Genomic DNA, 144,179 nt, shown 5'->3' with positions numbered 1-144,179 from the left:
GGGGATTCGGATGCCTGCTAGAATTTGATAACTCTTGTCACCTTTCTTCTCAGTAAACCACCTCACTGCAATAGCAGCCTAACTGTATCTCTATCATCTGGGTTCCAATTGAGACCTACTGAATCAGAGTGCTTGGAAGTAGAAAAGTTTTCATCTGGTTAGAGGATGTTAAGAATGCCTGTTGAAGAGCTGTTTGTCACAGCAAGGATTCGTAAGCGAAAACAAACAAATATCAACTATGATGCATTGGACAAGCAAAATATGTGGGGGCATATGGCAGTTAGAAGTACAAAGCTCGATGTATCATAGAGCTATGTGACAAGATCTTAAATCAAAGAACTGGACAAAAATGGCAAGAAACGTGATTTAGAGTTATCTACCATTTATCCAAATTGAAAATTCATATTTTTAAACACTATTTTAATAAAGATACATAAATAGAGAGGGTACAAGAAGGGAAGTGGAATGGGAGTGGAACCAAGGATAAGGTCCCCTTCACACTTTACAACCCAGTATTCCAGTAAATATTATGTTTCACACCCCCAGATCTTTATTCATGCTGTGTCAGTCTTTTGATCTTTCTTCACCTGGGCAACTCCTCTTTATTCTTTTCAATTGAGCTCGGGTACTATTGCATCAGGAAAGTGTCTCTGACCCCTCTGGCTGGGTTAAGTTTACCCATTGGCTTTCATAGCACTGGGCTATTTAGTCACATGACATTTTATTAATACTAGAATCATTGATCTGTGTGTTTTTAAGCCTCTTCAGCCCAAGAATCTGCTCTTATCACGTTTTATAGCTTAGCACCTGTCAATATTGTACCAGCAACTCAATAGGTTCTTGAATGTGGTAGGGCTTAACCTTAAAGCAGATGTAGTAATGCTTAACCGGCACTAGAAATATTATTTCTATCACTTACACAAGACCTTGTACTGAAAGGACTCAAGGCAGCACTTGAGAACTAAACTTCAGAGAAGGGGAAGGTGGAATTGCACTGTCACAAGCCAGCAGCAAAAGCAGTCCCCTGCAGCCACAGGGAGCCATCTCTGGACAGATCATGACCTGAAGCTGGAAACTGCAGTTCTAGCTGTGGCTGGCTTAGCAAATGATCTTCATCCCTGCCTTCTACTGCCATCTCCAGGGAACTGGTTGATTTTCACCCAGCTGCTGGCTTCCAGCTGCTAGGAGAAAGTCACAACTCTGAATTAAAACCACCTTCATCAATGATAACTCATTCCAACCCCTTCTCTTCCAGGTCTCTCAGAGAGATATTGCAGACCCCACAAGTTCCTGTCAGGTAGAGACCAGAAGACCATTTTCTACTGTCTCCTCGTGTACAACAAATAATTTCTGAATGTATAACCTCATAAGAAAACTCCTAAATTATGAACTGCCATTGCAAAACCAGGGAGTTTGTGAGATTAATGTAGAAAATTGGAAAGTTCATGTCTCAAAAATTCACAAACCTTCCCTTAAGAAAATATTTTCAGTTATAGTTGTGCTTCCCTCCCACAGAAAGGAAAATAAATGCTTTATTTAGAGCAATCTTATATGAGAAGAAAAAGACACCTGAAACAATCTAAAATGAATTTCCCTATTTTGTGATTTTTCTTCAGTTTTATATCATTATGTTTCTTAAAGAATCATCATAAAGTTTTGGTTATTTTTTTAGCACAGCAAGTTATTCTTGCTTAATAATAGAAAAACACAGCTTGGTAAAATCTAAATTCAATTGGCTAGAAAAACCTTTCCTATAACCTGTAAAGTACTCAAAATATGCCAAATAATGATCAGGAGAAAAGAATGGGATAGTTACTAGAGCAGGAACTCCTAGCCTCAGCACTATTGACATTTTGGGTAGGATAACTCTATCTTGTAGAGGTAGGGAGATAGGGCTTTTTCATGTATTATGGGATGTTTAGCAGAATCCTTGGCCTCTACCCACTAAATGCCAGCAGCACTCACCCACCTCCAGTCACCAACAATGTAAATGTCCCCAGGATCAGGAAGTTGAAAGCCACTGCACTAGAGTGAGACACAAAGCCATTCACAGATAAAATGGAGTCTGTAAATTAGAATGTGAGACAGAATACGCAAACCTTTCCGCTAATCTAAACCCCAAGGATTTGGCTTTCTCATTTGAAAGTATCAAATTTGTCAAAACTGTATTTGGGAGCAAATCATTTTTATTATATAATAACAGTTCAAAATCTACCCAAGAGACACCTAACAAAGGAAGTCTATATTTTAATAATTAATATATTCTTTCACCAAAAGCAAACTGACTCTTGGATTTTGGCTTCTAACAAATGCTACCCAAGATGACAAAAGTGCTATGTTGACCTCAGTGAACAAGCTTAGCCATTCTTGAAAAGAAATAATTAGAAATTTTAAATGCAATAACTCATTATAAAGTGTCTGTGGTAGGCAGAATACCGCCTCTCCCCACCGGCTAAGGTGTCTGCATCCTAATATCCAGAACCTGAAAGGCAAAAAGGACTTTACAGATGTAATTAAATTAAGGAGATGGTGAGATTAGACTGGATTATCTAGGTGGGAAGATGGAAGAAGGGGCCATGAGCCAAGGAATGCAGGTGGCCCTGAGAAACTGGAAAAGACAAGGGACAGAGTCTCTCCTGGAGCCTCCAGGAAGAGAATTCAGCCCTGATGAAGCCTTAAATTTAGCCCAATGAGACTCTGACCACCAGAACCATAAGATACTAAATTTGTATATTTAAGCCATTAAATACAAGGTACTTTGTTATGGCAGCAATAGAAAACTAGTACAGTGGCTGTCTATGAGCACAGCACCATCATGGGGAAAATCCAACAGAATTATTCTGTTTTTTGAAGCCAGGAAAGGGAAGCCATTTTTTAATTTTTATAACCATAGTTGGTATTTTAAACTATAGAGATCTCATACAATACAATGATGCACCATTTTATCCTAACAATAGCTAAAAAGTATATAGCTCTTAGCTGTCAGACACTAAACTTAGAGTTTTAAATACATTAATTTATTTAATCATAATGACAACAATATGATTAAAATACTTTCATTATCCTCCTTTTGCTGATGGGGAAACAATTTTGAGCTCACACATGGCTAAGAAATGACAGGACTATGCTTCAAATCCAGGCAATCTGGCTCCACAATCCAAATAAATGCCACCCAGAGAGATCTATGAAGTTCAGGTATTGAATGTTAAAAAGCAAAACCCTGGACTTCTACACCCAAAGAAGATATTTGACCATAAGTACTGTGGCATCTGTGGTTCCAGGTACAAGGACATCTGCTGTTTTTGTCACCCAACATGCTTGCCACCTCATTTTGATGGTAGCATCTTAAGTTTCCCTTGGGCAACCCTTTTCCACATTGTGTACCGTCTCCATGGGACTGTCAATCAAGATGTCCCACCCTTCACCTGGCCAATGTAATACTAACCACCTCCACATCTAGAAACTGAATCTTGGATTCTCCTTACTTCCTGCTACCTGATCTCCAGAGGGTCCCTGGTTCCTGTATTTTCTAAGGCCTACTTGTTCAGCTTTTTCTCTGATTTCCTGGGCAATCCCATATCCTTCCAATAAAGCCCTTTTTCATATAAATGTATAAAAGCCTATTACTTTCTTCACAAATAAAAAACCTAAAGTTGGCATTCAAGAGACTTCTTGTTTACTGAGAACCCAAACTGGACATTGCCTTTCCGATCACATGAAAAGAGGCTGGAATATTGATTTTATAGGGCTAGAAGTGGCAGAACACAGGAAACTGACGAGATAATAGACAGAGCTAGTAGTGAAGGAGGGTGAAGAGTGCAGGGCCATGCAAATAATATGAAGCTGCAGTTCAATAATCAGTCAGGAGCAGTTTGGAAAGCAGATGATTTTTCCTTAATAGTTACTGTTGCATAGACTATGTATCCAGAGTAAACTATGAGCAATGATTCAACAATCCCAGCATCCACTAGGATGAACACAAACAACAAGGCATGCGTTGAACCTAGATAATACAAGCAGTGAAGTGAGGACTTCCCTGGAATACTGAATGCTTTTATTGTCTTTATGCACTGCTGTAGGTAGCTATCTCGATCCATTGGATACTGTTATTGACTATTGTAGCCAAGATGCTGTTGACAGAGTTGACAAAGATTACTTCTAACAGAATATGACCTTAATAGGGCTCATTTCTCTTATAGGTATGTATAAAAGTAGGACATGAATAAAACTTATTTTTGATTCCCTAAGCTTCTGCAAGCCTATGCATTGTTCCAATCAAAAAGTGTTAAATTGAGATGCATTTTCCCTCTGCAGTATCTATTACATGTATAGCTAAAAAGCCACAGCCTCCAATCTCTCCATGTTAAGATTAAAAACTTTGAGATGATCAGTGGCTTCACTGACCTGATTTTAACAGGTCTTAAAGTCACTTTCAGTTGTCAAAACTTTTTAATTACAAAAAGCTACATTTTTCCAATAAATGAAATGTCAAACACTTTGAGATTGCCTGAGGCAGACTTTTTAAAGTGCTGTGGGTATTTTTTTTTTTAACTTTCCATTCGTGACTGATTCAGGCACATTAAAGTCCTTATGTCTATTGTCATCACCTCCTCATCTTTTCAACAATTTTGTCCTAGATTCAACATATAGAAGACAGTTTACTGTCACTGTTTAAGAATGTCACTAAGAAGTCACTCTACTTTTCTGAGATAGCTAACTCCAAGCTGGGTAGATCTTATGAAAATTTTTCCAGTTTACTCTTTTGACTAAATATGATACATTTCTAAAGACATTAAGAGAACAAGAGAAAATTAAGAATGTATTCAGATTTCAGTGTATTTTGTTTTATTACAAAACTATGTTACAGTTGACCTGGGCTCATAAGTCACCAGGGCAGACTTCTAATCACAGCATACCCACTAATTAACTATACCTCTGGGATAGATTGCAAACAATGTCCCCAGTCCTTCTCCTTTCTCTGTTATAGCTTCCTTCATCAAAAGATGGAGTTTATTTCCCCACTCTTAGAATAATAGCCATTCTTGTGATTTGCTTTGGCCACTAGAATGCTTCTGTGATGTTGTGTGAGTTCTAAGTCTAGGCCCTGCAGCTTCCACACTCACTGCTCTTGGGACCCAGCACCACTATGTGAATAGACCTGGGCTTGCCTGCTGGAAGTTACAAAGCCATGTGCCAAGATGATTTAGCTGTCCCAATCATCCCAGCCAAGGCCCCAAATAGAAGCGAGCCGTCAGGATCAGCTGAGCCTAGTTCAGACTATAAGGACTGCCATCAGAATTATTAGCTAAATCAATAGCTATTTGAAGACACTAAGTTTTGGGGTGTTTGTTACACAGCAAAAGGTAACCGATATAGTAGCACTTAAGTGGAACAGCTAAGTTCTCTGGGCTCTGTAAAATGAGGGGATTGAGGTAGCACTATAATTCTCTCATTGTAAAAACATTCTCAATAATATATGTATGATATGGTGTGGCTCTGTGTCTCCACCCGAATCTCATCTTGAATTGTAATCCCTACATGTTGAGGAAGGGGCCTATAATCCCCACGTGTCAGGGAGGGAGGTGATTGAATAATGGGGACAGTTTTCCCCATTCTGTTGTCATGATACTGAGTTCTCGTGAGATCTGATGGTTTTACAAGTATTCAGATGTTCCTCCTTTGCTCTTCTCTCTCTTGCCACCTTGTGAAGAAGGTGCTTGCTTCCCCTTTGCCTTGTTTGTAAGTTTCCTGAAGCTTCCCCTGTCATGCAAAAGTGTGAGTCAATTAAACCTCTTTTTTTTAATAAATTACCCAGTCTTGGGCAGTTCTTTATAGCAGTGTGAAAATGAACTAATACAATGCACCACCCTGTTTACTCCTCATCACTCAAGTTGCGGAAAGCTAAAATGGAATCCACATGATTATCTGCAAGGATTCAAGGGGTATAGTGTAATATATAAAAATGCTTGTAAACATTAAAGCATTATACAAAGTTAAGCAGTAATTGCAATTACACACAAATTGGGAGTACAAAGTTAGTCTAAGGAAAATAAATGAAGACCGGAGCAAGACTACGGAGGGGTGCTCTATCTCCTAGGCAGGCTGAGAAATGGTGAGGAAAGAATGAACTCATAGTTACTGAGAACAGGCAACATTCCCAGTTATTTATGTACTCCACATTAGCTCATTTCACCTTTAAAATGATCCAGAAAAGTAGTTGTTAATATCAATCCCTCTTACAGGTAAGGCAACTAAGGTTTGGAGATGGTAAATAATTTCCCTAAGTTCAAACAAAATGAGATATAATAACCAGAGTATGCACACAGGCCTTTGGACTTTAAAGCCTAAGATGTTTCTTTCCTATCACTACCTTAGTTGTTGACAAGCCACGCAGCAGAGTCAAACTGAAATTAGTTATCATTAAGCATTTTTTAACTTTTTATTTCTCATATTTTTGTCTTATGACAGAAAGATATGCCTCTGTGAAACATGGGCATTAAGGTATTATCCACGCATGCAAGATACTATCGTCTCAAAACTGCCACTGTTAAATATTGGGTCATATTTTCCAATATACTTTATACTGGGTTTTCTTAATTGAGTGAAAAAGCATTTTAATTATTGTTTTTTAAATCATGCCCATAATATATGAACAGGTGTTTATTATAAAAAGTCAAATAATCTAGCTCAAGACCAGCCCAGTCAACATAGAGAGATCTTGTCTCTACAAAAAGTAAAAACAAATGAGTAGGGTATGGTGGCAGGCACCTGCAGTCCCAGCTACTGGGAAGGCTGAGGCAAGAGGAGAGCTTGAGCCAAAGAGTTCGAGGCTGCACTCCAGCCTAGGTGACAGAGCAAGACCCTATTTCAGACAAAAAAAAAAAATAGTTAAGCAAGCAAAAATTTGTAATACTTTTTTTAAAAGTATCAATTTGGTGTGTACCCTTCCAAACATATTACAAAAAATGTCATATTGTATTATAATATATTATATCTTACTTACATGCAGGCTTTTGTGTTTTACATAAATGGGATAAGCCTAGCTATATTTGTTGCAAATTTCTTTCCCTTAGCAATATGTCTTGGAGGTCTTTCTACATTAGGACATATAGATCTGCCACATTTTTTCAAATATGCAAAAGTTGCATGTACCATATTTAACCCTTCTCTTAACCATGAGCATTTAGATAGTTTCCAATACGTTGCTGCAATAACATAATTATGAACATCCTTTCTTTTACATTCCTGCAACAAATGTAATTACAACTATAGCATTGTAAACATGAAAGGGTTTCTATTTATGGATGAAAACACAGTTTTAATTTGCAAAAATGCTGCCACATTTACCGTCTAGGAGAGCAATTCGAAACAGGATATAAATGTCCATTTCCTCCACACTAGTGAATACCAGATATTATATATTTTAAAAATTTGTCCTAATTTGATTAGAGAAAAATAGACTTTTATTGCATAATTTGCATATTTCTGATTTGCATTAGTTTATATGTTTATTGGACATTTGATTTGCTTCTTCAATAAATTCTTAATGTATTTCCTGTGTTAAATTTTAATTGTTTTTCTTTTGCTTTGGAAACCAGATATTTTATGTATATATAAAATAGACATATAAATATATATAATATGGATACTGATACTTCAATATATATATATAAATATTCTCTCACTTTGTCACTTATCTTTATGGTATGTAGAAAAATGTTAAATTTGCATATATTCAGATGTCAATTTTTTGTGGCTTCCATGCTTTTAAAAATGTTTTGCACCACTCTGAGATTGTGTGTGAGTGTGTGTGTGTGTGTGTGTGTGTACTTCTAGTATTTCCTAAGGTTTTTTAACATTCAGGTATTTAATTCAACTGGAATTTATTTTTGTATTTGATGTACAGAATCGGGCTGACTTTTAACCCAATGGATCTCCAGTTTTTACAACATCATCTTCTATCACCTACCATGTTTTATGCCAATGTGTTCTTTTTAATTGATACATAATATTTTACATACTTGTGGGGGAGGGTACATGTAAGTACTTGTTACATGCATAGAATGTGTAATGACCAAGTCAGGATAGCTGAGGTATTCATCACCTTGAGTATTTATCATATCTATATGTTGGAAACATTTCAAGTCCTCTTTTCTAGCCACCTTGAAATATACAACACATCATTGCTAACTATAAGCACCCTACTCAACTACAGAGTGCTAGAATTTTTATCTTTTATCTAACTGTACAATTTTTTTTTTTGAGATGGAGTTTCGCTCTTGTTACCCAGGCTGGAGTGCAATGGCACGATCTCAGCTCACTGCAACCTCTGCCTCCAGGGTTCAGGCAATTCTCCTGCCTCAGCCTCCTGAGTAGCTGGGATTACAGGCACGCGCCACCATGCCCAGCTAATTTGTTTGTATTTTTAGTAGAGACGGGGTTTCACCATGTTGACCAGGATGGTCTCAATCTCTTGACCTCATGATCCACCCGCCTCGGCCTGCCAAAGTGCTGGGATTACAGGCATGAGCCACCACGCCCAGCCCTAACTGTACATTTGTACCTATTGACCAGACTCTCTTCATCCTCCCCATCAACCACATACCCTACTTGAATGCCAAAGTGTTTTTATTATTTTAGCTTTTGTATTAGTCCATTCTCACATTGCTATATGGAAATACCTAAGGCTGGGTAATTTAAAGAGAAAAGAGATTTATTGACTCACAGTTCCACATGGCTGGGGAGGCTTCAGGAAACTTACAATCATGGTGGAAAGCTGTTCACAGAGCAGCAGAAGAAAGAATGAGTGCCAGCAAGGGAAATGCCAGATGCTATTAAAACCACAAGATCTCATGAGAACTCATTCACTATCACAAGAACAGCATGGTGGAAACTACCCCCATGATTCAATTACCTCCCCCTGGGTCCCTCTCACCATATGTGAAGATTATGGGGATTACAATTCCAAGATGAGATTTGGGTGGGGACACAGTCAAACCGTAACAGCTTTATACCATGATTGTTGTCTGGTAAAGCAAGTCTCCATCATTATCTCTATTTTTCAAAAATGTATTTGTTGTTCTTATATGTTATCTTTTTAAATATATACTTTAGGTTCTGGGTACATGTGCAGATCTTGCAGGATTGTTACATAGGTATACACATGCCATGGTGGTTTGCTGCCTCCATCTCCCTGTCACCTACATTAGGTATTTCTCCTAATGTTATCCCTCCCCAAATTCCTGGCCCCTTGTTATTGCTCCCTTAGCCCCCCATGCCTCAACAGACCCCAGTGTGCGATGTTCCCCTCCCTGTGTCCATGCATTCTCATTGTTCAACATCCACTTATGAGTGAGAACATGTGGTGTTTGGTTTTCTGTTCTTGTGTCAGTTTGCTGAGAATGACGGTTTCCAGATTCATCCATGTCCCTGCAAAGGACATGAATTCATCCTTTTTATGACTGCATAGTATTCCATGGCATATACGTGCCACATTTTCTTTATCCAGTCTATAATTGATGGGCATTTGTGTTGGTTCCAAGTGTTTGCTATTTTGAACAGTGCTGCAACAAACATACATGTGCATGTGTCTTTATGATAGAATGATTTATAATCCTTTGGCTATATACCCAGTAATGGGATTTCTGGGTCACATTGTATTTCTATTTCTAGATCCTTGAGGAATTGCCACACTGTCTTCCATGATGGTTGAACTAATTTACACTCCCATCAACAGTGTAAACGCATTCCTATTTCTCCACATCCTCTCCAGCATCTGTTGTCTCCAGATTTTTTAATGATCACCATTCTAGTTGGTGTGAGATGGTATCTCAATGTGGTTTTGATTTACATTTCTCCTTTGAAGACCAGCACTAGACAGGGTGCCCTTTCTCACCATTTGTATTCAACATAGTATTGGAAATTCCAGCCAGAGCAATCAGGCAAGAAAAAGAAATAAAGGGTATTTAATTAAGAAAAGAGGAAATCAAGTTGTCTCTATTTGCAGAAGAAGTGATTGTGTATTTAGAAGACCCCATCTCTTAGCCCAAAATCTCCTTAATATAATAAGCAATTTCAGCAAAGTCTCAGGATACAAAATCAATGTGCAAAAATCACAAGCATTCCTATACATAAATAACAGACTTAAAGAGAGCCAAATCATGATTGAACCTTCATTCCCAATTGCTGAAAAGAGAATAAAATACCTAGGAATACAACTAAGGGATGCAAAGGATCTCTTTAAGGAGAACTACAAACCACTGCTCAAGGAAATAAGAAAGTACACAAACACATGGAAAAACATTCCACGTTCATGGTTAGGAAGAATCAGTATCATGAAAATGGCCATACTACCTAAAGTAATTTATAGATTCAATGCTATCCCCATCAAGATACCATTTACCTTCACAGAATTGGAAAAAACCATCTTAAACTTAACATGGAACCAAAAAAGAGCCTGCATAGCCAAGAAAATCCCAAGCAAAAAGAACAAAGCTGGAGGCATCACACTACCTGACTTCAAACTATACTATAAGGCTACAGTAATCAAAACAACATGGTACTGGTACCAAAACAGAGATATAGACCAATGGAATGGAACAGAGGCCTCGGAAGTAATGCCACACACCTACAACCATCTGATCTTTGACAAACCTCACAAAAACAAGCAATGGGGAAAGGATTCCCTGTTTAATAAATGGTGTTGTGAAAGAAAGCTGGCTAACCATGTGCAGAAAGCTGAAACTTCACCCATTCCTTACACCTTATACAAAAATTAACTCCAGATGGATTACAGATTTAAACATAAAACTTAACACCATGAAAACCCTAGAAGAAAACATAAGCAATACCATTCAGGACATAGGCATAGGCAAGGACTTAATGACTAAAACACCAAAAGCAATGGCAACAAAAGCCAAAATAGACAAATGGGATCTAATTAAACTCCAGAGCTTCTGTAAGCAAAAGAAACAATCATTAGAGTGAACCAGCAACCCACAGAATGGGAAAAAAATTTTTGCAAGCTACCCATCTGACAAAGGGCTAATATCCAGAATCTACAAAGAGCTAAAACAAATATACAAGAAACAAACAAATAACCCCATCAAAAAGTGGGCAAATGCTATCAACTGGCACTTTTCATTAGAGGACATTTATGCAGTTAACAAACATGAAAAAATGCTCATTATCATTGGTCATTAGAGAAATGTACATAATCTTTATGTAAACTTTACATTATTAAACTTGGAATCACTTTATCAAGATTATAATTGGCATTGCATTAAATTTATAAATTAACTCTGGGGGAAAATGATAGCTTTATGTGACAGGCAGACTAATGCTCCCCTCCCTAAATAATCCATGTCCTAATGCCTGAAACCTGTGAATATTTCATGTTGCAGGGCAAAGGGGAATTAAAGTTGCTTATGAAATTAAGGTTGCTAATCAGTTGACTTTAATATACAGAGATTATTCTGAATTATCTGGGTATGCCCAATGTAATCATAAGGGTCCTTAAAAATGGAAGCAGGAAGTGGAAGAATAAAGTCAGAGGGAGATGATGACTATGGGAAAAGGGTCAAGAGATGCAATGTTGCTGACCTCGAAGATGGAGGAAGAAGACCGTAAACCAAGGAATGCAGTGGCTTATAAAAGCTGTAGAAAGCAAAGAAATCAATTCTGTCTTAGAGCCTCCAGGAAGGAATGCAGCCCTGCTGACACTTTGATTTCAGCCCGGTGAACTTCTAGCTGGCAGAGATGTAAGACAATAAATTCTTAATTTTCTTTTCTTTTATTTATTTTTCTCATTTTATTTTATTTAAGTGCTGGGGTACATGTGACCCAGTATACATGGTTTGTTACATAGGTAAACGTGTGCCATGGCAGTTTGCTGCACCTATTAACCCATCACTTAGGTATTAAGCCCAGCATACATCAACTATTTGTCCTGATGCTCTCCCTCCCCGACATCCTGACTAGGCCTACTGTGTGTTGTTCCCCTCCCTGTGTCCATGTGTTCTCATTGGTCAGCTCCCACCCTTAAGTGAGAACATGTGGTGTTTATTTTTCTGTTTCTGCATTAGTTTGCTGAAGATAATGGCTTCCAGCTCCATTCATGTTCCTGCAAAGGACATGATCTCATTCCTTTTTATGGCTGTATAGTATTCCCTGGTTTGTATGTACCACATTTTCTTTACCCAGCCTATCTTTGGTCAGCATTTGGGTTAATTCCATGTCTTTGCTACTGTGAATAGTGCTGCAGTGAACATGCACATGCATGTCTCTTTACAGTAGAATGATTTCTATTCCTTTGAGCATACATCCAGTAATGGGATTGCTGGGTGAAATGGTATTTCTGTTTCTAGGTCTTTGAGGAATCCCCACACTGTCTTCCACAGTGTTGAACTAATTTAAATTTTTTACAGCAGCAGTAGAAAATTAATACACTCTACAATATCAAAATTTCTGTAACAATTGGAATATTTAGTTACAAGCAGCAGAAATAGACTATGGCTAACTTCAATACAAGAAGAATTTTTATCCCAATAATATTAGAGACTGTATAAATAACAAAATCATTGGAGATTAGAACCTGGAAGTGAAGCAAGAACCAAGGAAGGTCAGACAGGAAGAGGCATAACCAGAGTTTTTACATCAGTCAATGTTCAATTGAAAAGTCAAAAACCACTTTAGATATTCAAGTAAAAGCAATTTAATATAGGGAATGGATTAAGCAGATGCTGGAAGTCCTGAAAGAGTAAAATGAAAAGTGCGGCCAAAGAAAAAGTGAGCAGAAGAAATAACTGGATAGAAGTTATTCAGGGGTGAGTATGATACTACTGCTCCTGAGCTGGAGCCCATGAGCCTGCACTCACCATTGAGCTTCTGAAGACAACGCTATTGCCACTGCTACTGTTGAAACGGAACCATTTCTACTGAGCAGGAAATCAGGATCCCATATTTCACAAATCATGCTAGAGGCCAGAGCTTTCTAGTTACCTTCAATTAATTTATCTAATGGTGCTATTGTCAGAGACTTCCTCCAAAAGTGTGGGCAACGATTTCTCCCTTGCCTTAAAGTCTTTCATCATTACTTTCCATTAGCAAAATCTATCAGAAAGCCAGGAGTTCAGGGGATGTAGTTTGCAAGGTTTTAGCACCAGTAATTCACAAGTGAGACCAAGATTTGAATACAGAGATGAGAGATACCAGACATCATTTGGCACAGAAAGAGCATGTTTAGCATGTTAGTTTTCTACTGCTATATAAGAAATTATCACAAATGTAGCAGCTTACAGCAACCTACATTTATTATCTACTAGTTTCCCTGACTCAGGAGACTGAGCATGGCATAACTGGGTCTTCTGCTCAAGGTAGAGACAGAACACGACTGGGTCTTCTGCTGAAAGTCTTGATCAAGATGCCAGTCAGGGCTGCTGTCTCATTGGGTCTCCAGATCCTTGACCAAACTCACATGGTTGTTGGCAGAATTAAGTGCCTCATGATTGAGGTCCATACTTTCCTTCTGACTGTTGGCCACAGTTTCTTACCATATGGCCCTCTCAAGATATAGCAGCTCACTTCTTCAAGGCAGCAGGAGGATCTCTTTATCCAGTCTGCTGAGACAGAGTTTTATATAACGTCACATAATCAAGGGAATGACTATTTTATCACATTCACCATATTGGCTAGGAGCAAGTCACAGCTTCCACACACACTCAAAAGGAAGGGATTCTTTAAGGGTGTGTTCACCATAGTTAGCATATATATGCTGATATCAGCACCACACAACACTGATACTGGACCCCTACGACTGCCATGGGTATGAATAATTTCTAAATTTCTCTGTATCTTGACCTCACTCCTTCAATATTCAAGGAATGTAGCATTCATTGGCTGAACTCCTGTCACGTGCTCGCTCATTCTCTTCCCAGATGGCAAAGAAAGGGGAGAATTTCCCTCCTGTATTTTTTTTATAAATTTTTTTAAATTTATGATTGACATACAATTATTGTACATATTTATAGAGCACAACATGAGGCTTTGATACATGTATGCATTGTGTAATGATCAAATCAGGGCAATTAGCATATTTATCACCTTAAACATTTATGATTTTTGTGATGAGAACATCAAAAACCTCTCTTCTAGCTATTTTTGATATATACAATACATTATTGTTTACTCTTGTCATCGCACTTATTGAAGAGATCATCGGAATTTATTCTAACTATTGAACTGTAGCTTTGTACCCACTGACAAACCTCTTATCATTTTCCTCTTCTCCCTACACTCCTCATCCTCTGATAATAACTGTTCAACTCTCTACCTCTATGAGAGCAACTTTCTAGAATCCACATAAGAGTGAGATCACGTGGTATTTGTCTTTCTGTGCCAGGCTTATTTCACTTAACATGATGTCCTCCAGGTTCATCAATGTTGCCACAAATAACAGGGTTTCATTCCTTTTTAAGACTAAATAGTTGTGTATATGTACCACATTTTTTTATCCATTCATCTGTTAATGGACACTTAGGTTGATTCCATATCTTGGCTAGTGTGACTGGTGCTGCAATGGACATGGGTGTGCAGACGTCTCTTGGACATACTGATTTCATTTCCTTTGGTGATACACCCAGGAGTGGGATTGGTAGCTCTTTTTCGGTTGTTTTATTTTATTTTTATTTTTAATACTAATTATAGTTTTTCATGGGGTATAGGGTGATGTTTTGATACATGTATACATTGCATAATGATCAGATCAGAGTATTTAGCATATTCGTCAGCTCAAACACTTACCACTTTTTCTGTGGTGAGGACATTCAAAGTCCTCTTTTCTAGCTATTTTGAAATATACAATGAAATATTGTTAACTATAGTCACCCTCCTTCTTTTTTCATAGTGGTTGCACCGATGTTACACAGAAAAGATCCCTCCCAGATAGAATGTTTCTTAGACGCTCACTTGTTATACCTCTCATTTACACAGGTCTTCCTCCAGAACGTAAAGTAAGGTGTTGTGGTTTTTTTCCACACAAGACTTGCATGCTTTTGTTAGATTTCTATTATTAGTCAAGAATCTCAATTGCAAGTGACATGAACCCTAACAAATGAGCTAAAAGAAAAACATAAAATATATTGACTCAGATACTGAGAATACTAGAGATGCAGCTAATTTAGAAACCCCAGAAAAATCCTTTCTTCTCTCTCTCTTTCTCTCTCTGCCTCTTCCCTACCCCACACTTATGATCTCATAGTTTATTTTTATTTACTTCTATTTTACTTTTTGAGACATAGTCTCACTCTGTCCTTCAGGCTGGAGTGCAGTGACACTATCTCAGCTCACTACAACCTCTGCCTCCCAGGTTCAAGCGATTCTCCTGCCTCAGCCACACAAGTAGCTGTGATTACAGGTGCATGCCACCACGCCTGGCTAATTTTTATATTTTTAGTACAGACGAGGTTTTTGCCATGTTGGGCAGGCTGGTCTCAAACTCCTGGCCTCAAAGTGATACACCTACCTTGGCCTCCCAAAGCACTGAGATTACAGGTGTGAGCCACTGCACCCAGCCTCATAGTTTATCCTTTACCTGCAATCCTGCCAATAGCAAAAGACCTTTGTTTATAAGATAGGGAAACGTGTGACTTATCTGCACAAAGATAGTGTGTATTAAATTCGCAACCCAAAAATCTAAATGCATAAACATTTAACTTCCAAATCTGACGTTTAAGTATTTCGTTGGAAATCAGAAAACTCATACATTAATCATGAGACAATTTTTACCATTTAATCACTATAGAACTCCTTAAAATAATGTGCTTTATATATGTTACTTAAAATAATTAAACTTTCAAAGAACCTTAAAAGGCGTACCTTTCTTCCTTTCTCTTTAACTATACTTAATTTAACTATTAATTAAGCCCGCAAGGTAGTCAGCAGTATAAAACTTAATTTTGCTAATTCAAGGTAACTCAGCCATTTCTAGCTTGAAACTTAAACTCTTTTGAGTGACTTAATATTCCTCACCCCTTCTTCTCCCCAGGAATGAGCTAGTTTCCTTCTGGGTGGATTACTACAGATCAGACTTCAGTATGGAAAGGCTTAGAGACAAGCCTTGTCTTTTACCAGAATTTATTGAAATTTAACTTGCTTCTCTGGTCTTTGTCATTGAGTTCTGGCATTCATTTCCTTTGGTAATATACCCAGCAGTGGAATTGCTGGATCATATGGTAGTTCTTTTGTTGTTTTACTTTATTTTTAATATTAATTGTAGATTTTCATGGGGTATAGCGTGATGTTTTGATAGAAACAAAGTCTACTTTGTTTCTGAAGTTCTTAATCCCATCATGGCCTGTGGCCACCAGGACACAATTCTTATTCTTCTCCATCCTGACCCCAGGCACCCTTTGGTCCACTGGGGCTATCTTAGACTCTAAGAGGTTTAGGAACAGTCGGCTACTTTCCCCACACCAGGCTGATGTGCATGAGGCCCTGTGAGGCTGATATCAGGTAGATCTGCTTGGGGACCTCTCTTGGTCTCAGTGTCCTCTGTTCTGGTTCCTTGCTAAATGAGAGGTTTCTCTTAGAGTCTTTTAGTCTCTTGGCTACAGTTGAAATGTGTGGTGTAAGTCCTTCCACTCTCAGATTCCCCAGAACATATCTGAGGCTTGCATCACCCCTTCTCACTCTAGACCCATTCCAGAGAATGGGAGCTGAGTCCCCATACTCTGAGGGACACACACTGATCTCAAATGTTCTCATTTTCCTCTCCAAATCTGAACTTTTCCTTTCCCTAATGGAGTCCTCACCTGGTATGGGGCAGGAATTATTTTACATCACTGTGCATTCTTACTCACTTTGTTGTTTATGGCTAAACTCTATGTTCTATCACTTAAGAATTTGTAAAGGGTGTGAACTGTGATAAACGCTCTTTGAAAATTCTAAACTTCTTTAAAAATATAAGGTGGCATTTTATTTTATTTTTTTTTCAAATATCATTCTCTTTTAAAGAAATTGCTTAATTTATAGGACTGATTTTTTAAATTTTACTTTAGGTTCTGGGGTACATGTACAGACCATGCAGGATTGTTGCATAGGTATATATATGGCAAGGTGTTTTCTGCCTTCATTCCCCCATCACCTATATCTGGCATTTCTCCCCATGTTATCCCTCCCCAACCTCCCCACCCACTGCTGTTCCTCCCCTAGCCCCCCACTACTGACCACAGTGTGTGATGCTCCCCTCCCTGTGTCCATGTGTTCTCATTGTTCATCACCTGCCTATGAGTGAAAACATGTGGTATTTGATTTTCTGTTCTTGTGTCAGTTTGCTGAGAATGATGGTTTCCAGGTTCATCCATGTCCGTACAAAGGACTCGAACTCATCTTTTTTATGGCTGCATAGTATTCCATGGTGTATATGTGCCACATTTTCCTTGTCCAGTCTATTAACTAATGTCCTCATAATGGATAATGCCTGCTTAGTTCAAATTTAATATTTCTTTAAACTTGGCAGAGTGGGTGGGAGGAGGAAAAATAGGCAGTCCACAACTAATGATCCTAAAATTTGAATTTACAAAGTTTTTTGGACATGGTGTTCTTTAACAAAATACCTTTTATCTCTGGGCCACAACTCCCTTTTGCAGAAATTTGCATTAGTTATAATAGCAACTTTTTCCTCTAGGCATCAAAACTAGTTTTTGGCTTTATTTTTCTTATTCATTGTGTCATATGCAATTAATTTTAAGACGACTACCTCAAAACACGTTGACCACACTATTAACATATTCAGGTTAGCCCAGCAATTGTAAAGATTTTAAATGACAAAGAAAATGTGTGACATTTAACTTGAAATCAGAAATAAGTTGCCCAAGAAGTATCAGAAAATTCTACAAATCAAAGGACATTTTCATAATCTTTCCTCATTCTTGATCATGCATCAGACCATTCTTATGGCAGTTGAACCACAGTGCTTTATATCGTGTGCTTTCTTCTTCTACTTTAAATAATTTTAGCCTGATACAATCTGATTTTTAAAAATTAGATGCAGTCTCAAGAGGATAAAAAAATGTTACCAGGAAGAGAGTATATGTCAGGAAAAAGGGCTTGTTGCCTCTACCCATTTTACTTTGATGATGGCATCCTGTAATAATAATAACAATAGTAATATCATTGATCACTTATTGTAGGCAAGGCACTGTTCTAGACCTTGTACTTACACTATCTGATTTAATCATCATGACAACTCCATAGGTAGACAGTCTCATTAGTTCCATTTTATAAATGAGAAAACTAAGGCCCAGAGGATTTAAGTGACTTGCTCATGATTATCACACAGATGGAAAACTGGGATAATGAAAGGACATAACTCATAAGGTTGGTGGACCATGAAATAAAATATTAGAATGTTATACAAGCTAAATAAATATTAGCCATCAGGATGAAAAAGAAAAAGAAGAGAGCTAATCTACAATTAGAGGAAGTCTAGTCAATGCACAGAGAAAAGAGAAGATAAAATTCAAGGAGAGAAAAAGAAATATTGGCGATCACACCTCTGGTTCTAAATATTCCTAAGACTCAATTACATGCTGGAACTATGTGAGCCAATAAATGCTTCTTTCTGATTGAGCTATTCTTCGAGTAGTTTTCTGAAATTTGCAACCAAATCCAAACCCTGTCTTCCCTTTCCTGCTTTCCTACCTGAGTGTAGGCTCAATTCCATCTACCATAGAAATAGCTCACTCAGGCTTGGTGTCATGGCTCACATCTGTAATCCCAGCACTTTGGGAGGCGAGGCAGGCAGATCACTTAAGGTCAGGAGTTCGAGACCAGCCTGGCCAACATGGAGAAACCTCACCTCTACTAAAAATACAAAAACTAGCCAGGCATGGTGACATGAGCCTGTAATCCCAGCTACTGGGGAGGCTGAGGGAGGGAAATCGTTTGGACCTGGAAGGCGGAGGTTGCAGTGAGCTGAGATTATGCCACTACACTCCAGCCTGGGCAACAGAGTGAGAACCCATATCAAAAAGACAAAGAAAAAAAAAGAAATGGGTTATTCATTTAGGATTCAAATAAAAGAATCTTATTAAATGAATAAGAAACAAATATGTCTTCAAATCCCTAAGTTAATTTTTGGTATTAAATTGGAATTACGGGCAAGAAACATCGTCTTTGTAGAGAATCCATTATTGTAAGAAGCTATTAGCATAAGCCAAAACTGGGCAAAACAGATGTCTGAGCTTGGGTTTTCCTAAAAGCAAACCCTATGACAAGGATTTTGATATAAGTCATTTATGTGGAAGGTGGTCCCAGGAAGTACATGTGAGGAATTGGGAAAAGTGAGAAAAGAAAGAGAAAAAAATCTACAAAATATGTGTTCATAATAAGGTTGTCATTGTAGGCAAATAGGGCTCAATCCTGCTGAAAATTATCTGAGATATGTATGGAATGCCCCTCAATGTTGCCCCAGTGGAGGGTGAGGAAGCTGACGAATTTATCCAGCAACTTCACTCTTCCCTTGCTTGAGAGTTATCTCCAGGGCCATAAACTACTCTGTAGAAGTTGTGCCTATGTGAAGCTGAGCAAGCTTTTGCAGTACCAAGAAAGCCCTTGGCACAAGAGTAGAGATACCCAGATACTTTGCATTGGGAAGTTGCTAGTTTGCTGGGAGTGTCCATAGCTTCAAGTGACCCAGGCAAGGCAAGACAATGTGGAACAGAATATAAATGGCATCTGTGATTTTAGATGCCCTCTCTTCCCTAATGGCTCTTGGAACTGTTTCAGTGTCTTCAAGGAAGGCTCTTTTATCACTTCCAAATTTAATTTCTCCACATTCACTTATTTTTCTCAATAACTCAGGAGGGCCATAGTTAACCCTCACCCTCATGATTTTCTCCAGGTAGACATCACACATGAATTAGTAGAAAAGAGTTTTTCTTTACATTTATGGTTCATCTGGAGGAAATTTGAGTTTACGGCTTGAAAACTTAGATTTCTATTTCCAGCCATGGTGGAGTAACTGGGGCTTAACATATTCTCCCACCATAAATAACTACAAAACTGCTCAAAGTATATGAGACAATTTTTGGATTTTGGGCAACAGGCAGTACAGGACCAGAAGGACATAAGAAAAACAAACAAATGAGAGGAGTTAAATGATCACTCCAGTTTTCTGCTTAGAGACAATTTCCAAACCTTGAATTCCAAGCAGAGCAAGGAGGTATTGATGAATTGAAGAGATGGATATGAGTGTTCAAGAAGACTTAGATGGCTGGAATTTAGAGGATAAAGTACCAGGGAGGAGGGAGATATGCAGAGAAATAGATCCGAAAATAAACATAGAGATTCCCTTGAGTCTGTTGCTGAATACTAAGCTACACATGCATAGAGTGAACATGTTTGATGTTGGGCAAAAGAGAAATTGGAGCTGTAATCTCAACAATTCCCAGAGATCACACAGGACTATGCATTGGTTGAGTTCTGACTGATCAGAGAAGAAATTTCATGCTGAACATCCAGGTCTTTAGTGAAGAGCTCAGAGTATCATTCTTTACAAGAGAAGCTAGACTAGCCCTAGAGTAAAGGCTAATATAAACACATCCTTAAAAAGCTAGGAGAGAAACAAAAGAGAGACTGCATAGCCAAGTCAATTCTAAGCAAAAAGAACAAAGCTGGAGGCATCACGCTACCTGACTTCAAACTATACTACAAGACTACAGTAATCAAAACAACATGGTACTAGTACCAAAACAAAGATAAAGACCAATGGAACAGAACAGAGGCCTCGGAGGCAACACCACACATCTACAACCATCTGATCTTTGGCAAACCTCACAAAAACAAGCAATTGGGAAAGGATTCCCTGTTTAATAAATGGTGTTGGGAAAACTGGCTAGCCATGTACAGAAAGCAGAAACTGGACCCCTTCCTGACACCTTACACTAAAATTAACTCCAGATGGATTAAAGACTTAAATATAAGACCTAACACCATAAAAACCCTAGTTGAATAAATAAATGATTTAGGGTACATCAAAGAAGTAGAAGATGATTTAAATGTTTAAATGATCCAAAGCTATACATATATATGTATATATATAAGTCTTAAAAACACACTATTAATAGAAAAAAGAAAGTTTCAGGACACGTGCTTTATAATCATATTTTGATAAAGCTTTTAATATGCAAAAACTATCAAATATTATCTGCATATAATATGCATATTACATTTATTATTTATGTACATACATGTTTGGAGTGGTATTCTTATATTATATTAAATGTATTATTTTGGCAAATCTAACATTTTGGCAAGTTCAGGAAAGTGGTAAACTTTAGGAGGGAGAGAGGGTAATAGGTTGGAGAGGTGCCAATACAGAGGGCTTTGTCTGTCTTTGAAATGTTTTATTACTTAAAATATAACTGTAGCAAATGTGGCAAAATGTTAACATTTCATAAAGACAAGTATTAGGTACACAAGAATTTCTCATTTTATTTTTCATATATTTGTGTGTTTGCAATATTTTATAAAATGTTTCTAGCTCCAAGCAATCAGTTGATATTTCCTACTATAAATTTCCAGACATGGTCTATGCATATATATGTGAATATAAGTTCATGCTTTAAACAATATTGGGCTCATAGGATTCATAGTACTTTGTTATGTGATATTTTCACTCAATAGTATCATGAATACCTTCTTTATTAATAACTATATATTTAAAATATTTTAATGACATATTTCATTATACATCACTTATATATTGTCATACATTTCATTCTTTCAGTAGTATATTGTCATAATCAAAACTACAATAACAAACAAAATAAAAACAAAAAAAAATGTATTCCCCTTTACAGTTTTAAGTGTGTCCAAGATTGTGGGGTTTTTTCTATTTTAGTCTTTACCAGTTTTAGTCATTTTTATTTGTGGATCTTTGAAAGCTTTAAACATGACAATGACAGAGGGCAGCCAGGACTGCTTCTCCATAAGCAGTTGTACTGAGAGAGCTGTATTTAAGTTGAGGCAGCAATTAAGAGCCTACCACCCAAAAAAAGCCCAGGTCCAGATGGCTTCACAGCCAAATTATACCAGACATACAAAGAGGAGCTGGTACCATTCCTTCTGAAACTATTCCAAACAACCCAAAAAGAGGGAATCCTTCCCAAATCACTTTATGAGACCAACATCATCCTGATACCAAAACCCAGCAGAGACTCAGCAAGAAAAGAAAACTTCAGGCCAATATCCATGATGAACATAGATGCAAAAATCTTCAATAAAATACTGGCAAACGGATTACAACAGCATATCAAAAAGCTTACCCACCATGACCAAGTAGGCTTCATCCTGGGGATGCAAGGCTGATTGAACATAAACAAGTCTATAAATGTAATTCACCACATAAGCAGAATCAAAGACCAAAAACCACATGATTATCTCAACTGATGCAGGGAAGGCTTTTGACAAAATTCAACAGCACTTTATGCTAAAATCCTTCAATAAACTAGGTATAGATGGAACGTATCTCAAAATAATAAAAGCTATTTATGACACACCAACAGCCAATATCATACTAAATGGGCAAAAACTGGAAGCATTCCTTTTGAAAGCTGGCACTAGACAAGAATGCCCTCTCTCACCACTCCTATTCAATGCAGTATTGGAAGTTCTAGCCAGAGCAATCAGGCAAGAAAAAGAAATAAAAGTATTCAAATAGGAAAGGAGGAAGTCAAATTGTCTCTATTTGCAGACGACATGACAGTATATTTAAAAGACCCCATTGTCTCAGCCCCAAATCTCCAGAAACTGATAAGCAACTTCAGCAAAGTCTCAGGATACAAAATCAATGTGCAAAAATCACAAGCATTCCTATACACCAATAACAGACTTAAAGAGAGCCAAATCAAGAACAAACTGCCATTCACAATTGCTACAAAGAGAATAAAATACCTAGGAATACAACCAACAAAGGATGTCAAGGATCTCCTCAAGGAGAACTACAAACCACTGCTAAATGAAATAAGAGAGGACACAAACAGATGGAAAAACATTCTATGCTCATCATTAGGAAGAATCAATATCATGAAAATGGCCACACTGCCCAAAGTAATTTACATTTTCAATGCTATCCCCATTAAGCTACCAATGATCTTCATCAAAGAACTGGAAAAAACCACCTTAAACTTCATATGGAACCAAAAGAGAGCCCACATAGTCAAGTCAATTCTAAGCAAAAAGAACAAAGTGGGGGGCATCACGCTACCTGACTTCAAACTATACTACAAGACTACAGTAATCAAAACAGCATGGTACTGGTACCAAAACAGAGATATAGACCAATGGAACAGAACAGAGGCCTTGGATGCAACACCACACATCTACAACCATCTGATCTTTGACAAACCTCACAAAAACAAACAATGGGGAAAGGATTCCCTGTTTAATAAATGGTGTTGGGAAAACTGGCTAGCCATGTGCAGAAAGCAGAAACTGGACCCCTTCCTAACACCTTACACTAAATTTAACTCCAGATGGATTAAAGACTTAAACATAAGACCTAACACCATAAAAACCCTAGAAGAAAATCTAGGAAAAACCATTCAGGACATAGGAATAGGCAAGGACTTCATGACCAAAACACCAAAAGAATTCACAACAAAGCCAAAATAGACAAATGGGACCTAATTCAACTCCACAGCTTCTGCACAGCAAAAGAAATAGTCATTAGAATGAATTGGCAACCAACAGAATGGGAAAAATTTTTGCAATCTACTCATCTGACAAAGGGCTAATATCCAGAATCTACAAAGAACTAAAACAGATTTACAAGAAAAAAACAAATACACCCATTCAAAAGTGGGTGAAGGATATGAACAGACACTTTACAAAAGAAGACATACATGAGGCCAACAAGCATATGAAAAAATGCTCATCATCACTGGTCATTAGAGAAATGCAAATCAAAACTACATTGAGACACCATCTCACACCAGTTAGACTGGCGATCATTAAAAATATGCAGCAATCAGAAATGATGAGTTCGTGTCGTTTGTAGGGACATGGATGAATCTGGAGAACATCATTCTCAGCAAACTGACACAAGAACAGAAAATGAAACACCGCATATTCTCACTCATAGGCGGGTGATGAAAAATGAGAACACACGGACACAGAGAGGGGAGTACTAAACACTGGGGTCTATAGGGGGGAAAGGGGAGGGCCAGTGGGAGGGGGATCTGGGGAGGGATTGTCTGGGGAGAAATACCAAATGTGGGTGAAGGGGAGAAAGCAAACAAAACACACTGCCATGTGTGTGCCTATGCAACTGTATTGCATGCTCTGCACATGTACCCCAAAACCTAAAATGCAATAAAAAAAAATCTAAAGACAACAGATGCAGGAGAGGATGTGGAGAAATAGGAACACTTTTACACTGTTGGTGGGAGTGTAATTTAGTTCGACCATTGTGGAAGACAGTGCGGTGATTCCTCAAGGACCTAGACATAGAAATTCCATTTGACCCAGCAATCCCATTACTGGGTATATACCCAAAGGAGTATAAATCATTCTACTATAAGGACATATGCACACGAATGTTCATGGCAGCACTGTTTACAATAGCAAAGACCTGGAACCAACCTAAGTGCCCATCGATGATAGACTGGACTGGAAAAATGTGGCATATATACACCATGGAATATTATGCAGCCATAAAAAAAACAATGAGTTTGTGTCCTTTGTAGGGACATGGACGAACCTGGAAAACATCATTCTCAGAAAACTGACACAAGAACAGAAAATCAAACACTGCATGTTCTCACTCATATATGGGTGTTCAACAATGAGAACATATGGACACAGGGAGGGGAGCATCACACACTGGGGTCTGTTGGGGGGAGATAGGAGAGGGAAAGTAGGGGGTGGGGAGTTGGGGAGAGATAGCATGGGGAGAAATGCCAGATATAGGTGATAGGGAGGAAGGCAGCAAATCACACTGCCACATGTGTACCTATGCAACAATCTTGCATGTTATTAACATGTACCCCAAAACCTAAAATGAAATAAAAATGATATTTAACATTAATATAATACTATTATGGAAAAAAATGTAAAATTTCTCAACAAACAACATACAATTATAATTTGCATATTGATGAGTGTTAGGGAATGTGACAAATCTTGGGAGAATACTATCTATGTCCTTGAGGTCAGTGCTATATATTATATTATAGGTATTTTGTATAGAAAGTGTACAGTTTTACTTCACTTCAATTGTTGACTTAACTTGTATAATTATTCTAATTGGATGGGGATATTAAAAGGCTGAGAAAAATAATGGAGAGCAAGAGTTTTCTTTTTTAAATGTCATTGGTAATTTCCTACCCTTTCCTGAAATTACCCTGAACACCAGAAGAGAGGTGCTTCCCTTTTCATTTCTTTTTTTTTGAGATGGAGTTTCGCTCTTTTTACCCAGGCTGGAGTGTAATGGCGCAATCTCGGCTCACCGCAACCTCTGCCTCCTGGGTTCAGGCAATTCTCCTGCCTCAGCCTCCCGAGTAACTGGGATTACAGGCATGCACCACCGTGCCCATCTAATTTTTTGTATTTCTAGTAGAGACGGGGTTTCACCATGTCGACCAGGATGGTCTCAATCTGTTGACCTCGTGATCCACCCGCCTCGGCCTCCTAAAGTACTGGGATTACAGGCTTGAGCCACTGAGCCCGGCCCCCTCCCTTTTCATTTCTAACAACCGATCATTAACAGTTAAAATCGTGTTCCAGGTTTTGGTAAATGTGGGCCTTGCCCTTCCAGTTTCTGGTTTGACAAGCACTGTTGGGATGCAACAAAACAAAACAGAACCTTAACTAGGATAATGTGGTGTCCTGTGAAAAGACACACAGAAAAGGTCACCTTGGAGGAGGTTATTCAAGGTAACCATTATTACAAACATTGTGTAAGAAATGCTTAACTAAAGTAACAAGTTTAAAACATTGTAAGTAAAAAAAACAAATATGCATATGTAAAACATGTCTTTGTTATGTTACACAATTGACTTAAGCCTCTGTGAGGACTAATGAACATAGTTTATATGACATTGTGAATTCATATTTTGAATCTGTTGAATGAGATTGAAGCACCATGCTCAGCTTTCAGTTGACACCCAGAAAGTTTCCTTTACTCATCTTTCGTAATCCAAAGCAACTGCTTATAATTTTATTAGTCCCTCTTAAATTGCATTCCTGATCAGGCTTTCACATAGTATCATTATTTTTATGGACATTTCTCTAACTCAGCCCAAACTACAGACCTATTGGTTTGCTGATCACTGAATTTAAATTCAGTGTGTGCTCCTACTTGAAAAACTGTATGTGTGAGATTGTGCAGAAAATATTTTACATGGGCTTGAACAGCCACTAATATACTCATTTATAATTTGTGCCAATAATCTATTAAGGAAATATGAGTCAATTGCAGGTCTAATTTAATTGCCTCCTCCTTACCCCTTCACTGACAGATGAATAACAATTCTGTGACCTCAATATGGACCACTGATTATTCATACTTACAGACCCGTAGCCTCAACACTGTTGTGAGATTTGGGGTCTGTCCTAATGGCCCCCTAACAGATATACCAATAATTTAAAAAAATTTTTGATACAGGCTCCTTCTTTGTTGTCCAGCCTGGCCTTGAACTCCTGAGTTCAACAGCTCCTCCCATCTCAGCCTCCAAATTAGGTGAGACTACAGGCATGAGCCACTGCCCCCAGCTAATCAATGATGGGATTTTTTTGTTTTGTCTTAAAATAGCATAAATGTATTCCCTTAAAGGTCAAACAGTCAACGATTTAAAGTAATGTAATATAAGACTGCATTTTACTTCTTTTACCTTGGCTTGTATCTTGACTATTTGCAAAGCTCATTTAGATAACTCAGAATCATACCCTCTCACTTTAACTCCCATTGAAGAATGGAAAGATCAGTATGTTTTTTTTACTGGCATGAACTAGCAGTAATATCAATAGGCAGTTCAGTTATCTAATTATCATCAGAAATACAGTAAATGCTTCTTTTATAAGATATATATATAGATAGATTATTGCATTTAAGTTCTGGGGTACATGTGAAGAACATGCAGGATTGTTGCATAGGTACATACATGGCAGTGTGGTTTGTGCCTCCATCCCCATCACTATATATGGCATTTCTCCCATGTTATCCCTCCCCAACTCCCTACCCCTCACTGTCCCTCCCCTAGTTCCCCCCCAACAGACCTCAGTGTGTGATGCTCCCCTCTCTGGGTCCATGTGTTCTCATTGTTCAACACCCACCTATGAGTGAGAACATGTGGTGTTTGATTTTCTGTTCTTGTGTCAGTTTTCTGAGAATGATGGTTTCCAGGTTCATCTATGTCCCTACAAAGGACACGAACTCATCGTTTTTTATGGCTGCATAGTATTCCATGGTGTATATGTGCCTCATTTTCCTTGTCCAGGCTATCATTGACGGGTATTTGGGTTGGTTCTAAGTCTTGGCTATAGTAAACAGTGCTGCAATGAACATATGTGTGCATGTGTCCTTAAAACAGAACAATTTATAATCCTTTGGATATATACCCAGTAATGGGATTGCTGGGTCAAATGGAATTTCTATGTCTAGGTCCTTGGGGAATTGCTACACTGTCTTCCACAATGGTTGAACTAATTTGCACTCCCACCTGCAGTGTAAAAGTGTTCTTATTTCTCCACATCCTCTCTTGCATCTGTTGTGTCCAGATTTTTTAATGATTGCCATTCTAACTGGTGTGAGATGGTATCTCAATGTAGTTTTGATTTGCATTTCTCTAATGACCAGTGATGATGAGCATTTTTTCATGTGTTTGTTGGCTTCATATATGTCTTCTTTTGAAAAGTGTCTGTTCATATCCTTCGTCCAGTTTTGAATGGGTTTGTTTGTTCTTATCTCGTAAATCTGTTTTAGTTCTTTGTAAATTCTGGATATTAGCCCTTTGTTAGATAGATAGATTGCAAAAATTTTTTCCCATTCTGTTGGCTGGCAGCTCACTCTAATGATTGTTTCTTTTGCTGTGCAGAAGCTGTGGAGTTGAATTAGGTCCCATTTGTCTGTTTTGGCTTTTGTTGCCAGTGCTTTTGGTATTTTAGTCATGAAGGCCTTGCCTATGCCTATGCCCTGGATGGTTTTGCCTACGTTTTCTTCTAGGGTTTTTATGGTGTAAGATCTTATGTTTAAGTCTTTAATCCATATGGACTTAATTTTAGTGTAAGGTGTCAGGAAGGGGTCCAGTTTCTGCTTTCTGCACATGGCTAGCCAGTTTTCCCAACACCATTTATTAAACAGGGAATCCTTTCCCCATTGCTTGTTTTTGTCAGGTTTATCAAAGATTGTATGGTTGTAGATATGTTGTGTTGCCTCCAAGGCCTCTCTTCTGATCCATTGGTCTATATCTCTGTTTTGGTACCAGTACCATGCTGTTTTGATTACTGTAGCCTTGTGGTATCGTTTGAAGTCAGGTATCGTGATGCCCCCCACCTTGTTCTTTTTGCTTAAAATTGACTTGACTATGTGGGCTCTCTTTTGGTTCCATATGAAGTTTAAGGTGGTTTTTTCCAGTTCTTTGAAAAAGGTTACTGGTTGCTTGATGGGGATAGCATTGAATCTATAAATTACTTTGGGCAGTATGACCATTTTCACGATATTGATTCTTCCTAACCATGAGCATGGAATGTTTCTCCATCTGTTTGTATCCTCTCTTATTTCATTGAGCAGTGGTTTGTAGTTCTCCTTGAGGAGATCCTTGACATCCTTTGTTAGTTGTATTCCTAGGTATTTTAGTCTCTTTGTAGCAATTGTGAATGGCAGTTTGTTCTTGATTTGGCTCTCTTTAAGTCTGTTATTGGTGTATAGGAATGCTTGTGACTTTTGCATGTTGTATTTGAATCCTGAGACTTTGCTGAAGTTGCTTATCAGTTTCTGGAGATTTGGGGCTGAGTCAATGGGGCCTCTTAAACATACAATCATGTGGACTGCAAATAGAGACAATTTGACTTCCTTCTTTCCTATTTGAATACATTTTATTTCTTTTTCTTGCCTGATTGCTCTGGCTAGAACTTCCAAAACTATACTGAATAGGAGTGGTGAGAGAGGGCATTCTTGTCTAGTGCCAGCTTTCAAAGGGAATGCCTCCAGTTTTTGCCCACTCAGTATATTGGCTGTGGGTTTGTCATAAATAGCTTTTATTATTTTGAGATACGTTCCATTGATACCTAGTTTATTGAGAGTTTTTAGCACAAAGTGCTGTTGAATTTTGTCGAAGGCCTTCTCTGCATCAATCGAGATAATCATGTGGTTTTTGTCTTTGCTTCTGTTTATGTGATGGATTTTGTTTATACGCTTGTGTATGTTAAACCAGCCTTGCATCCCCGAGATGAAGCCTGCTTGATCATGATGGACAGCTTTTTGATGTGCTGTTGCAAACGGTTTGCCAGTATTTTATTGAAGATTTTTGCATCTATGTTCATCATGGATATTGGTCTGAAATTTTCTTTTCTTGTTGAGTCTCTGCCGGGTTGGTATCAGGATGATGTTGGTCTCATAAAATGATTTGGCAAGGATTCCCTCTTTTTGGATTGTTTGAAATAGTTTCATAAGGAATGGTACCAGCTCCTCATTGTATGTCTGGTATAATTCGGCTGTGAACCCATCTGGACCTGGGCTTTTTTTGGTTGTAGGCTATTAATTGCTGCCTCAATTTCAGCCCTTGTTAATGGTCTATTCAGGGTTTCAACTTCTTCCTGGTTTAGGATTGGGAGGGTGCAAGTTTCCAGGAATTTATCCATTTCTGCCAGGTTTAGTAGTTTATGTGCATAGAGTTGTTTGTAGTAATCTCTGATGGTAGTTTGTATTTCTGCGGAATTGGTGGTGATATCCCCTTTAACATTTTTTATTACATCTGTTTGATTCTTCTCCCTTTCTTTTTTATTAATCTGGCTAGTGGTCTGTCTATTTTGTTGATCTTTTCAAAAAACCAGCTCCTGGAATTATTGATTTTTTGAAGGGTTTTTTTGTGTCTCTATCTCCTTAATTTCTGCTCTGCTCATAGTTATTTCTTGTCTTCTGCTATCTTTTGAGTTATTTTTATCTTGCTCCTCTAGGTCTTTCAATTTCGATGATAGGGTGTTGATTTTAGATATTTCCTTGCTTCTCATGTGGGCACTTATTGCTATAAATTTCCATCTAGACACTGCTTTAAATGTGTCCCAGAGATTCTGGTACATTGTGTCTTCATTCTAGTTGGTTTGGAAGAACATCTTTATTTTTGCCTTCATTTCATTGTTATCCAGTCAACATTCGAAAGCCAGTTGTTCAGTTTCCATGAAGTTGTGTGGTTCTGAGTGAGTTTCTTAATCCTGAGTTCTAATTTGATTGCCCTGTGGTCCAAGAGACTGTTTGTTATGATTTCTGTTCTTTTGCATTTGCTGAGGAGTGATTTACTCCCAATTATGTGGTCAATTTTAGAGTAGGTGTGGTATGGTCCTGAGAAGAATGTATATTCTGTGGATTTGGGGTGGAAAGTTCTGTAGATTTCTATTAGGTCTGCTTGGTCCATATCTGAGTTCAAGTGCTGGAAATCCTTGTTAACTTTCTGTCTTGTTGATCTCTCTAATATTGACAGTGGAGTGTTAAAGTCTCCCACCATTATTGTGTGGGAGTCTAAGTCTCTTTGTAGGTCGCTAAGAACTTGCTTTATGTATCTGGGTGCTCCTGCATTGGGGGTGTATATATTTAGGATGGTTAGCTCTTCTTGTTGTATTGATCCCTTTACCATTATGTAATGCCTTTCTTTGCCTCTTTTGATCTTTGTTGGTTTAAAATCTGTTTTATCAGAGACTAGGTTTGCGACTCCTGCTTTTTTTCCCTCCATTTGCTTTGAAAATCTTCCTCCATCCCTTTATTTTTAGCCTATGTGCCTCCATCCCTTTATTTTTAGCCTATGTGTGTCCTTGCGTGTGAGATGGGTTTCCTATATACAGCACACTAATGACTTTTTATTCAATTTGCCAGTCTATGTCTTTTGATTGGGGCATTTAGCCCATTTACATTTAAGGTTAGTATAGTTATGTGTGAATTTGATCCTGTGATTTTGATGCTAGCTTGTTGTTTTGCCCATTAGTTGATGCAGTTTCTTCATTGTGTCGATGCTCTTTACCATTTGGTATGTTTTTGGAGTGGCTGGTACTGGTTGTTCCTTTCTATGTTTAGTGCTTCATGCAGGAGCTCTTGTGAGGCAGGCCTGGTGGTGACGAAATCTCTCAGCAATTGCTTTTTTATAAAGGACTTTATTTCTCCTTTGCTTATGAAGCTTAGTTTGGCTGTATATGAAATTCTAGGTTGAAAGTTATTTTCTTTAATGTTGAATATCGGCCCCCACTCTCTTCTGGCTTTTAGGGTTTCTGTTGAGAGATCTATTGTGAGTCTGATGGGTTTCCCTTTGTGAGTAACCCCACCTTTCTCTCTGGCTGCCCTTAGCAGTTTTTCCTTCATTTCAACCCTGGTGAATCCGATGATTATGTGCCTTGGGGTTGCTCTTCTTGAGGACTATCTTTGTGGCATTCTCTGAATTTTCTGGACTTGAATGTTGGCCTGCCTTGCTAGGTTGGGGAAGTTCTCCTGGAGAATATCCTGACGAGTGTTTTCCAGCTTCTATTCATTCTCTCTGTCACATTCAGGTACACCTATCAAATGCAGACTAGGTCTTTTCACATAATCCCACATTTCTTGGAGGCTTTGTTCATTTCTTTTTACTCTTTTTTCTCTAATCTTGCCTTCTTGTTTTATATCATTGAGTTGATCTTCAATCTCTGATATCCTTTCTTCTGCTTGGTTGATTCGGCTATTGAAACTCGCATGTTTCGCAAAGTTCTTGTGTTGTGTTTTTCAGCTCTATCAAGTCATTTACATTCTTCTCTAAGCTGTTTATCCTCATTCACATTTCATCAAACCTTTTTTCAAGGTTCGTAGTTTCTTTGCATTGGGTTAGAACATGTTCTTTTAGCTCAGAGAAGTTTGTTATTACCCACCTTCTGAAGCTTGTTTATGTCAATTGATCAGACTCATTCTCCATCCAGCTTTGTTCCCTTGCTTATGAGGAGTTGCGATCCCTTGGAGGAGGAGAGGTGATCTGGTTTTTGGTGATTTCATCCTTTTTGCACTAGGTTCTTCCCATCTTTGTGGATTTATCTACCTGTGGTCTTTGTAGTTGGTGACTTTCAGATGGGGTCTCTGAGTGGACATCCTTTTTGTTGATGTTGAAGGTATTTCTTTCTGTTTTTTTAGTTTTCCTTTTAACAGTCAGGCTCCTCTGCTGTAGGACTGCTGGAGGTCCACTCCAGACTGCTTGCCTCGGGATCACCTGCGGTGGCCTAGCCATTGTTCTAGCTGGGAACTGCACTCCAGAGCTGTTCCTATTTGGCCATCTTGGATCCCCACCTGTGCTTTACCATTTTATCTATTTGGTTGTTCATTGCCTCTTTCCATGGTATATGTTCTTCAATGGACTTCAAACTCAAATACAAATATCTTCAATCTCTGTACCCATCCCCATAGGTCTATCCACATTTGTACCCCAAATTTCATTGCCTCAAAATATTTTAAAATATTTGAATTTTTTCTTTTTTACATTCCTGGTCAGCTCGCTAGGCCATACTCCACTGCCCCTGACTCCATATATACTCTCATATTATGCCTCTTTTCCCCTACATAAAGAGCAGGACAGGTGTACTATCCTGCTGGCCATGTGAAGAAGATTCTTGCTTCTCCTTCCCCTTCCACCATGATTACAAGTTTCCCAGGGCCTCCCAGGCCATGTTTCTTGTACAACCTATAGAGCCATGAACCAATTAAACCTCTTGTCTTTATAAATTACCCAGTCTCAGGTAGTTTTTTATAGCAATGTGAGAACAGACTAATACAAGGACTCACATATGGCCATAGGCATGATCTGAGGAAGAGGTGATGATACAACCTTGATGGCTGATATTGGGTCTGAGTTACCTGCTCATGCAGCTTACTCATGCCCTTTGATACTGGTTGCTTGATTCTGGATGTGCCATTTCCATCTTATGGTGGATTGCTGCTGGGCCCACCCAATACTATGACTTTGTGGATCTGACAGAACACAGCTCATGAGAGTCAGTTCTTGACACACAGTTACTTGATGTCCCATGGTCAACCATTCCATCTCTACCAATGCCTAGTAGCCTACTCCAAAAGGACAGAGGCCTATTGCAATTTTCCTACTGGGATTTGGCATAAATTCCATACTATATCTTTTTCCACCACCAACACCTCCAATGCCACCGGGTGTACTGGATCAGAAGGGCTGATTGCACTATAGCCTGGATTTGCTATGTAGCCCTTTCAGGCTCTAGATTCACTTAAAGTTGTGTCACCCAGTATGTGCCTAAAATGCTATTCCTAGGGGTGAAAGGTATTGTCTCCAGAACCCAAAGAGATCACCAGATGTTATGATTCCTTCTTTGTGGGAGGGATATAAAATACAACAATTAGTTTACTTTACAGAGGATGTCCCAGTGTGCCCAAACACTGGACCCTTAAAATTGTTTCTAAAGTATAAGATTCTAGCTAGCCACCTCTTCCTCACTTTTCTCAATCAACATAATGTCATCAATATAATGGATCAATGTAATATTCTATGGGACTGCCGAGATCTCTTTGGTCTATGTTATGAGAGAGGACAGGCAAGTTGAGAAAAGCTTGTGGCAAAACTGTGACTGTATAGTTTGTCCATTCCAGATAAATGAGAACTGTTTCTGATCCTTTTTCTTGGATGTGATAGAAAATAATCCATGTGCCAAATCAATGATTGAATATCATTTACCTGAAGCTATGTTAATCTAACATGGATACCATGTTCAGTCTGGCAGCTGTTGATGGGCTTATCGCTTGGAATAATCCATGATCATGCCGAAGATCCAATCAGTTTCTGCAGACGCCAAACTAGCAAATAAAGTAATTCATGGGATATTTTTAGATTCTTAAGGGCAGCACTAATTCTTGCAACCCCTGTGATGCAATATTGTTTTTGAGTTACTACCTTGGCTGCTTGGGGGTTGGAGTAAGTGATAGAGAGAAAGGTATGTTTCATCCACTTGGCCTTCCCTACTATGATAGTTGTTGGTCCTACATAGGTCAAGTACCCCATGTGGAGGTTAAATTACTTGCCAAGTATATCCATCCCAATTATACAAAGACTAGGGAAATAACCACCAGGTGAATCCACAAAATCTGTGAGCTAGACGTTGGCCCCCATATGCCGCTCCTCTAACAGGGGACAGGGGGACATGATGATTCTTTGTGTGTCTAGACCTCAATATCAACTAAGATACTCTGTCCAATAGTTCTCAAATTCTCTGTATATTTCCATTTACCCAATGTAACAGTCACCTAAGTTAATAACAGTCTGTCCCTTTGGGAAACGATTGGGGGAGTTGTCATATTCCACACTTGTCATAGTGTTTCAGTGTCCTTCCTCCCGGGGACCTGGAGACTTGGTTTCCTGATCATCTCTTTAGTCAATGTGTTTTGGTCCTAAAATCTGGCTCAGACCCAGGAAATGGGCAATGGGTCAGGACTTTCTATTTAATCGACACTGTAAGCCTTCTATATATAGAAGGATGCATTTTTGCATCCTTTTGATTAAGCAGCATCCTGGTTGTATGCCCATTGGTTTTGCCCTTAGGGAGCTGTTGTTTTTAACCCTCTTCACAATTCTCTGCCAGTTAAGGCCCTTCAGTAGTCATTTCAATCTTTCTGGTCATAATGATAATTGCACCCCCATGGCTTCTGGTGATCAAAGTCATTGCCACCTGGTCTCTATTGCTTTTGCATCCCATCATCCCTATTGCTATCAACAAACCAAGTTTTGTGACAGACTCCCTGTTTTAACCCAGGATGGCATGCAGAGAAAGCCACCACTAAATGTCTTAATGATGTGGATGGATGACCATCTCACCAGCACATTTCTGATGGCCTTGGTAATTAGTGTGTCCTCTGGGCTTTTCCATGGGCATAATCCACTGGTGGACCTTTTGGCCTTGCATAATAAGTGCATTCCTGTCTGCCCACTTATGTCAGACTCCTCATTCCTTGCTCTACGTATGTTATAGCAATTTAGACACTTCAATTTTGCTGTTTAGGCTGCCACTTTCTCTGGAGCCACTCAGCAGTGACTTTACCCCACACCTGAGGTCCTTGCCAGCATGTCCCAAGAAAGTACCATCAGGTCAATAAACCCTCCCTTATCCAGTTTTCAGCCCCATTAATCAATTACCCTCAAAATCCAGTCAATTGGTTGGTACTTCCCCAGCTCTTGTCAGTCCATGCTTGACAGGTCTTACAGCTCCTCTGGGGTAAATTCCCTTTCCTCCCTTATCAGACCCAGCACTTTCCCAGTGGAGACATAACATAATCCTCATTATTGGCATGGCAGCCAGGAGATACAGTGGAGACAGATCCTGAGAGCAGCCTCTACAGCCTTATGGGGAAAAAGATAGTGCCAATGTATCTTTCTACGCTGGAGGGTAAGAGGGAGCATGCCAGCTCACTAAACCCTGTGAAGGTTCTCAGGGTTTAAAGAGACGGGGGAGCCAAAATCATCAAGAGCATCCTTCCACATGTCCCCATCCCATGTACAAGAGTCCAAGTTTGCCCCAAACAGTGCTCCAAATTTTGTATAATAAACTCCCTCAGCTGAACCCTCAATCATTTTTGAAGGTCAATGAATATAACTATTAATTATTGAGTTTTGTCCTCAGCTTTTTCTGCTATCCCAGTCCTGGAGATAAGGGCCTTTTTGCAAACTACCAAAGAGGACTTCCGGCCTTCAGACCTGTTTCTCAATTATTTATTAACTTCTCTCAGTATTTCATTTCTCTATATAGGGTGTTATTGAATCTTTTTATTTATTTATTTTGAGATGGAGTTTCACTCTTGTTGCCCAGGCTGGAGTGCCATGGCACGATCTCGGCTCACCGCAACCTCTGCCTCCTGGGTTCAGACAATTCTCCTGCCTCAGTCTCCTGAGTAGCTGGGATTACAGGCACGCACCACCATGCCCAGTTAATTTTTTATATTTTTAGTAGAGACGGGGTTTCACCATGTTGACTGGGATGGTCTTGATCTCTTGACCTCGTGATCCACCCGCCTCGGCCTCCCAAAGTGCTGGGATTACAGGCGTGAGCCACCACACCCGGCCTGTTATTGAATCAATAGCAACCAGGCAATTCCATTATTCTTATATGTATTACAACAACACACCTCCACCCCTACCTCCCACCACCATGGAATTTTCAAATCCTTGCATCAGCCAGAGCATTCCCCTCCATCAGAATTTTTTTCTCAAATCACTATCAGTAGAAGTTTTAGCAATTAGACTGCAAGATTAGGCCAGAGACCATCATACTACCCAGCGTGGGTTCCTCATTGCCAATCAGGTGATGAGTGACTCAGTCACCATTCCCCATCTTTTCTCCTGATTTTTCAGATGACTTCCATTACCAACTGCATCAGTTCAGGTCCTCTGGGAAGTAAATGGCAAGATGGAATGAGGAGTACAAAAAGTTTATTGAGGGGTTTAACACTGAAAAAATTAACAAGTAGAAAGCAGGATGAACATAGAAAGCCTTGAGATGGTGATGCAAATCTGACATCTATGAAAAAAAAATGAGAGAGGAAATAGAAATAGGCAGAGAAAGCCTCAGACTGCAATGCCGATCTGACAAAGACTCAGCCAACCCAGTGGGGAACTCTGAACAAAGATTGCCTCTTAATGAAGACCTATGTTCAGCAGAAACGGCCACGTCATTGAGGCCACATTATGCTTGCCTGGGAAGAGCAGGGTCTCACAATTATGTAGTGAGGCAGATCCTGAAGACACTGCAGTTGGGGGCTGTCAGCTAACTGCACTCTGCAGCTGATGAACAAGTTTTTTTTTTTTTTAAAGAAGATGCAAATGGCACACCTTGTTTGCCAGAGCAGGCATAAACAATAGATGTCCACCTGATTTTCATCAGTAATATGAATCCCTTCCACACTAAACAAGTCACAGAGACTTTTATTCTCATAGTTGCTTGTTAAAGAAAACTGCTTCACCTACAACCTCCACTGAGAGAAAAGCAGATAATAAGCATAATCACTGCAATTTATTAAGCACCTGCTATTTTTAGAGCTAAACAAGGAGGCTGGCATAAATTATCTTTAACTTTTACACTATTCATTGTCCAAGGATAACCTTAATCTTCGAGGACAGGCCATCCCACACCATTGGCGACATTGAGTAGTACAAAAGCTGCCACTGTCTATGACCCAAGTTCAGATTTAATTTTTGTCTCCTTTCTCTTACCACTTTGTTTTTTGAACTTCAAACTTGTGTGTGACTTTGGCTGTATCTCTGGGTGTCTTCTTCTTTTGACTCCTTTTTATATTTGCTGCTCCTTTTCACTTGGTTTTCTTTCTAGGTTTCCCATACCCAGATATGGTGACCTAGGCTCTGGTGCCTGACCCACACCCTAGGACCCACGAGTTTCTACTCCTAGTCATGAGTGTAAAAGTTACCCAAGTCCATCTTATGTCTACTCAGGGGTTATCTCTACCTAGTCTCCCATTAGTTGGAGAGTAAGAAAAAATAATCAGGCAAGGCAGATATTATTATCTTAATTATACAGATGAAGAAATTGAGTATCAGGGAAATTAGGGAATTGTTCAAAAGCTAGTATATTGCATAGTTAGATATCCTAGCTATTGTTAAGATACATTATTTAAAACTTGTGGAATAAGGGGGGAAATTGCATTATATGTCGTTTCAATGTCACCCTGGGGTATTGACAGGATTACCCAAGCATTATTTAATTATCAAGGGAGATAAACCTGGGGCAACTTTGCCATTTGCTATTAATTAAGGTTCAGATTCTGCAGTTATATGTTAATTTTTATGTCCAGTAGAAAATATAACCCCAAAGGTACAGTTTCATTGCTGTTTGGATATTAACAAGTTTTCTCACTAACTTAGTAAATTAATTTCAAAGTGGCTTTCCCCATCATCAGTAACCAAAATGCTCCAGAGAGCATTTTGACTAACTTACCGTCTTATTGATTCCCTCATTCATGAATTAAATAAAATCTCTGACATGTTTCCATTTTACATTTGTATGAGAGCCATGATTTTAACTTTTGAAAATCACTCTTTGGCATTGTCATGTTTGACTTCAAAGTCCTTGGTCTTTTCCTATACTAGATTACCTTTCAAGATGGGCATGCCAATATATATGGGAATAGGAAAAGAACCATGCTCCCTGAGATTAATTTTCTCTAGGATTGGTAGAGAAATCTTACGCTGTATCTCTTCTTACGTTACGGCTATGCCTCCGTCTTGAACCATGTTTTGGGGAAGAGTTTTTCTCCTGCAGAGACTTCTGGTGAAAGAAACAGCTCAAGTAGAATTATCATGAAATCTGCCTAAAAAAATTATTCCAGAGGTTTTTGAAATATTGAAACAAAGCCTAAGTGCTTGAAACAGAGGCTAAAATTCTTTGGAGGCCTGAATGTACTCTACATAATGTGAAAAACTGTTTTCATTGTAGGCAGGGTGACATGCTGAGAGTTTATGCTGCTTTAACTCATGGTAATTACTGTTGCCTGGCAAGATGCTAAAGTCCCTTTTTCTTCTACCTCATTGAAAGGCTGGATAAGGCTGAGGTGGGAGGATTGTTTGAGCTCAGGAATTTGAGAACAGCCTGGGCAACATGGCAAAACCCCATCTCTAAGAAAAAATAACCACACATACACATAAACATATAGTTCTACATTATATATATAGTTCTTTGGGTATATGCATATAGGCATGGTGATATATGCCTATGGTCCCAGCTACTCAGGAGACATGGGAGAATCACTTGAGCCTGGGGGGTCAAGGCTGCAATGAACCGTGATTGCACTATGACACTCCAGCCTGGGCAGCAGAGTGAGACTATATCCCAAAGGAAAAAAAAAAGAAAAGAAAAAAGAAAGAAAGCTATGCTAGATAAGTGATATAAAAAATACTCTAAAACATAGTTGAGCTTAAAAGAAAATCTCCAGGGGTCAAAACAGTGAGAAGGAATTGAGGCAGACAGATTTTGGAGTATTGGACCTGGACATGCACCTCAGGGTGCATAGGTTTCTAACATAAGAATAGCACTGGAATCCAGGCTAAAGGAACAAGTCAAACAAGAAAACCAGACCTAGGGTCTCTAAATAAAAGTGGGCACTAGGAAGGGGTTTCCCTGTCCTTTGTCAAACAGTAGAAGTAGAATGCCCACAAGTAGTGTACCCACGCTGGGCCACTGGCAAAAATAGAGCTACCTGCAAGAAATTGGAACCCTGAGTATGATCTCTGCCTGGGGGTGAGTACAAACTTGTAATACCTTGGACTGTGAGTATGGCAAAGAGAATGAATGGGCAGAGACACAATCAAAAGTTGCTTGTAGCAGACACTCTCCGTGCTCCATCCACAGCCCTTTGAACTTCATCATTTCAACATGTTCCCTTTAACTTCTGCTGGCTAGTACCTGCATCTCTGCATCTAAATGCGCTTCTCCCTTCAGCAGGACTACTCTACTTGGTGCAGCAGATTAGGAGTGCCAAAGAATCAACTCTCTGAGGGTAGGCCTCAGCCAAAAACTCTTATTATAATTATTTTTAGCCATTATAAATTATATCTTATTATTAATACCCCAGACCCTTCACCCCTTTGGTAGTAGTATAATTCTGATGTGTGTATATTTTACACTTTTCCTCCACAGCATTTTCCCAAGGGGTCAAGCTCCGGGTGCCCACCATAATAGTTGGCTTAATAATGTCTCTTATCTGCCTTGCCTTCTCTGCACAACTCCCCCTACCTCTACTCCCATACACAGGTGATTTCTTTACCTCCCAAAGAACTATTTGTACTTGAATTCTTATCTCAGAATCCACTCCTGGAGCTGATCACATTAAGGCACAATTCTTCCTAATATTTGTAAAGATGCAAAGGTTTTTTGGTTTTTGTCTTTTTTTTTTTTTTTTTTTTTGCTTGGCTAAAGAAGAATCAGGGAAAAGGAAGAGGATGGCTCCTCCTACACCTATTAGATTTCTTTGTGGTTCCTTGAAATGGATTCTCTATTAACAATGTCTGCTAATACTCAGGGAAGAAAAACTCCTCATGTACTTAGTGATTTTTTTTTTTTGCCTAATAATATATAATTTTTTTATTGCATTTTAGGTTTTGGGGTACATGTGCAGAACATGCAAGACAGTTGCATAGGTACACACATGGCAGTGTGTTTTGCTTCCTTTCTCCCCTTCACCCACATTTGGCATTTCTCCCCAAGCTATCCCTCCCCACCTCCCCCTCCCACTGGACCTCCCCTTTTCGCCCCAATAGACCCCAGTGTTTAGTACTCCCCTCCCTGTGTCCATGTGTTCTCATTTTTCATCACCTGCCTATGCAGTGTTTCATTTTCTGTTCTTGTGTCAGTTTGCTGAGAATGATGTTCTCCAGATTCATCCATGTCCCTACAAACGACACGAACTCATCATTTCTGATTGCTGCATAATATTCCATGGTGTATATGTGCCACATTTTCCCAGTCCAGTCTATCATCAATGGGCATTTGGGTTGATTCCAGGTCTTTGCTATTGTAAACAGTGCTGCAATGAACATTCGTGTGCATGTGTCCTTATAGTAGAACGATTTATAATCCTTTGGATATATACCCAGCAATGGGATTGCTGGGTCAAATGGAATTTCTATTTCTAAGGCCTTGAGGAATCGCCACACTGTCTTCCACAATGGTTGCACTAATTTACACTCCCATTTTTTTTGCTGTGAACTCATCTTCAGTGGAAATTAACTTCCATGAGAGTCTCTGTGTGTCCTGGGTTGAGGAGGTGTTACAATTGGATGGCTTAACATTTGCCTTTGCTCTGGTCTTGCAAATTTCATAATTTCAAGATCAGTTTTAAGTAAGTTTCTCAGTAAAGGTTACTCACAGTCCAAGGTATTACAAACTCGTACCCACTCCCAGACAGACATCATACCCAGGGTTCCAATTAATTGCAGGTAGCTCTATTTTTGCCAATGGCCCAGGGTGGGTACACTACTTGAGTGCATTCTACTTCTACTGTTTGACAAAGGACAGGGAAACCCCTTCCTAGTGCCCACCTTTATTTAGAGAACCTAGGTTGGGGTAGAGAGAGTGCATGCAGAGAATCAAGCCCCTTCTCAAGAACATATTTATAGGGTCCTTTTTCCCCTCTGAGTCTCCTCTCTGCTAGTCCTAGGAAAACTTTATATAGCTTTAGGCAGCTGTGATTGATCTGTTTTTTTCCAGATCTTTCTGTTTCTACCTTGAAGCCTTCAGGACCATGGGTTCTGATACTCAAACTACTCAGGCTCTTGCAGCCCCATAACCTTTACTTTCATAAATACAAGCTCCGCAAAGAGCTTCAAAAGCCTATATTGTAGCACAAAAGTAAATGATTCTTTTATCTTTCTGTTTATTTTAATAAGGGAGGGATGTAGGGGGAAAAGTAATTACCAATAATGAAAAACCCATTGGTTTATATTGCAAAATATTATTCTGCTATATCACACATATAGGAAATATGGTATTGCTTTGTTTTCTGTAAATCACCTTAAATTCTGTTTTGAGTCTCCATTCCTACTGGGCAGACGATCCCAATAATTATTATAATAGCTCCTCTCATTGTAGTATCAGAATCCAAGCGTCTTGTAGAAAAAGGGGAAAGGGCCCTGTGTAGTAAGGAATTTGGCCTTGCTCAAAGAGTGGTCTGGCCTTTGTCCTGGCTCTTGAAGGTAACCTCTAAAGCCTTGGAATTCTGGAGTAATGTGACTGTCTTTGTTCTCCATGGTCAGCCACTTGGATCACACCCAATAGTTCATGCTAAGGAGATGTCTTAGGGTGGGAAAGCCACACTAGATAGTCTTTTGGTGGAGCTGGACATACCAGAAAGGTGAATTATGTGATAGAGGTGAGAGCTGGAGATTGAATTCCACCACAGTTAAATCAAACCTACAAAATGAAGCTTCAATAAAAACCCTGGATACAAAAGCTGGAGTGAGCTTCCTGGGTTGACAGTTTGCACAGAATATCGTTGGCAATCCTCTGTGGATATTGTTACACATTGATCTCATGAGAGTAATGCATCCTGAGAACAATGGGAGCTTCATGTTTGGAATCCTTGAGAATCCTTCCACACTCTGCCCTATGCATCTTTTTCTGATTTTAATGTATCCATAGTAGCACTATTTATAACAGTCCCAAAGTGGAAACAATGTTCATCAAAAACAGAATAGATAAGTAAATTGTGGTTTCTATGGTTTGAATGGCCCCTCCAAAACAATACTGAAATTTAATTGCTATTATATCACAGGTGGGACTTTTAAGAGGTGATTTAGCCATAAGGGTTCTGCCTTTGTAAACCAAAAACTATCTGAGACAAGTCTCGATGGAGAAGTTTATTTTGCCAAGATACAGGGCATGCCCATGATACAGCCTCAGGACGTCCTGAGAACATGTGCCCAAGGTGGTGGAGTTACAGCTGGATTTTTATACGTTTTGGGGGATAGGAGTTACAGGCAGACGTCAATCAATGCATGTATGGTGTACATTGGTTTGGTCTGGAAAGGTAAGATAACTTGAAGGGGAGGTGGGGTGGGTGAGGGTGAGGAGAGTTCCAGGTCATAAGTAGATTCCAAAACTTTCTGGATGGCAATTGCTTGAGTGCACCTAAAGGCCTGGAATCAATAAAAAGCAATGTCTGGGTTATGGTAAGGGGTTGTGAAGACCAAGCCTCCAGGTGGCAGGCTTCAGAGAGAATAGATGGTGTTTCCTATTAGACTTAAAGAGGTGCCAGACTCTTATTTAACATCTCCTAGGTCAGGAAAAAACTTGGAAAGGGAAGGGGACTCTACAGAATGTAGATTTTCCCCACAACAGACAGCTTTGCAGAACCATTTTCAAATACATCAAAGAAATATATTTCAGGGTAAAATGCTTTGATTTCTTTTAGATCCTGCTATCTGTCATGTGATGTATCTTATTGCTACAGTCTGTTTGGTCTGTCTTACGATCTCTGTTTTAATGTTGGTGCTGGTCATTTGTGCCTGAATTCCAAAGGGAGGAGGGTAAAATGAGGTATGCCTGACCCTCACTTCCCATCATGGCCTGAATTAGATTTTCAGGTTTACTTTGGAATGCTCTTGGCCAAAGGTGTGGAGGGTGGTCAACCGTAGAGCTTAAATTTTTATTTTGGGTTTATACTTTTATGAATGGATTAATGTTGTCATCATGGAGTGGGTTAGTTATCATGAGACTGAATTTGCTACAAAAGTAAGTTTGGGCCAGGTACGGTGGCTCACGCCTGTAATCTCAGTACTTTGGGAGGCTGAAGTGGGTGGATCACCAGGTCAGGAGTTCAAGACCAGCCTGACCAACATAGTGAAACCCCATCTCTACTAAAAATACAAAAAAAAAAAAAAATTAGCTGGGTGTGGTGGCATGTGCCTGTAATCCCAACTACTCAAGAGGCTGAGGCAAGAGAATCACTTGAACCCAGGAGGCAGAGGTTGCAGTGAGACCAGATCATGCCATTGCATTCCAGCCTGCGCTACAGAGCGAGACTCTGTCTCAAAGAAAAAAAAGTAAGTTTGGCCTGATTTCCTTTCTCTGTCTCACATGCTCACTTGCCCTTCTGCCATGATATGACACAACAAGAAGGCCCTTACCAGAAGCAGCCCCTTGATCTTGGACTTCCCGCCTCCAGAACTGGGAGTCAAATACACCTCTTTTCTTTATAAATTATCCAGTCTGTGGTATTCTGTTATAGTAGCAGAAAAGGATTAAGAGAGTGATATGGTCATATAATGGGATATATATAACAATAAGAATTGATCAAACTAAATGACATACAACAGCATGGGTGAATCTCACAAACATAATGTTGAATGAAAGAAACTGGAAATAGATTATAAACTGTATATTTCCATTGAAATAAAAGCAGGCAAAACTAATCTAAAATGTTTTAAGTAAGGACAGTGGTTATTCGAGGGGGTGGCGACTGAAAGAATACACAAGGGGACTTCAGGGATCCTGAAAATATTCTCTTTCTTGGTCTAGATATTACTTACATGTGTGTTTACTTGGTGAAAATTTGTAGAACAGGGTGCTTATGATTTGTGCATTTTTAATATGTATGTTATATTTAAATAAGAAATTTACCTATACATGGTATATCTCTGCCCATTTACCTTTAAGGGCACCTCTCTTCAATGAGCTCAGGGTGTAGAAAAAAATCCAGATGGGAAGGATCTCATACATGACTTCTGCTTAGGGTGACCAACTTGTCCTTGCTTGCCTGGGACTTTCCTGGTTTCAGTACTGAAAGTGTCATGTGCTAGGAACTGTTCCCCCTCAAACCCCCCTACAAATCCCGAGTAAACTAGGATAGTTAGTTACCCTGTTTCTGCCTACAAGTAAAATACAAACCCTCCTCTGGGAAGGGGCACAAAAAGAACTACTAACTTTCTGGAATGAAGGATGAAAAAACAAAAAGAAAGAACATACATTATGATCTCAATGCATTATCCTGCCACAATATTTATAGTTTACTCATTATCACAATCAACAAAAGCTCTTTCTGTTTGGGAAATCAAAGACACACTATATCACTTTGAAAAGTCAGAATCTATATTAACCTAAAAGCTCAAGGCACACAGACACACAGGCACGCGCACAAACAATCATCTGAACCTAGATCCAGAGGGAGATAGTCGGTTGGAAAGTTTACTTTCTAAAAGGTCGAATTATTCTCCCTGAAGTTCCTGTAGACAAGTGATTTTAGAGATAGAAGCCCCTTGAGATCTAAAGGAAATGCTATTATAATACAAATAAACCTTTTTGCAACCCAGCTGTGACATTTGATACCAGGGGGAATATGACTGAAAATACAAAGCAACACTCTGGCTTTTCTCAGATGAAAAGGGAATTGTCGGAGACAAGTATAACTTGCAAAGACAAAAACCAAAACATGAGAATTTCCATTTATAGTTCAAAGGATGAAGATGCTAAGGGGAGTGGCAATGGTGGGCTCTAGAATAACTACCAAATACAAATGAAATATTGAGCTCAACCTTGGCCAAACATTTCCAAAACAGAAAGCCAAAGAAGAGAAGAAGCTGACCAGTTTAAATTAACTTCCCAGTCAATAAGTCTCTTAAACAAAGTGTTGTTGCTTTAAAGTCTTCTATTACATAGTGATTAAATGTGCTCCTACTCTGATTAAAAACATTTTGTGTGGCCCATTTCTCCAATTCTAGTTCCATAGTGCTTAATGTTCCCTCCAAAATTGCTTTGGGGAAAGCAATCGCATGTCAGGGAAATGAATTCTAAAGTGCTTCCCTACAGGGCTGAGAGAAATTCACACCTTCAGTCCACAACTTGGAAAATAGCAGGCTTTAGATTGCATCTGGAAGTTCAAAAATAAATTCAAGAAATTTGATGTTGAGTGAGGTAATCTTTAAACAGTTCACATACACATTTAGTCCTTAGAACTATTATTGCCAATATTCTCCAGCAGAAGGTATTTGTTATCCAAGCGAACAATTTTAATAGTATGTTTTGTAAGCATTTGCTTTTATAAAATATCCCCTCTTCAGAGATGGTACTTTAACCTCTTGCTTTTCCAACTTTTGGACACACTCTGTAAACAACAAATATGGATAACTTAGATATAGTCACAGACTAGAAGGGCCCCTATGCAACTTTCTGGATCTTTACTCTCTTGCCCTCTTCCCTCCAGTCCTTTCCCCAATATACATATTTCCTCCACTGGACAATCCGTCTGGACTCATGACCAATGATGATGTTGAGACAGCTTGTTTGGCCTTGGGTCCTCTAAGGGAACAGACCCTTCAAAGCCTCTTTCATATATGGCTCTGTTATTCTTTCCTCCAAATGGATCTTCTAGCAAAAGTCATAGCTTAACACAATTCCAGTGAACATCATTCACATATGTGATAGAGGGATGCCACTCAATTAGAGTTGTGTGATGTACAGACTGTGTCTCATCCTTCAGTCCTTATTTCTCTTTACCTGAAATAAGTACTGGTCACTTGTTCACATTCCCCCTAAAGCTGTGGTCTCCATGCTTTGTTTACTGTTTACCCTGTGAATAAAAAGATTTTTTATCACACTTTCCAACATAGATGTATACCTTTATTTATAAAATATATACATCTGCATATACATACACAGATATATACGTACACACATAAAAAACTTTTAAGAGTTTGAAATACAAACTAAATATGAAAACAACTTCTCATAATTTTTCAGAACATCAGATTGGATGAAAAGGCAAGACCCAAATACGTTGCTTACAAGAAATCCACTTTGAATTTAAAGGTGTAAATAGGTTAAAAATAAAAGCATGGGAAAATACATACCACACTAACACTAGTCAAAATAAAGCTGGAGTGGCTATATTAAAGTGAAAGTAGGTACCAAAGCAAATAATATAAGGGATAAAGATGCTCATTCCATAATGATAAAGGGGTCAATTCATGAGGAGTATATAATAATACTAAGTATTTATAAACTTAATAACAGAGCTTCAAAATAAGTGAAACAAAAACTGATAGAACTGAAAGGTGGAATGGATAATTCCACATTTGCAATTGGAGATTGAAACACCCGTCTCAATAATCAATTGAGAGTAAACAGAAAATCAGCAAGTATGTAGGAAACTTGAATAATACTGTGAACTAAAGTGACCTAATTAACATTTATCAAACATTCTATGTACCAAGAGCAGAATACACACTCTTTTCAAATACACATGGAATATTTAGCAAGGTAGATCATATTCTGGGCTGCAAAGCAAGTCCCAATGAATTTAAAAGGATCCAAATTTTGCAATGTGTTCTATAACCACAATAAAATTAAATTAGAAAACAATAACAGAAAGATCTCTGGAAAATCCTCAAGTAACACAACTCTAAATAACTTATGGATCAAAAAAGAAACCAAAGGAGAAAGTAGAAAAATTTTCAATTATGTAAAAATGAAAATATGACAAATTAAAATTTGTGGGCTGTACCTAAAGCAGTGCCTAGAAGAAAAGTTACAGCAGTGAACACCTATTTGAGAAAAAAAAAAAAAAACAAAGATCTTAAATCAATGATCTCAGCTTGGATGATAATCTAGGAAGTTAAATAGTTCTGTATATAAGCCATTGGGTTTCCTCTTCCTCTGAATTTCCTTTTTGGAGACATTTTGCTCAGAATATTTTATTTTTTTTATTTTTATTTTTTTGTTTATTTTAAGATGGAGTCTCACTCTGTTGCCCAGGCTACAGTGCAGTGGCATGATCTCGGCTCACTGCAACCTCTACCACCCATGTTTGAATGATTCTCATGTTTTATTTGTGTATTTATTTTGCGACAGAGTCTCACTCTGTCGCCCAGGCTAGAGTGCAGTGGCGTGATCTCAGCTCGCTGTAACCTCTGCCTCCCAGGTTCGAATGATTCTCATGCCTCAGCCTCGCCTGGCTAATTTTTGTGTTTTTAGTAGAGAGGGTTTTACCATGTTGGTCAGGCTGGTCTTGAACTCCTAACCTCAAGTAATCCACCTACCTTGGCCTCCCAAAGTGTTGGGATTACAGGTGTGAGCCACCATGCCTGGCCTGCTCAGAATCCTACTCATTACCTCTTTCTGTGACTGGTGATGACAAATGGGCCTTCCTTTTCCTCACTCCTCATTCAGTTAAGAAAAAGACCTCTACTCCTACTTGCACGCCTTAGACACTTGAGCAGAAATTAAGTTTGGGCTCAGGAGAAAGGACACATGGGAAAGGCCACTTAGGCCAGTTTCCAGTCTTGGCAAAAACAGTGCTCAATGCCATTAGCGATTCAGTCTATGTTACCTGGGCCAGGATATCCACTTGGAGTTTTGGAGGGCATCACTATATAATCACATCATGCTATTTCCTCCTTAGACTTGAAAAGACCTATTTCTCTTTTGACACTTTAGTTAAATATTTTCAGTGTGTTTTAGAATTATTAAAAGGAAATTCATTAATTTCAATTTATTAATTCAATAAATATTTATTGAGTGTGAAGCAAGTACTATTATGGGCACCAGGTATGTAGCAGTGAACAAAATAGGCAAAATTTCTTATATTTCTACTGATGTAAATAACTATAGCAATATGCATTTCTCAAAGTCTATTGGCTTTGTCCAAGAACTTCTTAGAATAGCCATTATTCCCATTCTTAAACAAAATTGATATTTAATTTGTATTTTGACAGTGCAAACTAATGCCTTCTGCAAGTTGCTGACTCACTTTATGGAATGGAATTAAGAAGCTTTCCAAATCAATAGGCATTTGTGTGAGTATGCTAGTTCTTCCCCAATATCCACTTTCTCTTTCTTCCATGGAAATAGAAATTTTGGCTAGGCAGAGCATTAACAAAGGTCAGCAAGATCGCGGAAGACAACTCATGAGCATAGCAAGCAATGGCACTGAGAAATATGATAAGAAAGGTTCCAAATGTTGGGGGAGTGTATGCTGCATCTTAATACTTTTAACAACATGCTATAGAGGGATGGACCCTGGTGCGAGTTAGACAGACAGCGATGAAAAATGGAAGGGAACATAGCTCTGTCAAGAGTACATTCTTTGCCCGTGGCCAGCAATCTGAGAGTCCCGTGCAAATTGAAAAAGCCATCTGCTTTCTGCAACTTCACAGTAAAGCAAATTAAAGAGGCTGCAGGAAAGGAAATAATATTGTGGCTCCTCACTCATCTTCCTCTTGACCAATAAGTAAGACACAGAGCAGAGGTAGAGATCATGTTAAGTATGTCAACGTCTCATACAAACCTATTAAGAAGAACCTAAGGAAACAGCTATTAAGTTCAATGAGAGGAAGATGAATTAGCACAGAGAACGGTGACAGCAAAATGATTCACCTGGAAGCGATCTTAGACTATGGTTACTTCTATATGCAATTGGCAAGCAGCAAATAGACCAGAATCCTATTAAGTAGTAGAGGGAATCCAAAAGCCAAAGAAACCAAAAGCCTGGTTTGCAAATGCCTATCATGATTAGAGCCCTCATATAGTGTTAGAACCCCACTAACTGCTCAGTAGGAAACAGGCTGTGAAAGCTGAACAATCCCCAAGAACCACCCACTGCAAATGTGGCCATAATGATCAACGGAAATGAACCTTCCAGAGAGCAGAGACAAGGTCCATAAAGGACAATGGACAAGGAGTTCTCTTAAGAGAGCAGAGCTAAGGGCTGTCAGATGAGCTAAGAAATTCAATTCAATGTTAGGACAAGGAGCTTTTGCATTTCCAAGCCAGTAGGACTTAATAATTACTTTGAAGTAATGACTGCTGAGTGGTTCGACTTTTCCATTTCCAACATCAGCGTTTCTGTTCGTTACCTTGTTCCTAGTCCACTATTATGCTGTGGATGGGGCACATAACTTGTCTTACTTTTTATAAATTACAGGATCACAAGGAGACACATCTGAGTCTGATATAGAGGATGACACATCACAATCAGAGATCCTGGACTTTAAGATATATGCAATAATAGGTTTGTACTTTGGAGTTTTCTTCATTACTGAGTTTGTTCTATGTGTGGCTGGAAAGTCCCGATTAAAGAGCCGGCATTTGGTGATGGTGAGGGCCTTTTTGTTACATCCTCACGTGACAGAAGAGTGGAAGGGCAAAAAGAACAAATGTTCCCCACTCACATGGCAGAAGAGATAGAAAAGCAAAAGTTAGCTAGTTCACTACAGCCCTTTCATAAAGTTGATAATCCCATTCATGAGGGCTCTGTCTTAATGATGTAATCACCTCCACTTCTTAATACTGTCAATCGGGGTTTAAGTCCCAACATGAATTTTGAAGGGGACACAAATATTCAAACTATAGCAATGATACAGGCAGAAGATTGGAGAGAATGGAGATCAAGAGGGAAGAGTTTGTGGTATTTTTCTCCCTCTTTTTCTGATTCTTGCAGCATCTCTTCCATGGATTTAGCTTTTGCCAAACCAAACCTACCCTGATGGTCCCAGAACTAGCCATCCTTCAGGTTCCCTTTAAATTGCCCTGGATTCTGGGATCTGGTAAAACCACCTCTTCCAAATAAATGTTTCCCATCCCTAAGGATGGCAGCATCTTTCTGCTTTTGCCAATCTCAGGGTAGTTTCATCACTGACTTCTCAGCTTCTCCATTATTTGTGGAATCAATTTCCTATTTAATTTTTCCTTTTTTGAAAGTATTAGAGTGGTTTCTGTGTTTATTCCTGTACCCTGTCTTAATATACAGGCAATATAACCCTCTTAGAAACAAGAGAAATAGTGATAATCATTAATGTTGACTTTTTTATCTGAAAATGTGTCTTTGAAAAATAATTTAAAAGAAACAAAATATTTGCATAAAGATGTCCATTTTAGCAAGACATATAATAGCAGAAAATTGGAAATCATCTAAATGTTCAATATTTTTTAAATGGTTTAAAAAATTGGCGTGCATACCACAATGGAACAATGTAGATATTATAATTATTAGTTTAGTAAGCTTTTGCTAGATTATGCTGCAGTAACAGATGATTCCCAAATCTCAGTGATTTATCACAGATTTCTCACTCACATTACCTATGCTTTGCAGGTTAGCTATAGCTCTGCTTCATCCCAGGGCCCAGTTGGAAAGACCAGTCCCCATGTTAGTTTCTGATGGTGGACAAAAAGTAAGGACAGAATTACAACTTTTAAAGCTTAGGTTCAGATGTAGAATATTTAATTTCTGGACAAATCACACTGGCCAAAGAAAGTCCCATGACCAAGCCTGCTATCAATAGGACAGATACTCCTCCTTCAGGGAGGCCCCTGCCCCAGAAGAGGTTCTATAGAGATGGACCCAGAGGAGAAGAGAAACAAATTTGTTGAAGAATAATAAAACCCACCACATTAATGAAGACTATGAAGAAACATGAACAATGTTTGATATAAAGAAAATTAAAGTAAGAATCTATATAAAGATTTTACATATACCATCATGGTGAATTCTGGTAACTGCTTACCAAAATCTATTCTAACCTGCTTCCTAGGCACGTGAAGTTAGATGTAGTCATATGATTAAGCTGTAGTCAATGAGATATGAGAAGTGTGATATGAAGTAGAATTGAGATATGAGCAGAAATGTGATATGAGTAGAAGTGATATGAGTGTGATACTCCCTGACCAGGTGCCTCCTTTATACGTTTTTTGTCATCTACTAGCTGATCTCTGTTTGTGGCAATCCAACCTCAATCTCATAGGTAACGAGGCTATAGAAGTTACAGAGGCACAAAGCAGGAGGACTCTGGGTCCCTCGATAACCATGTGGAGGAAAACACCTGTCAACCTACAATACCTGACCTAGACTGTTACGTTAGGGAGAAATAATTGTGTTCTTTAAGTCACTAAATTTTGAGGATTTCTTTGAGGTTCTATTAGCCTACTCTAACTGATACAAGTATTATTGCATGCGTAAAAGTAAGTGGTCCTGTCACTTCCTTCAATTTAGATGTCATTTTCTCTATGAAGCCTTTCATGAGTCTCTCAGTCCAAATTAGGTATCTCTACTAGGTGCTTCTTATACCTCCCCTTATTACACTTTATTGTAATTGTTTGTGTATCCATCCCTTTAAATGAAAAGCTATAATCACAAATCTTTGTCCAAGGCTATGACCCCAGCTTCTAGCATAAGACGTAGCATCACAGAGCCTCCTTATTTATTTGTTGAATAAATGAATGAGTAAAAAGGAAAATAATTGTTTTATAATAATAGAATTATAGGCAATGTAATGTAATATTTTCAATACTTATCCATTGACTTTTCACTATAAATTAATATGATTTATTTCTAATTTTCTAACCAAATATGCCAAATTAAGTATTGTCAACTATTATTCCTCAGCCCATCTTTTGGACGTTACACATATAAACCATAATATGGGTTTGAAACTAGTAAGTTTTTTTTGCGGGGGGGGATTTCATTTTGAGACAGGTTCTTGCTCTGTCACCCAGGCTAGAGTGCAGTGACCTGACCATGGCTCACTGCGGCCTCAACCTCCCAACCTCAAGCAATCCTTCCTTCTCAGCCACCCAAATAGCTGGGACCACAGATAAGTGCCACCATGCCTGGCTAATTTTCTAAATTTTTTGTAGAGACAAAATCTTGCTGTGTTGCCCAGGCTGGTCTTGAACTCCTGGGCCCAAATGATCCAGTAATTAACAAAAGGAGACGTTAAAAAATTCTTTACATAATTTCTCATGGGCAAGATGGAAATAATAATAAACCATAATTTTGAATCTTTATTATTTATAACAACTGGACATATGCTTACTCATTTTTATTATGAATTTACACATGATCTCCTTCAGGATGACTGCAGACAACTAACTCTCTCTCACCCATAACTTTTCCCAAACCCCATTCTCCCAAACATTTCCTCCAGACCCATAGCTTCTAGAACACCAAAGGCATGAGCCATAGCTTCATTCGCTACCTTCCATTATGCTTATTTGTTTATGTGACATTGTTTCTAATAGGCTGCAAATACCTTCAAGCCATGGACTTTGTCTTATTCATCTCAGTATCCTCAGAATTTGGCGCAATAAATGTATGTTGAACTGTGAATGAATCATTAAGGCTGTTTCTGGTGTTTCTGGCAGAGAGCTCATTGCATTTGGGAAGGGAAGGGCTGAATTCCCACCTTGGCTGGACCAGTTACCTATTACCTTGGGCAATTCTCTTAACCTCAATTTTCATCTGTCACATGTCTCTTTGTACTATTACATGTTTACTATGAAAAGGAAACTTTGTGGTTCAGAAAAACCTCAGGACAATCTGGAAAAAAAGCTGCTAAAACAAGCCATTTTTTTTATGTGTTTTGAGGGGTAGTCTATAGTATTCCCAAAAGCCAAGAACACTCTCAGCTACGATATTTTGTAAGCAGTATTGATTCATAAATCACTTACTTTTGGTGGTGAGGGGTTTAAATCCTGCCCCTGTCCACTCACTGTGTCACCTTAGGTTCTCCAGGTGTGTTTCCTTTTGTAGAATTACAATTAATTTAACACATGCTTATTGAGCACTTATGTCTTTAGTACTTATTACACGTCAAGCCATAAGCACTAGGCAAAAATTGGATTCATTTTATTAAAACAATATAAATATTTTTGGTCACTTTGCCTTATGTATTAGTCCATTTTCATGCTGCTGATAAAGAGAAGCCCAAGACTGGGAAATGTACAAAAGAAAGAGGTTTATTGGACTTACAGTTCCACATGGCTGGGGAGGCCTCACAATCATGGTGGAAGGTGAAAGGCACATCTCACACGGTGGCAGCAAGAGAGAGAATGAGAACCAAGCGAAATGGTTTCCCCTTATCAAACCATCAGATCTTGTGAGACTTATTCACTACCAGGGAAACAGCATGGGAGATACTGCCCCCATGATTCACTTATCTCTCACTGGGTCCCTCCCACAACACACGGGAATTATGGGAGTACAATTCAAGATGAGATTTGGGTGGGGACAGAGCCAAACCATATCACCTTTGCTATACTAAGTCATGATCTTAAGTATTCAAACCATTCATTTTTTACACTCACTCATTCATGATATATTCACTTAGAATCTTTTCTTTGCGAGTGACAGAAAAGTTATTCCAAACAGGCTTATCCAAATAGAAAAGAGATCATGTAACTAAATAGTATGGAAGATAGGGCAGGTTTTAAGTACTGTATCATGCAAGAGTACAAATGATATCCCTCAAACCTAGTTCTTCTCTCTCTTTATCTCTCAGTTCACTACCTTTGGGTTGGTGCTGTTCTTTAGACAGAGTCTCCGTTACAGTCATGATATAGAACTAATTGATAATTTTATATTCCCTCTGTCAGTGTCTTGGTATAAGAGGGCTCAGTTCAGTTGTTCCTTGTGCTTATAATAGGGAAAATTAAAGTAGGTTCCTTTATGTCTTCTAGCAAACTCAGAAGGCATTCTGACACTTGTTATTTAAGGTACTGGCCAGTACAGGCACAAATACTAAATGAAGGTTAGATGAGAAACAGAGTAGAAAGTACAATATATAGAAAATATTAGATTATGAGAAACCCCTTTTCCATTGAGAATCACTAAATCACAAAGTAAAAATCAATCAAGGGGTCTACGCAGAACATTAACATAATTTAAATAGGGTATTTTTGTACAAAAAGCAGATTTGTCTGAATGTGATCCTGAGAACTCATGTTGGGTTACAGGCAAAAAGCTAATTGGAACCAGGGATCTGCCATTTTACCAGAGAGAAGAGCTGTACCCAATTTCAACTTCCCATAGGACTTCTTCCCCCATAGAAGAATTGTAATATCTAATTAACCCCAATGTCCCAGACAATTCCCATGAACAGTTGGCACCCCAACTTCAGATTGCCTGGCATCAAGTAGCCTAAGTAGTCCATCACTGACAAGGCTCCTCTTACACTTGCACTATAAGAAGGGAAAGCAAAGGGGCAAGGGATCCTCTCGACAGAACCTAGTGTTACCCTTCAGGCCCAGCAAGGGCTCCCTCTTACTGAGGTTCAGTTAGCTACTACCGGCCCAACCTACCAGCAGCAGACATCAACACTGAGCCCACAGTAGGGCACCATTTCTCAAGGAGACCAGCCGCTTTGGCAGATTGATTACTTTGGATCCCTTCTACATGGGTGTGGAACATGCAGCTCATTCTTGCCAGAACTGATTTGTACTCTGAATATGAGTTTGCCTTACCTATCCACAGCTTCCCCACAAGCACCACCATTCAGGAGTTTACAAATAGTCATCTAGTAACATGGTATCCCACAAAGTATTGCCTTAAACCAATGGACCCATTTTACTGCAAAGGAGTTGCACATAACAACGAGAACTGCTGGTATCGTATACCTCATCACACAGAAGCAGACAGCCTCATGAAATGGTCCATTAAAGACCCAGATAACTTTTTAGCTTTCACCCCAACCTTGTGGAGTTGGGATGACACTGAATGTCACTGGTCCCATGAATAACCTCTATTCTTTTCACCTTGAGTGACCCCACGTGAGACCAGAAGAAACACTGCCTGACTGAGCCCACCCCGATTTGCTGACCCACAGCATGATGAGTAAATAACATGATTATTATTTTAAACTATTTATGTTTTGAAGTGGTTTGTTACAGGACAATGGATTATTGATACAACAGGTGAGTCCAAAAATATCTGAAATGGTATATAAGATGTGTCTGATACAGGTGAAAAGAATGCATACTAAGTACTATCACATTCCAAAGAGAGTTCCTAGGCACTTCTCTACAGGACTTACCAAGAGGTGGCAAAACCAGGTCTATGACCATCACTCAAACACTTCCTCCAGCCTAAATAAGAGAAGACTACAAGGGAGAGGTTTATTAGTTATCACCTTTGAGGGGGTGTTGTAGATTTTCTCTCCCATTGAAAAAGGGGAAGCCAAAGAGAAAAGTGAGAGTGAGGTGGCCTCTGAGAGCCGATAAAGGATATCTTTAAGACATATCACCCTCCAGATTTTTGGTTACTGAACTGAAGTTATCTGTAGGTCCAACCTGGAGAGAAAGTTTTAGGGAGAGCCTGCTATGTATCCCTGGAGTTTGGAGACCTATGTCAGTATAGACACTGTCACTGCCTCCTGTCAGAAATCCGAAGGCAGGAAACTTACTGGAGCAGCAATGACAAGGCAGCATGTCTGTTCAGCATGGCAAGGACATGTGAACTTCTCATGGATCAGGTGAGTGTCTCAGAAGGCAAAATAGCTTGAGCCATTTGCTTGTGCCTGCCAAAGAGCTTGCCAGTTGGCAAAGTGATACTGGCAGTAAGAAACTGTGGGTATTCCACAAGAGACAGGGGTTGAGGGGAAGTTTAAAAGGATTGAGTCCATATTTAAGAAGTGTGCGGCCGGGCGCGGTGGCTCACGCCTGTAATCCCAGCACTCTGGGAAGCCGAGGCGGGTGGATCATGAGGTCAAGAGATCGAGACCATCCTGGTCAACATGGTGAAACCCCGTCTCTACTAAAAATACAAAAAATATTAGCCGGGCATGGTGGCGCATGCCTGTAATCCCAGCTACTCAGGAGGCTGAGGCAGGAGAATTGCTTGAACCCAGGAGGCGGAGGTTGCGGTGAGCTGAGATCGCGCCATTGCACTCCAGCCTGGGTAACAAGAGTGAAACTCCATCTCAAAAAAAAAAGAAGAAGTGTGCAGTGCACAAATGTTCATTGCCGCACTGTTTACAATAGCAAAAACCTGGAATCAACCCAAATGCCCATTGATGATAGACTAGACAGGGAAAATGTGGCACATATACACCATGGAATATTATGCAGACATCAAAAACAATGAGTTCGTGTCCTCTGCAGGGACATGGATGAACCTGGAGACCATCATTCTCAGAAAACTGACACAAGAACAGAAAATGAAACACCGCATGTTCTCACTCATAGGTGGATGTTGAACAACGAGAACACATGGACACAGGGAGGGGAGCACTACACACTGGGGTCTGTTGCGGGGAATAGGGGAGGGACAGCGAGGGGTGGGGAGTTGGGGAGAGAGCATGGGGAGAAATGCCAGATATAGGTGAAGGGGAGGAAGGCAGCAAATCACACTGCCACGAGTGTACCTATGCAACTATCTTGCATGTTCTTCACATGTACCCCAAAACCTAAAATGCAATAAAAAAAAAGAAGTGTGCAGTGAAGAGGGTCCTGAACAATCACGCTCACCCTATGAGAGCAAGCATTCGGATGCCAGTCACGTGGAAGGCATTAACAACCAAGAGAGGACTCACTTTTTGAAAAGTAAGAGAGACAAAGGGCTGAGGAGAGAGAGACTAGATGGAGGAAAGAGCTTCATTTATGTCCTGAGAGGTACTCCTGTATCTTCCCTGTGGGAGCCTAAGAACTCAAAGAAGAAATCAACAAAGAGCCAATTTTCAGCATTTGGCATGTCCAGAGAGGACAAAGCTATCTTATGAAAGAATCAGTAAAGCAACGCCTTGCCATCTCCATTTCTATCCTCTTCACCCCTGGAGGTGATATAGCTATGGTTAGCAAGATGGGGTCGAAGAAGTAGAAGCCTAGGGGGCAAAAATGGAACAATTACACCTGCTTCCTTGACTCCATGCTCCTCACTGGTGGCAGGATCGAACTGGGAGAGAGGACGAGATATAACTTCAAATAAGGTCTGAGTTTTGATTATTTTATGGGGCTTCTGGTTGTCCCCTCAATGTCTTTTTCAAAGTCATAGAATGTTTAGCTAGATACAGGACTGCTTAGAGCATAGTTCGCAGTCTCCCTTTCAGGTAGATGCAGTAATGTGATTAAGTTCTGGCCAATGGGTTGTGAACATAAGCGATGGTAACAACTTCTGGGTCATGCCCTTAAAGGCTTTCACCCCCTTGATGACGGAAATGTGATGTGGTGCTGTCATTCTGTACCATGTAGTCTAGGACAACGGTCTAGGAATGGTGGAGCAAGAAGACATAGGGAGACGACACCGTGGCTCACTCTGTGGAATAGAGCTTCCATATTAGTCCACTTTTGCCACATAGTAAGCAAAAGTGTCAGTACCATATTACATTAAGCATTTGTTTCTCACTCATGGGTTTGTGAGTTGGTAGGGACTGCTGTGCTTGGTCTGAAACCCTGAACTTGAAGCAGGTTTTCTACAAATGTTTCAGCATGATGGTCCCCACTATGTGGGGTGTGTGATCGGAGTGAATGACCCCCTTTCTGACCACATCCAGCTTCCAAAATAAGTGGCTCTTGACACTGGAGCTACTCTGCTTCAGGATGTGGGTCAAGTTCAGCTCTAGTCCAGGTGTCACATTCTCATCCCCAGGCTCGAGGGAGATTGGAGGCTCCCAGAGGGAAGGTGGAACTTCCTTCCCATGGCAGCAGTTGGATCGTTTGCAGTTTCCCTACGCTTGCAGAGGCAACGTCTTGAGCCCCACTCAGAGACACGCGCACCAGTGAATGCTGCTCCTTTCTCAGAGGTCTGAGTTTTACCTCCACAAGGCAACTCCTCTAAACATCCAAATTGTAATAATCCCAACCTCTTCCCTTCCGCCTTCTAGCCCTAGGCATAGTACATCAAAGTGCTTCCTGCAGTTGCTACCTCCGTGATACATTAAGAGTTCTCTCTGACCTTATCAGTTGCCTAATAATAAATTCTTGATGTTAAATTCTCTTGGTTGAAATAACTGGGGTGGCTGGTTTCCTGATATGCAGTGAGTGATTCACTGGACTAAATCATATGCCTATCAGACATCTCTCAAGAATTTCCTCTTTGGCTGGACATGGTGGCTCACCACCTGTAATCTCAGCACTTTGCGAGGTCGAGGCAGGCAGATAACCTGAGGTCGGGAGTTCGAGACCAGCCTGTCCAACATGATGAAACTCTGTCTCTGCCAAAACTACAATAATTAGCTGGGCGTGGTAGCGTACACCTGTAGTCCCATCTACTCGGGAGGTTGAGGCAGGAGAATCGTTTGAACCTGTTGGGAGGCAGAGGTTGCAGTGAGCCGTGATCACGCCACTGCACTCCAGCTTAGGCAACAAAGTGAGACTCGGTCTCAAAAAAGAAAAAGAAAAAAAGGAATTTCCTCTTTGATGTATTTTATGATATCCTCCCCCCATATCTGTCACTCCTCTCTGTACTCATTTCTGTCATAGAACTTACTGTTGTAAGGTGTCATCATTGTTTTCTCTCATCCATCTCCATCCAAGGCCAATAGCTCCCTGAGGTCACAGCATACCTGTTTTCTCAGTAGTTGGCACATAGGAAACTGAACAGCACACGTTTGAATGAATGAGCAAGAAAAAATAAAATAGGAAAAAAAATCATTAGTATCAGATGGCCCAGGTAGCACCAAAAATGAAAGAGAAAGTTAGATGGTGATATGGAAAACAGGAGGACTGTGGCTGCCAGCTGTGAGCCCATCTGCAAGCACACAGCAAGAAGCTCTTGATCAATAACGTGAACCCACAGCAGGATGGAGAAGGTGCAGCTGAGGCTCTGCAAAGAATACTCGGTGACAGGACCCATACGAACAAGCAAAGGATTGGAAAACTCCCCGGGACGCGAAAGTGTGTTGGCCATTAGGGCTCCTGAGGGATGACCAAGCCTTAAGGGACGCCTCTCACTTGGCGCCTGGTCCTGCCAAGCCGTTTACCGGGTTTCATTCCCGGTTACCCCACCCCGCGCAACTAGTGGAAACAGGTAAAACCTGGAGAACTAGGTTCTACTATGGGGGCCGTTCCGGGCATGCGTGATTGCCCGCGCGCACAGGCGCAGTAACTTCCCCGGTAACTGGTACTGCCCATTTTAGATATGGGGAGTGGTTTCTCAGGCTTCCCTAATTTATCACCTTTCCTTTGGGCCCCCACCCTCTTGTTCCTGTGGGGGAAGCCTCGCGAGATTGCCCTTGGCAGTCCCCGGCGGCGCCATCTTTGTGCCTGGCGAGAGACGACGCCCGACGGAAGCCCTGAAGCCAGAGCTTGCTTGCCAAACTCTATCTCAGACCGGATCCAGGAAATACGAGGCGGGCCTCAGTGGGAGGGACGCACTGAGGGAGGAGGGAGGAAAGAGGGGCCGGCGGCGGCGGCTCACACCAGATCCCGGCCCCGAGCGGCGCTCACCCAGGGGGGTCGGGCGGGGAAGCGGCGCCAGCCCAGACCCCCCGCGGGAGCAGGCGACTGGCGTGAGAGCGAGGCGACGACGCCAGAGAGCGGCGGCCGTCTGGTGAGTGTCCACGGGGAGGCCCGGCACCTGCCCAAGCTGGGACGTCGGGGGCGCCCCCGGGATCGTCCCAGTGACCCTGCACCTGAGACGGTGGGCGTGTGAGCAACTGCGGGTGTCCCAGGGACTCAGCTCGGCCCGGGACTGTGGCTGACACCAGGAACTGCGGGGCTGCCGGAGGTTTGCGCTGGGCCTGGCGAGTCCGCGCCCGCCCCAGACGCCCCGGGAGGCCGAGGGAGAGGGAGTGGCTGGGATGGGCTGGCGACTTGATTGGCCTTGGTCCCCCAAACGGAGGGGACGATGCCCTTCCTCGCTGGACCCTAGGCATTGCGGAGAGTGAGCCTCAGTGGACAGACTTTAAGCCCCAGGAATGTGTTTGAGGATGAGGACTAGCAGCACCAGCGTGGGGGCCGTTGAGGGTGTTGAAAGATGTGAACGTTAGTAGCAGTATAGTAATCATTGTTGAAGAGGTGTACAGATGACTGTTGGTAGGTGTTGAGTAAGGAGAAAACGTTGTCTGCTTTCCTCTAAAGATCCACAAGCAGTCCTCTGAGGTCCAACAACAGATTAGAGTTATTCCCAGTTGGAGTTCTGTAGCTTACTACCGTGTGCCAGCTCATAAAGTGCGTAAAAACAGGATTTGAAGGGTGAGGGACAAGGAGGCATAAAGTAAGCTGCATAAAAAATCCAAAGATTGTTCTGTTAATGTGTTAAAATGTAAAGCATTCTGTTTCTATTGAAATGAAAAACTTAAATTCTTTAAGGAAACTTGCCACCTTTGGTTCAGACCAGACTTGTCAGTTTGATGTGCTCTTCAGTGACGTTTGTCAATCAGGCAGTGATTTTGGCATACAGTATATTTACTTCTCGTTTCTAAAAGAACAAGAATGAATGAGGAAAGGGAACAGTTTGACAAACTGAGCTTCCTTTGCACACTTTTTCATTTTGGAAGGATAAGAGAATTCACTTTTTTCTTTGCTTTAGCAATGATTTACAATAGTATACAAGAACATGTGTGAGAAGAAAGAAAGGGTTTTTGGAGATGAGAGTTTAATTTTGCACAGTGCTAAATTATAAAGGGCCTCATCACCCATGGTAAGTTTTGTAATGGTGTCTTTTTATGAACACCGGAAGAATGTAGGCACATACGTATACATGCTTCTTAGTCAGTGTGTATGATATGAATCTTTGCAACTTTAGGGACAGCCCCCGCCCCCATTTGCTTACAACTGGCTTAATCAAGGGAAAGTTAGACTTCAGTGACGGCAAATATTGAGTATGTGATTTTCATCTTCACATCTGAAAGAACAATCTATATTCAATCACCCTGAATTTTCTTCCATATGTTTATTTGATGGAGTCTTCTCCTCAATTATAGATACCACATTGTGTACAGTTTGTTGGAGCAAACAGAGCTAACATCGATTATATTCAGGCACTGGAGATCCTCATAGCTACCCTGTGCTAATAGCCCTATTGCACAGATAACAACACTAGCCTCCAGTATTCTTTGGTGACTTCCCTGAGGAGATTATATAGCTGGTAAATTGCAGAGCTGGAACTTAAACTCATGTAGGTCTGATTGTAGAGCATGTGTTCTTTCACCATACTCTGCATAAGATTTTGTGCTGACTGATAAAAATTTTATGAAAATGGAAACTTGTGTTTCAAAGAAACCTTTCAGTTCTGTTGGTAATCTTGAAAGCTTTCAGTGTCCTTGGCTCCAGATAATCTCAACGTATTTTTTTTTCTTTTCCGATGTGTCCTTTTTCTAGCCAGAGGTAACTTTTGAGCTAGAAGTCTGCTGACCTATAAAGATTCCTAATAGCTGGTAGTGACCTCTCGGAAACGCAGGTATTTTCAGTAATTTTGCCGCCTGTTTCATTATGCCAAAGATACTTCAGAGAACAAATATTTTGTTTATCCTGGTCCTGAGTAGTATTTCAAAGTATATTGTTAAGATGGCAGCTATCTATAGGGGTTTGGATTTGCTTTATCAGAGTTTGGAGATACACATACACACCCCTGCCTTCTCCAGCAAGTGGAGTACTTAACAGCTGACCCTGTTTTTCTTCTTACTAATTTGATACAAAGGTTTTGGACCCTGTTCATGATTTCCAGAAAAGACAGCAGCTCTTCTGGGATCCGACATAATCTCCTATGGGGCAAGGAATGAAAGACCTTAAAAGGTTCCCAGGCAGTGTCTGAGGTGTTGGTGAAACAGCAGGAACACCTTGCCAGTGGTCACTTTTATGTCCCATTGGTCTCTGTGGTTGCATCTTAATGTGCTGCATAGCCTGCCACCCTGGCCCTTATCTCTGCTCAAGAGAGGGCTCCACAAAAGAATAGCCACAGAAATCAGAAAAAAAAGAGAAAAAGATACTAAATGTCTGGTACTCAGCCTCCATCAAGTCATTAGGTCAGGTTTAGCTGTCTAGTTAATTATCTCTGGCTGAAAATTCTAGAAAAGTTATAAAATTTGCGATTTGCTGCTTCATCTTTTAAAAAGTACGTTGTTAAAAAAAAGAAGTACATTGTTTGGGGGCCTTCAGTTAAGTAGTCCTATCTTCATGGAAACAGAAAAGAAGTCTTGCGTTCCTCAGTACACATCAGCATGTATGTGTATTATGTGGATTTAGAGACTGTTTTAAATAATTGCTTGGCATTTTGACAGGCAATCTTTTGTCTGAATAAGTTTTTTAATATAGTTATACTCCCAAGAAAGAGTTAAATAAAGCATACTTCCTTACTTGTGAAAGTAATTACTCATGGTATTTGGGCTATTTATTAGGGTGAAAAAATCAACAAATGATAATGTAGCTAAATGCTTACCAAATAAATAAAGCCTTTTTGAAATGATTTATATTGCCACCATATAAACACCAGAACATTGCCTCATATGTACTTAGAAGTTTATTTTCATACCTTCTATATAATAAACCTCAAATTATTATCATGGCCACAAATATTCATTTCTCTAAACGTGAAATGGACCTGATGAAATATTTGGAACTATCAAACTGAATTAATTCTAAATAAGAACATTAATTCATGGACAATTCCGTTTGTCCAACTCTACCATCCTGGTTGCCTCCCTGCTTCAAATTTCTCTATTTCCCATTCTCTCTTTCTGATGCTGTTCCTGCCATTTACCTGGCACCCTTAGTTTTCTGCTGACCTGAAGTCTTCCATAGAGTGGATGCTAACAAGGAAGATATCAAAACTCCTCCAGGTCCCTTCTCCACATTCCTGTGCTGTAGGAGGTCCAGAGGGATGTGGATAAGACCTCTTAACCCACCCTATTCTTTCTTGAAAAGGACAATGAGAATAGCCAGAGTGAGGGAGGCACTGTCAAGACCCTCCAGTGGGTCTCTCCTCTTCTTCCCTCTCCTCACCAAGGAGGAAAGTTGGTAAAAGGCCACATGCTGCAGGAACAGGCACTGTACATTCATCCTCTTCAGCGGTCCCTGACCTTCACACTGTTTCCTCACTCCTTTCAGCTGCCATCCCCTCCTCCATCCTTCTTTTTCAGTTGGTCTTGCCTTCCTGTTCCCTGGATCTCCTCCCACCCCAGCCCTGCCTTTTTGCCCTCCTTCATGCTATTCCTCCTTCTGTGCCATCATAGTGAAAGAGGTCTTTGGTCCTAGGGAAGCTCAGACTTCCAGGCATGGGAGGGAAGATCTCCTTTTTCTACCTCCACGGCTAAATGGGTCAGGAGTAGTTGCTGTTATCCTAAGTTGGAATGCTAAATTGATTTTCCTGTAGAAACATTGCCCACACAGGTTCTGTGTTTCGTTATACTTCTGTAACCTTTTGGACATTTAGGCTTTTGTGAACGGGCTTGGAAACTGAGCATATTGATCATTGTCGCATGGAAAGGCAAGTTCTGAGTTTTAAAGAGATGATTTTAAATATCAGCTTGTACTCCAGAAATTGTTGAGGGTTGCCTGCTTTTTGTTAACTATTCACTGAAATGGTAGGTATTAATAGTATACCTTTAGCTGTCCGGAATTAGATTTATGTGGATCAGATGGCTCTTCTGGGAGATAAACTGATAGGCTTTTTAGATTGTCAATGAAGAATTTCTAAATTTAGGCACATGTTTTGAAATAAAATTTAAGTTAGTCCATCTCAGCTTAACATTATCATTAAAGCAGGCAGATCTTGCAGTTTTGTTGAAAGAGCATAGTTTTGGTTTTTCATAAAAGGAATATCTTGTTCCCACCACAAATTATTGCTGATTTGAAACTTTTCAAAGGTATTGGACCTCTTACAGTTATTTTACCCTCGTTTATTTAGTGTAAACATGGACAGCGTGTTTGTTTTACCACAAGATTTTCAAATAAAGGATTAGTGTATTGAGGTTACATACTGTTACCACCATTTGTGATATTCAGACAATTAAGTAAGGGATTTCAAAGTGATAAAAACAAAGCTAAGTACATGTTAAATTTGTTTTCCGTAAATGTGTTCAGTCTTATCTTGGTTGAAAAAAATACTCCTAATAAAAGGCAAGATGGGTCTTTTTTTGTTTGTTTTGTTTTCAGACCACTCTTTCATTTGAAAAATGAATTTCAGTAAGCACACTCTGTTCATTTTAAGAGTTTACCAAGTTATTTAATTACACACAGAGTGCAGAGGTTAAAAATATCTCTGGGGTAAAATGCTCAGATATTCAGATCTGACACTAACTAGCTCTGTGTTCTTGGGTAAATTACTTAATCTCTGACCTGTTCCCTCATTTTTGAAGTGGGGATATTGTGGTATCTACCTCATGTAAGGATTAAATGAGCCACAGGATGTATCATATTCAAAACATGCCTAGAAATGGAGAATGCTCAGAAAGATTCTTATTGTTACATTAATAATAATAATGCTAGTTATTATTATTATGTTATCATCATCATTACTACTATTACTGTTATTACTTCAGCTACTTTCTGAGATGATATGCCTTCTGTTCTGGGGTATGGGCATGAAAGATATATTTGTTTACCTGGTAGTAATTTTTAAATGTAGAGCTTATTTGAGAGGGCCAGGGACAGAGCAGAATGTTAACTGCGGGATACATACACAATTGGCCATAGTGCAGGAAATCCATAGAATATTAAACTTATTTTTTTTTCAGTAACACAATTCCTTTTGTTAGGTATAAAGAACTATGCCTTTTTGATGTTTGAGTAAAACTGGATTATTTGAGTAACTGCAATGTCTTTATTAAAATTCGGTTATATTGTTATCTACAGGCTAGAGTCTGTACGGGGGAAGCCTCAATTTCTAATGATCCATTGGTAAGACTTTTTTTAAGTAGCACCATTTTCTCACAGAAAAAAATGTCACATAATAGTGTTCAGATTCCCAAGCCAGCCCAACATATCTGAATTTGAATACTGATAGTATTATGAAAATAACTTTTATGTGTAACAGTGTCTCAGCAGGAACATGCACTGAGTGTGTCAATCACTGAAAGATTATGAACACAATCTTGTAGATAAGGCAGTAAGGTTATCTTTCTTTGCAGTCCTAGCAAGGACTGTCAAGCGTTGGGAAGAGAACTGTCTTCTCTGGTAGAGGCCAAGGGTAAGTAGTGGAGATTGGTCTCTAGAAGGCAGGAGCTTTTTTCTGGCTTGGGTCCTCAAAAGGCTGTATAGTATAGTGGTTAAGAGCATGGACCGTCCACTCAGAGTGCTTACCTTCAAATCTCTGTTCCATTACTTACAGAACTTCCCATCTGTAAAATGCAGATAAAAGTAATGCCTCCCTTAAGGGGTTCTTGAGAGGATCAAATGTGTTAATATGTGTGTAGCACTTAAAATAGCACCTGGCCCATAAGTGAGTACATAAGAAATGTTATATATTTTTTATTATTAAGCTTTACTGGCCTAGGATCTCTAGAATACCTTTTTCTGCTTCACTGTCCGCTGCCCATATCTTTTGCGCTAAATAGGATTCTTCTTTTCCCATTCCGTTGAGGAATGGTTTCAGACTTTTCATTCCTCCCTGAAGTATTTTTAAAGGGGTTTTGGGGGAGTTTATTTTGTTTTTTAATGTTGGAGGAATAGCATTTAAAGAGTCCTTTCTGTGAACCCACCCCATTTCCCCATTTAGGCCTTGTTTTGATGGAGATCATCATTTGAAGATAGATATTGACTGTGGGCATTTAATTGAGTCAGAATTGAGTTACAAATTTCTCAATTTTTGGTAGTTTTTGCTAAGTCATTTCTTTTTAAATAAGCTTTTTATTTTGGAATGATTTTAAACTTACGATGAATTTGCAAAGATTGTACAGAATTCTCACATACTCTTCACCCAAGTATCTATAACCCTGGTACATTCGTCTGAACTAAGACATTAACATTGGTACATTATTGTTAGCTAAACTGTAGATTTTACTCGATTTTACCAGAATCTCACTAATGTCCTTTTTCTGTTCCAGGATTCTATCCTGCACTTAGTTGTTAAGTCATTTTTCATTATTTGTATGTATATCATGGAGACCTCCAGTTCTTTAGTGAATAGATGTCTGTGGCTATAAAACCATTTTCTGTTTTAAGTTTTCTGTACATACCCAAAGGCTAGGTGTTTCCTCCAGGGATGACAAGTCCACGGATTTATCTTGGCCCTGAACTTTATAGGTTGAAATAAAAGGAGAGAGTCCTATTATAGTGGAAAGAACACTGTGGTGACAGAGTATAGGCTAAAGCATTTTTATAATTTAAAACTGTATTACATGGGACTAAATGGGTTATTTTATGCACTATTCATTTTTGATGGATTTAATTTCAAAATGACAAGTCATTCTTCCTATTAACAGTGTTAAGCATGCTTCTTATTCTTGGATATAGAAGCTAATTGAAATGAATTGGAGAATTTAATTTTTTAGTACTCATCATAGTTGTGATTGATTTCATAAATTAATATTTAGTATAATTTCAGTAATTTAGAACATTTGTTTATATGCAGTTTTAGAAAATCCTTGGTTTCGATTAGTGTTAGCAGTAGAGTTTTTTGTTTTTTTTTTGTTTTTCTTTTTTCAGGGATACCATATGTAATAGGTGCCATTGTTATTCTAACTTTTCACACATGCCTTCAGTTTGATGTCAAAGTCATCATTTAGTGTAAACAGCAACTTATCTGTTAGGCTGCACATCATGAACTTTACTTTTAGAAAGTCTTATCTTTTATGCCACAGAAATAGCGTTTGGCTATTAGTCATGGATGGCAAAGAAATTAATTTCGAGATGTTTGGATAAAATGTTTCAGTTGACTATAGTGTGTATTGAGGGACACTGCCAGTAAACAAATTTACTTGGTAGGTGGAAATCCCCTAGAAGTTACAGAAAATTGGGAGGAGGTGAACTTAATTAAATAACTTCAATTGTTTAGATGTATTCAGAGCTTCTTATGACCTTGAACAAATCACCCAACTTCAAAGGACCTTGGTTTCTTAATTTGTAAAATTAGGGAGTTTGACTAGCTGTGTAAATCTAGTTGTTAGTTAATTTCTAAGATTTAAAAGCCCTCTTGTTTAACAAAAACCTACAAGATCAAGTTGCTATCCGAAATCTTTATGAATCAACACTCGTCACTAAATCTAGAAATAAGTCAGTTTATCAGTTGGGTTCATTCAAATAGTTTCAAACCAATATTACTGTAAGTCAGAGAGTCACTAGTTGGTTTGACATTTCTTGCATGTTTTTGGTAATTAGTATATTGCTTTTTAAAATTCTGTTACTTGATTGTTGTGCTTTATCCTGAAGCAGTGAATTTGAAACTTTCTTGTTCTCATATTCCCTAAACAATTTGGAAAAATTTACTCCTTCACACTTAAACAACCAAAAACCTTTTACTGAAGTTTACTATGCAGAAAGTGCACATTATCAGTAGTGAACAACTCCGTGAATTTTCACCGAGTGCACTTGTGTGCTAGCACCCAGATCAAAAAATTGAATATCACCAGCAACTTAGAAGTTCCCCTTTGTGCTCCCTTCTGATCGCTTACCACCTTACCTCCCTTCCCCTGACCCCCGAACATTTTCCTAATTTTTGACACCACAAATTAGTTTTGCCTACTTTTGTACTTTATCTAAATGGACTCTTTTGTCTCTGACTTCTTTTATGCAGTGTAAATTTGAGATGTATTTATATTGTATGTAGTTATAGACTGTTCATTCTCATACTGTATACTATTCCACTGTATGAATAGATCATTATATATCATTATATTGTTGATGGATATGTAGGTGGATCTCAGTTTGTGAAGAATGTCTTTGTGACCTTGGAGTAGGCAAAGATTTCTTCAACAGGACTTTTCAAGAATAATTACTTCTTAAACAGTTTAGATTAGATAAGGAATTGGAGAACTGGTTTACTGAAATATGAGCAGTTAAAATGTTTTAAATGTTAATATATAGTTAAAACTTTTCATATTCTCTAAATCTCAGGGAGAATGTCAGTATTTTTAACTAAATGTTCCAGGTAACAGGTTACCTGGAACTATGAAATAGTACTTTCATAACTATTTTGGGAAGAATGCCTTCAAAAATGTGTCATGTACTTCATTGTCTTTTTGACTTGATTATTTGTAGGAGTTTTTTTTTTTTTTACTATATGCTGAAAATGAGCCCTTGTTAGTTGTAAATATCTTCTCCCATTGTGTGACATGCTTTTCCTATTTCATGGTATTCTCCTGAGAGAATACCTTCAAACAAAGCTTCTAGAAGATTTATCGTTTTGTCTTTCACATATAGATCTAGCATATACCTGAAATTGATTTTGTGAGATAGGGGATAATACTATTTTTTCCTATATGATAGCTAATTGTCCCAGCACACCATTTCCCTGCTATTTTCAGGAATCAAATGTCCATATATCTGTGGTTCTCTTTCTGTGCTCTCTCTTCTGTTCCTTTGGTCTGTTTGTCTCTACTTGTACTGAGACCACATTGTCTTGTTTATTATAGTTTTATCATAGAACTTAATATCTAGTAGAACAAGTTCTTCCACATTGTCCTTCGAAAGCATCTTTGCTATTCTTGGCCCTTTGCATATTTCTTTGATTTTAATATCATCTTGTCATTTTCCACACACACCCACAAAACCTGTTGCTATTCTGATTGGAATCGCATGGAATCTAGAGAGCAATTTGGGAAGAATTGATATATTTATTGTTTTGTAATTCATGAACATGTTATACTACTCCATTTATTTAGGTCTTTAATTTCTTTCAGTAATGGTTGTGATTTTCTCCAGAAGATTGTTCACAGCTTTTGAGAGTTTTATTTGTAGATATTTTATATTTTTTGATATTATAAATGTTTATAGCCATTATTTTGTTTGTATCTTTATATTGACCTCGTATCTAACAATTTTGCTAAACTTTTAGTCATATATCTTTAGAGTGTGTATTTAATCTTTTACTACGTATTCAATATTCTTATCTGCAAATAGTCTTGTTTCTTTTTTTTTTCAAAATATTATACTTTTGTTTCTTATCTTACTGTACTGGCTAGTATTTCGATTATAATGTTGAATAGAAGTAGTAATAATGGCACTATTGTCTTGTTTCCTTTCTTGAAAGGAAAACTGAACATTTCTCCACTAAATATGATGTTTACTTTAATTTTTTTCTAGATATCATCAGATTAAGGAAGTTTCATTCTGTTTGTTAGGAGCTTACATCATGAATATATAATGAATTTTATCAAATGCTTTTTCTACTGTTAACCATAGGATGTTACTCAAATCAAATTATATTTATTGATTTCCTAATGCTAAATAAACTGCATTTCAGAAATAAACCCAGCCTGATCAATATCACATTTTCCTCTAATTTTGCTTTGGAATTTTGGATATTTGTTCCTGAGTGGGATTGGCCTGAAATTTTGTTTTTCTTGTACTGTCCTTGTCAGGTTTTAGTAACCTTGTAAAATGAGTTAAGGAAGATACCTGATTTTTGATTCTCTGGAAGGGTTTAGGTTAAGTTTGGTTTTATTTTTTAAATGAATGATAGAATTTAGCAGTGAAGCCATTTAGGCCTAGAGTTTTCTTTGTGGGAAAGCTCTTAATTACAGATGCAGTTTTAAAGATACTAAAAGTATTCTTCAAGTGTTTCTATTTTGTGATATCTGCTTTTATATTCATTATATTTTTATACTTCTTTTAGGAATTATTTTGCTCTTCTTTTTCTAACTTCTTAAGATGGGTAGGTAGGTCATTATACCCTCATTTCCTTCCTGACATACACATTTAAAACTATACATGTCATTTTCAAGTATTGCTTTACCTTCATACCATCATTTTTGAGATGTAACATTCTCATTATTTCACAATATTTTAAATTTAAATTTCTTTTTTGATCTGTGGGCTTTTAAATAGTATATTTCATGATTTCTAGTAATATGAGAATTTTCTAACTATGTATTTTTTGTATTTTGTTTCTGGCTTTAATACATTTTCCTTAGAGAACTTTGTTTGAGTGATCTCAGTCTTTTAAAATGCCCTGAGACTTAATTTATGGCTCAGCATGTGGTCAGTTTTTGCAAATATGCAAGGACTCAAAAAGCACATATTCTGTAGTTACTGGATATATCATTCTATATATGCCCATTGATCAAGTTTGCTAATCATGTTGTATCTCTGTCCCTGCTAACATTTTTGCGCTTATTCTTTTAACTACTGAGAGAAATATATATATATATATTTTTTTGAGATGGAATCTCGCCCTGTCACCCAGGCTGGAGTGTACAGTGGCATGATTTCAGCTCACTGCAACGTCTGCCTCGCGGATTCATGCGATTCTCCTGTATCAGCCTCCCGAGTAGCTGGGACTACAGGCACATGCCACCACACCTGGCTAATTTTTATAATTTTTGTATTTTTGGTAGAGACAGGGTTTTACCATGTTGGCCAGACTGGTCTCGAACTCCTGACTTCAAATGATCCACCTGCCTTGGACTCCCAAAGTGCTTGGATTACAGGTGTGAAGCACCACACCCAGCCAAATGATATATTAAAATTTGCCACTGAGATACTAATACATGTCTAATTCTTTGAGAAGTATTGTCAACTTTATATATAATTTGAGTCCATGTTATCAAGTGCATACAAATTTTGTTCGTTATATCGTTCTGGTGAATTAAGCATTTTATCACTATGAAGGGACTCTTTAACTCTAGTGATCGTTTTTCTTTGATTCTGTTTTGTCTGAAACTAATACAGTAATAACATCTTTGATATAGCAGTACCATCTTTATTTTAGCTAATGTTTGCATGATATATATTTGTTTATTCTTTTACATTTAACCTTTCTGTATTCTTATGTTTTAGATGGGTCTCTTGAAAGCAACATATATTTGTAGATTTTTTTGTTAATCCAATCTGATAATCGTTCTTTTTTGGAACATTTGATTCATTTATACTTAATATAATTGGTATTTTGGGATTAAGTACAGCATCACATTTTTATTCTATTAGCTCTGTATTTCTTTTTCCCCTTGTCCTTTTCTTTTATTTGACTGATTATTTTTATGTCCAGTTTTTCCTTTACTACTTTAGCTATCACTTACTCATTTTTATTCTTTTTGTGATTACCCTAGCATTTATAGCATGTTTTCTTCATTTATCAAAGTCTAGTGTTAATTGATACTTCTACCTTCCTCCTAGTTGAAGCAAGAATATTAAAGCAACTTAGTTCCATTTACCTACCTTGTTCCATGCATATTGTTGTCCTGTAATTTCATTTTCTGTGTATATTTTAACCTTACAAGCTATTATTATTTTATACAGTCAGTATTCCTTTAGATTTCACATGCTTATTTGAACTTCATGGTTCTTCATTTCTTTCTCTATTTGTGACCTTCTAGTTTTCTTTTGCTTTATTCTTAGGGTTTGCTTGAAATGAACTCTGTTTTTATTTGTCTGAGCCTGTATCTTAATTTTTTTCTTGAAGGATATTTTCTCCTCAGTGGAATACTAGGTTGGCAGTTGTTTTCTTCTTGCTCCTTGGAGTTACACAGTCTTTTAGCTTCCATTTTTGTTGTTGAAAATTAAGCTATCAATCTAACTGTTGCTTCTTTGAGAGTAATCTCCCCACCCCTGCCCCCACCACCCCTTCCCTTTAGGCCCCGCCATCAGAATGCTTTAAAATTTTCCTTTGTCTGCTAGGAATTCATTAGATTGTTACACATGTGATTTGACATGTTTCATCATTTTTGGAACATTTATTCAAATATTCCCTCTGCCTCATTCTCTCTCTTTTCCTTCCAGGATTCTGATTAACTCTTGGATATTAGACCTTATCACTGTATCTTCCCTGTTTCTTACCCTCTCTTCAATCTGAGCTTTTAACTCCTCCCTGCCCGACCTATCTTTTGTTCACTCTCTCAACTGTGTCTATTGGCTGTTAGACCTGTTTATTGAATTCTTAATTTCAATTTTTGCATTTCTCAGTATTCTTTGCTTCTTTTAAAAATCTGTTGTGTAGCCCGGGTAACATGGCAAAACCCCATCTCTACAAAAAATACACAAATTAGCTGGGCATGCTCATGCATGCCTGTAGTCTTAGTTACCCAGGAAGCTGAGGTGGGAAGATAACGTGAGCCCCAGAGGTCAAGGGTGTAGTGAGCCTTGAACACGCCACTGCACTCCAGCCTGGGTGACAGAGCGAGACCCAGTCTCAAAAACACCAAAATTCTGCTGTGTCACTTCTTATGATTTCTAGGTCATTGCTGAGATTTTTAAGTTTGGCTTTCATCTCCTTGAATATAGCAAGCCTTGAACATAATTTGAAATCCATGTCTGATAATTCCAGTACTTGGAGTCCTTCTGAGTGTATTCTGGTCAACTTATCTTGTCTCCTCATGTGCCTGATTGTCTTTAATTGGATGCTCAGCATTGTATTTGAAAAATCATTTGAGACCAAGGATGATAGTTTTTCAGAAAGGGGAGGGTGGAGAGAGAGAGAGAGAGAGAGAGAGAGAGAGAGAGAGAGAGAGAGAGAGTGTGTGTGTGTGTGTGTGTGTATATATATACATCTGCTTGAGGGAATCCAGAAAATCCAGAGTTGCTTAATCAAATTTCAGCTTTGGAGACCTTCCTGGGCCAACCAGATGACTCAGGGCCACATAGCCTTCATTGTATGGACCGATTCATTGTGGTTCAGCCTTATTTCTAAGGTGCAACCTTTCAGGGTCCCAACCTGAAAGTGGGTGAAGAGGATTTTCCCTTTGGTTATTCTATTTTAGCTCTTTGACACTTTTAAGAAAGCCATTTCTAATATTTTCACCAACCCTATTACTTATTTGCAGATAGGGAGGTGTTTTGTTGGCTCTTTATGGGCAGGATTTACTTAGAAATAGCAAAGACTTTCATTTTCTCTAAGACTTCAGACTCGGCTCTAGTTCTCTTTAAGCTTTGTTTTATATAGCTGTACTCACATGTATAATTATATACATGTTTAATTGAAAGGTTACATTGTATGCATGTAAATATAAGTAAATTGTTTCCTAAATACTCAGCAATATTTCAAGTCTCTTCAACCTTGGTCCGTTGCTAGATCTTGACAACGGGCAGATTTATTGTATTTAAATTTCAGCAATGTCTGGAGTGACTCAAAATATGAAATCCCTCTTAATTGCTATTGAAATTAGGATGCATAATATCAACTAAAGTTTTTTCCTCTCATGGAAAAGAATACTTTCCTATTTACACTTTTGTAATCACAACTTCTGTCTTAGTATATCTATATGTAGGTAGAATGTATAGCTGCCCTTGTGAAATAGAAAAAACAAGGCACTTCTGCTGAGATTCCTAGATTTCTGCCAAATAAGAACCCTCAAACAACCTAATAAATGAACATTGTGCTTTTACAAACTTTTTCCTTCTATGTAAATTAATAACCCACAGCAGCCTTGCAGGGTGAGTATGTGATAGTTAGGTGTGATATTAAGCAAAGGATTAGGAAACAGGGCTAAGAGGTTAAGTAACTTGTCTGTAGTCCCACACCTGGTGAATGGCGTATGTTCTTTGTCTGTTACTATTACAACATTGTGTCTCAGCTATAATGGCCAGGTAACTCTTGCTTACAGATGCTCACTGACTTCCCAGTTTTATCATGTTATGCTTTCTTCTTTCTGTAAGTCATATAATATCCTGACCCCATGACTCATATCCTGAAGATTGAGATAATTGGGAGATTACTCCATATCCCATCCTTACCGCCTTCCACCCTATTTCTAGAACATGGTACCACCAACTCTGGAATTTGCTAACCTCTCTGCCCTGTTAGAAAGCTTGCTGTGCACTGGTCCTTTCTCATCTCTTCACGTACTGTCCCTTTCCCTCTGACATGCCTCAATTTTTTCAGTTCTAAAAGAAATGCGTCTTTGCTTTCCAGTTCATTTGCCATCTTTCTTAGCACTCAGGGCTTCCTTTGTTGCTTCTCTGGTCACTCTTGATGAAATCTTAGCCAGTCTTTCTTATCTGTTTACCTTATCCTTCTGAATCTTAAGAAGGACAGAAAGCTTATCTGCCTTGTACTTCTTTCCTAGCAACAGAGTCAATGCTCCTATACTTTTAGTAGTGATTCTGCTTCTGAATGCCCCTCATATCTCATTTTCAAATCATTGTTTTCAGCATCCAGCAACATCCTTGCTACTCACTTGTAATGATAGCCTTGAACAATTGTCTTGCATTAGGCCTGTGTCAAATGCCCTTGTTTATTTATAGGTACTTGACATTTGAACATTTTATATGAACATGTCTAAATGTACGCAAATGAAAAGTTCAATGAACTTCTGATGCTACAGTTGTGTATGTTTTGCCATACTAGTTTCCTCTCCTTACCCCTCTTTTTTCCAAGAATTTAAAGCATAGCCAAGACATAATTTCACTCCTCAATAATTTAACATCTCTAAAACAACACATTTTCTTACATAGCTACAATGTTATTATCTTATACATCACTCCTAGTAAGAATTCTTGGCTGGGCACGGTGGCTCACGTCTGTAATCCCAGCACTTTTGGGAGGCTGAGGCAGGCAGATCATGAGGTCAGGAGTTCAAGGCTAGCCTAGCTAATATGGTGAAACCCCATCTGTACTAAAAATACAAAAAAAAAAAAAAATTAGCTGGGCGTGATAGCGCCTGCCTGTAGTCCCAGCTACTCTTGAGGCTGAAGCAGAAGAATTGCTTGAACCTGGGAGGCAGAGGTTGCAGTGAGCCAAGATCATGCCACTACACTCCAGCTTGGCAATAGAGCGAGACTCCATCTCAACAACAACAAGAAAACAATTTTTAATAGCATATACAGTACAGTTGACCCATGAACAAAGCCAAAGAGTGCTGACTGCCTGCAGAGTCAAAAATCCACGTGACTCTTTTTTGTTTGTTTGTTTTTTGTTTTTTTATTTGGAGACAGGGTTTCACTCTGTCCCCCAGGCTGGAGTGCAGTGGCATGATCATGGCCTACTGCAGCCTCAGTCCCCTGGGCTCAAGTGATCCTTCCACCTCAGCCTCCTGAGTAGCTGGGACCATGAGCATGCACCACCACACCTGACTACTTTTTTATATTGTTTTGTGGAGATAGGGTCTCCCCACGTTGCCCAGGCTAGTCTTGAACTCCTAGGATCAAGGGATCCTCCTGCCTTGCCCCCCCAGAGTGCTGGGATTACAGGTGGGAGCTACTGTGCCCAGCCCATGTGCAACTTTTGACTCCCTGAAAACTTAATTACTAATAGCCTACTGTTGACCAGAAGCCTTATCAGTAATATAACCAATTAACACATATTTTGTATGTTACATATATTAACTACTGTATTCTTCTAATAAAGTAAGCTAGAAAAAAGAAAATGTTAAAATCAAAGAAAAATGTATTTACTACTCATTAAGTGAAAGTGGATCATCATAAAGGTCTTCATCGTTGTCATCTTCACATTGAGGAAGCTGAGGAGGAGGAAGAGGAGGGATTAGTCTTGCTGTCTCAGGCATGGCAGAGGCAGAAAAAGGGGAAGAGGTAGAAGGAGAGGCAGGAACACTTGATGTAACTTTTTTTTAATTGAAAAAAATCCACATATTAGTAGACCCAACATAATTCAAACCTGTGCTGTTGAAGGGTCACTTGTACTTAGTCCATCCTCAGGTTTCCCTAATTGTCTAAAAATATTCTTTTTTTTTTTTTTTTTGGATAATTGGTTTGTTTGCAACAGGATCTGCTCATTGTATTTGGTTATCCCCTTAAATCTCTTAATTCTCTTATAATTTATAACAGTCCTGTCTGCGTTTTTTTCATGCTCAGAATAGCCCATTCTGGTGAGGTATTGTTTAACTTGTTTCTTTATCCTCTGTATTTCATATGGACTGGAAATTAGATCTGTATGCTTAATTAGGTTCAGAATATATTTTTTTGGAGGGGTGTGTAAGAGTGCTTGTGGTCACTTCATACTACACCACATCTGGAGGCACATATTGTCTGGTCATTTCACCTTAAGCGTTGTGAAGATTCATCAGAGGGTTCAAGTGGTGACAGCTTGATCCCTTTGTGAAGCCCAACCTTTCACCTAACGCTTTTACCATCCATTGATTACATGAACTAGTTATGTAATTAAAGGTTGCAAAATTGTGATTGTTCTAATATGGTCACTTCTGCTATTATTAGCTGAAATATTTCTATATGAATGAACTGTTTTCTCATTCACAAGAGCTATTTGGTTAACCTAAAATATGTAGTCATTTATTGAGTTGTTAAAATCCCCAATTGGGTAACCAAAGACTGCTTTCTTCTTTAACTAAAACTCTTATTATTTTACTAAGGCTTATGATAAAGTGATTTTCTTTCTTCTTCAAGAACTTAAAGCTATTCCTGAATGTTAGATTAGTGATTTTTGTGGGTTGGGTCATGGGGAACATCTTCCAATCCTGAGTGAGCAGTTCTAATCCTATTGAGGAAAAAGTAGGGTAGCAGGGGAGAAAATAACAACAGAAGAAAAGATTATTTACTCTCTTCATTGTTGTGGACTTGCAGTGCTGGTGTGGTGCTTGCTTGGGGTGGGGGAATTTTAAAAATTCCTCTACCAGAGACTAAATCAGACTCACCACGGAGTCCTTTAAATTTTAAAGACCTATGGCCCTAAAAGGGCCTCAACACAGTTTTGCAATCAAATTCATTAAATTTTAATGACTAGTACATCTTGGGAAGCTGCAGGAACTCCTAATGGTTTTCCATGGATGCAGCTAAAGCTCCTCTTGCTAGCTTTCTCTGAAGCTGAAATCTCAGGAAAGCTTTGTTCGTCTCCTCTGCTGTTATAAAGCTCAGCCTTAGGCACTAGAGGTGATGAGAGAGGAGCAGTGTGGCTCAGGCAGTCAGGAAAACTTTCTCTTGTATATCAATTAAACATAAATTTCATTCACTGAAATTTCATGTAGTAAAATGGCTTCCTGCTTTTTCATGACCTTTTATTCATATACTATATCACTTGCTCACACTGTCATATTTAAACCTTTCACAGTTTGAATCTTACCTCATTAGCCTTTTATTTTTTAGGACACTATCTTCAGCCTTCAAGTTTTTGACCGTGAATTGATGTGTGTCAAACTGGATGAGTTATCTTAGTTGAATTTTCACCAATTGAAAAATTGGAGGTAAGGAGCATATTCCTTTTTTGAAAATGAATATATATTAGTGTTAACATGTTTACACCCTCCCTCCATTTATATTCTGTGTCCTTTGTGCATTTAAGAGCAAGGATGATGAAATAAAAGATGTCCAGGTGATTTCATGCGTTTGGCTTTAGGCCCTAAATCAGGACCCTAAGGAGCAGCAGCTGCTACTGCTATTGCTCCTACTGGTACTATTAGTACTACTACTACTGCTGCTACTGCTACTGCTACTGTTACTGCTACTACTGCTACTACTGCTACTAGTGGGAGTTAACAATTGTCCAAGTTCTTTGGACAATTCATTTGCTATTAGAAACCTTACCTGAAAATAGAAGGGTAATTTAGCAGTTTATTTTGAATAAAAGAGGCTAATCCCACTCAGGTGCTGGATCCCCAGCATTGGAGCTAGGGGAGATTGAAAGATCTACCCCAAGGAATAACTAGATATGTGGGATGTACAAATCTTCCCAACTTCCTAGTTTTTGTAATTTTTCTTATTCTCAAATCCATGTTGCATAATTGAATTGAGCAGATGGTAAATACAGTATTATAAACAGAAAAGGGTATAATATTTTTAGTGGTCTTGTAACCGTAATTCTTGCTTTGAGCCATTGGTAGATCTCTATCAGGAAAGACTACATAACAGTTTCAGCCGTTGAGTTCTAGATAGTTTTATCTTTCCACGTTATGGAAAATGTTCCCACTTTTTATAACATCCGTTTCCTAGTATAATAACACACATGAGTATGTACTGTGAATTAAATCCTTAGGCAAGATGTTTTGACACCTATTTAATAATCTTAGCTTTTAACAAGTTTTAAAATCCCTCCAGCCTTAAGTTATCTTCTTGTTTCAAGTGTTCGTATTTGTGTTGACAGGGTTTTTCAGATTTGGGACTATTAGAATCTTGGGCTGGATGGTTTTCTGTTGTTTGGGCTGTCCTGTGCACTGTAGGGTGTTTAGCAGCATCTCTGGACTCTGTCTGTCAGCTATCAATGCACATCTCCTCAGTATGACAACCAAAAATATCTTCAGACATTGCCAAATGTCCCTTGCAGGGCAAAATCACCCCCAGTTGAGAATACTGGGTTAGATGATGTGGAGTTTCTTCCAGCTTTATAATTCTGTTGTTTTTATTTTAAACAAAAAACCTACTCTTTTTTTGTAATCCAGCTTAAATGTTATCTTTTCCCGGAAGCTTTCCTCAGCTCTCCTTCTCTTTGTTCTACCTTCATTGTTTCTTTTTTTCTGACTATTATAGAACTCAACCCCACTCTATTATAACTGCCAGTGTATTTCTCTCACTACAAGAACATGGGTCCTCTGTATCGCCAAGCTTAGATTTTACTAAATGAATGGACAATGGATTAGAAATTGTTTAGTAAATGATTAAAATGGCATTTCTGTTAATCTTTCAAACTCTTCCACTAGGAAATTCCCACAGTTGTGATCTTCGATTTCAGAGTTAATGAAACTATTCATTTTTTAAAGAATCTCTTAAATATATTAGAAGGCAGGAGCCTCCTTTATATATGTGAGGATGCTACATGAACACATCCAGGCTGCACTTGAGAGAAAGTCACACAGAAATTCATGACGTGAAGAGTTAAGTCTTTTCAACTTTCATATCCAGAGGTTTCTCCTGTACCTTCACTTTGCTTCTTAATCAGAAAGCTTCCATCTATTCAGAAAAATGTAACAAAGAAAGTAGTACTATTTTTCATTGTATAGCCTAAAATATATCACCATATGTGAAGTCAGTATTTCTCACAGTAAGAAATAAATTTCAATCGGAATCTAGTACATATACACCTGAAACAAGTTTTTAAATTAGTATTTGCCATTACTGTGTGTGAAACACTTTGATATTTTCTGTTATTTCTTTTTCTTTTCCCCTTAAATTATAGTCGTCACCTAGTACATTTGTTATACAATTCATTAATAGGTCACAACCCACCGTTTAAAAAACACTGTTCTAAGTAATCTCCTTAAGTAATAAAATGATCTGCCTCTGGCATATGTCACCAACAAGTTGTTCCGTCTTTCTTTTAAAATAACATTATTTAGGAATTGACACAACCAAGACCTTAAAACACCTTAACCAGAGCAAATTAGATTTCTAGTTATTTTAAAGGCCTATATTTTGTCATTTATATTGAATATTTAGTGTGGACAAGGCACTATAGCCAAAAGAGCATGTTTGGTTCTTGTTCTCAAGATTTATAGTGAAACATCCTAGAGGAGCATAAACAGTTAATCAGTATATCAAGTGTTGAAAATGATAATCAACACACAGTGACTTTTATAGGCATTTACGAAAGGAAGAAAATTTTATAGGCACTTAGGAAGGGGTTACATAAATGTGGGATGGCAGAAAACAAAAAAGAAGTCTGGGTGCAGTGGCTCATCCCTGTAATTCCAGTATTTTGGGAGGTCAAGGTTGGCGGATCACCTGAGGTCAAGAGTTTAAGCCTGGCCGATGTGGTGAAACCCTGTCTCTACGAAAATTAGCCAGGCATGATGGAGGGTGCCTGTAATCCCAGCTACTCAGGAGGCTGAGGCAGGAGAATTGCTTGAACCTCGGAGGCAGAGGTTGCAGTGAGCCGAGATCGTGCCATTGCACTCCAGCCTGGGTGACCAAGCGAGACTCCATCTCAAAAAAACAAAAAAATGTGGGGTGGATTTTGTGTTGTGTATCAGAAAGTTGATAAAAATATTACACATGGTAGAAACAGCATTCATTCTGCTCATACTCGAAGGTCATTTGTTTTGATAATCAAAGTAACTGAGAAATTAAAAAATAAGAAGTTTGGGAAACTGCTAAGTATATGTGACACAAACAGGGTATGTTATTTTAGTTCTACTGTAGTTGTAAAATGAAATTTACTCAGGAGATCAGTTTAAAACTTGTGTGTATGATAGCTCTGATAAAAGTGAATATATGCCATAAAATGATAATGTTAACATTGAATTAGTAGATTTACTGAGAATGCAGATAATTTCTAAATGATGGGGTGAGAGATTGCTCATCTGTTAAAATAAGTGAATAAGGTTACTATTCTCTCTCTCTTTCTCTCTCTCTCTCTCTATATATATATATATGTATGTTACACACACTTATTTATATATAACAATATATATACACAACAATCTGTTTATATATATTGCTATGAATATAAAAAAGTTATATTTTTCAAAAAGTTATATACACTTTATGCTATGTAATTAAAAATCATATAGGCCAGGCGTGGTGGCTCACACCTGTAATCCCAACACTTTGGGAATCCCAGGTGAGCAGATTGCTTGAGCCCAGGAATTTGAGACCAGCTTAGGCAGTAGGGCAAAACCCTGTCTCTACAAAAGATAGAAAAATTAGCCAGCTGTGGTAGTGCACGCCTGTAGTCCCAGCTATTTGGGAGGCTGAGATGGGAGGATCACTTGACCTGGTGGGGGTCAAGGCTGCAGTGAGCCGTGAGTTTGCCACTGTACTGTAGCCTGTCTCAAGAAAAAAAAATTATATTCATGCTTCATAGGCCTGGGTTTAATCCTCTTTTTTCTAAATGGAATGGAGGCTCAGGATGCTAAGTCAGAACCAGGTGTAACTTAAGAAAATAAGCAGTGGACTTGTTTTTCTTTGTGAACATCTGCTCTCTTCTGTGGGATAATGTAGAATTTAGTTACTGTAGAAGATATTTTTGATGTAAAAGAAAAGAAGATTCAGCTTGTCAGGATACTTGGGAAAGAGCCAACCTACCCTGAAAGTGTGGTCTAGCATCCTGTCTGCTGTTACTTTGAGGCACCAGAAGTCTACTAGTTTTTGTTATTTTCCATATTGAGTTGAGAAGTTAGCAAAAGGATAACCATCTTTTCATTTTCTCAGATTTCTAGACTACTGAAAAGAAGTTGCTTTCAGAGCTGGAGATGTGAATATAATTTCTGTGCCAGGGTTGATAAACCATCTTGAGGTATATATTTTTTTTTCTAATTTTAAGTAACTCTATTTTTTAGAACAGTTCTAGTTTTACAGAAAAATTGAGAAGATGGTACAGGGAGTCCCCATATACCCTGCACTCAGTTTCCCCTGTTAGTAACAGCTTACATTAGCACAGTACATTTGTTACAGTTAGTGAACCAATATTGAAACATTATTGTTATCTGGAGTCCATACTTTATTCAGATTTTCTTAACTTTTACTGAACATGTTTTTTTCTCTTTGAGCATTCCATCCAGGCAACCCTATCACACTTGGTAGTTATGTCTCCTTAGGCTTCTCTTGGCTGTGACAATTTCTCAGATTTTTGTTTTTGAGGAGTACTGATCAGGTACTTTGTAGACTGTCACTCAATTGGGATCTGTCACATACTTTTCTTATGGGTAGAATGGGGTTATGGATTTTGAAGAGGAAGACCACAAAGATAAAGTGCCATTCTCACATTCTCATCACATCATATCAACACTCCATGCTATCTACATGACTTGCCACTGTTGATGTTGACCTTGATCACCTGGCTGAGAAGATGTTTGTCAGGTTTCTTCACTGTAATCTTTTTTTTAACACCCCTTTCCTGTATTGTGCTCTCTGGAGAGAAGTCACTATGTGCAGTCCACACTTAAGAGGTGGGAGGTTATGCTCCACCTCCTTGAGGTGAATTATTTATGTAAATTGTTTGGGATTTTTCTGCATGAGAGGCTCCCCCCACCCCTTATTTATTTATCATTCATTCATTTATTCAGTCTTTTTTAATATCAGTATGGGTTTGTGGATATTTATTTTATACTTTGGGTCATAATACAGTACTGCTTTATTTATTTTGGTGTTCAAATTTTTCCAGCTTTGACCGTTGGGAACTCCTTCGGTTGGCTCCTGTGTGATTTCGACATGTCCTCATCACCTTGAGATTTGTTTTTTTTAGTACTTCCTTACTTTCTGGTACTACAAGATGCTCCAGGCTCATCCTATATATTCCCTACTCCAGTTCTAGAATCATCCACTTCTCCACAGGGCCTTGGTTCCCTTTATTAAACAGAGAATACAATTAGAAATCAAGATCTCTGTGCTGGGTGTGCTCATTGTTACTGGGATATTGTAGCCTCTGTGTCCTCTCAGCTGAAATTTCTGTGTATATAGTCTCTGTATATTTATAAATATTTTTATGTACGAGTTTTATGTGGCAGCTGACAAGCATATTCTTGGGGGGTGTTAAGTTTAAATTAAATATGAATATACTGTTTCTGGAGGCCATATTTAAATTAAAAATGATTTTGAGGATTATTTTAATAGAAATATTATTTCGGTTCCATAGTATATCTCTTGAGAATATAACAGAATATGAGATAGATGCAATGAATATGTGACTGTTTCAAAATGGCTTCTATTGTAATAAAAATCCTATAGGATGACTGTTTCATAAGTTATTTAGAAGGCTTATGTAGGGGAAATAATAACTATCGTATTCCTTTCTCAACCTTGTTATCTTGACCACCTTTACATATATGCATGAAAATCCTGAAAATGGAACTCTTATCTCTGCCAGTAAAAGATCATTTGTTATGCCTCAATATCAGCCACTTTTTGTTACTGTTTAACTTGAAGAATTCACACTCTAGTACCAAAACTCTTCTGTATTAAAAGCAAGGTTTGCTTTAAACTGTTGTTAAGAGTTATGACATCATCAGCATCTTACCAGGTAGCCAGTCGTACAGAAGAATAATGGTTAAGAGCATAGCCTTAAATCTGTATCCTAGCTTTGCTGCTGGTTGACTGTGTAACCACAGGCAAATTATTTGCACTCTCTGAACTTCAAGTTTCCTTATTTGTAAAATGTGGATGATAATAGTACATCTCTCATGGGAGTATTTTGGGGATTAAATGAGGTAAAGCACTTAGCACAGTACTTGGTGCACAGATATAGCTCAATAAATATAATCTAAAATCAAAACCTCAAAAGCAGCAAAAGAATGGATGAAAATTTGAAAGCTTTATACTAGTATACATATTTGGTTTTGTTCAACAATTATTACTGGGTCAGACCAACCAGAGAAATTAATGATTATTTTATTTTGTAATCCTAAAAGTCCTCTCAAGACAAGGCTAACTTTTCTTCAAACCTGGGAAATGCTCACTCACCTCACTACCTTAATATGCTAGCAGTGGCTGTCAGCCCAAGAAAGTATTGGCTCTCTACAGGGCACTTGGGGGTGGTACTGAGATTTTATGGGAGGGGCCAGGATGCTGTCACTCAATTGGGATGTGTCAGATAGTTTTCTCAAGGGTAGAATAGGGTTATGGATTTGGAGGAGGATTTTTAGTTTTATCATCTTCTTAGTTTTTCATTGCCTGGGATAGTCTTCTATTACAAGGAATTATTGTGCCCCAAATTACTGCATCAATGGTATGCCATTGAGATGCACTAGAGTAGACTGATACTTACCATTGTATCTTTAAACCTCTCTGCAGAACACATTTCAGGTGTCACAAACCCAGCAGGTATCTAGATGAGTGAAGCAAGGCCAGGCTGCAGTGTTTGGAACCAGCTAGGGAGTATAGGAACTAGGCAAACTGTCCTTTCTAAAAGGGGAGTGGTACTTTAGCTTCAGCCAGTTGTTGCCTGCAGTTGCTAGATCATGTGATTTTTCAGAGAAAAGCTAGATATGTACATTTTTATGTGAAGTCTCCCAGTTTTAAATGTAGCTTAACTTAAAAAAAAAAAAAAACAACACTGTGTCCAAACCAGGCAGATCTGTGGGCTGAATTCATCCCACAGACCATTGGTTTGCAACCTCTGATACAATTGTTTTAGGAAGTGACCTAAAATTCTGACAGAGGTAAAACACTCTGGGCCTTAATGGCACCACTCTGTCTGTTTATTTGCTGAGCTCAGAAAAAAACTGTGGAAACAAAGCACTAGATGTCGACATCATTTTCTAGAGTGTGGGGAATTGTGGCATTAGAGCAGAGCTCTGGGGGAGCTTCCTCTCTGATTGGGAGGAGCAGTTCTGTTGGGAGAAATCCTAGCAACTGCTTTTTCAGGAACAGAAACCTCTGATTCCACTGCTAAGCATAGCATCCGGGCCCAGTAGTCTGTCTTGCCTTTAAGAAAATAATCTTCACAAAGCTGACATGCAATAAAGGCATAAAACTCTGCAGAATCTCTTGGTTCATGTGGCCCCTGAACTGTGTGATGATCATAGGGTTTATGCCTTTAGTATTTCTTCTTTCTTCATCTAGGGTTACCGCCTACACAGCTCCACAATCCACAGCTGTGACAATCTGGACTTTAGTTGAGGTGTTTCAAGGGTGTCCCAGGAGTTTGGTCATGCCTGAGCCTAGCCTGTGCAGCTTAGGTACTGTTTGAGTCCTCTGTCTGGTTTTAAATTGACAAATCAGCATTCAGCACTTACTGTATAAAAAATAGCAGCCCATTATAATGTTAAGAAACAAAGTCAATGTGTATTTTGCTTAGTAGTTGTTGCCTACATTGATATGTATGGACAAGAATATATGCTTTGATCTGCATGGTAGCCATATCTATATATGACAGTGTTTTCATTTTATTTGTTTTTTATGGGATTAAATACAAAAGTATAGTACAATACTGTAAGTCTTTAAGTATTTTTAAAGGAAACTGACTATATTAGGCCATTCCTCTGTCACTGTGAAGAAATACCCGAGGCAGTGTAATTTATAAAGAAAAGAGGTTTAATTGGCTCAGGATTCTACAGGGTGTATAAGCATGGCACCTGTATCTGCTCAGCTTCTGGTGAGAGCCTCAGGAACCTTACAGTCATGGCAGATGGTGAAGCAGGAGCAGGCATGTAACATGGAGAGAATGGGAGGAAGGCGAGTAGGGGACAGGTCCTAGATTTTTAAACAATCAGATCTTGAGTGAACGGAACAAGGACTCACCTGTCACCAAGGAGATGGTGCTAAATCATTCACAAGGGATCTGCCTCTATCATCCAGTCACCTCCCATCAGGCCCTACCTCTGATACTGGGAATCACATTTCAACATGAGATTTGGAGGGGACAAACATCCAAACTGGATCACTGACTTAATTTATTGGGTGGAATATTTTCTGTTTGTAAAAAGAAAGCCTCCCAGTGAGCAAAATGGAAATTACTTTTTTAAAATAAGATTTTTTAACATGATACAGTTATCAAAAAATTAAGTTTGAGAGTATATTACTGTGAAATACTAAATGATTATCCATGTCAGTTAGTGCTTATGTGAGTGAATGCTTGTCCAGGGCAGAGTGCTAACTACTATTAAGATTACATACATAATCTCTTAAGGAGGATATGTTTTTACCAGTTTAGATTCCTATTTGTTATGAAAAGTCAGTCTACTATTAATCATCTTTTCACATGGCAGCCATTTTTGTAAGCTGTTGGCTCCCATTTGAAAGATGCTTTAACTTGTTTCTTCAAAGGCAAGTATTTATTACCATTTTTTAAAAAGTCATTTTCTTCTTGTGTGTTTACACAGCTAACTTATTTGTACAAGAATTTTTTTCCTTCCCTCTCAGTACTCCACCTCACCATACACCTTTATCTCCCTATTTTAATGATAAACTTAATGAAGGTTTGCTCCTTACCCAGTCAAAGAAAGGCACTCATCATTCGGAATGGCTCTGATACCTACTAGTGACATTAGTGGAAAGAACACAAACTTTGGAGAAGGCAGGTGTGGATTTGAGTGACAAATATGCCATATGTTCATTCTTTGAGTTCATTTTCTTATTTGTCAAATGGACATAATCATAACTACCTTTGAGGGGATATTATTAGCCCTTAATGAATGGTAGCTAATAATAGTGATAAACTTAATGGTAACCTTGAATTCAGTAGCATCTGAGGTTTCTGAAGGCTCTAACAAAGCTAGCTGAGAGTTGGCTGCTTTCAAGATCTCTGAAGTATATGGAGCCTATGCTTTTGACACTTGAAACCTGTCTGTCCTTGTTTTAATCCTTCTTGCCTTTTCTTCTATCTCATAAAAAAGACAGTGTTATTGTCCTTGTATTTTAAAGGCTTGTAATTCAGGTTGGGAAGTGAATAAAACCATTTTGGGGATCCCCTGGGAAAGCTGGAGTTAAGCCTTTGGGTGCTTCAGAAGCTCTTTTTTGAAGATTTGATTTGAAGCCATGAAGTGTTCTGAATGTAGTTTAGCACCTCAAATATTGGGATCGCTTCCTTTTAGGAAAACTGTTATTTCTGTAAATATAAGCAGATTTGCTTAGTTAAGGTCATCCCTACCATTAAATTCAATGAATTCCTTTTTTCTGCCATTTCTCCTAATAAATATTTATTGAACACCTAGCCTGTGCTAGGCCCTGTGCCTACTTGATTGTATACCCTCAAAGGGGATGTTGAATTAAAGAATTTAAGAGTCGTAGGTTTTTGCCTATTATTTAAATGAAGATCCTAAAGCCTTAGAGCTGTACTGTCCAGTAAAGTAGCCACAAACTACAGGTGGCTACTGAGCACTGGAAATGGGACCATTGTGAATTAAGATGTGCTGTAAGTATAAAATATACGCTGGATTTCAAATATATCATTCGAAAAAAATATAAAATAACAATGATTTTTATCTAGATTACATTTAAGATAGTATTTTTGACATGAGTTAAATGTTACAATTAATTTCACCTGTTTCTTTTTAAGTTGGCCACTAGAACATTACAATTATACATATGACTCACATATTTTTACTGGACAGTGCTACCTTAGAGCTTCAGTGACTTGGTAAGATTCTACATCTAGCTAGGGTTCCTTTGGCCAGTGCAAATTATAAATTGCTTTACTGTGAAAATGGAAGATAATGTTCATTTTGATAAAAAAGATAGATAATTCAAACCCCATTTCAGAAAATAAATTAAGGACTTTGAAATAATTTACATTTTAAATTAAATCCTAGATTGTTAATCTGGTAAAATCTCTTAGTGTTTCAGATTTGGGATTTTCAAAAAGGACAAACTAGAAAAATGTACCCATTGATTTAGTAGCCTAAACCAATTTTTTTCCCTAAGCGTTCACAAATTGCCCTGTATAGGTGATTCCACTCCCCTGATAATTGCTGGGTAGGGGATGGCAAGAGATGGGGGATGCCGGGCGCTGTGGCTCACGCCTGTAATCCCAGCACTTTGGGAGGCCGAGGCAGTTGGATCACGAGGTCGAGAGATCGATACCATCCTGGTCAACATGGTGAAACCCCGTCTCTACTAAAAATACAAAAAATTAGCTGGGCACGGTGGCGCTTGCCTGTGGTCCCAGCTACTTGGGAGGCTGAGGCAGGAGAATTGCCTGAACCCATGAGGCGGAGGTTGTGGTGAGCCGAGATCGTGCCATTGCACTCCAGCCTCGGTAACAAGAGCGAACTCTTGTCTCAAAAAAAAAAAAAAAAAGAGAGATGGGGGACAAGATTCATCTAAAAGGTTTGTCTGTATATTTTTCTTTGAATATGAATAGTGTTTTACCCAAATCTATCTTATTAGGTAGATTGGTTTAGTATAGTGAAATTGATTCATCATTTAACAGATACTTGAGTAGACATGGGATTGGGCTCTGGAAATGCAGTGGTCAATTAAGGCATAGACCCTGAATAGAGCTACAGGCTTTTGTCGGGTTAGCTGGTTTTTGTTTTCATTTTATTTTAACTTTTTATTTGGAAAGAATTTTAAATTGACAGGAATTATGAGAATAAAAATAGAAAGAATACTGTATACCTTTCACCCAGATTCACCTATTGTTAACATTTTCCTGTTTGCTTTATAGTTCTCTCTCTGTGCACACACCTATGTGTGCATGTACACACATTTTTACGTACACACATGTACATATATATTTTTTCTGAACTATTTGAGAGTAGGTTGCATGTCCTTTACCACTGAATGCTTCATTGTCTAATACCTAAATATAGGAATATTCTTGTATGTAACCACAGCACAGTTATTAATTCAGAAAACAGGAAATTCAATACATTTAACATTGATAGAATACTTCTAATCTACCGTGAATGTTTCACTTTGGTCAGTGGATCCACTAATTTATTTTATAACAGTTTTCCCTTTTAGTATAGGATCCAGTCTAGGATCAGGTACAAGATTTAGTTATCATGGCTCTATCTCTTAACCTGGGACATTTTTCAAACCTTTGTCTTAAAGTGACATTGACATTTTTAAAGATGACATTTCCTTTTCCCTTCTTTTTAAATAGAAAAGCCCAAAATGAGAAATGTTCTATTTCCTCATGATTAGTTCCAGGTTATGCATTCCTGACTGTAATACTATAAAATGATATGTTCTTCTCAGGGTGTCACATCTGGAGGCCTATGCAGTCCATCTGGCCCTCATTGGTGATGTTCATTTTGATCAGCCAGTCAAGATGTTGTTCAGTTTGTCTGCTGCATAGTTAAATTTTTCCTCTTTGGAATAAGCTTTGGGTACACACTTATAAAACTGTATATTTCCTACTCTTCATCCATATTTTCCCCTAGATTTAGCATCCATTGGTGATATTTGCTTGAAGCAGTCTATACTATGATGGCTGCAAAATGATTTTTCCAGCTCCAGGACTCCCGCATGTTTACCAAATGGATTTTACTGTAAACAAGGATTTCCCTTCTCCCCTATTTTTGTATGTATGTATTTAGCTTTCATTGATACAGATGCACAGCTCTCTCTTTTCTGCAGGTATATAACTCATTACTGTCTTATTATTTTGGTGTTCAAATGTTGCAAATGTGGCCAGTGAGTGCACCTCTTCAAGTTAACTTCCAGGTCCTTATGATATGCTCCCATCACTTCTTGGGTACTTCCTGTCTGTAATAATGAGCTATTCCAGATTTTTGGGTTTTTTTTGTTAATAGGCGATACCTTTAGGTGCATAGATGGTTTCAGTATAGTGTGTTTAGTGTTCCTGTCAGGGTAAGCACAGCCTGCTTTGGCAGCATAGTGGTGGGTCCTCTAGCCAGGATATGTGGAGGGGAGAGTCAAGGCAGCAGGACTAAGATGGGGAGTGTCAGTGGAAACCTCCTTAGAGGAGATGCCACCAATACTGACATAGGAATAAAGTAAAATATGTAACTAGACTTAACCATACTTTAATTTTTTTTAATAGAAAATGACTGTGGTGCTAGAAGATCATTACTTTTGGAAGGCTGGTTAACATCCATTTCCTGAGAGAAACTTGGCCACCATTAGCTCTGGCATGGCGCAAAGCAGCCCACAGCTTGATATTCAGGTTCTCCATGATCTTCGACAACGTTTCCCTGAAATTCCAGAGGGCGTAGTGTCTCAATGCATGTTACAGGTAAGTTATCTACCAGTGATTGTGATATTAAGTTCTAGTTTTTCCTATTAGAGCTGGTGATGTGTGATGTAATTAGAACTCAGTTATGTTTTCTTATGTGTATGTGTGGTCAGGGGGAACATTTAGAGGATTTCCCCTCAACTTTGGCACTGTTCACAGTCTAGCCTGGATAATTCTCTGTTGGGGGAGTCTGCCTTCTGCACTGTAGAATGTTTAGCAGCATCCGTGGCCTCTGCCCGATAAATACCAATAGCATCCTTGCAGTTGTGACAACTGATCATTTCTTTAGACATTGCCAAATGTCTCATGCAAGGCAAAATCTCCCACCATTGAGAACCACAGATTGGAGAAGAGAGTAAAGGCATGTAGCAAAAAGAAAAACAGATTCTCTTTATGTTTCACTTTTTTAATATTTGGGGTTGTCCCATTAGTCCCTAAGTCCTTAGAGTTGAATTTTGAATCTCAGATTTTACCATTTTAACTTCTTAGACTATACACTTTTGAGCCTATTTTTAAGTCTGTAGATATTCTACTCCCTGTTTTTCTAATGCTAAACCCTTTCTGATACCTAATTTTAAATGTTCTTTCATTCGTTCAATCACTTTCTTTTGTTCAATCACATTCCCTTTGTCTTCTTGTGTGTCTTACATTGAATTAAATTTCATCTCTAAGATAGAATGTCTCTTTCCTACTCAGGGGACAACAGAGAAGCAGGCCTACCACTCCCCATGTCATCCCATCCCCGTGTTCCACCACTACCCCCATCTCCCTGTCTCACTGTCCCCTTGTTGTGTTTTATGTCATCCTTCATAGGATCTTACTGTGTTTTAGGTTATGGCATTTACCTATTTGCTTAAGTTTGGGCAGCAGTACTTCTAGTGTACCCACTGGTCTTCCTCACACACACAGTCAGTACTCATGTTCAAACTCTACCTTATGGCAGTGTGAACAGCTCAGGGTATAACCTAAAACTGTATACAGGTAAGGTTAATTACAAATAGAGAGTCACAGAACAATTATGGTAACAGAGGTGCTTCCTTTGTTTGCAAGCCCTTTACCAGTCTAGATATTCGGGCTTATGTTTTTTTGTGTTACAGCTTGCCTTTGCTTTTTCTAACACACATTCCCAGCCTGAATCTCAGCTCTTTACTTTAGTCCCGTTTCAGTTTCTGGTAGAGAAAGATACTTCCCACCGAAGTGAAAATCAAGTAAGAGTGAGGCTTTTCGTTTAAATCACTTCCTGATAATCACCTTCCTTACCTATCCTAGGGCCTCACCTAGCCCTAACCTTGCTTTATTTTATTTAGCCATTTATTGCCTGCATTTTTTATGACAATTTAACTAAACTGAAGGAATAGAACTTTAAATTCAGCTCAGTGAACATTTGTTGATAATTACACTGTCCTAAGTCTTTCACTTTTTTCTTCCTTTGGGATTAATATATTGGTATGGAAACTTACCACCTACTGGCTCTGGAAAGCTGCTTTATTCACATTAAAATGTATGAGGCTCTGTAGTCGGTATTTAATGCACAAACCTTAGAGCCTCTATCTGGGGTATCATCCTCAATTTAGGATGGGGAATATGATGCTTTTTGCCTCATTCCTTTCAAAAGTGTTCTTTATATGTCTTAAAAATTCTTAACTCTGTATCCAACTAAACATTTTTTTTTTAATTCTTATTTTTCTTTTAAGACATTTAACAATTCAGATGTGACATTAGAATCTATTCTAGTAGTTTCCTTTTTATAATACTTCTGTAAAAATAATACTTTAATATCTTGTTTTTGTGGTTTTTAATTTTTCTTCATAGGAAAATTTACTCAACTTGTCACTAGAGACATGATGACAGATCCAACTTTATATCATTTTGAATTTGGATCCTTTTTGTGACAATACTAAGTAGGCATTGTCCACTAAGTGTGGACAACATGAAATATCAGAGGTATTAATAAAAATATCAAATGCTAAAGTGTCCATGACTACCTTAGATTTCAAACAGAACTCTCTAGTTTGTTTTACACTAATCCATAGGTCTAAAAAAAAATTAAAGAATACTTTATTTCCCCTTCCATATTTTTCCTTCAGCTATCTGTCAGTGACACATTCTAGTTACCAATCAGTTTGAATCCTTTGGCTCAAAATTTGCTTTTAATATCGTCTCCTCCTTGGTCAAAATGATTTTCAAGCAAGGTAAAAATAATTCAAATCTTTGAGTTGTAATGATTTTCTTCTTCAATTAATACATCTTTCTGTGACTCAAAGTATTTTTTAAAGTGTTTGAATTTTAAATTTCCTATATTGATAGTAATTACTGTTTGTTACTATGATCTGGGTAGAATGTTAATGTTTTACATGTATGAACTTTGTTTTTAAAGTATTTGAATTTTAGTGTCAAAAGTTTTATATAAAGAAAAGGTTAAAAATGATCTATAGTGTTTTAATAAAGCCAATTCATTACATTTCTAAAAATTCATTTTACAAAGATTGCTTGACTTTTTTTGTGTTTAAACTTCCTAAAGCTCCAGTTTAATAATGTCCTTTTGGCCACCATCCTTTCTCTTGAAATTACCCTGTGGAAAGAGCATCGGGACTCAGGAGAATAAGAATGTGAAATTGGCTTTCCAGTTAACTAGTTAAGTGCCTATTGTCAAGCCATGTAAATTTCCAGGCATCTCTTTCCTCATCTGTAAATCTGAGTTGAATTGGACCAGATGAACTCATGTAGGAGTTCTCCCAACTCTAAAATTACAACATTATGGGTCCTGTTTTAGGTTTAAATTCATTTGGTCCTCAGCAGAAGTAAATTATTTCCTTTCATTTTTATATAAAATGTACTTTTCCTAAAATAAATATATAGTAATACATATGCATGTGCATATCTGTGTGTATATTTATGAACTACAGAGAAAATCACCAATAATTCAGAAACTTTTTGCAGATTATTTCAAAAGTAGATAATATGTGTTTTACACTAGTAAAATAGTTTGGAACTCTGTATTTCCATAGAAAACTGCTTTATCATATATTACAATTTTAAAAAGAAGGAACCTTTTATTAGTCTGATTACTGTCCATTGGAACTTCTAAAGTGTCAGTTCACTATTACCTTCTTCGTGAGTATAACTAAAAAAATTCACATCTTTCAGTGATTTTGAAAGTATACCAAGACACCTTTCAGTGGGTAAAAACTTTTGAGACTATGAGAATATGAATGAATTTCATTAAGGCATCGACACTAGGATTTTTTAATTTAAGTACCATAACTCTGGCAAAGTCATGGAGCTATAGTTCAAATTATGGGCTTTTTAAAATACTTATTTCTTTGTTTTGCTTAACTCTTTCTTAATGGTTCGGACAGTTGAAGTTATTCAAGGATAAATTTAGGTTAGAAAAAAAAGTGAGGGCTGCTTTAGAATTTGTATCGTTACTTCGGGAATTTCATTGTAATTCTTTATTGTAATTCCTGAAGAGTTACTTCAGGAATTTTATTGAAATTCTTTTTCTCTTTTTGTGGTATTAGTGCTTTTAAAAACTAAAGCATGGTTATTATGTTTTTATCAACTTAAATATTAATAATGGATATTACTTATATTGCAGCATTTGTGGTGAATCCAAGATAAGCCCAACAATTTAATTTGTTGAGATGCAACAAGTATAAAATGAGTCCTGGATTTGGAGTCAGAAAACTTGGGGTTGAGTCACAGTGTTCATTAGTAGGTACTTTACATTTCTGTAGCAGTAGCAGTAGTGGTAGTACTAGTAATGTGAGCTAAATGTTTGTAGAGTCATATGAATTGTTTGGAATCTCCTTTTCAGGATACATGACCATGAAGCTTTTTGTGGTTTAAATACTGCTCTCTATTTATTCTGTGACAGTAGTAGTTCCATAACTCTCTGGCAAAGCCTGATTTCCACTATTAGAATTTGGTAATGTTGCCAATGTTACTTTTACCATTTTTCTCCCCTAGAATAACAACAATCTTGAAGCCTGTTGCCGAGCCCTTTCCCAGGAGAGTAGCAAATACTTATATATGGAGTACCATAGTCCAGATGACAATAGGATGAATAGAAATCGCCTTTTACATATTAACCTGGGTATCCATTCTCCTAGTAGCTATCACCCAGGAGATGGAGCCCAACTTAATGGTGGTCGAACACTGGTACACAGCTCAAGTGATGGACATATTGATCCACAGCATGCAGCAGGTAAACAGCTGATATGTTTAGTTCAAGAACCACACTCAGCTCCAGCTGTTGTTGCTGCTACTCCCAACTACAATCCATTTTTTATGAATGAACAGAACAGAAGTGCAGCTACTCCTCCTTCACAGCCACCTCAACAGCCATCTTCCATGCAAACAGGAATGAATCCGTCTGCTATGCAAGGGCCTTCACCACCACCGCCACCTCCTTCATACATGCACATACCTCGGTATAGTACAAGTCCAATTACTGTTACAGTATCCCAGAACCTTCCTTCTGGACAGACTGTACCAAGAGCTTTACAAATTCTTCCACAAATTCCAAGCAATCTCTATGGGTCTCCTGGTTCTATTTATATTAGACAGACATCTCAGAGTTCATCAGGAAGACAAGCTCCTCAGAGTACGCCGTGGCAGTCCTCACCACAGGGCCCAGTGCCTCACTATAGCCAGCGTCCTTTACCTGTTTATCCACACCAACAGAACTATCAACCTTCTCAGTATTCTCCCAAACAGCAGCAGATCCCTCAGTCTGCTTACCATTCACCACCTCCTTCTCAATGTCCTTCACCCTTCAGCTCTCCACAGCATCAAGTGCAACCTTCCCAGTTGGGCCACATCTTTATGCCACCTAGTCCTTCAACTACTCCACCCCATCCATATCAACAAGGACCTCCTAGCTATCAGAAACAGGGAAGCCATTCAGTAGCCTATCTTCCATACACAGCATCTAGCTTACCCAAAGGTTCCATGAAGAAGATAGAAATTACAGTTGAACCTTCTCAGAGACCTGGGACAGCAATTAATAGGAGTCCTTCACCCATCAGTAATCAACCGTCTCCACGGAATCAACACTCACTCTACACAGCCACCACACCACCTTCAAGTTCTCCTTCGAGAGGGATATCTAGTCAACCAAAACCTCCATTTAGTGTTAATCCTGTGTATATTACATATACACAGCCAACTGGACCTTCATGTACTCCATCACCATCTCCTCGAGTGATACCAAACCCAACTACAGTTTTTAAAATTACTGTAGGCCGAGCAACGACTGAAAATCTTTTAAATTTAGTGGACCAAGAAGAGCGCTCTGCGGCACCAGAACCTATTCAGCCCATTTCAGTGATACCAGGCTCTGGGGGAGAAAAGGGAAGCCATAAATATCAGAGGAGTTCTAGTTCTGGATCAGATGACTATGCCTACACACAAGGTAAATTTTAACCCTTTTATGAAATTCAATTTCTGGGGTGAGGCAGCAGTCTCCTATTCAAATATATTAGCTGTTTAGTTTTAATTAAATATTTAGTATTAAATATTGGGAAGTAATATTGCTATTAAGAATAAAGTTAGTGGCCGGGCACAGTGGTTGATGCCTCTAATCCCAGCACTTTGGGAGGCTGAGGTGGGCAGATCACCTGAGGTCAGAAATTCGAGACCAGCCTGGCCAACATGGAGAAACTCCACCTATACTGAAAATACAAAAATTAGCTGGGTGTGGTGGCACGTGCCTGTAATCATCAGCTACCTGGGAGGCTGAGGCAGGAGAATTGCTGGAATCCGGGAAGCAGAGGTTGCAGTGAGCCAAGATCATGTCACTGCACTCCAGCCTGGGCAACACAGTGAGACTCTATCTCAAAAAAAAAAAGAATAAAGTTAGTGCTTCAGAGTCATCTATAGACTTTGTTTTAAAATATGAAAGTGTAGGCCTAATAAAGCTTAGTTTAGAAAGAATATTCATAGAGTGAAAAATACAAGTGAAATGGAAATTGTCAAAAGTATAAACTACAGAGTAGGAAAGAGATTCATGGAAAATGAACCAAAGTTCATCAAATGAAAGAATGTGAATCTTTTCTATATAGGATGACTCAGAGGGCATAATGATATTTACATATAAATAATTTATAAGAAGTGGAAATAGTCATGAAGAATGTTATTGGATTAGCTAATAGTAGACCTAAATTAGATGTAAAGAATAGTTTTTAAAAAGTCTATTCAGATTGTTTCAAGATATCTGAGAATTTAGTTTTCCTTCAATATATAAGAAGGGAAGTAATTACTAGGTATGCCTGGTAGTCAGCCTGTTCAAAACACACACAAGTATAAAGAGAATCTTAGGACAGTAGAACAAGAGGGATGTTCAGGTGATGTCACTTCAGTAGCATTCAAAGAGCTAAATTAAAGCAAATATGGAGGCAGCATAGCATTAGAAAGACATGAGAGTAAATATGAACCCCCAAGTTGAATGAGTATTTTATGCATTAGCAATGCATATCGAAATTTTTCAGTCACTTGTTCAATATTGTTCTCTGCAATGACTTTATCTATAATGCTGTAGCCTTGCTGTTACATCAACGAGCAAGGATGGAGAGGTTAGCAAAGCAATTGAAACTTGAGAAAGAGGAGCTAGAGCGATTGAAGTCCGAAGTTAACAGTATGGAGCATGACCTGATGCAGAGACGGCTCAGAAGAGTCAGCTGCACCACTGCGATCCCTACGGTAAGTCATCTGTTAGGATGTGTTAATAGGAGGGTCAAGATATTGGCTGTCAGGTCATTTATTTTTCTTTAGGTTTTATTCCTGGAAGAGTTCTGGTGATGTTGTTGTTGTTGTTGCTGTTTTTTTTTAAAAAAACGATGAAAAACTTTTGCCTTTAGTAGTTCTCATCAAAATAATTTGATTCTTTATTTATTCATGTATGCAAATTCCATAGGCTCGTCAGTATTTTCAGACACTGATGATTATAATCAAGGTATAGCATCTCATTTATTTATAAATTGCTTTCTGTCAAAATAGAAATGAACCGTGCACCCTGACCAAAAACGTGATGAATTATTCTTTGTGTATTCATTTATTCTTCTAAGCATATGATATATACTTTTTAAACATTAAAATTATTTTTTAGTGCTCGAGTCACATTCTGCTTAAAGTTGTAACAAATACAGATGAGTTAAAAGAGAAAAAATTATTGTTGTAAGTAATTCAAATGAGTTAGAATGAGATCAATATGAATTTTGGGGAAGTGTTGATTGTTGAATATTTTAAGGCAGAGCAGTTTTAAGTGTAAATAATTATAGAAACTAAACTAGCAGTATTGATTGATAGCAGTCTTAAAGGGACCTGCTCTAATGAAAAGATTCAGATATTTTTAACATGTTGGCTAATGTATATGAGTTCTAACAATCCCAGACAACTCTCAGAATTTTGAAACATCTCAAAGTTTTGGAACATGTTGTGACTTCACAGGCTATGATCCAACCTATCATTTCACCTTTCAACTTAGCATTTTTGTGCATATACTTTATGAAATGTGGTACTATGCTAGATGCTTAGTACATACCTTCCAGTGAGAAAAATAGATACATCAACAGATAATTATGATACAGTGTGGTAAGTGCTGTATATGTTCACAGGTAATGAGAGAACTCATACATCAACTCGTTTCTGTGCAGATTCAATGCACTTCTCTGCTATTACATTATCCTCCTGCTGGAATGCCCTTCTAAAAAGTTCTGCACGTGTAAATTTTGTCTGTTCTTCAAGGCTCAACTTAACCTCTACTTTTCCATGAAGCCTTTCCTCATTTTCCTACCCTCTCTCAACTAAGGATCTGTGCAGCCACTCTCTCATAGTGAAGTTTCTACTTGAGGTTCTTGGCTTCAAAGGGGATCTGTGAATTCTCTGAAATTATATGCGGAGTTTCATAAGTGTGTTTAATATGAGAAGTGGGTCTATAGCTTTCATCTGATTTTCATAAGATTATTATATTGAAGGAAAAAAAAGGTGAGGAACCACTGCCCTAAACAATAGACAGAGAGAAAAGGGGAAGACATTTTAGAAGAAAAAAGAACAATAAGGTAATGAAGACTTCAAGTTGAGATGGAGAGTGACTTTCAAGAGACAGTAACTACAGTTCCCTGGCATAAGCATGAGATTTCTGATGAGTTAACAGAGGTTAACTGGGGCTTTGATCTGCATGCTAAGTCAAGGTGCTTGAACTTTATTCTGCTGGTAACATGGAACAAGTGGGAGTTTTTGAGAAAGGGATTCTTAATAGGTATATTCAATAATTTAAAGATTTTTTGGTATTATTGTCTATAGTCTTCAGTATAGTCAATATTAGAAGTAAGCAAGAAGATTTTAACTACTTAAAGCCCTTGAAAATAACAAAGCTATCCTTAATGGAAAGGTGATATTAATATAAATCAAATTTCTGCCTCATTTTCTCCATTTGAAATCTTAATTGAATCTTCTGATTGTGGAAGATATTGAAGGACATAACCCATATGGGAATCCAGGTATGGTGGTTGGGTACTTTGGAATTTTTTAGGTACTCGTACAGCATAAACAAATTTTCTTAGCATAGTAATTTTTAAAAAAATAATCGTTAAGTTTTATTTAGCAACTACTTGCTGTGTGATAATTCCTGCTAAATACTATTGGTTCTTTGCTTTTTGTTGGAAGTAGAGAACTGTCTAATGTAGCATAGGTTAGTACTTCAAAAAAGATTACTTCTGCGTAGTTTATATCAGAGCTCTTACTGATGTATCCTTTTTCTTTTTCCTTTTTTTTTGAGAAGGAGTCTCACCCTTTCACCCAAGCTGGAGTGCAATGGCATAAACTCGGCTCACTGCAACCTCTGCCTCCCAGGTTCAAGTGATTCTCCTGCCTCAGCCTCCCAAGTAGCTGGGATTACAGGCATGCACCACCATGTTCAGCTGATTTTTTGTATCTTTCGTAGAAATGAGATTTCGCCATGTTGGTCAGGCTGGTCTCGAACTCCTGACCTCATGATCTGCCCACCTCAGCCTCCCAAAGTGCTGGGATTACAAACATGGGCCACCGCGCCCAGCCCCTGATGTAACCTCTAGAGAAAGGAAAGAGAAGTTGGTGAAACTGCTGCCTTGGGCTGTAATTTCATTTTAACTTTTATTATAGAGAATTTCATAGACATATAAAATAGTATAATGAACCCCCATGTGTAACCATCCCCCAGATTGAGAAATTGGTAGTTCATGTGTGTGCTAACATCTGAGAGATAAGACATTTAAGTGTGTTTCCCATGTGTTTCCATTACTGAGCCTAGAGTAAAATGGAAGACAATTATAGTACATGGCAGAGGGACAGTTGTATGTGGTGCTTGAGACAGTAGGCTTTCAAGTCAGGTGCCAGTTCGAATCCTGCATCTATATGTGTCACTCATGTAACCTTGGATGAGTAACTTTCTCTATGCTTGTTTTCTTATCTATCAAACGTGTGGTACAGTACCCATTTTACGGGATGTTTATTAGGATTATATGAGGTAATATATGTGAAGCAGTTTACACAATGCCCAACAAATAGTAAGTGTTTTTATAAAATAAGTGTTGGCTGAAAACTACTGGAAAAATTTGCTTGGGGTTTAAATACACAAATCTGAAGCATTTTGTACGTCAGCTTCCTTTGAACTTGAGGAAAATATATAAGATTCTACTTATGTAGGAAATTAATAAAAAAATAAATCACTTAGTCAGAATTCCCTTTTTGCTCATCAAGGCTCATTTGAAGAACTATGACATAGTGGAAAGAGAGCCCACATAGGCTTGGGAGTCAGAATTGCTCAAGTGTTCCCTGGCTATATCTAACTTCTCTGTGTCTGATTTTCCCTATCTATAAAAGAGAATTATAGCAAGTATATTATAAAATTGTTGTCAAGATAAAGTGACAGTGCATGTAATAAGCCTGGCGTGAAGTAGGTGATCAGTAGATGGCTAGCCTTATCATTGACCTTGTGTATAGGAATACCCAGTAGAGAATTGATGTTTTTGCTACTAAAGGACACATTGCTACCTTCAAGTTTTCAAACAAAATGCTTGTTAGGCAGTGTGTACAAAATTGATTAGAAAGCTGCTTGCCTAATGATACTGCAGTACACATTTGTCACCAGCTATGCAGGGGAGGGGGCTTGCAGAAACTTAGAATAGCAGTGAAATAATCTTTTTCTAAGGAGAGCAGAAGTGCAAGATACAAAATGCATGATGTTATTTCCCTGAATCTATTATTTGCAAAGCATTGTATTAAATGCTGACAAAGTTTTCATCTCTTAGATCTGTATGTAAAATGAGATATAGGTTTATCTGTGAGTCTATACGTATTTGTGTGTGAGAGAAAAATAAGGCAGTAAATCAGATGTGTTGATGAGCTAAATGGTAACAATATAAGTACTTTCAGAGTTTTGAGATAAAAATGTTAGCTTTTTGCCTATAGAGTTTAAAGATGAAACAGTTTCATGGAGGAAGGGAAAATTTAAATTTAACCTTGAAGGATACAATTTTAATATTCAGAAAGCTGCCAATTGCCCCCTTCCTCAAGTTATTTCCCCTCATTCTTCCTGTTCTAATTAGGTTTTTGGACTACCCCACAGCTTTGAGTCCCAGATGTGTAACTGAGGCCAAGCCACCAAAGAACATCAGTGGTCTTTGACGTTGGTCTCTGCCAGCTTTGGGAAAAAAGCTTACAATTTATTATTTTGAAATGTTAGCTACAAACATCCTGTTATCTTACAAACAACTCTGAATTATACATAGCCAATTTTGAAATTCCTCCTCCATGAAAACTACTTGTGACAAATGGCAGTAATTTCTGAGAAACAGCTTTTTCCCCCTCAGTTTAATCAGAAGCTATATGAAAAAGGACATAGGAATTATACTGATAAACCCTTAGTAAGATTGGATGGTTCTACTATCTTTGGAAATGAGCCTGTTGATGAGAGTACTTTTGCTGTTGTTTGTTTTTGACACAGAGTCTTGCTCTGCCACTCAGGGTGGAGTGTAGTGGTGCAATCTGGGCTCATTGCAACCTCCACTTCCCAGGTTCAAGCAATTCTTGCACCTCAGCTTCCCGAGTAGCTGGGACTACAGGTGTGCACCACCACACCCAGCTAATTTATGTATTTTTGGTAGAGACGGGGTTTTGCCATGTTGGCCAGGCTGGTGTCAAACTCCTGACCTCAAGTGATCCACCTGCCTCAGCCTCCCAAAGTGAGCCACTGTGCCCAGCCTGATGAGAGTGTATGTTTGTTATAAGCAAATGTGTGATAGCCGCTTCACTGTTTAGGACCACTGTGGCTAAAACATCTCTGTTGCCCCCAACTCGCTAAAACCTGTGGGAAAGGTCATTCTTTTCAAGTGCTTGGCTTCCCCGATAGGTTTTTCCATGTGTTCCTAGGAAGACAACGTCATGCTTGGAGCTCTTAACTAAATGCATTATCTTTAATTTAAATGTTCAAGTATATGTTTTAAACTATTTGAATATTGCTTGATAGACAGAGCACAAAGCATTTTACACATTAATGTCACATAGTTTTAGCCCATAGGAATTAGAAAAGAAAGGCAGTTCATAATAAATATTTATAAATGACTTTTTTTGTTCTTCTAGCATTCTGTGAAATTGTAGCTCTTATATTCTACCTTTTATCACTTATTTTAAACTTTGATACCTGCTTATTTAATGGGCATTCTCAGTTATTCTGATAATACCTCCTAACATCATAAGATCTTACATGTTTATGAATTAAGATATCCTTTCTGCTGCTCATTTTTCTTCACTGGTATATTAATATATTTAGTGTTTAGCAAAGTACATGTTTTTAACAGAATAGGATTTTATTTTGTCTTCCTATGGTAGCAGATATTTAATTTTTTTACTTTATGTGTTATAGTTAAAATCTTTCTAGTCATTAATACCTGGGCTGTGTTGAAAGCTTCAGTATTTCAGCCTCTAAGATTCTAAACTTTGACTTTTTTACTGTACATGTATATGTATAAATAGTAAAGAAATTAAGAATACCATGGGAAGTAATGGCTTCCAAAAAGCTTTATTGAATGGAAGGTTAGGACTTTCTTTACATCCCAGTGTCTCATATGTGCCCCTGAAAGGCCTAAGCAGGGGGCTGGCCTGAGGAGAGGTAGAGGCAGAAGAAAACAAAGTTGGGGGGAAAATGGAATTCATTTGTTCCTGAAATTTTCATGCACTAGAGTAACTGCCTCCTTATTCTAGAAAAAAGATGACAAAAATATATGAATTTATATAGGAGTCTTTCATATAAATCCTTGCTCTTCCTATTACTAGCTTTATAACTTTGAGAAAATTATATAACCTCTCTGTGCCTCAGTTTCCTCATCTATAAATTGGGCACAATATTAGTACCTACCTTAAAGGATTGTTAAGAAGAAATGAGTGACTTCTGGTAAATACCATACTGTTGTAATTTCTATCAGGCTTGATAAAACTAAGATCATTTACATTATTCTTTTAAAAGGTTGATTCTTAGAGTTTTCATTACCATGAAAACATAGAAACAAAATATTCTCAATGCTCTGTTTAATAAAAATGGTAGTATCTTGTATGGTAGAACACAGTCCACTATTGCAGCTCGCCACTCTATATGCAGATTTTGTTTATATGTGGCCATTTTGATGTCCCCATTTTACGCAACTATTCCTTTAAAAACATACACAGAGGACTTCTTAAACATGCCCTCTTATGGACTAAGGCCGTATTCTTGGTAATACCCAATCATTACAATTAACATGAAACGCAGTTCTTAAATGTTGGCCTTGATAATGACTTTCCCACAATTGCTATTTTGGGTCCTTTCTTACTAGCCTGAGGAAATGACAAGATTGAGAAGCATGAACAGACAACTCCAGATAAATGTTGACTGTACACTGAAAGAAGTTGACCTCCTTCAATCTAGAGGTATAGACTTGATTATTTGGTAAACCATAAGTAATAGTCTGGTATTTTAAGCTGCTCAAATAGCAATAATTTTGGTTTTGTAGATTTAAGAGACAGTTTTTATCCGTGATACGATTACAGTCCTGGTAAAGAGATCCCCCTGCCTCATGGTCATGGATCAGATTTGGGGATGAAAAAATAGTTTTGCTTTGGCAATTTCGTCAAGTTCTTATTTAGACTGTTCTATGTTGTTACTTTGCATTTATCCTCTTTTTGTCATTTACTGTGAATATTTTATAAATTGATGGGTTTTAATTCTAAAACTTAGTAGAGTACATATTATATGATAGACATCTAAAATATCTGTAAAAATTAGGGATTCCAAATCAGAGCGTCAGATTTCTCAATTTTAAAATAAACTCTGTATGTTATTTTTCATGTTATGTTATGTGAAAACATTCAACTATAATCATAGTTTTAGTTTTTTGGATCTTTTTACAGAAGTATACTACAGCAGAAGCTCTCTTAAACTGACTTTCATTTACCCAACTCACCAGATTAGAGATGGTCTTCATTTTCTGTGGAAAATATACTGACTGATGTCCACAGCTGCTGCATACTTTTGACTAGTAGGCTACATTCTGGTAGGCCCATGAATATTGCTTCCATTGGTTGAATGGTCTGCTTACCAAGAGTTCATTCTGTCCCCAAACCTGTTATGCCAATTATTGTATTTCTGCAACTTAATGTTTCATAAACTGACATGAAGGAGAAAGCTGCTCTTTCTATGAAAGCCAAAGGCAAATCACTCAAAAAAGAGGGACTATGAATTAGATATGGGTGAAAACAACTGAAAAAAGGTTAAGGGTGAAAATCATGTAAGTCTAAAAGGATTCTATACTCAAATTGCATTATAAGTGTTGTTAGTATCTTTCTTGCTCCATTTTAAAGCAATCAAAATTATAGATGAGGTTTCAGCAAACTAGGGCCTGTTGCCTGTTTCTGTGAATAAAAGCTTTAGTGGAACGATAGCCATGCCTATTTGTTTACATATTGTCTGTGGCTGCCTTTGAGCTTCAACAGCACAGTTGAGTGCTTGCAACAGAGACTGTATCACAGGTCCTCAAAGTGTAAAATATTATCTGGCCCTTGACAGAAAAGGTTTGTCAACCTCTGCTGTAGGTCACCATGGGTGTGGTTTATGTAAGAAATACAATATGGAACTCCAGCCAACAGACACATAAAAATTAGGACTTTGTCTAACTTCAAAATATAGCTATATATAAGTGTTCTGTTACATTAAAGTTGATGTGTCATTTTTCTTAACAATTCTGTGTATTAATCAGCTTCCCTGCCCCCCACCCATCCCCACACTTACTTTTCTTGATTATGGCAGCTAAGAGAGTTTCTACAGTGTTTCAAGAGTATGTGATAAAATATCTCACTGCTATTTGTAGGCAAGATTAAACAAACAGTAGGCTGGGCGCAGTGGCTAATGCCTGTAATCCCAGCAGTTTGGGAGGCCAAGGCAAGAGAATCAGTTTGAGACTAGCCTGGGCAACATAGGGAGACCCTGTCTCTACAAATAATGTTTTAAAAATTAGCCAGGTGTGGTGGTGTGTGCCTGTGGTCCCAGCTACTTGGGAGGCTGAGGTAAGAGGATCACCTGAGCCTGGAACATCAAGGCTGCAGTGAGCCTTGATCGTACCACTGTACTCCAGCCTCGGCCGAGTCCAGAAAGAGACTCAGTCTAAAAAACAAAAAAGAGAGAGATTAAAGATTAGAGGCAGGTGAACCCCAAAGACGCGGAATTATCTGAACAACATACAGAAGCAAATTTGAATGTGAAAATTAAGCAGTCTACTCAGGTATCCTTAAAAGTTATTTTCAGATGCCTAGTCACTCTATAGCTCACTTACTTGAAGCAATCAAAGAATTACTATGCATAATGTAGGGGTTACATAAACTATTGCTACTATATTTTAGAAGATTGCATCAGTTTTTTTACTTGTGTGGTCTTTGAAGCAAAACAAAAACCAGTAAAACATTTGGTTAGGATACTTATAGTAAGCCTTTTGTGATCTAGAAATCAGAACATCAGCTGTAACAAGTAATTGAAGAAATACATATGCAGCTTTTTAAAGCATAAAAAGATCCAATTAATACATCAAATAGCATAGTGGCTTTTATGAGCTATCACAGCAGTTATTTTTGGAAAATTATCTTCAAACAGCATATTCAAGTGGATAAAACATTTGTGAAATGGTCTGCAAGGGAAACCAGTCTTAAAGTTTTATAAGCAAAGAGCTGTGTTTTTGGTCTGCATTGGACAATGAACTCTTTTGGATACTTAGGCATTTCTAAATCTCTTTTCATAAGGAATCTAAATGTATCCATTTTATACTAAATTCTGCTCTCCTACATTCCAGAAAACTTATACTGAGTTTCCAATCTAAACTTTTAAGCTAGGGAAGAAATCTAAACCATTTTTGGTGGTGGGGGGGGGGGGAGGCAAGGGAATAAGCATTTAGAATAGATGCAAATCAGTACATGATTTGATGAAAATCAGCTTTTTTTGTGATTTTTGGTAAGGAAAACTTGGGGAAAAAAAAGTAGATCTGGAAATCAAGAGATTTAATATATTTAAACTGTCAGTATCAGTACCATAAAGCATCTTCTATAAATAAGTATGGCTACAGTTAAGTGTAGTTGTTTAGAACAATCAGAGCATAGTGATAGGTTACAGAAGTGAAGGCAGGACCCAAAACTGGCACTAGATCAAAACCAACCTTGGCGGAGTCACAGGAGATGTGGCTGAAAGACAGACCGACCAAGGAATGAACATTTTAAGACAGGTGAAAATTTTGTGGTAAGACAAAATTCTCAGGTACTGTTTTAAGATTCTCCTTTTCAAGAAAAGGAGAATACATAAATTGCTGATGTTATTTCACATTTATTGAGGTTGCTTAGTTGTCTCAAAATATAACTTGATTAATCATTGTAAATGTTTGTATTTGGCTTCTTCCATTGTTCAATTTATAATGGATAAATTTGTAAGGTAAATTATGAAAAATATGAAAGTAAACATTCACTATTTAAATCTTCTTTCTCATGGTTTGTTCATTAAAAATCAAAACAAGCAGAAAGAGAAAACAGTTTAATTATCCTTTCATTTCTCTTCTTCATTTATCTCCCCAAATGCCCCATGCGCTTAATCCTGCCCAAGGAAACTAGCCTTACAGTTAGAAAAATATTTCTTTAGGTGTAGTACATTGTATATATACATCTGCGTAGTGGTTTTCTTGGGCCTTTGCTCATAGTAATGAAAACACAATTTTATTGGGAGGATAGGATTATGTAATGAGTTTTGAAATCCTGGAAAACATTTTTTCCCTTCTTAATGTATTTTATTTACATATTTTCTTTTAAAAAAATCAAATAACAGGAAAAAGAGTTCTTAAATTCCTGATAAATGTACTTCCTTTATAGGAAACTTTGATCCAAAAGCCATGAATAATTTTTATGACAACATAGAACCTGGCCCAGTTGTACCACCCAAGCCATCTAAAAAAGGTGAGTATGAAAATGTCACATATATGATATAAATAAATATCAAAATACTTTGGGAGTTCACATTTATATCTGAAGAAATTTTCACTAGAGGTTAACTTGTGCAGCATGAATAAAGTTACCATATTTTAATATTTTTATTTTTTTGAGATAGGGTCTCATTCTGCTGCCCCAGCTAGAGTGCAGTGGTATGATCATGGCTCATTGCAACCTTGACCTTCTGGGCTCAAGTGATCCTTCTGCCTCTCAGCCTCCCAAATAGCTGGGACTATAGGCACACACTACCATGCCCAGCTAATTTTTTTTTTTGTTTTTTTGTAGAGATGGGATCTCACCATGTTGCTTATACTGGTCTCGACAAATTTACCATATTGATGTTAATGTGGCAATAATGAAATGTCCCCAAACTATAATTTTTAAAAAGTACCGAAATTAGTAAGTCTTAGTTATTGTCAAAGGTAATTAAATGGAATATATGATTTTTACAAACAGAAGTTGAAACACTATATTACATAGTTAACATTATAAATTTACTTAGCATTGTAAAAACCATAACCCTAAAAGGTAATTCTCATAAAATAATGAAGATTTTAAAGGTCAAATGTTAGAATTGAAAGTTAGATTTGCAGTAGACTTAAGATTGTTTTTCAGACAACAAAAGTATCCTGGGGTACTCAAAAGAGGAACATAGCAATTAGTAGCAACTAGGAGTTTTTCCATCAAGAACAAAATAAATCATACATAACCAAGGTTTGAAAGAATCATTTCTGGATGATTGTTACACAGAAATGATTTAATATTGAAGATATCAAATGCATTATTTTTTATGTACCAAATGTTTAATTGGCATTTCCATATCTTAAAAATTAATTTTAATTGAATTTACATGTTGAGTCATTTAGGCCAGACATGGTGGCTCATGCCTATAATCCCAGCATTTTCGGAGGTCAAGATGGGCAGATCACATGAGGCCAGGAGTTCAAGACTAGCCTGGCCAACATGGCAAAACCCCATCTCTACTAAAAATACAAAAATTAGCCAGGTGTGATGGCACATGCCTGTAATCCCAGCTACTCGGGTGGCTGAGGCATGAGAATCACTTGAACCCCAGCCAGGTGGAGGTTGCAGTGAGCCAAGATCATGCCACTGCACTCCATTCTAGGCAACAGAGTGAGACCCTGTCATTTATTCATTGATTCATAAATAGTCATTGAATGTAGATTAACTTTCTGCCTCATTCCTAATATTTTAATCATTTTTGCCTTAGCAACTCAAGGTAGATTGATCAAGAAAATACATAGAATAGTGAAGAATGCCTTATTAAGAAAATTTCCAGGGAGTATAACATTTAACATCTCATCAGACTTATTTTTAATTAAGGAAAATATAAATTCTATCTAAATAATACTACCTGACCTAATTACTTAAATTTTAGTTGAATTGTTTTCTACATATATTAAGCTCAGTACAGAGTGGGGTTTTTTTGTTTGTTTGTTTTCTTTTTGAGATGGAGACTCACTTGACATGTTGCCCAGGCTGGAATTGCAGTGGCATAATCTCAGCTCACTGCAACTTCTACCTCCCGGGTTCAAGCCTTTCTCCTGTCTTGCCCTCTCAAGTAGCTGGGATTACAGGCACCCACCACCATGCCCGGCTAATTTTTGTGTTTTTAGTAGAGACAGGGTTTCACCATGCAAGGCTGGTCTTGAACTCCTGACCTCAAGTCACTTGGCCTCCCAAAGTGCTGGGACTGCAGGTGTGAGCCATTGCACCTGGCCAAAAAATAGTCTATTTCTAAAAATGGTACAAAGAAGAATCTTAGCAGATGACTGCCAAGTGCCAGATTTGGCACTTTGGCAGCATTATGTGCAGTTTCATGCTGAAATTCACTGAGGTGTATATTTATCATTGATCAGTTTAGTCTTTTGGGGTCATAAAATCTGTCTTTAAACTTGATTTTGCCTGAATGTCTTCAAAAGAAGTATCGCCAGACAAACTTTAGTTAATTGATTGAAGGAGCTGTCTTGGAGGAATTGCCCTATCTAAGGGAGTGCATTAGAAAGTTTTTATCCTGGAAACAGGACCAAGTTGATTAGAAATGGTGGAAAACATGTCCACCATTAGCTGTCCATCAGCATAAACTCTCTATAGGTATGGTGTGTTAATCTGTTTTCATGCTGCTGATAAAGACTGGACAGTTTACAAAAGACAGAGGTTTACTGGACTTACAGTTCTCATGTCTGGGGAGGCCTCACAATTGTCATGGAAGGCAAGGAGGAGCAAGTCACATCTTACATGGTTGGTGGCAGGCAAAGAGAGCTTGTTCAGGAAAACTCTCCCTTATAATAACCATCAGATCTTGTGAGATTTACTTACTATCGCAAGAACAGCACGGGAAAGACCTGCCCCATGCATGATTCAATTACTTCTCACCACACATGGGAATTCACGATGAGATTTGGGTGGAGACACAGCCAAAGTATATCATGTGCTCTGAGGAACCCACCATAAATAACAAAGACACTGCTATTACTCAGGAAATTTCAAGGTTTTGATCCAGGGACAAAGCCAGACCTCTCTTTGGGCAAGGCAAATTGTTTTCTATGCAATAGTTAAATAGTAAACAATTAGAAAATAAAATTTAAAAGATAATTTTATTTACAATACCATCAAAAACCATTTAACACTTAGGAATAAATTTACCCAGAGATGTATACATTGAAAACTATGAAACATTGCCAAAAGATATTTAAGAAGACCTAAGTAAATGTAGTGATATACGATGTTCATAACTGAATCAATATTTTTGAGATACTTGTTCTTACAAGACTGATATGTAGATATGGTATAATACCAATTATAACCCCATTAGGTGGTGGTACTTTTTAAATTAACAAACTGATTATCAAATTCATATGGAAATATGGAAAGTCCTAGAACATCCAAAATTATCTTGAAAAAGAACAACCAGAACTCTTAGACTGACTTGGTGCAATGGCTCACACCTGTAAATCTAGCATTTTGGGAGACTAAGTCAGGAGGATCACTTGAGCTCAGGAGTTTGAAAACAACCTGGGCAACATAGTGAGATCTCATCTACAAAAAAATTTAAAAATTAGCCAGGCGTGGTAGTGCTCACCTATAGTCCTAGCTATTTTGGTGGCTGAGGCAGTAGTATTGCTTGAGCACAGGACATTGAGGCTGCAGTAAGCCGTAACTGTAGCACTATAATCTATCCTGGGTGACAGAGCAAGACCCTGTCTCAAGAAAAAAAAAACAGAAGTCTTAGACTAACCAACTTCATGACTTACTATAAAGCTACAATGACCACAGTGTGATATTGGTATAGGAATAAAGAAATAGATCATTGGAACAGAATAGAGAGCCCAGAAATACACCCCCCAGTCACACTGTCAGTTGATATTTGACAAAATCACCAAAGCAATCAATAGAGAAAGGAATGTTTTTTTCAACAAGCAAAGCTGGAAGAATTGGATATCCATGTGGAAAAAAACACACAGTTTGATCTATACCTAACCTCATACAAAAATATTTGAGATAGGTCATATACCTAAGTATAAAAGGTAAATTATAAAGCTTCCAAACAAAACAGTATCTTTGCAACTTAGGTATAAAGGTTTTTAGACAGGTCACAGGAAGCAATAAAAAGAAAAACAATTGATAAATTAGTCTTCATTAAAGTTCAGTGCTTCTGCTCATCAAGTGACACTATTAAGAAAATGAAAAGGCAAACCCACAGACTGGGAGAAAATATTTGTAAAATATGTATTTGATGAAGGATGGTATCCAGAGTATATAAAAAATTTCTACAACACAGTAATAAAAATACAAAGAACTCAATAAAAAAGGGTAAAACACTTGAACAGACACTTGACAAAGGAATATATATAAGACCATGAAAAAAGATATTTTCCTGGGGTAATGAGATGGATCTGCTGCCAGGATCCTGTATAGTCAGATTGTGGTTTTCTAGCAATGGTGTTATTAGTGTTAATATGTCATTCTGAGGCCAGCGTGGTGGTTCATGCCTGTAATCCCAGCACTTTGTGAGGCCCATGTGGGAGGATCACTTGAGATCAGGAGTTCTAGACCAGCTTGGCCAACATGGTGAAACCCCGGGTCTACTAAAGATACAAAAATTAGCTGGGCCTAGTGGTGTGTACTTGTAATCCCAGCTACTTGGGAGTCTGTGGCACAAGAGTCACTTGAACCTGGGAGGCAGAGGTTGCAGTGAGCGGAAATCACATCACTGCACTCCAACCTGAGTGACAAAGCAAGATGCTGTTTCAAAAAAAAAAAGTCATTTTGCCTTCTGTCTTTGGGACCAACACCATGTATTTGAGGTGGGAGGTTCCTATTTGGTATCCTCCTCGGCAGGGAATTGAGCAAGGCTTGCATTAATATTCCATGATGTAGTTTTATTAATATCAAGCTTCATCTAGCTCTCTACAAGTACCTTTACACTAAAAAGACTTTGTTTGTTTCTGTTTTGACACAGGGTCTCGCTCTGTTGCCCAGGCTGCAGTGCAGTGGCCTGATCATAGCTCATTGCAGCCTCGACCCCCAGGCTCAAGCCATCCTCCTGCCTCAGCCACCTGAGTAGCTGGCACTATAGATGCACACCACCACACCTGGCTAATTTTGTATTTTTTTGTGCAGACAGGGTTTTGCCATGTTACCCAGGCTGGTCTCGAACTCCTGGGCTGAAGCGATCTTGCTACCTCAGCCTCCCAAAGTGCTGCAATTACAGGCATAAGCCATGGTTCCTGGCCTACAAGACTCTTTTCTATGGCTCATTTAACTCAAATACAGTTTGCTCAAACTGATAGTCCCTTAGAGTTAGTTGTAATGGGATTTTGGTTACAATTTCTTAAATAAGCATCAAATGCTCAATGTGTAGCTTGATGATTTAGATAGATGCTTGATGTTACAAAGGGAAAACACGACTCCTACCCCAAGCAGTTTATACTCTACATCTGTACACTTTTAATAAAAAGTACACTAGGAAGCCATCTAAATCTTCACTATAAATGAATTTCTATTTTAGAAAATGAGTAGTTGTAATTGTATAATAATATATATTGTTGGTGAAAGTATAAATGGTTCTGTTACATGCCAAATCGTCTTTAACCTGTTTTTTATCTTTTTCTGTTGAAACTTAGAAACAGTAGAACTTGATTAAATTCTATAATTTTTTGGTAAGCCTTTTCATCACAGATTGATAGAAGCTATTCAGTTTTCTCCATAAAATCAAATTTATTTTCCATTAAGCACTTACAAATTCTCATTTTGTGTTTGAAACTAAATCAGCCCTTTCTAAAAGTACATATAGTTTAGCACAGATTGGTTTGCAGTACCACTCAAATAAAAAAAAAATCACCAGTAAAACACAAATTACTGGTAGAATAGGTTTACTGGTTTGAATAAAATGCCTTGGGGTTATTACAGATATATACCAGAAATCTATGTGGAATATAGTGTATCTGAATAGCAAGTGTGATAATTAGAGAAAGAATGTGAAGGAGATAGAAGGGAAGAGAAAGAGACAGAGGAACAAGCCTTTTTGGAATGGACTTTGTAGTTAAGCAATACAGTGTGTACGTGCACTCTTCAGTGGGCTTAGAAAGTCTCCCAACCCTTACTAGTAACTCAAACAGTGGCGGATTGGACTTTGTAGTTAAACAATACAATGTGTATGTGTGCTCTTCAGTGGGCTTAGAAAGTCTCCCCAACCCTCAGCACAGTAACTTGTACAGTGGCAAGCACACTAACCTTGATGTCCCACGATCTGAGCACTGGTCCTGATCATCTTGGCCACCTGACCTTGTTCAAACTCAAGCTGAGCACCACAGAGGGAAAATCCAGCCAAATACTCCAGAAGTTGTAAGAGTTAGTGAGATAAGGTATGTGACTCTATAGTACTTGGCAAATCTGAGAAACAGAACTTTACCTTATTCTTTGGAGCCTAAGAAGGCATTCACTCTGCTTTTGTTTTCTCTGAGGGTGGAGTGTTTAAGTACCTGAGCATCCTGCTTTGAATTCTGGAGCAGTGGTTTCCAAAGCCCAGTGTACTGTGGGCTCAGAATTGATTAGAAAACACAAGATCTTCCTTTGGTTCCTAAGGGCAAATAATGTAAATGCTGCCATTTTTCATTTTTAACACAAAGGGTTGCTTACTGACAACCTATACATTTACAGAAACAATCTTCTAGCAAGATACTAGGATGCCTATAGTTCTTGTCTGTGTTTCAAAGTATCTACTGGGCTTCTGCACACATAGGTAATTGGAATTGATGAAATGATTTGGGAGCACATGGTTGTCAGTACATAATATTATATCGAGTTCTGATTTTTCAAGTACTGCTATTTTTTTAAAAAATATCCACCAGATGTGGCTCCTGCCTATAATACCAACACTTTGGGAGGCTGAGGTGGGAGGATCACTTGAGGCCAGGAGTTTGAGACCAGTCTGGGCAACATAGTGAGACCCTTTCTCTACAAAAAACAGCTGGGCATGGTGTTGGCATGCACCTGTAGTCTTGGCTGCTTGGGAGGCTGAGGCAGGAGGGATCACTTGAGCCCAGGAGATCAAGGCTGCAGTGAGCCATGATTGTGCCACAGTACTCCAGTCTAGACAGCAGAGCAAGACACTATCTCAAAAAAAAAAAAAACTTGTCATTTTCATCACATTTCATCATTATAATAGCCTTACTATATGGATAGTGCCCATAATGTTTAAATTATTGCTTAATCAGATAATTGCTAAAGTATAATTTCCCAAATTTTGCTTTCATTGACATTTATTTGCTTTCACTGAGTTGTACCCCTAATGTACTAAAAAGTAGAAAACAGTGAAATAGGGCATTTGTTCTAAGTAATGGGAGAAGGTGTAATTTGAGAAGATAGAAAAAGTTGTAAGAACCATTGCTCTGTATAGGTTGTAAAAGCAGTATTAAATATGGTACCTGCCCTTGCTAAAGGTAACATGAAGTAATAGGAAGGGTAAATGCACTCAGCTGTGTGGTTGCATGAAAGATCTTGTGAGCCTGTTCACTCTTGCAGTTGAAAGACTGGATCACTTCTTTCTGGCTTTGCTTCTTCTTACACAGACTCCTCAGACCCCTGCACAATTGAGAGAAAAGCCCGAAGAATTAGCGTGACCTCCAAAGTACAGGCAGACATCCATGACACCCAGGCAGCAGATGCAGATGGTTTGTACTTGTGTATCCAGAGTTTGCGCAGACCAGAGACACATGTTAATCCATGTAGAATTATAATAAAACCATACCTTTATTTTTTGCTTTAAAAAATTACCTATACTGGGCCGGGCGCGGTGGCTCCATGCCTGTAATCCCAGCACTTTGAGAGGCCAAGGTGGATGGATCATGAGGTCAGGAGATTGAGACCATCCTGGCTAACATGGTGAAACCCCATCACTACTAAAAATACAAAAAATTAGCCGTGTGTGGTGGCAAACGCCTGTAGTTCCAGCTACTCGGGAGGCTGAGGCAAGATAATCACTTGAACCTGAGAGGGGGAGGTTGCAGTGAGCCGAGATCGTACCACTGCATTCCAGCCTAGGCAACAAGAGTGAGACTCAGTCTCAAAAACAAAAAAAATTTACCTATACTGAGTTTCTGAGGCTGTGCTGTACAATAGAAATACAATGCAAGCCACATATATAATTTAAAATTTTCTAGTAGCAAAGATGAAATTAATCTTAATATATTTTATATAATACAGTATATACAAAATATTTCAATGAAATCAATATAAAACTTTCAGTGAGATGTTTTACATCCTTTTATTATTATACTAAGTCTTTGGAATCTGGTATATATTTTACACTTATAGCAACATTGAGTTTTAGAGCATGTCTATTAAAAACCAACAACAGTAAGATGATTTTATTAAGTGTTAGGTTTCTGGGCATATTGTTTTTTTAAAAGGGAAAGACAAAAGAGGTCCTTTTCTGAAAATGGCATAGTAAACATTTTTCCTCTAACAGAAGGCTTTAACAGCATGCTTTTTATTCCTCCATATGAGACAAAAAAGAAAACTGTATTAAATCTACATGTTTTGGAGTCATGAGCCAGAAGACACAGGTGGGTGCTACTGGCAGTTAAAAAGCAAGAGTTGAAGCAAGAGAAACAAGCCCATCTCCTATTTATATCATAGGAAGCGGCTGTTATATTATAAAGCTAAGATCACCTTCCTGATTGAGGCTGAGCATTATCATACCTTGGAGCATGGTTCAGGGTCTAAAATTCAGTTCTCTTTACCTCTTGGGGGATATTATGCCATTTGTCATATAAGGCAAATTGATAAACTAGAAGTCAGCTTGTTAATTTCCAGTGGAAGATATGCCTAGCCCAAAATAGTAACTGACAAAGCTTCTCTAGATCTGTTTCTTTTGTTACCTATTTAAAAAGGTATTGCTTACCTCATTTCCAGTTCATAGTGACCATTTCCAGTTATCCCAGATTGCAAAGTGAATTCCATCAGGAGATCTTTAGTCTCCTATTCATTGACCTCAGTCTCAGTAGGGACTGTTTCCTAAAAGGCAGAATTTACAGGTTAGCCCGAGATGCAGAGAGCTTTTTTGAGCACAAAGCCAGAGGGAATGAGGACCTAAGAGAAATATAAGTTTGGCTTTCTTTATAAAATCCTGGGGACCAACATAAGGTTACCAGGTATGGGCATTTCAAAAACCTGATATATGAAGGATTTTTAATGCCAAAAATACAGGATAGAATATGAGAATAAGTCTTTCATATTGAATGAATTTAGCTGTATGAAAAACGAACTGTAGAATCTTTCTCTTTTCACTGTTTTGGGGAAAACTTTGTTATGAACTGCCACTGCTATTTATGAACCAATAATATAAAATACATGTATATTGTAGAGCTTAAGTTGTCATGGAAGAAGGCACACATTTAGTCAGATGTTTAATATAGTGTGGATAGTAAGGAAAAGTCAAGGTGGGCTGAAGTCAGGGAGAACTTACAGAGGTGACAGAATTTAACATGCTATAGAACATTTCTCTTTTTTTTTCATTTGGCTGGAATAAAGCATAACTATCTACTGTTTATGGGTAATGAACTAGGAAGGCATTCTATTCTGGACATATATGTATCTTATAGCCAAATAGGGTAATTAGAACAAAGTAAAAAATAAACTTTCTGTTCAACTATGCATTTCTAGTAGATATGTTTACTAATTGGTTTACATGTTAAAGTAGGCAATCACCTCCCTTGCTTTTTGTGGTATTTTTCTTTTTACTTGGGATTATACTTGGAAAAAGGTTAATCTATTTACTTTCCCCCTCCTCTCCTCCTTAATCCTAACCTCCCTCAGAGCATCTAACTGGCTCCATACAAAGTCCTCGGACACAACCTCGAGATGAAGACTATGAAGGGGCTCCATGGAATTGTGATAGCTGCACCTTTCTTAACCACCCAGCACTAAATCGCTGTGAGCAGTGTGAGATGCCACGGTACACCTGAATTCAGAAAAGTCTGCACCAGGTTGAAAGTGAAACTGAGCACCACCAGAAGAAAAGGAAACCTCGGGACTCTATTCATCCACCCAGCCTTTCATTTTCAGTTGCACAGTGGGGAGGAGGAATGGCACTGTGGTCATTGTGCTCATGAAAGGAAAAATAGGGAGGTTTTTTTTTCTCCTTTCTTAACTCACTACAGAGTGAGAGACAGAAAGGGATACTTGAAACTGGGAACGGATTCACTGCTGAAAGAATGTACACACAGAAGTCAAGAGCTCTTCTGTGGAATCCCAATTGTTAAAGTTACTGCTGAGTGGCCCTTATTTTTTAAACTAGAACTTTGAATCATGGTATGAAATATTGCAGTTTATGCAAACTGTGAATTCCCAGAGCAGACTTACCTGGTCACCGCTCTCTGGAAAACCAAGGCTCCCTGTGCTTCTTCCCATTGCTTCCTGCTAAAGAGCACAATGGGAAAAAGCACCTAGAATATTTTTTTGGGCAAATTAATAAGGGTATTTGTAATTGCTGCTTTTTTCAGGGGTAACTTCCAACACACATACATGCACACAAACAAAATGTTTTAAAATGTGATTTGTAGCAGTCAGGAACTAGGCATATCATGCCTTTTGTTAAAAAGTACAATCAGAGGTGGTAAGATCCCTTTGGCTTGTACAGTGATTCATCAAGCTCTATCAACACTGGTAACTAAGACCTACTTATGCCACATAAGAGATGATTTTTTTTTAAGTTACTGCATGCTTTTATTAAGGCCATTGGTTTTCAAAATAACAAGTCCTTGCAAAGTATGATTTTATAAATGATATTCTCGTAAAACTGCGCTTTGCCAGTAGCACAGTGAATGTATGCCAAACGCAAGTCCATTCCAAAATCCATTTGGAAATCTTGAGCTCAGCTGTGGTTCTTAAACTTTTGCAGTTCCATAGGGACTTTTGTTTTTCTTTCCCCCTCCTTCCAATTTGGTGATAAATTCATGATGTTTACAGCACAGATAAAACTTTGTGCCATAATCCTAATTCTGAGAAGAAATCAATATTAGCTGTTGAATAAAGACTTGCACTTACGTTAATAAACCAATGTGAGGGGAATTACAGTTGGCCAATAACAAAGTTGCACACTGCATTATTTGTGAAGCAAGAGAAAGATGGTCAAAAATTATTCAGAGAAGGGTGAATATTAGAGGACTTTGAAACAAAGAACTTTTAAACTTTAACATAACTGTATCTAGAGGTCAGTTGAGTTTGTACAGGCAGTTCAGGTAATTTTAAAGCACTCCTTATTTGTGAAACAGAACTTCAGGGTGTGGATAACTGAAGAGATATAAAATCATGTGACTCACCAGGGTGCATCACTAGAAACTTAATAATAGCACATTTAATTGAGGTCTCTGCCATTGTTGGAGTTCCTTAGCTCAGAATTGGAGTTTTGGAATCTCCCCTCATTTTGGTGAGTATAAACAGCAATAAATTTAGTGGGTTCTCCCATCCTAAAGGATTTTACCTGAGGATATCATCTTAGGAATATCCATCCACTCTCCCATCAGGTTCCTCCCCCAACCCCCATACAAACACACACACACACCCTTCTAACTTAGCAGTAATCTCTGGCAGACCTGGAAAAACAAGCTGCTCTTAATAGCATAATGAAACCAAAGGCATAATAATTCATCATAGTTTTCCATCAGAATCATAATTTCACACTCTGCCTACAGCTTTGAAAACTTTTTTTCATATGTGAAAAATTCCCCAAAATATATCCACTTGTCTCCCAAAGGAAGCATGGTAATTACACTGATAAAACATCTCTCATAAAACAACTGTGGCAAAACTGTGAAAATAACGGTGAGAAAGTAGATGGGCTTAAAAGCATGGTCCCCAAAACAATGTTCTTTAAAGGTTTTTGTAACACTGGTCTCTGTCTCAATAACAGTCTAGCCGTCCTACTGTTCTGTAATATGCCTTTGCCTTTGTATGGTTTATATCTCTTTAGTGATGGTCGACCCCACTTGGTTTTAAGTTACAATTTAGGGGAAAATATATATATATACTGCTTGGTGTCCTAGCTAAAAGGTTTCCCAGTATTCATAGTGATATGCTGAAGTGGAAGCAATTAACTTGGCAGTTGTCAGTTCAGAATGAAAGTAGCATGTCTGAAAACAGTCTGATGCTTTATAAAACCATGTAGATGACTTTAAAACTATTGCATGAAAATACATCAAGGTTAATAAGCTGTTATACAGTAGATGCATGGTTTCAATCCTTTGGTGATATATCTAGTCAATCATTGTTTTCACCTGCCAGGAAAAGAGAGCAGACAGTCTATTTGATAGGTGTAAATGGTGGGGTATGCAGTGTCAGATTGATTTTAAGGAAGTTTTATACATGTTTTTAATTGTGCACAAATTTCATATGCCAACATAGGCAAAATGACTTGACACAGATAAATTTGATATATTTAACTGTGTCTCCCATATGTAGACTGCTTTTTGCCTATGACTAGTTTGAACAAGAATTCACCCAAGTTTCAAGGTGCCTTTTCCAAAGGATCTTGTAGTCAGTTGGTATGTACAGACAATTGGCATGTAAGTAGTAGGGTATAAATTGGATGATGACTGGCTGCTGAGGTGCTTGTGCTCTGGATCAGCTGGTGCACTTCTTGTTTCTTGTAAGAGCTTTTCTTCTTTAAAATGACTAGTTTGATGTATCCGGTAACATATAGACCTGACTATACACTTTACATTATTTTGCTATTTTGTAAACTGGGATTTTAGAAAGTACATTGCCCCTTAAATATTGGAGTCGTTTTTAAAAGTTTAAAATGGTAATACAGGAGCCAGAAACTTTCTAAGCATTGTAAAATGTTTTGAATTGATACTTTGGAAGTAGAGGCAGGGAGTTTTAAAGAAACAAAGAAATGCATTGTAAAAATGTAGTTTTAGAGCAGATTAATAATGATGGTGAGGAAAGTGTTGCTAATTTGTTTATTTCCCTGGAAGAAATGGGAAGTGTGATAAGCAGTTTAATTTTTAAGGAGCTGGTCTCAATTTTAGTACTTTTTAATTATGCAGATAAATCAGTGTTTCCTTAAATTTTGTCATTGCTTTGTCACAGTTATCTAGGGTTCATATCCAGCCTTCTGTGGCAATTCAATTTTATATAGTCTTTTAAGAGGTAATTGTAATGTATTTCTGACAGTATAAGCAAAAAGAATATAAGGCATAGAAGAATTGTCCTTTAAAAATATCAATGATGTATCCTGGAATGTGAAGATGTCCCTTTATAGTTAAAAATTGAATTATTTTGATATTGTACCATTGTTAGACCTTGAATGAGTCTATGTTACCGTATGTGTCTGTATATCTATCTGTAGAGAAAGAAAAATGACAACTGAAATGTTACTTTTAAAAATCAGAATAAATTGGGCACTGTCTGTGTTGCACCACTACTGTATCTTTTTGAAAGAATTAACAGTATTTGCCTATTGTAAAAGTTAATTCTGATGACGTTTTCACATTCACCAGACTTTTTTTTTCCTGTATTATTTGCAACCCCAAATATTTAATAGAATTAGATTTTGCATGGCTTGGGCATTCAGAGATTAATAGAATGATGACTCAATTTTAATTCTAAAGCCATGAAAAATTACCTTGAGACTGAACAATTCTGAATTATTTATGATACCCAATGTCCATGTTTCTTTCCCTACTGTAAAAGAATTGATCAGTTTCTTCATTAAAGCAGCAAAAAGTTATTAAATCTTGTAAATACCATGTCTCTTTTAGATTTCTGTGTATGCTGTGAATGAAATCATTTTGAGATGAAATTGTACAAAGGCATTTTAAAAGGCTCTGCATGCATCGTACCTCCAAACAGTACATATTCGCAAAGTCAAAGATTCCTGCAAAATAAATTAATAAACTAAAAGCAAGCACTACATTCTGCATCTTTTCTGTGTAGTTAGAAATTTACGGTATCAAATTAGTTTTAGTGTCAGCACTCTTATTTCTGGACTGAAATATGCTGTCTCACAAACATAATCGTCACATTTGTCTTCCTTTATTAGCACAAGTAATGTTAGATTTGGGGTATTAAGTGGACATTACTCCAATTGGAACATTTGGTAAATTATACATAAGCAGGTTTTATATAAAAGTTGGAATATGTTTAGAACTTCTTTTCGTTCCACTTTAAAATGTTATTTACAAAAGAGTAGTTTTCTTTAAAAAAAAAAATCTTTGTCATTTCAAAGGCAAATAATGCTCTGATACTCATTTTGCTAGGTTCTGTAGTAAACCTTTACAACTTTTACACAGAAATTACCATGAATGAATTGTAGTAGGTGACGTTTTCAGTGATTAAGCACATTTAAATTCAAAATCATTTCCAGGCTGGGCATGGTGGCTGATGCTTGTAATCCCAACACTTTCAGAGGTTGAGGTGGGAGGAAGGCTTGGGCCTGGAATTCAAGACCAGTCTGGGCAACATAGTGAAACTCTTGTCTATTCAAAAAATACACAAATTAGCTGGTCATGGTGGCATAGGCCTGTAGTTCAAGCTACTCATGAGGCTAAGGTGAGAGGATCGCTTGAGCCCAGGAGGTCAAGGCTGCAGTGAGCCATGGTTATGCCACTGCACTTCAGCCTGGGCAACAGAGCGAAACTATCTCGAAAAAGAAGTCGTTTCCACTACATTTTTTTTAATACATAAAAAATTGCAAATATATGCAAGTAGAGATATAATGATCCCTCATTTATTACCCAGCTCCCAAAAGTATCTATGTTCTCATCCCACCTCCCCCTAGATTATTTTGAAACAAATCCTAGACATATCAATTCATTGGTAAACAAACTTTCAATATAAGCAAAGTACACTCGTTACAAATTAATAAACATTGAATAGCCAGTGGTAATTTTCTCTAATAGTTTCATGGATTTTTTTTAACAAGCTCATCCAAATTCAGGTCTAAATAGAGATGAAGTTGATTATGTCTCTGAAGTCTCATATGCATTCTCACAGTGTCTGTCAGAAACCCAGTCATGTGTTAACTGGATTTTTTTTTTTTTTCGAGACAAGATCTCACTCTTACCCAGGCTGGAGTGTAGTGGCATGATCATGGTTCACTGCAGCCTCAAACTCCTGGGCTCAAGTGATCTTCCTGCCTCAGCCTCCTGAGTAGCTGGGACCACAGGCACACACCACCATGTCCAGCTAATTTATTTTTTGTAGAGATGGGGCCTTGCTATGTTGCCCAGTCTTGGAACATTTTTATAAGGGAATTCCCTTATTTACTATTGAATTATCCTCCTATACACAGAATGTCAAAGATGATTTTTAAGACAACTTTTTAAATAGTATGTGCAGTATTTTATTCCCTTCCTCTTGTTTCCCACATCCTGGGTTGTCCTTTTTAAATGACTGATTTTGAAATAGAAAATTACTTCAAATCTGTTTGGTTTCCACAACAGTGGTTCACTGTGGTGCTCATTTTCAGAGACATACCTGATTTTTGTTTGTTTGTTTTTGAAACAGGTTTTTACTCTGTTACCTAGGCTGGAGTGCAGTGGCATGATCTTGGCTCACTGCAGCCTCAAACTCTGAAGCTCAAATAATCCTCCCACCTCAGACTCCCAAGTAGCTGGGATTACAGACTTGTGTCACCATACCTGGCTAACTTTTGTATTTTTAGTAGAGATAGGGTTTTGCCATATTCCCCAGGCTGGTGTCGAACTCATGAGCTCAAGCCATCTGCACGTCTCAACCTCCCAAAGTGCTGGGATTATAGGTGTGAGTCACTGTACCTGGCCCATAATTAGTCTTTAATCCCACTATCAGTACAATGATTTCAGGTATTGCCAGCTCAGTTTTCCACACAGAAGACTGGAGTACTGTTGTATAGGAGATGCACAGTGTGTCTCCCACCTGCATTCCTCCAAAGACTTTCTGACTTGACTTTGTCCTCTTAGCCTTTTTTCTAGAATGTTGACCAGGTAATGTTTTATGATGGAGATTTCAAACATATTAACAAAATAAATGTTGGGGTCACCACCTGCGGGCGTCTGTCCTGCAGACCCTGACTCGGATGGATGAATAACGTACACTCAAACACAGAATACAGTGAATGACCGGGCTGGGGTGTCCGGGCCACTCACTCTGGAAGGAGTTAAGGGCAGCCGGCCTCTACTCCAGGGTTTTATTTAGCATAACAAAGGACAAGGGTCTTTAGATAAACAGCATTAGAGGATAATTAGCTTCTGCAGAACCCAGGAGTAGAAGGCAGTTAAGTACACTGGGATGATCAAAGGTTTTGCTAATGGAGGTGGGGGTAAACAGACTTATCTGAAAAAACTTCTTTTACCATTTCTACTACTGTCCTAATGCCCTAGGGTAAGAGCTGGTTGCCTTCAACCCATTCAATCATTACAAGTTATGTAAATCTTTGGCCTTCCAAAAAGGTTTGTGGCTATTCCCTAAAGCTATCTCTAATATTTTTCCTTTAATATTTTTGCCACCACCCCGAATGAACCCCCACAAATAAGTAAGATTTTGGTTTGCAAGTTCCTGATTCTCAGAGCAGTCAAACCATCTCACTTGTCCTGCCTCTTGAATGTTGCTGGGTGTGCTTTTGACCACCCTTGCGTGAGACATGACAGTGATAATATATTGTGCAGGAAAAGTGGTGCCGCCTAGCTTTCTGGAGTTTTGGTTTGTGATGGGAACAAAATGCAATTTTGTTACTACAGTCTGTATTACTTTATTTTCTTTTGACTTATTTTTGCATTTATTCTTGGGGACTGAGGCAGTTTTCAAGCAATTCCATTCCCTTGATCAAGAACTGCTAACATTTACAGCGATTTCTAAATCCTATCCCCCAACTCTGTTTGCTTTTAAATCATTTAGTCTGATTTGGGTGTGCAAGATTAAAAAAGAAAAAAGATCTTTATTTGGAAGGTATTTGGAGTTGGGGGAGGAGAAAATTGGGTGAGCATATTGAAATAGCTTGCATTTTCTATACACTTTGACAGTGAATCAGATGGTCACGTGTGGCAAGAAAGACTCTGATTTTAAGATTATGATTTGAGATTCTTTTCCCAAATTCCACTGGTGTAACTAACAAAAGCGTTTTTAAGGACTGGAGTATAGGATCTTGGGGTCAGAAATTACAGGAAGCAGATAGGGATGTATGGAGGGCGGTAGCAACCAGTGTCAGGCAGCCTAAGATTCCAGGCGTCAGTGAAAGTCAACCTGCAAAGCTAGTCTATGGGACTCCTCACAAGAGCCCATGAAGACCCTCAAACTGAGCAGCAGGCAAATGGGGAGGGATCTGTGTGCTGGACAGGAAGCATGTAGATTGCAGCATTTGCTTTCTGGCTCACTTGGGCACCACAGTTCACTACAGAAGGCATTTAATGGGAGTGGTTTGGCCACCTAGTTAAGGGGCATACAGTACCAAGTAACTTCAAGCTGCCACAATGAACATAGAGGAAAAGCTTGCTTGGCCCAGCTGAGGATTCAAGGGAGCAGTTTTCAACCCCACAATAAATACTTAGCGACCACTGATGCCTGTTACTGAGTGGCTGGAATGCTTAGCAAAGCATTGAACTTCCCGATCTTTCTAATAATTTTAGTAATTTCCAACCAAGAAAAATAAGACTATGGTAGAAAAGTAGAAAAATTTTGGCTTTACTTTTTATAAGATATTAAAAGATATGAACAATGTGACCCACATGGTATTTAAAAAAAATTTTTTAAACTCAAATGTACATGAAGATGTAGCATTCTGAAAAAAGAATCTCATCCTACAAAAGAAAAAGAGAAAACCTTAATTTTTAAATTGAATTCCAAAGAAAATTTACAACGATGTTGTATCTCTTAAAAAGGAACAACAGACCAAACAAGGTTTCTTTCAAAGGAAAACTAATTTTTACTAAAACTCTAAAATACAAATACAGGTAGTGCACTTCAGAAAACTGAGTCAATAGAGATTCTAGAATTCAGAGGAAAGGGATACTGAGATGAAGAGCTGGCATATAGAAGAAATAAAGTGAATCTAGACTCAGGAGATGCAATCAGGAATACCAGAAAAAAGCAAACACAGCAGACAGGAGAGAAGCAACACAGATATAAGAAACATGGGGCAGGAGAATTCAAAAAAATGTCACCTATGAAGGTCAAATAAAGGAACACAATTGTCTGATTTTCACATGCAAAATAGACAAATAGTGAATATTATGATCAGTTTGGTAGAATCTACATATAATAAAACTTCAGACCTCCCAAGAACCAACTGTTCTTTCAAACGACCAAACATTTAAAAAAAAAAATTCAAGAAAACCTCAATTTCTAAAACAGAATTACATAGGCCACATTTTTCTGATTGTAAGGTGTCAAATCTAAAAATAACTAAAATCAAGCCACGTGAAAATTGAAAGAAAAAACTCTTCTAATTCAAGAATTGAACAAAAATAATTAATGTCAGATTTAGGTCAGGTGACTCCTCAACAAAAGCCTGTAGCAAAGACATCTCAAACTAAAAAGATTTTCAGCTCCCAGAGAACAGGAGAGAATAAAAGAGTGCCATATCCCAGTGGTATGTTATACTGGTCAAATGTTGAATTATTTCTAGATGTAAATAAATTGTCCACACTCATAACAGAAGTTGTTGCCAAAGAAATAATTCAGAAGTCTAGTTGATGTCACTTGTGGGAAATACATTTCCAACACAAGATGTCTCTATGCAAACTCCAACAATGAAATGGAAATGTGAAAATTTATAGCCCAACTATAGTCTGAGAGAACACTCTGTCTAATACGGCCAGTGTCAAGCATCCTTATGAGCTGGAAAGCCCATAGGGGAAGAGGTGGATCAGAAGTATTCCAAGGCCAAGCTGATGTGTAACATGTGTTAGAAGCCAGCAGCTTGAGAATGCACGTAAATATACATAAAGGAGTCAAACTCTATATCTGCCACATCTGTGGAAAGAAAGGTATGTATACATTGTAACCAGCTGAAAACTTATGTAAGAACTCATATGGGTGAGGAGCCTTACAAATATGAATTATGTGATAGAGGCTTAGCTCAAACATGCCAGGTAATCACACATAGTCACATGTATCACAGTAAGGAAAAAAAACCTGTAAATGTGATGTATGGGATTTACAATTTGCAACTTCTAGCAATCTCAGTACTCATGTGAGCACACTGATGTGCTCTGTATCCCCACCCAAATCTCATGTCAAATTGTAATCCCTATGTGTTGAAGGAGGGGATTGGTGGGAGGTGATTGTATCACTGGGACAGATATCCCCCTTGCTGCTCTCATAAAACTGAGTTCTTACGAGCTCTGATGTGAGGGTTTTTTAAATATGTATATATTTTATAGTATTTTAGGTTTGGGGGGACATGTGAAGAACATGCAAGATTGTGGCATACATGGCAGTGGAGGGACAGTGGGGATGGGTAGTTGGGGAGGGATAACACGGGGAGAAATGCCTGATTGAGTTTTAAAAGTGTGTAGCACTACCTCATTTGCGCTCGCTCTCTCTTCTGCCGCCAAGTAAAGAAGGTGCTTGCTTTCCCTTTGCCTTCCACCATGATTTTAAGTTTCCTGAGGCCTCCCAGTCATGCCTCCTATTAAGCCTGTGGAACTGTGAGTCAATTAAACCCCTTTTCTTCATAAATTACCCAGTCTCATGTATAGCAGTGTGAAAACAGACTAATCAGACACCTACTGGAGAGAAGCCATATATCTAAGAAAGAGGAGTGGACAGAGATTTGCCTAACCCAGCAGCACATTGACACGTCAGATTTGCAGGCATACTGAAGGAAGCCTTATGTGTATCACACCCAGAAGATGGTATTCACTGCCCCGAATTCTCTTATCACACATACTTGAAACACACAGGTGAAAAACTATATAAAGCATTTGTGGGAAAACTTGTATTTCTTCAGAAGTCAAACACTAAATCCTAGCAATATGACAGACCATTTCTGACGCAAAAATCCTTACAAAGACATTAAAAAATGTAAAGCACAAAACAGAGTTCATTATGGAACAGACGAAACTAGATTTCAGCATAGAGGATCATATCATGCTTGGAATGAATAAAATTCCATACAGAAAAGTCCTGAATCAGACACTATGGATTTGAAAGTTTCTGAAATGGCTTTAACATGGATTCTTCCCCTTGGGACTAAGGATCTGTTATCAATAATCAGGCTTTTACAACAGATCCTTCTTGTAGCTAGTTGGGAACTAGAGATCTTTTTTTTTTTTTTTTTTTTTTTTTGCAACAACCTATACTGACTTTGTGAGGAGTGTGAAATGACTAAAATATCTGTCAGTAGACATAAATATATCTTGTAAAAATTTCATTCACTGAAGTAAAAGCACCTCATACCACATCCTATTTCCCCCAATTTATTATTAAATTAATAAAAATCATCTTATGTACATGATGCTTGGAAATATGCATACATCATGGAATGGCTAAACTGAGCTAATTAACATAAGCATTATCTCACACAGTTATCATTTTTACAGTGAGAACACTTTACATCCACTCTCCCAGCATTTTTTAAGAATACAATATATTGCTTTGTTTTGTTTTGAGATGGGGGTCTCACTATGCTGACCAGGCTGGTCTCGAACTCCTGGCCTCAAGCGATCCTCCCATCTCTGCCTCCCAAAGTGCTGGGATTACAGCCATGAGCCACTGCACTTGGCCAAGAATATAATATAGTGTTAACTATGGTCACCAGGTTGTGCAATACATCTCTTGAACTTATTTCTTCTAACTGAAATTTTGCATCCATTGACCAATATCTCCCTAATCTTCCCACTACCCAGCCTCTGGTAACCAACATTCTTCTCTTTGCTTCTATGAATTTGCCTTTTTAGGTTCTACATATAAGGGAGATTATGCGATATTTGTCTTTCTGTGCCTGGCTTATTTTGCCTAACATAATGTCCTCCAGTTTCATCCATGTCACATTCCAAATGTGGTATATATACCACATTTTCATTATCGACTTATCTGTTGATGGAGACTTAGGTTGATTCCATATCTTGGCTAGTGTGACTATTGCTGCAATTAACATGGGAGTGCAGATAGCTCTCTGACATACCGATTTCACGTTTTCAGATATAACCAATAGTACTACCGCTGGATCACAAGGTAGTTATTTATTTGATTCTTTAAGGAATCTTCATGCTGTTTTCCATAATTGCTGTACCAATTCACACTTCCAGAAATGGTATACAGGGGTTCCCTTTTCTCTACATCTTTGCCCACATTTATCTTTCATCTTTTTGATAATATCCATTCTAACAGGTGAAGTGATATCTCATTGTGGTTTTAATTTGCAGTAGCTCACACCTGTAATCCCAGCACTCAGAAAGGCCAAGGCGAGTGGATCACTTGAGCCCAGGAGCTCAAGACCAGCCTGGCAACATGGCGAAACCCCCGTCTCTGCTAAAAACTACAAAAATTAGCTGGGTATAGTGGCGCGAGCCTGTAATCCCAGCTACTCGGAAGGCTGAGGCAGGAGAACCTCTTGAACCCAGAAAGCAGAGGTTGCAGTGAGCTGAGATCGCGCTACTGCACTCCAGCCTGGGCAACAGAATGAGACTCGGTCAAAAAACAAAAAAGGAAGAAAAGGGTCTATTCAAGTCCTTTGACCATTTTTAATTGGGTTGTTTTCCTGCTAGTGAGTTGCTTGAATTCCTTATGTATTTTGTGATCAGATGTATGGTTTGAAAATATTTTCTCCCATTCCATAGGTTGTCTCTTCATTCTGATTGTCTCCTGGGCTATGCAGAAGGTTTTTAACTGATACAATCCCTTTGGTGTATTTTCACTTTTGCTGCCTGTGTTTGGGGGAAGATATTTAAAAAATCATTGCCCAGACCAATGTCATAGAGTTTTTTCCCTATATTTCCTTCTGATAGTTTTACATTTTCAGATTTTATGTTTAAATCTTTAATCATCGATTTGATTTTTTGTTGTTGTTGTTGTTGTTGAGATGGAGTTTCACTCCCATTACCCAGGCTGGAGTGCAATGGCGCAATCTCGGCTCACCGCAACCTCCCCCTCCTGGGTTCAGGCAATTCTCCTGCCTCAGCTTCCTGAGTAGCTGGGATTACAGGCACGCACCACCACGCCCAGCTAGTTTTTTTGTATTTTTAGTAGAGACGGAGTTTCACCATGTTGACCAGGATGGTCTCGATCTCTTGACCTCGTGATCCACCCACCTCGGCCTCCCAAAGTGATGGGATTACAGGCTTAAGCCACCGCGCCCGGCCATCCGATTTGATTTTTATATAGAGTGAGATAATCGTCTAATGTCATTCTTCTGCATGTGGATATTCAATTTTCCCACTGCCATTTATTGAAGAAACTGCCCTTTCCACATTATGTGTCCTTGGCACCTTTGTCAAAAAGCAATTGACTATAAATATGAGGATTTATGTCTGGGTTCTCTGTTCAGTTGGTCTATGTATTAGCCCATTCTCACATTGCTATAAAGAAATACCTGAGAGAAAACATCCTATTCAACAAATGCTGCTGGGATAATTGGCAAGTCACATGCAGAAGAACGAAACTGGATCATCCTTTCTCACCTTCTAAAAAAAATCAACTCAACACGGATCAAATACTTAAATGTAAGACCTGAAACTATAAAAATTCTACAAGATAACATTGGAAAAAGCCTTTGAGACATTGGCCTAGGCAAAGATTTCATGACCAAGAACCCAAAAGCAAATGCAACACAATAAAGATAAATCGATGGGACTTAATTAAACTAAATGCTTCTGCACAGCAAAAGAAATCATCGGCAGAGTAAACAGACAACCCACATAGTGGGAGAAAATCTTCGCAAACTCTGCATCCAACAAAGGACTAATATCCAGAACCTACAAGGAACTGAAACAAACCAGCAAGAAAAAATCCCCTCAAAAAGTGGAATGGGGGTATCAATAGACAATTCCCAAAGGAATGTACACAAATGGCCAAGAAACATCTGAAAAAAACTCAACATCACTACTATCAGGGAAATGCAAATCAAAACTACAATGCAACACCACTACTTCTGCAAGAATGGCCACAGTTTTAAAAATCAAAGAATAACAGATGTAGGTGTGGATGTAGTGAAAACAGAACACTTTTACCCTGCTGGTGGGAGTATAAACTAGTATAACAATGATGGACAACAGTATGTAAATTCCTTAAAGAACTAAAAGTAGATGTCTCATTTGACTCAGCAATCCCACTAGTAGGTATCTACCCAGAGGTAAAGAAGTCATTATATGAAAAAGACACTTGCACACAGATGTTTATAAGAGCACAATTTGCAATTGCAAAAATATGGAACCAGCCCAAACGCCCATTAATCAATGAAATACTACTCAGCCAAAAAAAAAAAAAAGGAATGAAATAATGGTATTCACAGCAACTTGGATGGAATTGGAGACCATCATTGTAAATAAAGTAACTCAGGAATGGAAAACCAAACACTGTATGTTCTCACTCATAAGCAGGAGCTAAGCTATGAGGATGCAAAGGCTTAAGAATGAAACAATGAACTCAGGGGAAAGGCTGTGAAGCATGTAAGGGATAAAAGACCACACATTGGATACAGTGTCATGATGGGTGCATCAAAATCTCAGAAATCAACACTAAAGAACTCATCTATGTAACCAAATACTACCTGTTCCCCAAAAACCTATTGAAATAAAAATTTCACACACACACACTCACACACACAGAGAGAGAGAGAGAGAGAGAGAGAGAGAGAGAGAGAGAGAGAGAGAGAGAAAGAAAGAAAGAAAGAAAGAAAGAAAGAAAGAAAGAAAGAAAGAAAGAAAGAAAGAAAGAAAGAGAAAGAAAGAAAAGGGAGAGAGAGAGAGAAGGGGAGTGGGAGAGAGAGAGATTGAAAAAAAGAGAAATACCTGAGACTGGGTAATTTATAAAGAAAAGAGGTTTAATTGGCTCACAGTTCAGCAGGCTGTACAGGCTTGGCAGCATCTGTTTCTGGGGAGCCCTCTGGCAGCTTTTACTCATGGTGGAAGGCAAAGGGGAAGCCAGCACTTCACAGGGCTCCAATAGGAGTTAGAGAGATAACTCATGGTAACTCACTCACTCACTATAACAACAGTACCAAGGGGGAAATCTGCCCCATGAACAAATTATCTACCACCACCACCCCCAACCCACAACACTGGGGATTACAATTGAGTGTGAGATTTGGGTGTGCTGTTAGCTGTGAAATTTTTATAAATGCCCTTTACCATGTTGAGGAACTTCTCTTCTATGCTTAAGTGTTTTTTGTTTTAATCACAAAAGGGTATTAGATTTTCTCAAATGTCATTTCTGCATCAATTGAGATGATTTTTTCCTTTTGTTCTGTTAATGTGTACCCATCATGACACTGTACCCAGTGTGTGGTCTTTTATGCCTTACACGCCTCACAGCCTTTCCCCTGAGTTCATTGCTGATTTTTCTTATGTCAGGCCACCCTTACATTCTGGGATAATTCCCACTTGGTCATGGTATACAATCCTTTAAATATACTGTTGGACTCAATTTTTGCATCTATGTTTGTAAGGATACTGGTCTGTGGTTTCCTTGTGATGTCTTTGTCTGGCTTGGCATCAAGGTAATGTTAGCCTCATAGAATAAAACAGAAAGTGTTCCCTTCACTTCTATTTTCTTGGAAGAATTTAGTTAATTTTTCTTTAAATGTTTGATAGAACTGACCACTAAAGCCATGTAGTCCTGGATGTTTCCTTTTTGGAAGAGTTTTTAATTACTGATTCAATCTGTTTATTATAGGTCTAAGAAATTACATTTCTTCTTGAGTTACTTAGATAACCTGTGTGTTTCCAGGAATGTGTCCATTTCATGTAGGTTATCTAATTTTGTGGTGTGCAATTGTCCATAGTATCTCTCCTAATCCATTTTATTACTGTACTATTAGTAATAATGTCTTCAATTTCATTTGACTTTATATCATTTTATATCATGAATGATATCATAAATATTAATTTCTGATATTTATATCTCTTTTCTTTGTCAGTCTAGCTTAAGGCTTGTCCATTTTATTTTCCTTTTCAAAGAACCAACTTTTGGTTTTATTGTCTCTCTCGTTTTTGCATACTCTATTTTACTTATCTCTGCTCTAACCATTATTATTTCCTTCCTTTTGCTAGTTTTTAGTTTAATTCGCTATTTTTTCTAGTTTCTCAAGGCGTAAAATTAGGCTATTAAGATTTTCATTGTGTGTGTTTGTGTGTTTTTTTTTGTTATTGTTTCTTGAGACAGAATCTTACTCTGTCTCCGAGGCTATAGTGCAGTGGCGCCATCTTGGCTCTCACTGCCACCTCCACCTCCTGGGTTCAGGCGATTCTCATGCCTCCGCCTCTTGAGCAGCTGAAATTACAGGCACACACCACTACATCTGGTTAATTCTTGTATTTTTAGTAGAAACAGCATTTCATCACGTTGGCCAGGCTGGTCTTGAACTCATGGCCTCAGGTGATCCGCCCACCTTGGCCTCCCAAAGTGCTGGAATTTCAGGCGTAAGCCACCACACCACACCAAGTATTGGCATTGACAGCTATACATTTCCCTCTGAGTGTGCCTTCACTGCATCCCATAAGTTTTGTTATGTTGTGATTTACTTTTCATTCATCTCTAAGTATTTTCAAATTTTCTTTTGATTTCTTTTTTGATCCATTGATTGTTTGAGTTTGTTGTTTAATTTCCATACATTTGTGAATTTGCCAGTTTTCCTTCTTTTATTGATTTCTAATTTTACTCTATTAAAGTTGGAAAAGATACTTTGTAAGATTTAACTCTTTTAAAATTTACTGAGACTTGTCTAGCCTAATATATGGTCCATCCTGAAGAATGTTCCATGTGCATTGGAGAGAATGTGCATCCTGTTGTTGTGGAATGGAGTGTTCTATATATGTCTGTTAGGCTTAGATGGTTTAGTGTTTTAGGCCTCTATTTCTTTATTGGTCTTTTGTCTAGATGTTTCAACCAAGATTTAAATGTTGTATTGAAGCTTCCAACTATTATTGCATAATTCTCTATTTCTCCCATTGTGTCTGTCAGTTTGGATGTTTTATAACAATGATAGTTTTTAAATTATAATTATAGCATAATGATAATAATAGCTAACAGCTTTGTGCCTTGACTATAATAACTCATTTAATTTTCACAACTCAATGAGGCAGAGCACTATTATCTTCTACATTTTAAAAATCAAGTGCCTGATTTTGAGAGAAATAAAGCAATTTGTAGAAGATGAGAAAGCAAGTAGGTGGTAGGTAGAACAAGGATTTCATAGATAGAATCCTTAAGCATTAATAGTCCAGGCTATTTCCTAAAGCAAAAATAAAACCCCATCATAAGAATTCACATGGCATAAAAAGATGTAGTATATGTGTGTAATTATCCTTGCAGATATATGGTTATTTTAAAAAATGAGCTTAACACAAATGGAGGAGTTAATATAGTGTTTCGTGCATTGTGCCCATTCATAAGGTAAACATTATTTGTCTGTACCTAAATGCTTATCCTGAAAGCAATTCACATTTACTATTAGAAACTAGCATATCTGTGGTGTAAAAAGACATATCTGGGGCCAGGCATGGTGGCTCATGCCTGTAATCTCAGCCCTTTTAGAGGCCAAGGTGAGCAGATCACTTGAAGTCAGGAGTTCGAGACCAGCCTGGCCAAAATGGTGAAACTCTGTCTCTACTAAAAATACAAAAATTAGCTGGGCATGGTAGCACACGTCTGTAATCCCAGCTACTCAGGAGGCTGCGGCTGGAGAATTGCTTGAACCTGGGAGGCAGAGGTTGCAGTGAGCTGAGATTGCACCACTGTACCTCAGCCTGGACAACAGAGTGTGACTCTGTCTCAAAAAACAAAACAAAACTAAATAAACAATGACAAAAAAAGACACATCTGTCCTTTTGTTTATGAAATTGTTTCTCTTTAGTACAAATTTTTTTTCAAATGGAAATACTTTGCAATATAACAGCAGAAATCCTAATTGTATGTCTAGATCAAAAAACCTTTTTGTGTAATTTTTTTAAATGACTAGAGAAGAAAAAGTATGGATACAATTGGCAAAACTTGGTAAGTTAGGGAAAGTACAATTTTCTTGATCATATGTGTAGGTCTTATAGTTATTTCTTATAGGTTTCTAATTCAAGGTGTTTCTGTGCAGTATGACTGATGTAAATAATAAATTCAGCTCAAAAATTTTAGTCAAGTAAGAAAGACAAAGTAAAGATTATCAATAATCCCATCCATTGGATATTATTTCAACTAGTGATAGGCTACAAAACAATAAGACTGAAATTTTGTTAAGCTTATTTTCCAACCACAATGCCATAAAATAGAAATCAACAACAGGGATAATTTTGAAAATTCACAAATACATGGAAATTAGACAACATGGTTCTAAATAACAAGGGGTCAAATAAAAGGAAAATTTAAAAATGTCTTGAGACAAATGAAAATGGAAATCCAATACACCAAAACTAATGGGATGCAATAAAAGCAGTACTAAGTGGGAAATTTATAGGAAAAAAAAACTACATTCAAAAAGATCTCAAATAAACAACCTAACATTACACCTGAAGGAACTAGAAAAAGAACAAACTAAGCCCAAAGTTAGTAGAACAAAGGAAATAATACAGATTAGGATAGAAACAAATAAAACAGAAACTGGGAAAACAATAAAAAAGATAAATGAAACAGTTTTTGAAAGATAAAATTGACAAATCTTTACCTAGACTAAGAAAAAAATGATAAAATTATAATGAAAGTGGAGACATTACAACTAATATCACAAAAAGCAAAGAATCAGGAAAACCTACTATGAACAATTACACACCAATGAATTCGATAACCCAGAAGAAATCCGTTCCTAGACACACACAACTTACCAAGACTGAATCATGACGAAATAAAAAAAATCTGAATAAACCAATAAAGAATAGGAAGACTGAATCAGTAATAAAAAGTCTCCCGCCAAAAAAGGCCTGGACTTCATGACTTCACTACTATATTCTACCAAAAATATGAATGATAAACATCAGTTCTTCTCAAGCTCTTCCAAAAAATTAAACATGTGGTAACACTTTCAAACTCATTTTACAAGGCCAGTATTACCCTGATAACCAAAGCCAGACAAGGACACTTTAAGAAAAGAAAATAATAGGCCAATATCCCTGATAAAAATAGGCATAAAAATATTTAACATACGCTAGTAAGCCTACTTCAACAGCACATTAAAAGGATCATTCATCATGATCAAGTGCGATGTATCTCTGAGATGAAAGGATGGTTCAACGTATGCAAATCTAAAAACGTGATACACACATTAACAGAACAAAGAACAAAAATCATATTATGTCAATAGATAGAGAAAAATATTTGACAAAATTCTATATCCTTTCATAATAAAAACTCAACAAATTACATATAGGAGAACATACCTTAATACAATAAAGGCCAAGTATGACAAGCCCACAGATAACATCATACTTGATGGTGAAAAGCTAAGCCCTTTCCCACTAACAACAGGAACAAGACAAGGATCTCTCCACTTCTATTCAACATAGCACTGGAAGTCCTACTCAGAGCAACTGGGCATAAGAAGTAATAGTCACTGAAACTCAAAAAGGAAGCACAATTGTCTCTGCCTATAGATGTCATAATCTTATGTATAGAAAACCTAAAGACCCCACCAAAAATCTGGTCAAACTAATAAATGAATTTGGTAAACTTAAAGGATACAAAATCAACATACAAAAATCAGTTGCATTTCAACCATATGTCTGATTAGGAGTTAATATCCAAAATATATAAGAAACACAAACAACTTGACAACATAATAAAAAACCTGATTAAAAAATGGGCAAACAACCCGTAAGGATATTTCCCCAAAGATAACATACAAATGGCTGACAGGTATATGAAAAAAAAAAGGTTCAACCTCACTAATGAGCAGGGAAATGCAAATCAAAACCACAATATCACATCACACCTCTTCTGATGGTTATAATTAACAAGAGATAATGAGTGTTGGCATGGGAAAAAGGGGAACTCTTGTACACTACTGTTGGGAATTGGTACAGCCATCATGGAAAACAATATGCAGCTTCCTCAAAAAATAAAACTACCATATAATCTAGCAATCCCAGTTCTGGATATATATCCAAATGAACTGAAATCATAATCTCAAAGAGATATCTATATTTCCATGTGCATTATAGCATTATTCCCAATATTTAAGATATGGGAACAACCCAAATGCCCATCAATAGAAGAATGGATAAACAAATTACAGCATGTACATGCAAAAGAATATTATTGCACTTTAAAAACAAAGGAAGGCCAGGCGTAGTGGCTCATGCCTGTAATCCCAGCACTCTGGGAGCTGAGGTCGGAGGATCACTTGAGGTCAGGAGTTCGAGACCAGCGGGGCCAACATGGTGAAACACTGTCTCTACTAAAAATACAAAAATTAGTAAGGCATGGTGGTGGGCACCTGTAATTCCAGCTACTCGGGAGGCGGAGGCAGGAGAATCGCTTGAACCTGGGAGGAAGAGGTTGCAGTGAGCCAAGATCACGCATTGCATTCTAGCTTGGATAACAAGAGTGAAACACCATCTCAAAAAAAAAAAAAAAATCCTGCCCTTTGCAACAATATAGATGGACCTGGAGGGTTTTACGTTAAGAGAAATAAGCCAGACAAAAAAAGACAAATATTATATTATTTCATTTATATGTGGAATCTAAAAAAGTCAAGCTCATAGAAGCAGAGAGTAGAAGAGAAGTTGCCAGGAGCTAGGGGAACAAGGAAATGGGGATGCGATGGTTAAAGGGTACAAAGTTTCAGTTACACAAACTAAGTTTTGCACGTCTATAGAACATAGTGCCAACAATACTGTATTGTATACTTAACATTTGTTAACAGGGCAGATTTTTTTTTTTTGAGATGGAGTCTCACTTCGTCGCACAGGCTGGAGCACAGTGGCACAGTCTCAGCTTATTACAACCTCTACCTCCCAGGTTCAAGAGATTCTTGTAATTCAGCCTCCCAAGTAGCTGGGATTACAGGTGCCCACCACCATGCCCAGCTAATTTTTGAGTTTTTAGTAGAGGTGGGGTTTCACTATATTGGCCAGGCTAGTCTGGAACATCTGACTTCAAGTAATCCATAGGGAAGATCTTACGTTGTGTTCTTACTACAAAACGAACAGCCAGAAATGGTGGCTCACACCTGTAATCCTAGCACTTTGGGAGAGTGAGGCAGGAGAACAGCCTGAGGCCATGAATTCAATTCAAGACCAGCCTGGGCAACATAATGAGACCCTGTCTCTACAAAAATATTTTAAATTATCTAGGTGTGGTGGTATGGGCCTCTAGTCCCAGGGACACGGAAGGGAGAGGCAGGAGAATTGCTTGAGCCCAGGGAGTTCCAGGTTGCAGAGAGCTATGGTTTGCGCCACTGCACTCCAGCCTAGGCAGCAGAGAGAGACCCCGTCTCATAAAACATTCATACACACGAAGAAACTTTTAGATATACTGATGACCGTGACAGTGATGCTTTCACAGGTGTATATTTATCCTCAATCTCATCAAGATTTAATATGTAGAGCTTTCTAGATGTAAATCATACCTTAATAAAGCGGTTACAAAAATAAAGATACTGGAAATCTTAGCTCTTTTAAATGCATCTGCATGGATAAGCTGCTTTGTCAAAATATTTATATATATTTCAATTAAGCAGATATCAAATAGTGAATCTAATCATTATTAATATAAAAATATTAATGTGTGGGAGTCTCATTAGATTTTAAACTGCCACATAATCTCTTAGAATAGTGCAATTTATTCTACAGAATTGAATATATTATGTGACTTAAGGATTGTCACAGTAATTAAAGGCAACCGAATATAGAAGACTTTTTTTTGTGGCAAGAAGCATATACATTTTTTTATTGTACTTTAAGTTCTGGGGTACATGTGCAGATCATGCAGGATTGTTGCGTAGGTAGATACATGACAAGGTGGTTTCCTGCCTCCATCTCCCCGTCACCTATATCTGGCATATCTCCCCATGTTATCCTTCCCCAAACTCCCCACCCTCTGCTGTCCCTTCCCTAGCCTCCCAACCCCCAACAGACCCCAGTGTGTGATGCTCCCCTCCCTGTGTCCACATGTTCTCATTGTTCAGCACCCCGCTACGAGTGAGAACATACGTTGTTTGATTTTCTGTTCAGGTGTCAGTTTGCTGAGAATGATGGTTTCCAGGTTCATCCATGTCTGTGCAAAGGACACGAACTCGTTTTTTATTGCTGCATCATATTCCATGGTATATATGTGCCACATTTTCCCTGTCAAGTCTATCATCGATGGGTATTTGGGTTGCTTCCAGGTCTTTTCTATTATAAACAGTGCCGCAATGAACATACTAAAATTCTGAGGATATATGAAGTTGTGGGGGTACAGCTTGATCAGCTAACCATTACGCACTATGTTAAATGTAAGGCAGATGAACTTTAAAACATATTCTAACTAAAGAGTAGTTCTCTTGCATATACGAATTACCACCTTTTACATGACTAAGGGTTATTTTGACTAAGGGTTATTTATCTTAAAAGAGCAAACCACTGTTCTTCTATGCAATCTTCCACAATGGAGGCTAGATGAAACTACATCTGAGATGAAATTATTTGGCCAGTTTGTTTTCTTTGCTACAAACCTTGAATGAACTGTAACCATTTTTAATATCAAGTATCATGGTGTTATGCTAAAGCCATAAAAGATGTTACCATTGGGAGAAGCTGGGTGAAGGGTTCATGGGACACTATGTACTATGTTTGCTACATTCCATAAATCTATAATTATTTTAAAAGAAAAAAAGTGTTTTTAAATATCAAAAGTTTGTAAGAACATCAAGTTATCTGAGGCAACCCAAACCATTAACCCTGTTCTCAAAAGCATCGAGACTAGGCCTTCTAGTTCTCACAATCCTGCTTCTACAAACCTTCATTTACATATATATTTTTAAAAAGTGCTATGTAATGCTGACTCTCAACAATTTAAATTAGACCTAAGTGAAACTTGTGTTAATACAATGGAATCATAATCTAATTTCCACTTTGATTTCTAAACCCAATTATAGAGATTTCCTTAACATCATACCAAAAGTAACTCTTTTGTTACTCCCTTCTGAATCATAGGAGTTTTAAAAAACGATGGCATTAAAACCTGGGTGTGGTGGCTTCTGCCTAGAATCCTAGCTATGTGGAACGCTGAGGTGGTTGCTTGAGCCCAGGAGGTTGAAGGTGCAGTGAGCTGAGATTATACCACTTCACTCCAGCCTGAGTGACAGCGTGAGACCCCTCTCTTAAAAAACAAAAAACTAAAACGATGGAGTTCAAGTTTGCATGTATTTGTGCTGTTAGGAATATGAATCTTTGCCCATTCATAGAGAAACAAAGAGCACAAGAGACATGGACGCTGTCTGCTAAGATTTCCACTTTTCCCAGAATTACGAGTGCCCTGATAAAAATTCTTATAGACAATGCCTCACTTCCCCAATTGGAAATTAATTCTTCCACATATCCTCTCCCAGGAAGCTCAAATGAATGAAACAATGTATACTGTAGACGTAAAACTCTGTGTATACACATACATACAGCAAATGCTATTAAAAAATAAAGCTTTCTAATGTTACAAAGCAATTATAGCATGTACACACAACAGAATATTATTCCACTTTAATCCTGCCCTTTGCAACAATATAGATGAACCTGGAGGGTATTAGGCTAAGAGAAATAAGACAGACACAGAAAGACAAATGCTATATGATCTCATGTATATGCAGAATTTAAGAATCAAGCTCATAGAAGCACAGAGTAGAATAGTAGTTGCCAGGGGATAGGGGAACAAGGAAATGGGGAAGTGATGGTTAAAGTGTACGAAGTTTCAGTTGAACTTTGTACCCTTTAACCATCAACTTGAACTCATCATTCTGTTTTTAGTTTTTTCTTATAAGAGATGGGGTCTCACTCTGTTGTTCAGGCTGGAGTGCAGTTGGGCAGTCACAGCTCAGTGTAACTTAAACTTCCTGGGCTCAATCGATCCTCCCACCTCAGCCTCCTGAGTAGCTGGGATTATAGGCAGAAGCCACTGCACCCCAGGTTTAATGCCATAGTTTTGAAAAACTCCTATGATTCAGAAAGGAGTAGTAAAATATTAATTAAAATGTGTCAGATTTTTAGGATCTGAGTTATTTTATCAAAAACAGGTTTAGAATTTTCAACTATGGGAGAAGTCCATGGTTTTAAAACCACACTAAAATGATTATGATCGTTTACAAAAGGAGGATCAGGCAGATTTGGCAGCAGATGAGTTTCACAACTCTATGAAGTCAGGCACTTTGGCCTCCTGAGTAGTCGGGACTATAGATGCATGCTACCACATCCAGCTAATTTTTAAATTTTTTGTAGAGACAAGGTCTCACTATGTTGCCCAGGCTGGTTTTGAACTCCTGGGCTCAAGCCTGCCTTGGCCTCCCAAAGGGCTGAGATTATAGGCGTGAGCCACTGGGCCCAGCCTGTAGTGTTTTGTATGCTCCGGAGCTCTATACAACTCTTACAGACAGGTATTTTGACAAAAGCACCTACTGATTTCATTTCTAAAATGATGATACGTGAGGGAGCCCCACATACATCTCCAGCAATGGAATGGTACTTGCCTATCTCTGCCATAGCAACTTGAGATTTTTATACCTGTTTTGAGCAGGTGACCTTTGTCCTTAGTTTGATCTTTAAGAATGTTTGCCTGATGATTGGGCCCCCTAAGATTGCTAGAGTTACACAATTTCACTTGATGGACGGATTGTTGTTTTATGTCCTGTATTATCTTTAAGCCAATGCGAGCTGCAGATATTTATTCCCCAATCTAAGGTATGGTCATACTTTACATAACTAGATCTTGTTCAGACCTTACCCTAATCCACCTGACTCAGAATTTAATAGCTGTTGGGACCCAGGAATTAATGTTTTAAAAACTCCCTAGATAATTCTGATCTCCAGCCAGGGATTACACCCACTGGACTAGAGTAGCTTTTTGTTTTTAGTTTAAAATGTCTTCTGATAACACCATCTACTTTATTATTTGTGTTTATTTATTTATTTATTTATGATAGGGAGTCTTACTGTGTTGCCCAGGCTGGAGTGCAGTGGTGTAATCTTGGCTCACTGCAACCTCTACCTCCCAGGCTCAAGGGATCCTCCCATCTCAGCCTCCTGAGAAGCTGGGACGACAGGCACGCACCACCAGATCTAACCAATTTTTCTTATTTTTGGTAGAGACAGGGTTTCACCATGTTGCCCAGGCTGATCTCAAACTCCTGGGCTCAAGAAATCCTTCTGCCTTGGCCTCCCAAAGTGCTGGGATTACAGGAGTGAGTCACCATACCCAGCCATACACCACCAACTTTGGTGAAATCCCTGAGATCATATGGATGTGAAGCAATTGTCATGAAAATCTGACTTCACTAAAGTGGGGCTTTTTCTGAGATTTGAAGTGTATCTGCCTTGAAAGGGAGTCATAGATTTGGTTTAGTCACGTGCTCATCAAAATATATTTGGCTTAAAGTACTCTTACATAATTAACCCTTTAATTTTGATGGCTTTTGTATTGTTTGTGCTTTTGGCACAAAAAGAGATCAAATGAAAAACAAATTCACATACACAGGCTTACTTTTCCATTTTAACTTTAGAACTCTGGCTTTTTTCAGAACCAGATATTTGGACTAGTATAAACTCATCACCTTTGGTCAATAATAGGTTTTCCACTTGGGACATTCTAGGTTTATCTCTCATAAGAATTAAGTGGCTGAGCTTGAACTCAGGAGGCCAACATTGCAGTGAGCTGAGATCACACCATTACACTCCAGCCTGGGTGATACCCATCTCAAAAAAAAGGAATTAACTGGTTAACTGGCCGAATTTTTTGTTTGTTTGTTTGTTTGTTTTTTTGCTGATGTGGGGCTGGGATTCAAATATTCTGGTAAGTAGATTTAAGCCACATCTTTCTACCTAATGCTAGCCCTTGTTTTACACACTGCTGAGGAGCAATTTAAGACAAAATAAAAACTTATCTCATGTCTGCAAATGAGGTTTTCTATACACATGTACAGTGTGAACACTGCTTGGGAAATAATGGGTGCTTCATAACTTGATAGAGGCTGGGCGCAGCGGCTCACCCCTGTAATCCCAGCAGTTTGGGAGGATGAGGCAGGTGGATCACTTGAGCTCACAAGTTTGAGACCAGCCTGGGCAACATAGCGAAACCCTATCTCTACAAAATTAGCCAGGCATGGGGGTGTTTGCCTGTGGTCTCAGCTACTTGGTAGGCTTGAGGTGAAAGGATGACTCAAGCCCAGAAGACAGAGGTTGTAGTGAACCAAGATTGTGCCACTGCATTCCAGTCTGGGTGACAGAAACAGACCTTGTCTCAGAAGAACAAACAAGGCAAGGCAAGTTAAAGAAAGGCACAAGGCAAGGAAAGCACAAGGTAAGGAATGTCAAGGCATGGCAAGGCAAAGAACAAGGCAAGGCAAGGCAAGACACAAGGCAAAGCAAAGCAAGGCACAAGGCAAGGCATGGAAAGCAAAGACAAAAGGCAAGGCAAGGCAAGGCAAGATAAGGCCAAGCAGAAGGCAAGAAAGTACAAGGTACAATGCAAGGCTATACAATGCAAAACAAAAGGCAAGGCAAAGCAATGCCCAAGCAAAGCAATGCAAGGCACAAGGCAAAGAAAGAAAAGGCAAGGCACAAGGCAAGGCAAACTAAGGCAAGACACAAGGCAAGGTAAAGCAAGGCAAGGCAAGAAACAAGGCAAGGCAAGGTAAGGCATAAGGAAGGGAAGGCAAGGCACAAGGCAAGGCAAATCAAGGCACAAGGCAAGGAAAGTGAAGGAACAAGACAAGGCACAATGCAAGGCAATGCAAGGCACAAGGCAACACAAGGCACATGGCAAGGTAAGGCAATGCAGTGCAAAGCACAAGGCAAGGCAACACAAGGCAAGGCACAAAGCAAGGCAAGTCAAGAGAAGGCAAGGCTAGGCAAGGCTAGGCAAGGCTAGGCAAAGGCTATGTAAGGCACAAGGCAAGGCAAGGCTAGGCAAGATGTAGTAAAAATATGGTACTATTATCTTATGGGACCACCATTACATATGCATTCCATCAGTGATCAAAATGTCATTATACAACACATGACTAATTAAAATAATGCCACAATTAAATACGCTGTGGTATCTTGGATTGGATCCTAGAACAGAGAAAGAACTTTAGTGAAAAAACTGATGTAATCCAAATAAAGTCTCTAATCTTATAAATATACCCATAGTCATGGCTTAGTGTTGACAAATTATCTTTGTATATAAAGATGTTAATATTAAGGGAAGTTGAGTGAAAGAAATATGGCAACTCTCTGTACTATCTTTATAACTTTCATGTAAATCCTAATTACTACAAAATAAAAAGTTAAAAAAAAAAACAGTAAACCCCACTAGGCTTTGCTAGAGAAGTTCATTGATGTTTACCATTTACATGACTTTATTATACAGAATTGGACTCACTACTAGTTTATATATGAAAACATTATTTCATGACATTTATATTAATATATTTTAAGTAACTGTGCTCATAAGAGTTAAGAAGAGGTAAGGGTGGGAGGTAAATTGGCATGGTTATAAAAGAGCAACATGAAGAATACTTGAGGTGATGGAAATGTTCTATATCTTTTCTGTAGCAATGTGATACAATTGTCATATTGATATGGACAGGAGACAGGGAAACACTGGATAGAAGAGGGTATTTCCCCAGCAAATGTCCCACCCCCAAGCCTGGATATGCGAGGCCCTAAGTGAGAACAGACGTTCCTGTTGTGCCCAAAATGTTGCCTTTTTGCCTTTTGCATGCCATGCCTTCTATGATGTACCCATGCAAACCCCAAACCTCAGGCTCCAGCAGCAGACCAGGAGATGAGACAAGCAGATGAATGGTAGAATGACATGGCAGAGGAAGAGGAAGAGGAGGAACATTTGAACACTGAGAGGAGTTTGGCTGGGGGTGGTCAGAGAGGATTTTGGACACTGGATGGTCCAACTGCAGGGGAAGATCATGTCACATCATCCCCCCGTTTCAGCTCCCCATCCATTCCGCTGACAGCCACCTCTAGCACTCAATAAAAGTTCACATTCATCCTTCAATACTGTGTGCAACCCAATTCTTTTTGGATGCTGGGCAAGAGCTCGGGGTACAGAAAGCTCTCACAGTGGCCCTCTGCCCTTGCGAAATGCCAGAGGATCCAGCAAGCTGGTTAACACTTAAAGTCATCTGCAGATGGCAAGGCTAAAAGAGCACTGTAACACTGGGCTTGCAGGCACCTACCCCTAGTCACAACCTTGGAGCTGGAGCCCAAAGCGCTCACCCCAGCCTCTGCACCTGCCCAACTGCATGATCTCCTCTCCTGCAAGGAGTTTGAGCAGCAGTGACAGCCACCAAACAGGCGAGCCACACCCCTGTTGCTTCTCCTGCAAGGGGGATCAGGGAACTGTGTTTCATCATCGTACTGTAATTTTGCAAGATAGTTTCACTGGGGCAAAACAAGGTAAAGGCTCTCTATCATTCCTTACAACTGCATGTGAGCTATAATTGTCTCAAGAAATTTAGTTTAAAAATTTAAAGGTAAGAAATTTAAAAAGCGGAACATAGTTGTTGGGCTCAAACGAAATATTGATAATGCGAGAGATATAAGATTTGTTATCTCTGAATCATTAATATTGATTTTATTGGCCAAATTGAACTTGTAAAGAGAAGAAATTATCAAGTACTTTTCAGAATAATCAGGAAGACTTTCACTTTGTAGTTTATACTAGGTCATAGAACCAAAAGACTCATCATCCAAATGCTACATAAAAACATAGAAGGAAAATTGGCCCCCCTCCCTGTCCCTTCCTCTGTCTAGGTCTCCCCATTGAAATCCTCATGATCAGTTTTAGAAGGAACACTAGATTTCAAAGGCACTGAAATAAAGTAATGTGAATCATCTCTGAATCAGATCTGCAATATTTGATGAATAGACTGATGCAT

The 144,179-nt window shown here is 38.3% G+C and overlaps 1 protein-coding gene across 17 annotated transcripts; it reads left to right on the top strand.

Moving 5' to 3' along the window:
- Positions 1-59,795: 59,795 nt before the first annotated feature.
- Positions 59,796-119,912, top strand: TAB3 (TGF-beta activated kinase 1 (MAP3K7) binding protein 3). 17 transcript variants are annotated; one of them, XM_078362189.1, is made up of 11 exons: positions 59,796-59,986; positions 77,521-77,618; positions 81,517-81,601; positions 89,753-89,944; positions 93,543-93,658; positions 93,914-95,360; positions 96,486-96,646; positions 102,793-102,886; positions 106,355-106,438; positions 113,566-113,667; positions 115,814-119,912. In XM_078362189.1, exons 5-11 carry the CDS (start codon positions 93,605-93,607, stop codon positions 115,960-115,962), a joined length of 2,091 nt encoding a protein of 696 aa, XP_078218315.1. In that variant the 5' UTR covers positions 59,796-59,986; positions 77,521-77,618; positions 81,517-81,601; positions 89,753-89,944; positions 93,543-93,604; the 3' UTR covers positions 115,963-119,912. The 17 variants fall into 17 exon arrangements, 12 of the variants coding, with proteins under 12 accessions (XP_078218315.1, XP_078218314.1, XP_017824070.3 ...); XM_078362188.1 differs by lacking the exon at positions 81,517-81,601; XM_017968581.4 differs by lacking the exon at positions 93,543-93,658.
- Positions 119,913-144,179: the final 24,267 nt, after the last annotated feature.

Source organism: Callithrix jacchus, chromosome X, assembly GCF_049354715.1.
Source record: "Callithrix jacchus isolate 240 chromosome X, calJac240_pri, whole genome shotgun sequence".
NCBI classification, from domain to species: Eukaryota; Metazoa; Chordata; class Mammalia; order Primates; family Cebidae; genus Callithrix; species Callithrix jacchus.
The sequence above is the reverse complement of the archived record's forward strand: the minus strand, read 5'-3'. Positions and strand labels throughout refer to the sequence as shown.

Excerpts from the sequence above, each read along its gene's own strand:
- TAB3 (XM_017968582.4), top strand. The coding sequence starts at position 89,843 with ATGGCGCAAAGCAGCCCACAGCTTGATATTCAGGTTCTCCATGATCTT. Across the intron at positions 89,945-93,913 it reads TGTCTCAATGCATGTTACAG|AATAACAACAATCTTGAAGC; the intron begins GTAAGTTATCTA and ends TTTCTCCCCTAG. Across the intron at positions 106,439-113,565 it reads ACCCAAGCCATCTAAAAAAG|ACTCCTCAGACCCCTGCACA; the intron begins GTGAGTATGAAA and ends CTTCTTACACAG.